Below are 129,859 nucleotides of genomic sequence, written 5' to 3'. Positions count from 1 at the left end.
ATTTATTCTGGTATCAGTAGCTATATCACTAATCAAGTCATGAAACATTACATATTGAGCTCGCCATCTAATCTTCATCCATACGCAAGTGACACAAGAGGCAAACATCTTTTGGTTTAGCCCTCCCAAACAGAACTGCAGCAAAGCCTGTATTGCAGTTTGTTTATCCTTTGGGTGTAGTACATTGTACACTAAATTTATTGTATTGTAGCTAAAATTTAGACATGAAAGGACTATTTCAAGCCTCTGATATTTCTATTTTCAGTCTCATGCTTAAACCAATGTATACCATTTTCAAATGTGATCATTGGCTTTTTTTAACAGTTTGTCAAACATAAGTAGCATAGTACTAATAAACACAAACAAATTACTGCAAAAGCTTTGCAACTTCATGTTATTAAACCTTAATTCGGAAAAAAAAAAAAAAAAAAAGTTATTAAAGTTGGACCTGAGCTAAGCTCAATAACAATGGGTTCGGATATGTAGCCCACCTTTAGTACTTTCTTGATTAAAGTATAAAATAAAATAAAATAAAAAAGGCAAAACAAAGAGAAGAAATCTGTAACTTGGGCTCTAATGTATAGGCCTCTAGTTGGGCTAGATTAAGCGTATATTTGTAGTATTCTATGTCCAAATTTAGTGGTTACCCTGGTCCAAATGACCCATAAATCTAAGGCTTTTACATGGGGCTAAGTTCCTTGGTGATCTGTGAATATAAGCCTTAAACCAAAGATAGACACACTCTTTGGAAAACTTACTAACTATTTTGTCGGCTAGGTATTCTTTTTCCTCGGGTATTATAAACTGTTACTTTAGTTTTGCACGTTTAATTGATTATTCAAATATTTGATTTTAGCCTTATAAAAGGTAGCCCAAAAAAGCTTGGGTGCCCTTCACTTGCTGGGAGCCGTGCAATACAAGGAGAGATTGTCACTACAAAATAAGTCCAATTGGGTATTGGGGTAAGGGTTCAACTGTAGGTTGGTATAAGGTACTGGGATTCCTTTACTTGTAACCGCTTGTTTTGATAATAATGGATTCTCAAGAGTGGTGACCTTAAAATCATCCGGTGGGGTTTTTGCCTTGGAGGTTTTCCCCATTCGTAAACAAATCACCGTGTCAAATTTAATTTCCGCTGCATTTAGTTATTTGGTGATTTTTTTTGTGCTACCATGCATTTGCATGTTAATTTGAAGGTTCTGTGTCCCCTCTCCCAACTTTAGGGGTGTCCTTGTTGTAGATTTATGTGACCGCTTTATTCGACCATCCTTTCCATTATTGTCCATCTGCAAACAAAATGCCAGCCCAATCTTTACAGTTGGAATGTATCTCTGCACACTTTTTTGAACTTTATCAATGTGGATCATCAATAAAACAGGAAGAACTACACCTTCTATTGTCTGCCAGAGTACCAAGTGGTTGTTTTTTGTTGGTTCTTTTGTGATTGGCCTAATTGATGTGCACAATAAAAAAAGGATAGGCATTGGTGCAGCTCGTGGTCTTATCTACAGTGACACGTTTTGAAGAAAACTTTAATGATTTTGAGGCAGAGATTGAAGGAATATAAATGGGGGGGGGGGGGGGGTGGCTCAAAAAAGTATTGATGTAAGTTGATACAGAAATCTTTTCTAAGTTAAATTGAGACCACAAAAAAATGTGCAGGACCAGAATTTAAGGCTAATAGGAAGGTATTAGAGCTTGAGTTACTAATGGCATTCAAGGTTTGGATGAGATTGACATTGTTTCTTTCCCTAACCAAATTCTTGGCCATGCATTATAGTTCAAGTACACATGTTATGTCACATTAAGAGTACAAATGCTGCTTTGATGTTTACAACTAATTCACTGCATCTTATAGTGAAAGGAACAAACACTAGGAAAAGATGGAAAAAAAGGTAGAAATAAAAGGGTCAAGGAGCAAGTGTATGAGAAAATGGTGGGGCTTTCACCTTCTTTTTGCTTATGGATTGATCAGAAAAAAGAGTAGGATTTTCATGTTGAAAGCTACCATATGAAACGTTCTCTATTATCTGCTTCATGGCCGAGCCCTCAACTGCGATTGATTCAACTGTTGTTGCTTTCGTTATTTTCACTCTTTGGAGTGGGATGGGTCCAGCATGCCCAAATCAAGATGACCTTTTAGCCCAAGGGACCATTAAGGTCCATGGTAGAGAAAAGTCCCTTAGAATCAGGGTGATTTGTTTAACAGCAAGATCATGGCCGAAGTCTGTAGATGTAGACACCTCATTTTGTAACATAATTTTATCAATATAATGAAATTTGTCATTTAATTGTTAGATAAGTAAGAACTCATTTCTAAATGTTATCATAAATCCTAATGATCAAAATGGCATATTGGATGCAAAAATTGAACGGCTGGATTGAACGATCAAACCATGTCAAGTTTCAACTAATGAAAGATATTCTTGGGATTAAGGTTATATACATGTTATTATGCATGATTAATTATGATTGATTTTCAAAGAATTCATTTTGATTAATTATATGTCCAAATCTCATTGGTTTAATCCTTAAAAACAAAAATAAGTCCAAATAAATTGGATAAAGTTGACAAAACAAGCCTAGAGTTCAGGCACTTTCACTAAAAATCAGTATTCGAATGGCATATAGAACAAGTTGATCAACATGAATGCTTGCTTGATTTTTATAATGGGTAAACTTATCAAATCATCTTGGGAGATAAATATGAGTTAAATAACTTTGAAATTTAGAAGTCCCAAATTTGTTTCTAAGTTTTTGAACTCCTCCATCTATAAAGAGAAGAATCAACGCACAAATGCATGCAGAAAGTCACCTAGAAAGAGCTAAAGATTTTGAATATTAAGATTGTTAAGAGTACCATTAAACTCTGCAAGCCACGACCCTTGGGAGAGTAAACCATCATTTTCCACCTTCATATTACAATTTCTTCATAAAAATCAACTCCTTTCATCAAATGCAAACCTTGAACACCATTAATCGAAAAATGACTCCAAGTTTTTCTTACTTCCTATCTTTATGTTCATTCAAAAACATAGAAATTTCAGATCCGTTTAGAAAGGGATTATTTAACTTTTTGTTAAAAATTATGTAAATAAAAGCTAAAAGCTAAATAGAATAAGAAGATTGATTTTTTTGTTGAAACTACTAATATATATATATATATATATATGTGTGTGTGTGTGTGTGTGTGTGGACTCGCAAACAATAATATTACTGCATGGCAGATAGTAATATTACTATTCTGCATATGAGACCCTTGAAACAGTGGCGGCGCAACGTTCATTGTAGGGTGTTCCTATATATATATAATAATTAAAAAAAATATTTGTTTACCCTTATTAAAAGAAATTAGGAACACCCCCAAATAAAAAAAATTATTTGTTATACTTTCAAGCAAAAAAAAAAGAAAAAAGAAAAAAAAAAGCGCGAAAAAAAATTCTGAACTAAAATCTGGAAAAAAAAATTGTAACAGAGCAAACCCACCAGGGAAAAAAAGGCCAACATCAATCCTAAACAACAGATTACAAACCCAATCTAAAGAAAAAAAAAACAAGGTAAAGCAAAACCAACATGGTAGCAAACCCACAAATTCTCAAAAAAAAAAATCAAAAATCAAAACCCAATATAAGCAATCTAAAAGCATCTCCAATGACTTCTTTAAAGCCAACTTTAGAGAGAAAACACCCCAAAATTCCACTCCAACAGCTTCTCCATTTTTTTTTTTTTTTTTTTTTTTTTTAGAATTGCTACAGTACTTTCTTGTTCACATTTCTCTTGGGCGAAGCAAGCTTTAAATTCTACCACTGCCATCTTTAACATCATAGCTTTAAATTCTGGCTTTGCTCTCCGCCGGTAATGTGTGCGTGACAAGGTGAGAGTATGAGTGAAAGAGAATGAGAAAGAGAGAGCTAGAGATGAAGAAAGAAAAATAAAAGCAAAGAGGACACATTGCGTGGAGGAAGAGTTCTAGAAAAATAAAAACAAGATGAGAGGAGTGGGGATGGGAATGGGGATGGGGATAAGTGTGTGGAGGAGAAAAAACAAGAGAAAAAAAAGAGTAAGGAATAAGGATGCAAGGAAAGAAAGGACAAAGAATAAAAAGAATAAAAAATCACAATTGATAAATGTTACCACAATATTTTCACAATATTTTACAATAATTTTTTTTAAGTATAGATTGTTATTAGTTAATATTGGTGGAAGCAACTAATAAACAAATAAACAATAAAATTTTAATTGGGGGAAGCAACTAATAAATAATAAATAATAATAATCTAATTAACCAATACATTATAAAAGACAAACAAATTAAATTATGTTAGGCTAAACAACAAATTAATAATTTTATAATTAATGAAACAACAATATAACAAATTATAATTTATAAAAGACAAAGAAATTAATGAAACAACTAAACAACAATAATTAATAATTTTATTAATATTTCAAATGAACTTATAGTTTATTATTTGTTCTTTTACTAGAATTATGGACAAATATTTGATAACATAATCACGTAAAAGGCAATTGTAAACTTTATGTATTTGCGTATTTTTTTTATTGTTGTTATTGTCAATATACAAATTTTTCTTTTTATGAGATTGTGTAATTTATGCTTGTTGAAGAAAACTCTGAAAAAAATTCCTTGGGCCAGCATGCACTGCCTTCAAACAGTAATGCTACCGTTGAAAAAAAGCTAAATGCACACAAACAGTAGACTAAAAAACCAGCTGAAAAGTGCAAAAATAGAAATAGAAATAGAAATAAATAAATAAATAAGAGCAAAAAACCAGCTGAAAAGTGTATCCCAAACGCGCACTTCATCATCTAAATCACCATTTTCCATAGACTTCAAAATCGTCATTGCACACAATCAACAAAGTTTGTTAATTGTCTGAAGTTGTCGAACCATGTTTGTTTAATTAATACTTAAAAATTTGGTAAAAACCTCCAATCATATTAATTATTCTATAAATAGTGATCATGTTCTTTAACCAAAAGAAAAGTAGTGAGTCTCTCTTTTTATGATTAAAAATATGTTTTTCGTTTTCCCATCTTATATGATTGTTTCACAACTTGTTATAATTTAAATTATGCACTAACAATGAAGGTTTAAAGTTTAAACAATTTAATCATTAGACAAGTTATTGACTCGTCCTTTAGTGATGATTTGAATCTCTTGCTCCAGCTTGATATACAAGTCCACGAATAAAAAAAGATGTTCGAAATAGATTCTTTCATATAGTTTTCTCCGAGGATAACAGTTATAGTAGGAAGTAGTAGGAACTTTTTTGTGTATTAGCCTAGCTTAGTAGCTTATATTTAGAGGATTAAGCTAATCAGGATAATTCCTTGTTTGTCACTCCGTTGATTTCTGAGAATCTTTGCTTGAAAAAGATTGATGATTTTCTGATGGAAAGTAATAAAGAGCTTTCAAGGGCATGAATGCATTTGTCCCCTTTTGAGATATCAACCATCCTTTCCCTCATCCTCACTTTTGACACCTTTTATCAGTTACAGCTAATCCTGTTCTAACTATTTTGTAGTATAATCAATTTACTACAACCTCTCTCTTTTCATCTCTGTGAAGTTATATAAATAAATAAGGTTTTAAATAATGGTCAATATAGATCAATATATCACCATATCTATCTGTATAGTTTTTTTCATTTTTAGTATAGTATCGATATAATTATTATTTTTAATGAATAAAGAGTTTCATTTCTAACAGCAACATAATACAATTACAAAGAGCAGAAACTGCATGCCACAGGATAACCAACAACAAATAACATCAAAATTATACCCTATCACAAATTACAACAGAAACTCCAAACTACTTAAAAACAAAGAGTAATCAGTTAATAAGAAATTCTTCTAAAAAAAAATTCATAAGAAAAAAGTTGCATGACTTAGCAAATCCTCGATCCATCCAAGGAAATATCATCGACACTCTATAAGTTACCATCCCACACACTTTCTTGACTCATTATTCATCTGAGAAAAATGAGTACACATTTATTGTACTTCCTAAGTTTTTAATAATTACCCACTCTACCTATAACATTTGTAATAATGTACTTATATACATCTCCATTCATGATAATCACATTATGCCATTAGCATTAACTTCAATCTAATGTAATATATGAGTATTTGTTCAATACTCCGAACATATATTGATATGGTATTCCCTTATTTTATATGAATAGTGACTTTCACTAATTAAATTTATGGTAAGACTCTAAAGCAAAGGGGAATTCTAGGTGTTACATTATATATTCATTTGTTTCATCTTGTAATTTGTAGGGAAGGTAATGGGATGTGATGGGGTTGGGGGCCCATCCATTCTTTGTGGTTGGAAAAACCTGTGTAGGGTGAATGGGACAAGACCGACAAGTCAAAAGCGATGTAGGTTGGAGGTGCCTTTCCATCCGTAATGAGATGATTTAGTTATTTATTAGACAAAAATAAAAGAGAAAGATGAAGAAAAATAATGAAGAGACTACTTAGGGAGAGGGAATATAGATAGATATTCAAGATGGACAGATGATACGGGATATGGTAGTCAACTCTTCAAGACGGTGAAAACTTACACATGATAAGCCGATAAGGTAGTAACAGTTTTGGCGATTGAATTTCTTTACAACAACTCTTTTTTTATTTGGATTATGTTAGAGTAGAAGTTTATTTCACATAAAAAAAAATTATAAAAACTAGATTGGGATTATTTCCTTATTAGTAAACTTAATTGTTACACATCATATGCCGAAAATTATATTTAAAAAATTACTTTGAAATTATATTTTTTTTCTAATAACTATATGAAAAGAGTGAAGTATCTTATCTACAGTAATTTATTCAGTCAAGTTTTGTCTTTTTGTTGAGCCAGAACGTGAGAACGGTGAGTTTGGATGAGAAAGGCAAAACTTTAATATTAAGAAGAAACAAAGGCTACCAATTAATTTTAAAAGACCAAAAAAAAAAAACTGCAACACCTATAAATAGGCCAAAGAGCCCTTGCTATAGTCATTTTGGTTTAGTTAATTAATGAGCCTATACTCACCGTTTTAGCTGGCCTCTTTTCTTTTTCTTTTTTAATACATATTTATATGTACTAACATTGATTTGAGCTCGCTTTAAAAAAAATTATGTGTTGACACAGTGTTTTGGTTTAGTAGTAGTTATACCGATTGTGAGGGGTAAAAATGCTTAAAGGCACGTTTGGGCCTTGGGCCTGGTTAGTTGGTATAAGTTTGTTCAATCAGAGTCTTTTGGGCCCACAGATTAATCCACACTATAATGGTCCGAGGAGTAGTCCGAGGTGGAGTATCTCCTCGGACAAGCCCAGTAAAGGCCATGGGACTTGCTAAAGGGCTTAGAGACTGAATTCTGGATGGTCTGTTGGGTAAAGGCGTGATCCAAGCACCCGTTAGAAGCAGGAACGTGATAGAAATATCTAAGGAAAAAGCTGCTACCATCGCATTGAAGACCCTGCATCTACTTCTCTGGTCGCATTAATAGGGAAATGACCTCTGAACAGTAGTATTCAGCCTTTCAGCTATTATTTGAAGACTTTAAGAATGTGGTGGATGAGACAAGTATCTAGGAGGAAGATCTATGTTACACGTGGATGAAACATGGAAGAAGAAGAAGGATATAAGAAGACGAGAGAGGAAAGAAAGGGAGAGGCCCCCCTTTTGGAAACTAAAAATTGTAATCTTTTGCTTAGAGAAAGAAAGGCTATACAAATTGTCCTCGGCTTATGTCTGAGGATGGTTTTTTGTCACATTCATCTATTACTTGCATAGACTGCGACATTCTAGCATGTTTATCAACTTTCCAATATCCCTAACCTAGGTTTCAAACCCATACTCTACAAATTTCATTGTATAAGGCTCTTTGTGCCTGAGCCCATCACTCGTTTTGGGTCCAGGTACAAATTGACCACCTACACCGATATAACAAATTGTCACAATATTTTCATAATTGACGAACTGTTAGTTTTTTGTAGGTCAAAAAAATAAAATATTTATTTGGAAATATTTTGGCATTTTGTTTTTGTTACAATATTTTGACAATTGTTGAGGTTTTACTCCTTATAAATCAAAATAAAATAATAAAATATCAGACTAGGACCTACCACAACTAAAAACTAATTTATTGTGAAAATGTTATGACATTTTGTTGTTGTTACAATATTTTCAAAACTACTGTGGTAATAATTCCTCATAATCAAAATAAAATATCAAACAAAAACTCACTACAATTGAAAATAGAGGTATTGTGAAAATGTTGTAACATTTAATTTGTGTCATAATATTTTCACAACCATTGAGGTGTGAGTTCCTTATGGGTCAATATATGTGTGTGTGTGTGTATATATATATATATATGTATGTATGTATGTATTGTTAGAATGTGTGCCCTTAAATCCTATTGTATGATACTAAGTATGACATTATGTATGACTTAAAATTGTGATTAAGAAAATTGTTTTATTATTATCTAAAAATAATGGTAACATGAATATTAGGACATTATCATATAGTCCATGAGATTCATAGTATGTGATTTATGTGATTTAGTCACTGAAGATATAAATCACAAGTTCTTTGTAAACTCAGAATTTTAGTTTGTAGTCGGTGATTGAATTAGGCATTTCATCTGCGAAGACTATAATATGTCAACTAAGATGATATGTTTTGATCATGAAAATTGAGATTTCTAGTTGGTATGTTGATATGTTTTAAGAGTTAATACATATTGAACTGGACCGCTGTGAGATTTATTATTCTCCTAACGACTATCAAATGAATAATAAACTCACGACTTCTATTTACATGAACTATTAATCCTGAGAGGATAATGGACCTGATCATGAAATGTATGTTACTTTGATATATCAGGAGTAAGGTCTAAAATCACGATCAAAATCTCAGTATATTGGGCAACCACATTTAGTGTTGATGGAACATATATTCTCAAGATGGAATTCATAATCTCTTATCGGAGATACAAAATATTCCCTTAAGATAAGTTTAATGGGTTTGGTTATTCGGAGTGTTAAGCCTAACCACTTTAGTAAGGAGTTACTAAAGTATATATTTATGGAATTGGATTTCATAAAGATACGATAAATAACTTAAAAGATTAAACCGGGTACTCAAGAAATTAAGATGTAGTAATCTTCAAAGTGGCAGTCTATATTCATGACTTTGTATTACAACAAATATTTTATGAAGGGTTGCATGTACAATAAAGTCTTGAGATATAATTTATAAATAAGGCCTAGAGTGTAACTATATTTATATATTGATATTAAATATAGTTAATGGTAACTTTGAACTTGTCAATTAGATAATCAGTTAAATACAAAGAGAGAAACATACAGAATTTTGAAAAATGAACAACACTCTTGTGAAATGGTGTGTGTGTGTGTGTGTGTGTGTGTGTGTGTGTGCATGCCACTCTCTCTAATTCTCCTTTGGAAACTGATTGAGAGACCACACTTCCTGGGCATTAGTGGAATTGGAGTGAAGATTAAAAGTATTCCCAACTGCTTCTGATCTTTGTTTTGATATTCACCACACCGAGGTACACTCTCTTGTTCTTAAATTTTGAAACTTACATAGTGCATGTTATCAATTGCGAATGAAGTATATCCGTTAATTTTTCGTTGCGTATGTTTTGTATGTGATACAAACATGTACTTATTATATATATATATATATTAGACTGATTGCAAACACAACTAAAAATAAAAGTATTGTAAAAAATGTTGTGATTTTTTGTTATGTTCCTATATTTTTTTTTTTTGGTTTAATCAACTTTGGTTATCCAAAATCCAATATTTCACACACAGTTTTCTCTGGTTGGCTTTTAGTTTTGTTTTTTTTTCTATTTTTTTCATGTACCACTTTAAGTAAAAAGAAAAATAGATTTACACAACAAAAAAAAAACTTGGGGAAATTTTTTTTTCCCCCTTTATAGTAGGATAGTTCACAATTCCCCCCTAAATTTTAAAACCAAACAATTTCCCCTTTTATATTTTAGAAATTAGCAAATACCACCTACTAATACTCTCTCAATTAAATTCTAAAGAAATTTTATAATTCCTAAAATATTTCATTGTGTCATGTCTGAAATAGCCCCGTCAAATTTTAATATCCCTAAACTTTATTCACGTATTTTAAGTTTTATGGTAGTCATGTTTGAATTTCATTTCAATCTAAAACGAGAGCATAGATTTTTTTTTGCATTATAGCCCATCCACTTCCCCAATCATACTGCATAAAAAAATTAAAATTCATTAACTTTTAAGTAATCAATATAGATGCATTAGGGTAGAGTTTCAAATAAAAAGAATGTGGGTACATTGCTCCTTACATTCATGTATTTCCAAAAAGGAGATTATTTGAAATACTTTTTTAAAATTGATTGAGCTATAGATGAGATTATGCCTGACCTTGACATCCATCCCCACATACCAGACAGTTGCAAGAGAATCAAATTAAAATTTCAAAAAAAAAAAAAAGACGTGTACATTATAGAACATCATAATAAGATCACATATATTAAAAAAATATGTATCATATTAATGTTATGGTTGTAATATAGGAAATCAATTGTCCATTTGAAGACTAGATAAACTATAATTAGCACACCTCGATCATGAGGGAGTCAAACCTCTGCAATAGATATAGGTGTCATTATTGTTATCCTCATGCCCATCCTAGTTAGTAATCTTCCAAAGAAAATATATTCAGGAGATTGAGCAACAACAATAGTAAAATATCCATGGTGTAAAAAAAAAATAGAAAATATCATTGATTATTTCCTTCCAAGTATATCATATAACTCACCCTGCCACTATGAATACGATCAATTTTTGAAGCCATTGATGCTTGTCCAAGGTTGGAAAATCTTGGCGCATGTAGAATGGCACTACTAAGATGACATTAGCAATCATGAAATATGTATAAACATATGATCAACTCCAAATTAATTTTTCTTAACTCTACTCCGTATAATTTTTTATCTATCATATGAGAAAGGAGGAAGTTTAAGAATCAGACTTTGTTATGGAAATAGTGTTTAGCTTAGAGATATTATGAGAATGAACCTACTACTAAATCTAATGAGCTCAAATGAAAGTAAAAATAAAAATAAATAAATAAATGTAAAGTTAAAGACAAATATTTTTATTTATATGTTTATTAACATATTTAGTAAATATATGGTAAGTGAATAATTTTACTCCAAAGTTGAGGGATTGAATTTAATGGCATCTCTTCCTCGGCATTATGAGCTACTATAATTAATTCGAAACTGCCCATATTCTCTTTATGTGGACCTTCATGTGGATATTCTGATAAATCAAACAACTGGAACATTTCCTCTAATCTTACTCCGTTAGATTCAAAAACATAGAAGCAATTACAAATCATTAAAAAAAAATGTGATATCACAATATGAGCGCCTAACATATTTGCATTACCAATTGTATTCTAAATCATGTGAATAGTAAATGCTTCCACCCAAATGATGATGGCATTCATGCATCCACCTAGGATCCTATAGTTTGTTGACAAATACTCAAAGCTCATAATCCCTAAAACAGTTTCTAGGATGGGTTAATATTAATGTATGTTTATGTTTGTGTCTGTATTTATTGTTAAGATTCATTAAACCTCTTGTCCTCATGAGTTGTGAAGAAACTTTCCCCATGAAGTTGATAAAACACCCTCGAGAGTATAAACCACGAAATATCCATAGTAAGTCATGAAGGAGAAGAATAAAATTTTTCCCCAATGGACTACCCATCATCAAAGACTTTTTCATAGGTTAAAACCATTAAAGAATTCCTAGTGAGGCAAAGTCATCATTAAACTGCTCAGCAGGTTATCTTATTCCAGTGGACCACCCACAATCCTCAGTAAGTCTTTCATCAAAGACTGTAAGCAACTCATTGATGCAAGCAACAAAACATAGCTAATACCCATGATAAATTGTATGAAGTGATATGAACTTAAAAACTAAGTAATATATAATAACTCATTTTATAACCATCACAAACGACAAGAAAAAGAAAGGAAAAAATTGCTCAAAAAACTATAAAACCCAAAATGAAAAACAAGTGCAATAAAATAATGTAGATGTGTTACCATGACGATTTTTGGTATTTTGAAAACCGGCTTACAAGGAGAGGGTGTCCAAGAGTTTATAAACATATGGTTAAGCCTACACTTAACCAATGGGGGACACTAGGATCATAACATACCACCACGCTCCGCAACCGACATCCACGATGGCTCATTCTAGCAACACTGACCTGCTGGTAGCCCTTTCTCTTTTTGGTAGTTCCACTCAACTATTAGCAATTTTAATCTAGCCTCTAGGTCACCCTTTCAGGAATCCGACCACAAAGTCACAACTCATTTGATCCCATACTCAATGAGCTACACCCGATTAATTGGGGTAATGATTGGCTCTGATACCAAATGTTATAAACTCATGGGTAGAACTCACCCTTGAAAACCAGCTTACAAGAAGAGAGTGTCCAAGAGTTTATAAACACATGGTTAAGCTTACATTTAACCAATGTGGGACACTAAGATCATAACATCCACAACGAAAAACTAATTTATTGTAAAAATGTTGTGACATTTTGTTGTTGTCACAATATTTTCAAAACTGCTGAGGTGTTAATTCCTCATAATCAAAATAAAATATCAAACCAAAACCCACCACAACTGAAAATAAAGGTGTGTGGGGACGAGAATCCAAAATAGCTAAAATAGGCAAGCAAGGTTATTTCTTACGAGCTAAAATTCATAAAATGATCTTGGGCGAGAATCCCACGACTTGAAAAGAGATTGGGGTAACTTGCTTGGTGAAGATTCTAAGGACATACTTCGGACCTCCGGAGGACGAGCACCAGCTATATGAGGGGGCATAGAACCGAGCCACCAAAAGGAAAGAAAATCGACTTGGCACGGAGTGCGAGAAGAATGAAGAAAGAAGGGTATAGAAGCCATTCTCCTCTGCATTAAATACAAGACAGCCACTTCTTTAGTCACATTAATGAGAAAGTGACTATGAACAGTGGTGATACAACTAAGAATTCAGTGTACAGCTTACTAGTATATTCCAAATGGGACAAAAATTCTAGGAGTGTGATTTTAACCCTCTTGGTGTAGGATCACGATGCATTGAGGTTGAATATATAAGGCAAGGAAAAACATTTGTAAGGGGAGAGGAAAAAGAGAAGGAAAAAAGGGAGAGAGAGAGAGAGATCACTTATTTTTGTAACATCTTCCTCGGAACAAACCCAAGGACCAACACTTGTAATTTTCCTACCTTTGTTTTCAAATGAACATCAATGAGAAAAACATCATATCTTTCTTAATCTTACGACATAAACCTTCTTGGTTCTTGTATTGGGTATTCAAACATAGACTTGACTTCCCATCTCTAAATAAATTAATTGTGTTTGCAAGTAGTAAAACAAGTTTCCAAAACACAAGTTTGTTCTTTCGTTTTATGCCCGCCACAAAAGGTATTAATTGTGAAAATGTTGTAACATTTAATTTGTATCATAATATTTTCACAACTATTGAGGTGTAAGTTCTTTATGGGTCCAAAAAAAAAACATATATATGTGTGTGTGTGTGTGTGTGTGTGTGTGTGTGTGTGTGTGTGTGTGTATAATTAGACTGATTGCAAACACAACTAAAAATAAAGGTATTGTAAAAAATATTGCGACATTTTGTTGTGTTTTTAAACTTTTTTTTTGGTTTAGTCAACTTTGGTGATCCAATATCCAATATTTCACACATAGTTTTCTTGAGTTGGCTTTTTGTGTTTTTTTATGCACCACTTTAAGTAAAAAGAAAAATAGTTTTACTCAAAAAAAAATGGGAAGAATGTTTTTTTCCCCTTTATATTGGGGTAGTTCACAATTCCCCCATAAACTTTAAAAGCAAACAATTTCCCGTTTTATATTTTAGAAATTAGCAAATACCCCCTACTATTACTCTCTCAATTAAATTCTAAAAAAATCTTATAATTTCTAAAATATTCCATCGTGCAATGTCTAAAATAGTCCTGCCAAATTTTAATACCTCGAAAATATATTCACGTATTTCAAGTATTATGGTAGACATGTTTGAAAAGTTGAAATTGTGATATAAGGCGTTCTCTTTATTACTTAGCCTATTTGGATAAATTATTTTAAAAAGTGTGTTTTAAAAAAAGAGTGGATTTAAAATGTGCATTTTGAAAACATGATTCTAAAATTCACAGTTGAGCGTTTGGCAAATTTTATGAAAAACTGCAGTTTCTATTAATTGAAGTTTAGATATTTTAGTTAAAATTAATGTTTCCAATGCAAATGACCAAAATTACCATTTTCTTTCTCCAAATTTAAACTTGGGCTAATAGCAACTTACCCACTTGTGGTTTGGCCGAAATTTAAGTTGCTTACCCTGGTTTGAAATTTGATACTTTAGTCACCTGAGATTAGCTCAGTTAGGGTTTTGTAACCCACTTTTGTTAAAAATTGGGCTAAATATGTCATTTATGTCTCTCTCCTCCCAAAACATAAAAGAACAAGGGAAAATAAAATAAAAAAGTGATGCTTTTGTAAACATTAAGTGATGATAAATCATTATAACCTCAACTAGGAGAATTTCTTGATTAATCCCTCTGCTTTTGTTGTGTTGTGTTATACTTGCTATAGATTTGAAAATTTCATTAATCAGATAAAGGGCCTGAACCAGAGTTCTGGACACTAGTTAGTATTCGTACCCTTAAACATGTAATAGTTTGTCCATCTTAAACACCAACTTACCAATTATAACAAGGCTACCTTTCCTTGCACTCTCATAGTCCAACCTGGCTAATTAGTTCGAGGATTGCTCCCTAAAGAAACAAACCTTTAAACTCCCCATTTGCAAGTTGGCAAACCTGATTGTACGATTGCGTGTCTGCAACACAAAAAAAAAAAAAAAAAAAAAAAGGTTCCAAAACTCAAATACCAAGTAGCAGGTGTCAGAAATGTAGCACCATGTTCAAATTTATGGCAAGTATAGCACAACACAAGGAGAGGGATTGATCAAGAAATCCTCTTGGTTGAGGTTGTAGTTAATGATTAATCATGCCCTTCTTGTCCGTTTCTACAAATAGGCAATCAAAGAAAGAAAGGGTTAGAGAAATATTAAAAATGGGGCTAATGTTTGTTCTTAATTTTTACAAAACCTTCATTACTTTGACCTTGTTTTTTTTTTTTTTTAATGTTTTTTATATTTTGGGATGAGAGAAACATAAAATGGGAATAAAATTACATATTTAGCTCAATTTTTAATAGAAGTGGGTTACGGAACTATAATTTTATCTGAGGCTCCGCTTGGGAGGAGGGAATGGAATGGAATGGAATGAATAGAATAATTTTAGAATATTCTTCCCTTCTTTTGTTTGGGAGTTTTAATGGAGGGAATTGAAAGTCCATTCCCTTATTTGGAAGTTTAAGTGGGAGGGAATGGAATGGATAGGACGGAACACTCATTCCTCTCTATTCCCTTAAAACCTCAAATTTTCATTCCCCCCAAAATTGAGAGGAATAGGAGGGAATGGAATTAGATTTAATGAATTTTTTACTAAAACTCCCAAAATACCCCTATATATTCAACCATTTATTTTAAAATAGGAGTCTAATAGTAATATTTTCATAAAATGATTTCATTCCATTCCCTTCACGTTACTCCCAAACAAGATTACTTATATTCCATTCATTTTCGTTCATTTCCATTCCTTTATTTTAAAACATCCGATCAAGGTTACTTAATTCCATTTCATTCCATTCTTTTTCATTCCTTTCCCTTACTTAAATACATTCAATTCAATTCCATTCCTTTCCATTTCCTTATGATCATTCCATTCCCTTTCCTTATGAACTCCCAAGCGGAGCTTGAAGGAAACTCCAAGAAACGCTCTTTTATTCCAAGAGAACACTAATTTATTAGGTTTTAATTTGCTATACCTATAACTTTATCTAATGGAAACTTCAATTGCACATTTGCGCATATGTATTTTCTTATTTTGTTCTTTTCTATTTCTTTTTTGGGTAGATTACAATTTACCCACCTATGGTTTGGCCAAAATTTAAACTGCCTACTTGTGATTAAAATTTGACACTTTACCTGCCTGATGGTAGCTCAATTAGATTTTTATAATCCACAACTGTAAAAAATAGAGCTAAATATGTAATTTTGCTCCACTTTTATGGCTCTCCCCTCCAAAAACACCAACAAAAAAAAAAAACATAAAAATACAAGATTAAAATAAGATAAAAAACTATCTATCGAAACATTTGCATCATGGAATTTCAAGCCATAGATAGGCTACTTAAATTTTGGTCAAATCTCAGTGGGTAAAGTGTCAAATTTTAAACTCTGTATAAGCAACTTAAATTTCAGTCAAACCATAAGTGAGTAAGTTGTAATTTAGCCTTTTTTTTTTACTTAAAAGACTGTTTATTAAAAACTAAGTAAGCTAAACATCATAGTTAGATGCATAAAATGTAAGATGATGATATACATTATCAATCTTAGAAATTTTTAATGAGTATATATTGCCTTTAGAAAATAGGTTCTAAGAAAGTATCATTAAAAAATTGATATATAATATGTTAAATACCGACTCCAAGTTTATGTGTAATCAAAATTCTTACATAAATAAGATTAGCATTATATGACATACATTTTTTAGTACATGGTTTCATATGTCTTTAAATAAAAGCTCTATCTTAATTTCGGAATGAAGAGGCAGCTTGTGCCTTTCACGTGCCACCAAAACTAGTTATAAATAAAAGTATAAACACGTATTAAACCCTTCTCATTATATACTTGTACAAAATTATTTTAAATTAACTAGATTTCAGTAACTTTTATCCACAACATAAGTGTAAGTTGTTAATGATTCATTGATATGACGATAAAATTTATCAAAATCAATATTTTTAGTTACATATTTTACTATTTAGATTAAACATCAATATTTTTATTTTATTTTTGTTATAATCATGATTTTTTTATCCATTAGATTTTATATGATCTGAATTATTAAATCTTGTCGTCGTATATAATCTGTATTTCCTGGTATTTGCTTAAGGAGTTTGGGCTGTGCAAGGCAAAGTGTAGTGGGTATTTTGTGAAAGTTTAGGTCGTATCACTGCAAAGGGGTTAGGGTTGTGAGTGATAGAGCTTGATTTGGATGTGACTGAGAGGATTTGTTGAAGAAGGCATGGGTTTATAGGCATTTATGCTTATTTGTTGTTTTGCCATTGTTTTTAGGAGCTTAGCTATTGACAATTGGAGTAAAGAGTGCTACGCAAGGCAGATAAGGGAGGCTAAATTTAGCTCTAATTTGTGTTCTAAGGTTGCATCGTCTGCTACAACTTCATTTTGATCTTCATTTAGATCTTAAATTCAAGCATACATCTCATTCTCAATTTCATTTCAATCTAAAACGAGAGCATAGATTTTTTTGCATTATAGGCTTATGGCCCATCTACTTCCCCAATCATACTGCATCAACAAAAAAAATTCATGAACTTTTAAGTAATCAATATAGCTGCATTTAGGGTAGAGTTTCAAATAAAAAGAATGTTAGTACATTGCTCCTTACATTCATGTATTTCCAAAAAGGAGATAATTTGAGATACTTTATTAAAGTTGATTGAGCTATAGATGAGATTATGCCAGACCTTGACATCCATCCCCACATACACGCAGTTGCAAGAGAATCAAATTAAAATTTCAAAAAAGAAAAAGAAAAAGACATGTGTACATTATAGAACATCAAAATAAGATCACATATTATATATATATATATATATATATATATATATATATATATATATATATATCATATTAATGTTATGGTTGTAATATAGGAAATCAATTGCCCAATTGAAATCAAGACTAGATACACTATATATAATTAGCACACCTCGATCATGAGGGAGTCAAACATCTACAATAGATATAGGGCATGTCATTGTTGTTATCCTCATGTCCATCCTAGTTAGTAATCTTCCAAAGACATTATACCCAGGAGATTGAGCAACAACAATAGTAAAATACCCATGGTGTAAAAAAAAAATTGGAAAAAATCATTCATTATTTCTTTCCAAGTATATCATATAACTCACCTTGCCATTATGAATATGATCAATTTTTGAAGCCATTGATGCTTGTCAGTGGTTGGAAAATCTTAGCGCACGTAGAATAGCACTCGTAAGATTACATTAGCAATCATGAAATATGTATAAACATATGATCAACTGCAAATTAATTTTTCTTAACTCTACTCCTTATAATTTTTATCTATCATATGAGAAAGGAGGAAGTTTAAGAATCAAATTTTGTTATGGAATAGTGTTTAGCTTAGAGATATTATGAGAATGAACCTACTACTGAATCTAATGAGCTCAAATGAAAGTAAAAAAAGAAAAGAAATGTAAAGTTAAAGACAAATATTGTTATTTATATGTTTATTAACATATTTAGTACATATATGGTAAGTGAAAAATTTTACTCCAAAGTTGAGGGATTGAATTTAATGGCACCTCTTCCTCTGCATTATGAGCTACTATGATTAATTCGAAACTACCAATATTCTCTTTATGTGGACCTTCCTGTGAATATTTTGATAAATCAAACAACTAGAACATTTCCTCTAATTTTACTCTGTTAGATTCAGAATCATAAAAGCAATTACAAATCATTAAAAAAAGTGATATCACATTATCAGCGCCTAACATATTTGCATTACCAATTATATTCTAAATCATGTGAATAGTAAATGCTACCACCCAAATGATGATGGCATTCATGCATCCACCTAGGATCCTATACCTTGTTGACAAATACTTAGAACTCATAATCCATAAAATGGTTTCTAGGCTGGGTTAATATTAATGTATGTTTACGTTTGAGTTTATATTTATTGTTAAGACTCATTAAACCTCTTTTCCTCATGAGTTGTGAAGAAACTTTCCCCATGAAGTTGATAAAACCCCCTCAAGAGTGTAATCCATGAAATATCCATAGTAAGTCATGAAGGAGAAGAATAAAAATTTTCCCCAATGGACTACCCACCATCAAATACTTTTTCCTAGGTTAAAACTATTAAAGAATTCCCAGTAAGTCAAAGTCATTATTAAACTGCTCAGCGGGTTATTTTATTTCAGTAAACCACATTTAACCCTTAGTAATTCTTTCATCAAAGACTGAAAGCAGCTAGTCGATGCAAGCAATAAAATGTAGCTAATACCTATGATAAATTGTATGAAGTGATATGAACTTAAAAACTAAGTAAATATATAATAATCATTTTACAACCATCACAAATGACAAAAAAAGGAAAGAAAAAATTGCTCAAAAAAACTGTAAAACCCAAAATGAAAAACAAGTGCAATAAAATAATGTAGATGTGTTACCATGACGATTTTTGGTACTTTTATTATTTTGTAGTTCTATATTGAATTTAAATCATCATTTCATTATTGGATAATGCATGTCATCTTTTAATGTTTCCACAAACCAGCTGCTTTAGAGAGTCTTAGACTCTTAGTGGCTTAAACAATTATCACAGTCCATATAAGTTTAAAGGTTTTCACACAGCAGCTTTAGCCACTCTTAGTGGCTTGGCTATTGCCTTCAAAGAAGCATACCTCTCTGAAAACAATGATTTCGAGAATGAAACTAATGGCAAGGTTTTAAATTTCACAGTGCTTTCAAGCATCATAGGGTCAATCGTGCCTAGATCCTTGAATGAATATATGAGACAAGTGGATATATGAGAAAAATAAAATATATGAGACAACTGAATATATGACCTTCCTGTCAACTTTATACATATATGCAATAATAATAAGTATAAACTTAACAAATTTTGTCGTCAATATCCAATAAGTATCTAAATCATAAAACTTCTTTTCAAATGAGATTATAATTCATTTAAATATTATGTTAAAATATATGTTTATGTTAGTATATTCTAAATTCAATAGATATTTAAAAAGTTCGAGTTGGTACTTTTATTTATTTAAATCTATCCATATAAGTTTCTATTTATGGAGTATAATTTAAAATTCATCAATTCGATTATTTAAGTTTAAAGTAACTTGATTTGTATGTTAGATTTGCCTTCATTGGCATACTCAATAAACATAATGTATTTGTTATTTATATTACATATGTTCGTTAAAGTGTTTTATATTTTTTTTGGACATCTGGCAAGTTAGAAATGTTAATGCTAAATTATTGAAGTTCCATTGGTATTTTATTTGACACTCTCATTTCAAAAAATTGGGATTTAAATTTTTATAGTATATATAAATATTGTATAAAACATTCAATCAAATTGCTTTTGAAATAGAAGTTTTTATGTCTATTTCATTACTATGAAAACTTCATATGTTATATTCATCCTTCACTTTTTTGTTTCATTAATTAATCCCAACAAACTAAAGCCTTTGGATGTCATATGCAAATCATTATATGTTTGTGAATACAAAATAAGACTGCATATTTTATTTATTAAAAAAAAAAAGGATTCAAGGCCTTTTTGATAGCCAAACAACTAGGTCACTCGAGTCAGATGGTGATATCAAATTTATATTCGATAATAGATGCTTTGGTAAGCTTGTTGTCAAATTTCAAATGGGAGAGGAAAACCAGAGTCTTAATAGTAGATATTACGATGAAACCAATGTCATAGAATTAGTGTGATTGCTCTGACAACGAGATCATGACGCAAAGTCCACAAACGTAATTAAACACCTTATTTTGCAACTGGAGATCAATTTTTTTAGGGTAATTTAATCAAGAAAATGTAAAATTTTCGTTTGAACCATTATCTAACTTTATCCTAAACCCTAATAATCAAAATGACATTTTGGATGCTAAAATCATACTATTAGATTAAACGATCAAGCCATGTCAAGTTTCAAGTTGTGAGAATTGAGAGTCATTTTGGATGATTAATTATGATTGATTTTCAAAAGAATGAATTTAAATTAATTATATGTTCAAATCTCATTGGTTTAAGCCTAAAAACAAAAATAAATCCAAATAAATTGGATGAAATTGAAAAACAAGCTAAGAATTCAGGCCCTTTGACTGAAATGCCGCTATAGGTCCTTAAAACGTCACTATAGGCTCCTTAAAATGCCACTATAGGGCTCCAGAAATTTATTTTTTTGAAACTCGATTTTGAGAAAATCGAGTTTTAAAAGAGGAGAATTTCCCTAATTAGTTTGAAAAATGAGACATTTACCTTTTTTTTTTTTGCACGAAATGGGCATTTGCAATGCCCATTTTCGCCCCCTATGGACTGCAGCCAGGGTAAGTTAGCCACCCTTCTCAAACTTAAAATAAGGTAAATACCTCCAATCATATTATTTTATGGATAGGTGTGTTCTTTAACCAAGGAAAAGTCGTAAGTCTCTTTTTATGCGTTGAAATATTTTTATTTTCCTCTCTTATGTGAATGTTTCGAAAACTTGTTATAATATATTATTTTCTCCATCCCAAATTTTTTATGTCTATATTCTAGTTTAGGATGTCCCAAAATTAAGTCTTGTTTGAAAAGTCAAACTCCATTATTTTATTAATATATTCATTATGCCCTCGTAGAATTTATTAGTAATCGTAATAAAATTTAATTTGAAAATAAAGATTGAATTTGGATGAGCTTTGGTGGCTACATAATTTAAATTTGAAGATAAGTTTGTAATCTATTGCCAATAGAGTTTATAATTGTAGGGGTAGTATGCGAATAGAGTTTGCAAGGCCAAAATTGGAAATTAACATTAATTTCTAGATAATTTAATTAGTAGGTACTATTACAAAATTATATTTTTTATTAACATTTCGAGTCTCAAAAAGTCAATTTTGGGCTATAAATCGAGTCTCAAAGACTCGATTTTCATGGTCTGATCACGTCTGATATGGCATTTTTTTCCACGTGGCATCTACTTGGAAATCGAGTCTTTAAGACTCAATTTATAAACCTTTTACAATACAAGACCCTTTACACCTTCTCATCTCATCAGAGAGAGAGAGAGAGAGAGAGAGAGAGAGAGAGAGGGAAAAAAAACCAGAAATAGAAACACAAGGAAAAAGCTGAGGGGACCATGGGAGTGTGGGTTTCAAGTCGGCGTGGGTAGCTTCAGCTTGAAGTGGGTTGTGTGTGGTCGTGGGGCGTGGGTGGTTGTTGGTGCTCATTGGTGCTCGTTGGTGCTCGTGGCTAGCCATGGGTCGGGTTCAGATCGCTGTCAAAGATTGAGATCAGAGTGGGTGGCTTCAGATCGACGTGGGACCATGGGTGAGTGGGTTTCAAGTCGGCGTGGGTCGTGTATGGTCGTGGGGCGTGGGTGGCTGTCGATGGTCGTGGGTGAGTTTTTTTTTTTTTTTTTTTTTTCTCTCTATCTTTCTTCTCTGGTGGCGGATCCGGTCTGTTTGGGTTTGTTGGTATGGATTTGGCGATGGTGGTGGTTGTTGTGCTATGGATGAGTTTGTATTGTCCTCTATCTTTCTTCTCTGGTGGCAGATATGGTCTGTTTGGGTTTGTGGGTATGGATTTGGCGGTGGTGGTGGTGTTAGATTTTAGGTGGTGGTGGTGGTTGTTGTGCTGTGGGTGAGTTTTTTTTTTTTTTCTTCTTCTCTAATTCCGATGAGAAGGTGTAAAGGGCGTTTTTCAAACATTATAAATCGAGTCTTAGAGACTCGATTTCTAGGTAGACGCCACGTGAAAAAATGCCACATCAGATGTGATCATACCATGAAAATTGAGTCTTTGAGAGTCGATTTATAAGCTCAAAATCGAGTCTTTTAGACTCGAGATGTTAGTAAAAAATATAGTTTTGTAACAGTGCCTATTAATTATATTGTTTGGAAATTAATGTTAATTTTCAATTTTGGCCGAGTTTGCAATCTACAATAACTTTAAAATTTGCTTGGCAAATTTTGATTTATTTTTATTTTTTATATACACAGTTGTTTAATTTCTTTATAAATTTGTTTAAGGGTAATTTATAAAACTTCTACTGTAACTTATTTTTAAAGAGAAGAATCTTATGATGCTCTCCTAAATAGTTGGATTTTCTAAATAGATATAAAAATTTGGAACAAAAGGAGTGTGCGCTTAGAATGAAGGATTAAACTATTTAATCAATAGGCATATTACAGAGATATTGTCTTGTCCTTTAGTGATAATTTGAATCTCTTGCTCCAGCTTGATAAGTCCACGAGGTTCTTTCGTATAGATTTCTCCGACGATAACAGTTATATATAGTAGGAAGAATTTGGAACTTTTTTGTCTTTTGGGCTAGCTGATATTTACAATTGAGCTATTCAGGATAATTCCTGGTTTGTCACCCCGTTATTGCTGGTAATATTTGCTTGAAATTAAGATTGATGATGTCTATTGGAAAGTAGAGAGCTTTCAAGGGCATGCATTGTCCCCTTATGAGATATCAACCATCCTTTCCCTCACCTCACCTTTAACAACTTTACCAGATAATCATTTTCTAAATATGTTGTAGTATAATGAATTTATTAGAATCTCCTTCTTTTCACCTTATATAAATAAATAAGGTTTTATGTAACGGCCAAATATCAATATGTCACCATATCTATTGATCCAGCAACATGATACAAGTTGCAAACACCAGAAACTGCATGCCACACAGGATAACTAGCAACAAATAACATCAAAATTATAACCTCTTACAAATTACAAACAGAAACTTCAAACTACTTTAAACCAGAGTAATCAGTTAATATAAAATAATGCTAATGGGAAGGTTGCATTACTTAGCAAATACTCTTGCATGAAGCTACCCTGCACCCTGCCTCTGACGTGCTTATATACCGCATCTTAGAACTCATTATTCATGTGAGAAAAAATAATATGAATTTATTATACGTCCGAAGAATACTCTAATTACCCACTCTACCTAGAGCATTTGTAATAATGTGCTTATATACAATATCTTCATTCATGCTAGTCACATCATGATGCCATTTAGCATTGTCTTCAATATAAAAATATAATATATGAGTCATGATTCAAAGTACAATGATGGGATATTTTTTCCCTTCATATGAATGGTGATATTACCATTAATTAAATTTATGGTAGGACTCAAAGGCCAAGGCTCATCCACTCTTAAAAGTCTGGAAAAAAAAATGCATGTAAAGTGAATAAGACTGCAGGTCAAGAGCGAGATAAGTTTGAAGGCATTTTTCCATTTGTAACGAGGTTATTTAGTTGTTAATGAGATAAAGATGAGCAATAATGATGAGAGTGCTTAGAGAGAGAAAATATAAATAAACATTGAACATGGGATAGTTGACGTGGAACTAGATAGCTCTTCCAGGTAGGGAAAATTCACACAAGATGAGTTGCCCAATCAAAACGACATATTTTTTGCATAATCTAAGTTACGACAAAACCATTTTCTAAGGAGGAGCACTTACGCTACTCATTCCTCCAGCATCTTTAGCAAACAAGAACCCAACAAACCTGTAAAGCAAAGCAAAAAAAAAAAACGCAAAAACATGAATTATTATAACTCACCGAAAAAAGGGAAAGGAAAGGAAAGCAAAAACAAAAGCAAGAAAGAGAAAAAAACAACAACAACATGTTGGTTGTATTGTGCATAGAGTTGTGGGGACACATGGATAAAACCATGATTGAAAACCCAAAAACATCTTTCCAGGTAAGCAAGCGTGTGCTTACAGTAGTGAGATTGACATTATTATTTTTCACAAAAACATCATCAAGATTTCATTCATCATAACCTTATATTATTCCTCTTATTAACTCTTAAACACCACACTATAATCACTTTTTTCCTTATAAACAAAGTTATACTGACTTTTTCACAAAGCTCCTTTTTTTGTCCCAAAGTCATTGTTCTTCTTCTTCTTTCTTCTTGTTATATATAAAATTATCACAAACCCCATTCATTTGTTTCAGTACTGTGTATATATACATATATATATTGATATTAAGGGTTCTTATTGTCTCCGGTGTGCCGGAATCTATGGATGAGTCGTGGCGAATGCGCATGGGAATGCCGAGCCTCCCGCGGCGCCGGTCCACGGAGGATGCATCGTCGAAACAGTTCATATTTAGCCGCGGCGGTGAGGAAGCGGAAACCCTAGACCCCGAGGACTTTGCCGATGTGTTTGGCGGGCCGCCGCGGAGCGTGCTTATGAGGAAATTCTCCGGGGACTTCTTCAAGAACAACGGGGAATTCTACGGGGAAGTTTTCCGGCCGCCGGAGTTTGTAACTCCGGCGGATAAAGACGGCCGGAGTCTGCCGGCGTTCAGGATCCCGGCTAGGGGCGGCGGCGGAGGAGGAGGAGGGGGTTTTTACGGCGATATATTTGGATCGGAGGATGATCTTGACCGGAGGTCGAGGGAGCGGTCGAGGCCGAACTCGAAGGCGAAGTCGAAGTCGAAGTCGAACTCGTCGTCGGTGCTGAGCTCGGAGGATCTGAGCCCTCTCCACCGGCCGGTGATCGGAGATGACGTGGCATTGTCTTCCTTTGTTTCAAAGCTCAGGTTAGTGAGTGTACGAACTACGAAGTATTTTTGTACTGTGGCTTCATTTATAACCGTTTTTAACTTCAGTTACGTAGAATTTGACACTTATGCCCCTTGAAATTTGTTATATTTGCCGGTTTTGTGCTTTAAATTTTTGTAGATCGGTAAGGGTAGTATAGGAATACTGGAATAATGGTAGTACGATGTCGTCAGACTCCGATGATATCGGGAGTGAAACTTTGAAAGTACTGTCTGTCATAAAGGAATGCTAACTTCACTGACATCTGATTATGTTTCCAAATAAGTACAATCTTTCATTTCAAGTTTCAAGTTTCAATTTTTTTTTTTTTTTTTTTTTATGAAAAAGTTTCAACCTTTAAATCGAACAATAGCAACATAAGTCTAACCATTACTTGATAAAAACAGGAGCATAAACTTTTTTGCAATATTTTTTAAATATTGATGAAGTGGTAAATTTTTACTGGTTCTTATTTACATTTGTTATTTATATTATTTTTTATTTATTAAATAATCGTTCGCCAAATTAACAATATGAAAAAAACATTTTAGATCTAACATTTTCCTTAAAAATTCCATGAAAGATAGAATTACGCAAAAGTAACAATCTCTTTTATTATAAATTTCAATATTTATTTAGAAAGAGTTAGAGGAATAGTAGTTTACTTTCTAAAAGTAACGATTATTTCAATCACAATAGTCAATGTTAATGATTAGGAAAAAATTACAATAATAATGCAAATGCACCTAATTTTACAATTTATTAAAGTAGTCATCTGTAAGTGGTAGAAAAAATTCAGAAAAAATAGTAATAAGGGATATATTATTATATGTAAGAAGTGGTGGATAGAAAATGTCCACAATGAACCATTTCAATGTGTTGTGAAATAGGATGTATCCTCAAATTTATTAAAAAATTTGTGAAGAATGTTGCATCTATTTTGGTAGCTGATATATGTAGTCTCCCAAATTCATTGCTTTACAGGGAAAAAAAAATTAGTATTATTATAGAGTTTACAATTGAAGTCTTTCTTTTGTGAGATATGATGAAAATATGTCAATCAAGCGTGCCATTTGTCTATTTTGGTAGCTGATATATGTAATCTTCCCAAATACAAGTTAAATTTGGCACCAACTTGTAAAATGACCTAAATCAAGTCATTTCATAACATCCTATATTTAAGTATTTGAAGGCTCAAACCATCAATCTCTATAGGATGAGGAATTTGGAAGATAGACTTACTAGGCTATATATGAAGGCCAATCATATATAAATCGCAGCAAGCACTTTCGTTTTGAAGTGCTTCCCAAGTTGTGCAAGGCTCATATGCAATTTTTGTCTGTTCATCACTTATGAATTATTACAATAAATAGAACCTTACACATGTTTTATGTCACCCTTTGCACAAAAAAGTTCGCTGTCTAATACAAGTCATTGGAACAATTGATATAATGATTTTCAATATCTCAGCATCCAAATAATTGAGACTTTAGATCACTTGATTATTACTGCAGGCCAATCAATATCCCATCTAGATGGAACTCATCAATTATGCCCAAAGAATATTCTAAGAAACAAGGGAAGCCTACATTTCCTAGCAATAGTTCTTCCTACACCGAGCAAGAATTCATGGAAAATGAGTACCATGAGAATTTCAGAAGCTTCTATAATGAATTCCCAAAACGGGTCTCGTCCCCAGAAGCCATTAGTCTTGAACCAAGTTCGTATCGAAGCGTCAAAGTATCTGTGGATGATTTGGAACTCATGAACTCCCCTGCATCGGTTGTCTCTTCACTTCATCAGGACCGTGAGGCTGAATCTGGATTTCAAGATCATGTACTACCAAAAGAAGAAGTGGAACAAGAAGAAGATGAAGTTATGAGCTCTTATGTCATTGAGATCAACTTTGACCGTAGAGAGGGAACCAGTGAAGCAGTTTCTATTGACGATGCAATTGCATGGGCCAAAGAGAAATCTCAGACACATTCTGAGAAAGATTTGAGCATGAGACCACATGACAATGAGCAAAATGTTGAAAGCGAAGGTAATGTGCTTATTTTATTTGACATATATTAGGAGTCCCAAAAAGAAGAAAAATAACAAAATTTTCATATCATATGATACAGGAAGGACTAATGCAAGTGAATTATCAGATCAACCAATAGATGAGCATGGAATGATTCGGTCTACAAAGGTAAAGGTGTTTTCTGAGAGCATAAAAATCAAGGACTTGCCACGGTGTATCATGTATCCATTGTTAATAAATCTAATAAATAGGACAAGTGATGCTACAAATACAACAATTTTTACAACTACTAATATGACTTGTTGTGATTGAGACATTACTTTTACCTGAGTCCACCACAAATAACGTTTTAATCATGCACCAATCACAAAAAGCCATTTTAATAGTTGTGAAAATGTTATATTCATAAACTTATTGAAATATGACAACCCCACATAAATATTAAATGAATAGAGTGAGACCGTTTTGGGGGGCCCAAAACCGAAGGAAACCTTTCTTACGGCAAATGTAAAGAAGACAAGTGAAATTTATGTTGGGGAGCAATGCCTTGGCTACACAGCACTGGTGCAAGCATTAGCCACCAGAAAGGAGTATTCACAGTTTTGGTCCCTTGTAAAGTGTCTTCTCTACAACAAGAGGAGAATCAATACTCTTGTAAATGCCATTTGCCTGGACTCATCTAAGTCCTCCTTGATGAAAGAAGACAGTTTAAAAAAATCAAGTAATGACAAGGCCGGTGTGTTGAAAGTTCTTTCCCATCTACTTCTTTTGCAGGAAGAAGAACAAAGAAATTGGATAGCTGAAGAAGAAAAACTACACCCAGAAAAAGATGTAAGTTTCTGAAATGCCTTTATTGTAGGAATTAATACAAACTTCGTGTTTTTTTCCCTCTCTTCCATTCTAGATAGCTTAAATTATTTTATAACGAAAAAGATCTCTACTTTCATGAAAACTGTAGGTGGAAGTGGAGCTATTGGATGAATGCATAAGGGTGTGGTCGGCTGGCAAGGAAACCAACGTAAAGTTGCTACTTTCAGAACTACATCAAGTAAGAACTTTTGTGCTTGACTACATTCATAAAGAAACCATTGTTGTTAGCACTTTTATTTTATGGATGACGAGGTTAACACTTCATAATATTGGATGACCAGCCAGTTGATATATAACCATTTTGCTTGACATTGATTCAGGTTCTATGGCCCAATAGTGGATGGTATGCTATCCCTCTAACAAGCCTAACAGAAAGTACACTAGTGAAGAAAGCTTATCAAAAAGCAAGGCTTTGTCTCCACCCTGACAAGCTGCAACAAAGAGGAGCAACAATCCGACAAAAATATATTGCAGAGAAAGCTTTCTCCATCCTTCAGGTAACTTTTGGCTCTTGCAGAGAATCTGTGCTATTTAGACACTAACAACTAGAAAAAAAAAATTTTGAGAGAAAAAGGAATAGTAAAACCAATGTAGGTAAAGTTTTCAATTTGGATCATTACTATGTTTTAAGATGATGCAACTTTCCTATGTTGTTATAGGATGCATGGGCTGCTTACATATCCCAAGATATCTTCCTTGACTGATGGGAAAATTTGGGATCCTTTTTGACTTGGAAGTTGAAAACATACAATGAAAAAGTCTCTAGATTCGATTGCTGAAGCAGACCCGAGAAACATGGACAATGAATGAAGCAAGTGTTATTGGTAAAAATGGTTTGAAAGTCCACCAGATCATCATGTATTCAAAAGTTTTGTTTGTTTGTTTGTTTGACTTTTTCTTTTCTTTTTTTGTAATATGCCGCATCTCATTTGCTGTTGTAAAACCCAATAAGAATATAAGCAATGAAGATGAGAATGAGAGTGATAGTGATGATGATGATGACGACTAGATTTACCTGTATATTATGCCAAGGTTCAGACAAATTATTTTGACTGTGATCCCACGCGTCTTTTTTGTTGAAATATTTCCATTGGACATTTGTCCAGATTTTCATTGGACTTTGAAGGACCAAAATAGGCATGGCCTACGAACGGCTGTGACAAACTTTGTAATCTATGAGGCCAACTTAGCTCAAATTTTCATATATATATATATATAAAACCAATATTACACTTACTTACACCCCTCAATATTTTTTTATTAGATTCGAATTTTAACAAATTTCTCGTTGGATTACATTATTTTCGTATATTCTTTATATTTGCAAAATTTCAAAGTAGTCAAAGATCAATAGTCATGTCATCAGTTAATTGTTTAAATTGAACTTTTTGTAATTTAAAATAATCCAAAAAAGATAAGTTAATGGATCGAATGATAAATTACATTCGATTAGCATGCATAGTAAGAACATATAGAACATATAATTCAACTATGAGATGTTACCCGTGACTTCCCAAATGCCTCATAATACCTTTATTGCCCAAGCTCAAGCTCAAGCTCAAACTCCTGTTCAGGCTACTACAATCTACTAAGTCAGTTGCTAAGTCAAAAAAGAAGAAGTACGCTTTTGATGGACATAGTAAAGCTGCCTTGATTGCCTTGTTAAAACATTCTTGGAAGGACGAAGAGGAAGCTGTAACAAGAATCTGAAGCATCCTTAGAAGCCTCTGTTTCTAAGAAATATGACTTTATTACTTTTATGATCGAGCTCTTTTTGGTCATGATCCTGTTTCCACCCCTGATTTAGCTGATGACTAACTCTGTCAGCACATGCTAACAAAACTGCTAAAACAATTGCTAATGAGAGACCTATTAAAAGAACTACTATAAGCCACTTTTGACTACTTTTGATGAATGTAAAATGAATAGTCAAATTTTGGTTCATACTTTCTAGATACTCTCCACTATGCAAATAATGTCAAGATGTTTTTGTGCTTGTAACTACTTTTGGATGACAATTAGATAGTAAAAGCTGGTTCTTGCTACTAGTACTTTTCTAAATAATTTCTACGGCTCCCCACAAGAGTTTATTCCAATTGAATAGTAAAAGCTGACTTTTGCTACTATTACTTCCTGAATGATTCCTGCTACTCCCCATGAGTATTGATTCCAATCGCTCCTTACTATGCAAATAGTGCTTATTTTACCTATAAGAGGGTTATCCCTTTCAAGTTGTATTCATAACTTATTTTCTTACTAGCTTTAAAATTTCCCTTTAAGCTACCTCCGGAAGGTCCTAAACTTGTAATCTCTCTCCCCCAATTTCTGCTCAAGAAAATCTTGTCTCTACTATTTCTTCCTGTAAGTGCTTTATTTAAGCTTATTAACTTTAAGCTTTTATATATATATATATATATATATGATATGTTAAGAATCAAAAAGCTAAAGGGCCAATGCCACCTGCCTCTGCAACTCTCAAAACTGACTCACGGAGATTTGGATGATTCAGAAAGGTTACTAAACAAGGCCCAAAAGACCAAAGATTTAGCAATCAAAATAGGGTCCAATGTGGCATTCTGTGCAGCATGAATGCTTAAGTGCTTGTCATTGCTCTGTAAAGTTTTATATATTTAAGGAGAGAGATACCAAAAGAAATTGGATTTTTTAAAAATAAATTTATTTTCCATCCAGTTTAGCTAGCTTAACAATAAAACTACAATGAAAATGTAAATGAATTGAAGAAAATCTTGAGACATATCTACTTTTGAACCCAAAAGTACTTCCCAAAACACAGGTACAGGACGTGGTGATCTTCAAAACTGGAAACTAATTCCAGATGAAAGCAACAAGTCACATTGTAACTCCACGTTTGAGTGTAATTTACAAGAAAAGAGAGCTTTTCAGAAAATTATTGAAAAACAAAAATGGTATGATTGAAAGAATATTGATAAAAATAAGAGGCATTCCCCCTAATGTTACAGAAAACCTACAATGTGCTTTAATGGGTGGAGCACCACTCTTGTCTGTCACTTGGTCCTTGTAATGACTCTTTCAGTGAGATCTAAAAGTGCCCTCCTAGATTTTCTAACATCTTCATCATTGCTCTCAGGTAAAGAGTCAATTGCCTCTGCAGCAATGTTAGCATGTTTCTTGGCTAACTCCCTTGCTCTCTGTATTCCACGACTCTTCCCAAGGTAGTCAAGAGCCTAATTTTTCACAATACAGATCAACTTTTAAGTAAATGAATCCAATAAGATAATGGTTGGAATACTATTTTCAAGGTTGCAAGTCCAATAAATAGATTCAGAAAGATCAAATTAAAACAGATTCATTTTTTTATTGGTAAACACACACCTCGTGGGTGGTTCTTGAACCCCCAACCTTACCCAACATCATATTATTGAGGGAGGAAGTCCATTTGTACTAGTCATTAGCCAAAAATAAGCAGTTACATGTTCAATAATAGAACCAAACAGCTTGCATATACAGTTCTTAAAAATATAGGGCAGAGGCAAAAATCTAAGTCAATGGAGAAACCACTTTTCTGCTTTGGAGAAAGTTTAGGTTGTGATGTTTTGTCATTGTTGCAGAGTTCTTGCTTGTGATCAGTTTTGTTGCAGTCTGGCTGCTTCTTACACTCGTGCTGTTGTGTTTAATAAATTTTAGCTCATTCATCAAAAGAAAAGACCCCTCAATGATAAAAGTTATAGAGTACCATAACTGATTAAGGTCCTATAAGAAAACATAATCAGTTATTCAATTCGGTTTCCCTTAGATTGAAAATCTTATTGGGAAAGGTTAGTGGGCGATGGGTCATTTTGAAGGTGAGAGTAATTAAAGTAGGAGACAAGTCTTAAAACTGGTTAAGCTTTAGCAATGTTGAGCAATATTAGGCAGACAAGTTCATTCAAAGTGGAAGTCTTGCACAATAGACTTAAAAAGAATCCAAACTAAAAAGTAGTGCCTACTTCCTAGTCAAAATAGGAGTGCTTAGCAAGAGATACATAAAGATATCTCTCAACTTTTGTGAAACCTATAAAACCAAAATTTTTTTTTTTTGATAAGTAAGAATGATATATATACGAAAGGTTACTCTATGTCTGAAAAAGAACACAGAGCAACGAAGGAGATACAAGAAGAAGAAAACAAAGAGAAACAAAGACAACAAGTAAATTACTAAAGGAAAAGGGAGCAAAGAAAAGAAGGGAGGGAATCACTAGACGTGAGTCCCCACGCGCGAGACCAATCAAAGAGAGTTCCACTAAAAAAAACAAGCAACTGATCACAAGAGCTATCCAAATCCTCAAAAGTCCTCCGGTTTCGCTCCTTCCAAATACACCAAAGGATGCACAGCGGGACTAAATTCCAGATTTGAGATGAATGCTTCCCCAGCCAATTCCACCAACCAAAAAGCAATTCAGGAATCGATCTAGGCATAACCCAGGCCAAGCCAAAAGTTATAAAAACAAAGCTCCATAACCGGTAGGCCATTTCACAATGAAGAAGAAGGTGATCAACCGTCTCTCCACAATGACGGCACATAATGCACCAATCCACAAAATTCAATCTCCTCAATCTCAGATTGTCTCCCGTTAGGATCTTATTCCAAGCTACGCACCAAACAAAAAAAAAAACTCGCCTAGGGGCCTTTACTCTCCAAATAGCTTTCCAAGGAAAGATAGTTGAAGGAGAATTTCTTAATTTGTTATAGTACGACCGGATGTCAAAAGCTCCATTAGGCTTCAATTTCCATCTCATCCGATCTCCAACATCCATAGGAGGGGTTATAGCACCCAACATACGAAGAAACCTCAGCCCTTCATCCATCTCCCAATCATTAAAAAATCTACTAAACCGAACATTCCAAAATCTTCTATCCTCCGCCCCCTGCCTATGCAAAGAAGCTTCAACAGAAGCCTCCTTCGCAATGGCAATGCCAAAATTAATAATTCTTTCATTATTATGCTAAGCATTGACTTCTGTTTGAAAGATGTATTATGCATTGAAAATCGAAATAATAACAGAAACATCTGCAAATTTTACCAGGAAAAAAAATGTTTTGAAGTCAAACCTAATAGAAACTCGATGGAAACTTTCTTCTTCTTCTTCTTTTTTTTTTTTTTTTTTGGATAAGAGAATAATTTATTAGAAAATTGATGGAAATTTTAAAACCGGTGTTCTGCTGCAGAGAGTTTCAATCAGCTGAGAGTTACAGGACTTCATGCAATAGAAGGTGCTTCAATTTTGTAAAGAAACTACTGTACCATTACCACACCTTGCAGAAGAGACTAAAATAACATATAAGAAAGTGAAACACTAGCATCTTCACGTACCGTCAGTAGTAGCTTCAACATTCAACATGGACTAGCATAACAAATCACATAAATATGTCTAAAAAATAAATTTAAAATAAGAAAAAGGAACCACAAGGACTTACTAGATCAACATTTGCAGGGTCTTCAAAGCCCCGATCAACAACTTCATGCAACTGAGGGAACTCTTCCATGGCAAACAGTATTGGAGCGGTTATGATCCCCTACAAAAAAGCTTATTAATTTTTTTGATAAAGCCAGTTGTAGTTGTCATTTTACATGACATTCATATAGGGTCTACAAAAACAGGAAACAAGCTATGCTGTGTAATACAGCATCTAGCATGTTTGTACATGGAAACTTTAAAATTTAGCAAGTGAAAAAATAGTTGAGAGCAATATTCTAAAACCAGATCCTTGGTAACTAATTGGACCTCTGGGCCAACCGCAGTTGTACCTTATAGGTTTGTTTGGTTTGCGTTTGCATCAGATGCGTTTGCGTTTCAGCCCTTTTTTTTTTTTTTACTAACCCAGTGCCTCTTGCACTATTCATGGGACATGAACAGTGCAAGAAGGCAAGTGAACAGTGTTTTTCTTGTGAACAGTCATTCGAAAAATATTTTTTTATTGTTTTCAATTTTCAATTTTCAGCAAAATAAGCGCACACTATAATAAAGATATTAAATGCTTCCTTTAAAATAAATAAAATAATTTAAAAAAAAAACCTTGTAATATGGTGTTGTAAACTACCACAACATGAAATGCCAAAAGACACATGCCAACAATCCACAAGTTGGTATAGAGATACCCTAAGATGGCGACAATATTTCAAGCTAATAAATACAACATCTGATAACCAGAGAAAAATTCCCCAATTTTGTTGGGCAAATGAAGAAATCTAGTAGGAAATACTGCAGTTATTTTAGGTATTGATCACTATTTAGGAGTTAAAAAGGTCTCATGATGAAGGAGAGAAGAATCAAAGTGAGAAACCCTTAATTCTTGTGATCCCAGCACATCTCCAGCTATAGTTAAAGATTTTGAGTTATTTAAGTAGGTGTATCTCCAAAACACAACAAAGCAACAAAGTCCCCAGGCAGCAATTGGCAAACTATTAACAGTTGAGGGTTGCATGGAATCATGCAATTCAAGAAGTTTTCAACTAGAACCAAATGACATCATCAATGAATTGTCTAAGTATCTGAACGGTCATATTTTAAAGTGTGAACTCTAACTCATATCATTCTTTGCATAAGATATATAATTTATACAAGTGAGGGAGGGGAGGCGAAGAGGGACAAATAAAATGGTTAATAGGGTTGCTTTTGATAACATATCACATGAAAGATAGATATATTACATGGCGGATATCAGATAAAGAGCCCTTTCCAAGGGATGCTGATGTGCCTGTGAAATCAAGTACATCATCCATCAATTGATATGCTAATCCCTGTGAAAGAAAAGAAAAATATTTCGAAGGTCAGCTCTAAAGATGCATACAAAAAAATGAATCTTAAACATTTTGAGAGAGTAAGCGAAGGAGGCATCCAGTTGAGATTTATTTGCAGTCCCTATACACATAACAGTCACAACCACAGGCCAATAAAGGTACAGATGACTGCTGCTATGATTTTAACACAATAAGCTGTGCTCTTTCACATAATAACAGCATTGTCTTTCAATAGTTGATCCTAGTGGTAGCAACAGAAGCAGGCAATTACAACAACTGCAACACAAATGGTGCAGCCAAACACATCTAGTTAAATATCACAGCTAAATTAAAACATCTCAGAAATAAATTGAGCATAAGAAAATGTTGGTAATCAGTTCAGGCCACAATCTATAAGGATGATCCCGTTTGATCCACTACAGCCTAATATCAGCTCAAAAGATCCTTTGCATAATTCATTTTAACTGCCATGTTTGGTATCTTTACGGGATAGCTTCTGTTCCAATTTGGATGTTTACTAAGTTTCAAATAGAATAAGAGGCCTACTAACTTGATGTTAGAAAGGAAAGTTTACTCTATACTTTCATCACTCAATCAATATTTGCATCTGGGGACATGGCTCATAAACTCAAAAAGATCCCACTATTTAGCTTGCTCTCTGAAGTAATTAACAGATGAAAGAACTATAAAAATTTACAAACCAGATTTTTGCCATACTCATAAGCCAACATTGCAACTTCTGCAGTTTGACCACCAAGAAGTGCAATCGCCTTGCAGCTGTTGGAAATTAATGATGCCGTCTTGTAGTAAGTTTTCTGCATATAATACTCCATACTGCATTTGCCAAAAAAAATTATATTATCACAAAATCACCATAGAGAAATCCTGAAGGTGCAAGTAAAGGCTAGAGTTTATTAAAATCCTACTTGTAAGAGAAAAAAAACCTTTACTGTTGCACTGCTATGACTACAATAGCATGACATGAAACTCTATAGTAGTGTGAACAGTGTCTAAAATAACTACTCACTAAAGGTTGAATTTATTGCTAATTGAACTGCTAATATAAATATCCATCTCATGTCCATTCATGAAACTACTAATATTTGAAGTGTGGATTATAGATATTCAATTTCAACGAAGAAACCCAATCTCCCCATTTTGTTTTTGATAAGCCAATCTGCCCATTTCTTGCCACATAATCCTGGACTCGTGTCTGTGAGAGAGAGAGAGCGGGGAGGGGGGGGGGGGGGCATGTGTTTAAGCCACAAATTTGTAGCCCAACAAAGTAGAAAATTGGAACATCCTACATTACCCATTGCCAGCAAGCAATTTTTTTTTTTGATAAGTAAGAATGATATATATACGAAAGGTTACTCTATGTCTGAAAAAGAACACAGAGCAACGAAGGAGATACAAGAAGAAGAAAACAAAGAGAAACAAAGACAACAAGTAAATTACTAAAGGAAAAGGGAGCAAAGAAAAGAAGGGAGGGAATCACTAGACGTGAGTCCCCACGCGCGAGACCAATCAAAGAGAGTTCCACTAAAAAAAACAAGCAACTGATCACAAGAGCTATCCAAATCCTCAAAAGTCCTCCGGTTTTGCTCCTTTCAAATACACCAAAGGATGCACAGCGGGACTAAATTCCAGATCTGAGATGAATGCTTCCCCAGCCAATTCCACCAACCAAAAAGCAATTCAGGAATCGATCTAGGCATAACCCAGGCCAAGCCAAAAGTTATAAAAACAAAGCTCCATAACCGGTAGGCCATTTCACAATGAAGAAAAAGGTGATCAACCGTCTCTCCACAATGACGGCACATAATGCACCAATCCACAAAATTCAATCTCCTCAATCTCAGATTGTCTCCCGATAGGATCTTATTCCAAGCTACACACCAAACAAAAAAAGAAACTCGCCTAGGGGCCTTTACTCTCCAAATAGCTTTCCAAGGAAAGATAGTTGAAGGAGAATTTCTTAATTTGTTATAGTACGACCGGATGTCAAAAGCTCCATTAGGCTTCAATTTCCATCTCATCCGATCTCCAACATCCATAGGAGGGGTTCTAGCACCCAACATACGAAGAAACCTCAGCCCTTCATCCATCTCCCAATCATTAAAAAATCTACTAAACCGAACATTCCAAAATCTTCTATCCTCCGCCCCCTACCTATGCAAAGAAGCTTCAACAGAAGCCTCCTTCGCAATGGCAATGCCATACAGCCTTGGAAAGGCCAATTGAAAAGGTTGATCCCCATGCCACCCATCCTGCCAAAACCTCACCCTATTCCCCAATCCAACCACAAACTGACAATTTTTGCTGAAATCCTCCCAACACATGCGGATGTTTCTCCACAAACCACACCCATGAGCTCCCCTACCCAGCTTTGAGGTCCATCCCCCCCATTCTTCCCCATATTTTGAAGCTACAACCCGCCTCCATAGCCGACCCTCTTCTTTTCCAAACCGCCACAACCATTTCCCCAACAAAGCCTTATTAAAGGTAGTGAGTTTCCTGATCCCTAAGCCACCATTGGCTATAGGCGTACAAACTTTGTCCCAACTAACCAAATGAATCTTGCTCTCTCCCCAAAGGAAATCCCTTTGCAACTTTTCAATTTTATTAGCCACATGAGTAGGAATAGCAAATAGCGATAGAAAGTAAGTCGGAAGACTAGAAAGCATACTCTTGAGAAGCATCAAACGACCCCCCTTAGACAAGTACAACTTCTTCCACCCAGATAGTTTCCGCCTAATATTTTCCAAAATTGTATTCCAAATTAAAGGGGAATTGTGAGGAGCCCCCAGCGGCATGCCAAGATACAACATAGGTAAAGATCCAACTCTGCAGCCCAATATATCAGCCAGAGCATGCACATCACCAACCTCCCCTATAGGAACCATTTCGCTCTTATGCACATTGACCTTCAAACCCGTAACCGCCTGAAAACTAAGGAGCAACAACCGAATATGAAGAATTTGCTCCACATCTGCATCACAAAAGAGGATGGTATCATCTGCAAATAAGAGATGTGAAACACGTTCCCCACCATCCCTCCTACCCCCAAGATTAAATCCACGAATCAAGCCAGCTCCCTCCATTCTCCTTAACATCCTACTAAACACCTCCATCAAGATCAAAAACAACATAGGAGATAGCGGATTTCCTTGTCTTAAACCCCTTGAACTACCAAAGAAATCAGCTGGGGACCCATTAACCAAAACAGAGAACTGAATTGTGGATATACAAGAACGTATCCACTTACACCACTTCACTCCAAAACCCATCCTATTCAGCAGATACAACAAAGCCTCCCAATTCACATGATCGTAGGCTTTCTCCATATCGAGCTTACAAATGACTCCAGGAACCCTACTCTTCCCACGACTATCCACACACTCATTTGCAATGAGAACCGAGTCAAGGATTTGTCTCCCACCCACAAAGCTGTTCTGATTCTCAGAAATCAACTGATCTAAAACCACTCTCAAGCGATTTGCCAAGACCTTAGCCAAGATTTTATACACACTCCCCACCAAGCTAATAGGTTGAAAATCTCTAATATTGGAAGCATCATTCTTTTTAGGAATTAAAGCAATGAAGGTCGCATTTAGGGATTTTTCAAACTTGCAATGATGGAAAAACTCTTCAAAGACCGCTAGGACATCTTTCTCCACTATCCTCCAGCAATGATGATAGAATGCCATAGTAAACCCATCCGGACCTGGAGCTTTGTCCCCTTCCAAACCCCTAACAACTTGAAGAATCTCCTCTCTCTCAAACTTCCTTTCAAGCCAAACCCTCTCTCTATTCTCGATACGATCAAATTCCAAACCCTCCACTAAAGGCCTCCACTCCTCAGTCTCCTTGTACAAATTTTTATAAAATTGTACAACTTGATAAGTTACCTCGGAAGCCTCTTCAAAAACCACCCCATCCACCTCCAAGGTCCTTAAGAGATTGGACCGTCTGTGGGAATTAGCCATTTTATGAAAAAACTTGGTGTTATTATCCCCTTCTTTGATACATAACATCCTAGATTTTTGTCTCCAGAAAATTTCTTCTAAGGAAAGAAGATGCTCCACCTGGGACCTCAAACCAGCCCTATGAACTTTCTCCCCATCAGAGAGACCAAAATCTCCCTCCTTAGCATCTAATGTTATCAACTCCTCCAGTAATTGCTTCTTTTGACGCGCTACATTACCAAACTCTCGGCGATTCCATTGCACAATGTCCTTTCTACATTACCAAACTCTCGGCGATTCCACCATGTGTGAACCCTATCCACAAAACCTTCCGACTTCAACCACATATTTTCAAATCTGAATGGACTTTTCCCCCTTGCCATTCCCCCTGCCTCCAAGAGAATTGGACTGTGGTCTGAAACAGTACGGGGTAAAATCCTTTGAGAAACATCTGGGAAATGGTCCTCCCAATCAGGAGTGACCAAAGCTCTGTCAATCCTAGACATCATTGGTTGATCAAAACCACTGGACCAAGTAAAGCTACCTCCTTCCAAAGGCAAATCAACCAAGTTAAGATCCTCAACAAATTTAGAAAATTTCTCCATAGCCGTGGAAAAACGGGTCTCACCCCTACGCTCGCTAGGAAAACAGACTATATTAAAGTCCCCAAAACAGCACCACGGAATCCTCCAACACTGCTGAACTCCCACTAACTCATCCCACATGAGACCCCTCTCAACATTCTCATTTGGACCATAGACGCCTGAGCAAGCCCAAATAAACCCGTCCCCCACCCCTTTCCACTTTACCGACACTGAGAATGTACCAACCATAATCTCCACCTTATCCAAAACCCTTTTATCCCACATAAGCAAAATACCACAAGCAGTCCGGTCCGCCTCCAACACAGCCCAGTCCACATATGGGCAGCCCCACAGACTACAAACCAGCTGACGATTCATGCTCGCAATTTTTGTCTCTTGTAAACAAACAACATCACACTTCCACTCCCGCAGCAAGTTCTTCACCACAAGGCGTTTCCGAGGGTCATTTAAACCTCTAACATTCCACGAAACCATTTTTATCTTCATAAACACTAAGGAATCCCCAACTACAAACACCAACAACAGACCACCCTCTAACTTCTGTCATAATTCACCGAAGAAATCAAGTTATGCAGTTCCCTGCATCCCTTATTCTTGGACTTAGCCACCTTTTTACTGCCCATTACTTTCCTGTGTAACACATTGGCTGCCTCCATCTCTGATTCAAGCCTCTGTAAGAGAGCAATGCATAATGTCTCATGTCTAGTCATAGATAACCCAACCAACTTACTAAAACCAGGAATTCTGTGTTTCACCCACCTAGAAATATCTGTGTTGGTCTCAATGCTTAAAACCTCATCGACCTCCTCCAGCTCTGCCAAGGTTGTTGGCGCATTTGGATCAAGGATTTGCAGAGGAAAGGCAACCGACAAATTTGTTTCACCAACACCCGCATCAAAAACAACTGGTTCCTCCACAATCATAACCTCCCGGGGAAGGCGCAGATCCTTCCCGTAGGGAAAATTGACCTCCTGACCCACTACCCCCAAGCCCCTTGGTCTAGCTCGCACCAACTCCAGAATGAGGTCAGGGAGGAAAGGTCCTAACGACCGTGGCATTAAATTGAGAGTCAATATCCTCTTACCTTCAGAGACCAACCCACCCAGCAACAAAGAGAAGCCCAAACTACTGTTCCGGTCAACAATAAGCCTGCGAACCATCGTCGAAGAAGGCTCGGTACACCCCGACACTCCTACCATCGAGACCACCTGAGACCCGGTACCACCCACCTCCTGTAGCGGCAACCCAGAGCCCATCAGAGGCACCGAGAAGCTCGAACCACCAAAACCGGCCTGATTTCGAGCCCTCGGTGACCTCACGGCGCATCCGGCCACCAGTAACAGCGTCGCGGAGCCCCTCGTGCTCAGTCCGGTGCGATGCACCTCCAGTACCGGCAAAACCGAGCACATCGGAGTAGGCCTCGGCGGACATATCAGTAGATTCCTAGTAGATTTCTATCACATATCAGAAGGCATGAAGAGCTAACTATGAAAAGGTGTAACAAAATTCCCTTAGGTGAAGTTGGCCTCGGCAGACAAACCCAAGAAGGTGACCATTGCCTGCAAGGAAGTTTGTACCTATTAATTTGAATTAGAAAGGTGAATCAGGGCATTACCATGGCCCAGTATACATGTCATAATTTGTGAGCTTGGCCTACTAAGCCTCAAATGGGAGAAGGTATCTTATGAATTGAATATATGCATCCTCCCTCTTAGAGTGTGTGGGGCCCCCACAGTCTAAGAGGAACTATGCTTAATATTCAATTCATAAGATATAGCATTGAGCAGGTCAAAAGTTCTTGGAAGATTTGAATTGAAACGGGGCAAACAATGTTGTCAAGTGTGAAAATTCATAAAACATTGATCGTCAATGTAATTTAGTGCAGAAGCATTGTTTGAGACACTTTATGTCATAAAACATTCAGGTTTTTGGTATTCAATGGGTCATGCCAAGCTTTGTGGCAGGGTTGTTATTTTGTTGGCATCATTGGCTTGGGAATCATACTTCAAACATTTGGAATTTGATTACAGGTTGTTTGATGTGGATTGTATGGTTGGAACAAAATCGTCGCTCCTTTGAGGGCACTGAGAAGACGTTGGAAGAGTTAAAAGTTCTACGCCAGCATAGTCTTTTTAATTGGTCTCAGTGCTGGGGTTTTACAGATTGTTCCTCTCTTTCTAAGTTTATGTTTTCTCTTAGAACAGCCTCTTGATTTCTTTTTCTTTGTTGTTTGTTTATGTTTTCCTGTGTTCATCATCATGAACAACTTGTATTTTTCCTTTCTCTTTTCATTAATAATATTACTTTGATTATCTATCAAAAAAAATGTTATACAAATCTATTTGACCATATTAATCAACAACACGACAACAAAAGACCTGACACATATGGTTCTCTTAAACATCAGCTTGGTCAACAATGACATGAAGGTGCCCAAAAGGACATTAACAAGATAAGAGACCAATAGTGAATTAGAGTTAACTTCACGATCTACAGACCTACATAAGAAAAAATAGTTAGGCAATCTCAATTGTTGGAAATTGCATTTAAATTATTATTGATTAATATCTAAAGACATCAATTGGTAGTATTCAATCTCTTAAATTTATTATTAAAAAAGAAAAAGAAACAACTTGAGATAGATGATGAAGTAGAATATTCATAAAAAAAATATTGTGAGACTGGAATACTGGATCATTTCTAATTTTCAACAAATGTCAATAGAATACAGATAGTTGAGCAGATCACAAAAGACATCATATTGACAAAGCAATTTGTATCTGTGCAGAGTACACATAAGCACTCATAATTCCTGAATTAGACCAGAAAGACATTCAAACTGTAAAAACTGTTAGAGAAATGGTGGAACCAACATGTTAGTAGGTCCTCTAGATAACCTGTGGTTGACAACCATTTACTCTATAATGAATTCCAATAATAATATGATGAGCTCCACAGTAGTGATCTAAAATAGTGGTTCGGGTTCCTTTAAAGGGGAGAAATAATTAACTAACTCAAGGCATTAGCAAGTATGAACAAAATTATGGAGTAATGGATCGGACGACAAAAGGTGATCAAGAAGTTAAAAGGCACTTTTAGTGGAAGACCAAGGTATTATGTTTATAAGACTCGATATCTTCTCACAAAAAATATGTTGAAAGAAAGAAACAAAATATATAAATATGATGGAAATAATGGAGGATACCTACAACGTTGTTCACGCGTTGTAGTCATTTGCATGGTCTCACCCGTGACAAGATGCTCCACCACTTTTGCCAGTAATGATACAACCTAAGGACACAGTGATGGCACAGGCAATGTGTTAGAGACAGAAAAAATAGGTAAGTGCTGCTCCACATAATTGCTCAATCTACTTTGACATGTTCATTAATGCACAAGAAACATGATACCTCTGTGTTTTTCAATGAAGCAAGTGCCACACAAGCACGAGAGAGCAAAAAATCTCCTGCTAATACTGCTAACTGCATTACAGATGAATGGGGAAGGAAAAACAACAATGTTATGCTACACTACTCAACTTAGATTTGAGGGTAATAAAAATCCTTGATATTTTTTAATGAAGGAAGAATCCTTGGTGCAGTATAGTAATATCTACAAAACCAAAAAATAGAATTTCTGCAGTGCTTAATACAGAATAGCAGAGATATGTTACAAATACTTATGTTCAAAAAAGTAGAAGGGAAAACTATCCAATTCTAAGAGAAAGATGTACCTTATTGCCCATTACAAAATTTAACGAACCAATACCACGTCTTGTATCTGCATCATCCAATACATCATCATGTAGAAGGCTTGCCACCTGAAGAGAATCATGATTTTGTTAGTCTACAAGCAATAACAAAGAAGGATCCTTATATGGAAGGAACAATATGAATTAAGAGTAAAAAGCATAAAGCCAACAGGATTATCTCCTAAAACTCTAGGACATTTCAAATACATGGACAATACATGCTGACGCAGGATAACCAAGTCAAAACTGAAACAACAATAAAATAAAAGGATATGACCTAGGAGTCAGTGCCTAGGTCTGGCTTGGAGTCAGCACCAAGCAAGAAACCACTAAGAGTCAGCACCTAAGGTAGACCTAGAGTTAACACCAAACCAAAGAAAGACCAAACAACCATGTTTTTTTCATTAATCAAAATATCAACCATCCATCAAGGAGTACAATAGGTTGCTTATAAAGGATTGCTAAACCCTAGCTCTAGTTGGCTAGGAAACCCTAATTGCCTTATTACAAAAATAACTTTGCTTCCAAATTAAAATACTAATAGCCCAATAAACTAATAGGACCTAAAACATAAAAATACAATTGACTTGCAAACATAAATAATACTAAATGATAATCTTCTTGCGTCTCCCGCATCACATGCAAGATGCAACAGCTCTTCAATAAAAATCCCATAGCTTGTTTACAACTATTGCGTCACAAAGGATTAATAGCAATTAGGGTCAATCAATCAGAATCAGAAAGTATCAAATGGGAACAAAACTTAGTGCTCCACAGAGGAAGATGCAGGCACACTGACACGTGTTTATAATGATTCTGAAAGTGCAACAATTACACTTTATTTCATCATCTGTACAATTCGACCAGGGGAGAAAATAAAAGGCAAGACATCCAGATACAATTGAATAACAGCATAGAACATAAACACTCTATTACTAGGGGAGATTGTGGTCAAAATCCATGAAAACTAGGATACTGATGATTTTAGTTATACATGTTAAACAAACAAAAAGGATGACTAGAACTTTACCGAGAACGTCAGAGCATTCCCACTGCAGAATTGGAAGGATGTTTAGTCTACTTGCTAATGCATAGATGTGCAAGTGAATTGGCAATTAGAGCAGTCCATTAACTGGGATAAGAGGTGATTTTGTACACTAGGCCAACCTCAAAAATATCATAGGTCCCAAGGGGATCTGTGCTCTGAAGAAAACTAACACATGCAAACAAGAAATATGGGAAGATTTTTTACTCAACTTGAGGCAGAGATGGGAAGAATGATAATTGTAAGATCTCCTTAGAAGCAATATGAAGATATGGAAGTGGAAGAAAATAGTATATTTATAATTAATAGTGGGACAATAAAGATAAACAGACTCATGAAGAAGAAAGGAAGTGATGCTTGGATATCAGAAAACCTCACCTAGAGCAAATTAAAAACGAATACTAAAGCAAGGTGCATAAGACCAAGAATTTCATGATAGAGGTTCAAAGAGATACAAAGTCATTTTTGCACTGAATGAAATTGTTTTCAATAGAGATACTCTTCTCAACCATATGATAAGGCATTTTTTTCACAATTAAATTTACTATAATGTTAAAATTTTAAAATGACTGGAACCAAAGCCCTGATCAATCCATGCAAGGACAGATAATTGAAAGACATATCAGGATTGAAAAATATTGCACTGCAGAAAAGCATAAAAAAAGAACCATAAAATTCTAAAGAACTGACATGAATCATCTCTGTGATCTCTGCTATACGTTGCTGTCTTGCACGCAGTTCCTTTGTCAAAGCATCTCCTGGCCCTCTGAGAGATGGTTCCAGTAAAGAAATATTCATAGCTGTTGCCATCAATAATAAAACCTGTGCAGAACACATCTATGTTATTGTATAAATGAAAGATGATGAGGCACAAACTAGAAAATACAAGTTAAAACCAAATAACGTGTGAACTTATAAACCATGTAGCCATCATAAATTGCCAAAGCAAGAGCTGAGATGAAACACCAAGTCAACATGGCTATACATGAGCAAGTTATAAAAGAATTATAAGTTCATGTTAATCCGCTAAAGTTAACAAATAAAAGGTTGCTTATCCAGTCCCTTCAGTCCTGCTTATATCAATGGAAGCTAAGGTATGCTGATCCTACAAATGCACTATCCTGAAACATTAAGTAAATTTAACCTGCAGAATGTGCCAACTAGTTCAATTGGTAGTCTCTTAGCATCATACCAGAGACTCGAGATAGAATCCCACCTTCACCCATATTTCGAGGGATATACAAACAGGGGAAGGGCTACCCCCAATTGTGTAGTGCAGCATTCGAACAAATATGCACCAAAACAGAGAGAGAGAGAGAGAGAGAGAGAGGAAAAAGTAAGAACACCCAAACTTGGAGAGACGCACCCTCAATTTTCAAATCTTACAGATTATGTCAAGTATTTCTATTCTATTCAGGCAAGGAATAACTATATAGATTAATTACTTTCCATAACAAACAACTTTTCATACAACTACAACAACCACCACCAAGCCTTAGTCCCAAAATTTTAGGGTAAAATATGAATTAACAAACAAATAATCAGGCATAATAAATTTTTTTTTTTTTTTTGCATGTATAATAAACAATTTTTCATTATAAAAAAAAAAATTAAAAAAAAAACAAAAGACAAAGTTTGTATACCAACTGGTCTGGAGAAAGTTCCTCCAAACTACAAGGTGGCATCTTTAGACTGACAAGTGTCCTGGTCATGTGCAATGCACATGACCAATTTTAGCTTATAATTTATAAGTAACGCTGTTAAGTAACGTTACGCTCCCCTCCTCCTCAGTTCCCAACCACATGCTCTCTCTGCCAGTCTGCCCAACTCCTACTGAATCCAAACCAAAAATATCCAGGATCCTTGTTGTGAAAAAAAGGCTGGGGTTAATTTGCTGGTCTTAGATTTCATAATCTCTTTGATGTGGGTATGGTCAGGGGCCTTGACTAAGATCTTTGTGTAAAAGATTTTGGGGTTGGGCTTTAACCTAGTGGTGAGGTTATCAAGTGCCAGATGGTGTACAAGATCTTTGTAATCTTTGTTTCTCCATTAATAAAATTTCAGATCAGTCAAAAAAATAAAATAAAAAGGTTGGCTGGTGCCATTTCTAGTGATTTCGACCATGTAATGTTGGTGCTAAAACCTCATGTTTTAATTTGAGTCCAGGACAAAGGAGAGAGAGAGAGAGAAAGAGGCTGGTTTAGAAAGACTGAATAAAAGAGAAGAAGTTTAGTAACGTTACTAAACAGCATTACTTTTTCAATTTTTAGCTAAAATTGGTCATGTGCAGAGCACTCGGGACTTCAGATGCTAAGTGCCCATTTGGCATTCTGTTTTGAAACCGCACCACTTCAACGTACAACTTTTTCAAACCTTACTTTTTTCTAGGTACAACTTTTTCAAACTACCCATTTTCAAAAAGCATAAAAAAATAAGCTGTAACAAATTGGCACTAAATACTCATCGTTGTGGTCTTTGGTGGGGCATTTGGATGGGTTGAAAGAGCTTTAGGCAACATATTTGGTTTGAGGTTGGTACAGGACATAGAGTACGATTTTGGCACGATTGTTGGTGCGGTGACCCATGACCAACCTCTTAAAGTGGCCATCTCGGTTTCGTATGAGAATGCTACAGATATGGAGGCTTCAGAGGAATCTTTATGGGTGAACCAGAGTGGGGGAGAGGTGAAGTTTGGGATGTGAGGGTCCCCTGAGATTTTAATTATTAGGAGATGGAGTTGGTGGTGGATTTTCTTCATCCAGTGGAGTCCCATATTCCTCTCACTGAGGCGGAGACCAACTAAGGTGGAGATTGAAGAAGAATAAGAATTTTGACATTCACACGTTTTAGAATGCTTTGAGGGGGTCTTCTTATGTCACTTTCTCATGGAAAGGTATTGGGGTGTAAAGGCCCCTCAGATGGCCTCCTTTTTTGTTTGGACGGCGACATAGGGTAACATGCTCACCAATGATAACCTAAGGAGAAGAGGCTAAACTATGGTGGATTGGTGTTGCATGTGCCAATGTAGTGGGGAAACAGTAGACCATATTATGATTCATTGTGGGGAAACTTATCACTTATGGAGTTTTGCTTTTAGAACATTTGGGGTATGTTGGGTTTTACTAGAGTGTGCTTGATCTTTTGGTTGGGTGTTAGGGAAGCATTCATCGAACATTTGGAATTTGGTATTGTTGTGTTTGATGTGGGCAATTGGAGGAAGCGTAATAATTGTGCTTTCAAGGATTTGGAGAGCTTAGGGATCAACTTCAAGCCTCCTTTGTAGGCACTTTATTTGATTGATCTAGACCTTAGGGACTCGCATATTCTTCTTCTTCTTTTTTTGATAAATAACGAAATTTCATAAATTAAAAGCCCTAGGTACACCGAGAGTGGACCTTAGGGACTCACATCTAGTGATTCCATTCCAATGTTTATAGACTCTCGCCTTTCCTGTACATAATTTCCTATTGTTTTGTAATTCTTTCGGCTATGTAATGCCTTTTTTTGCATTAAGTAGTTTTCTTTCTTTAAAATTATTTCTTACCTATAAAAAAATGGGCACTAAATACTTTGGGATTTAAAAATTTTGTGGCCATAGATAAATATATGTAATATACTGGAAAAGATCTGAAACTCATATGAGACATCTTTTAAATAAGTATGAGATGGCTGAAAAAAACCTATGGGTGTGTGCCTCAAGTAACATAATTCTCAAGATTTGGAAGTTTGACTATAGGGATTTGACTTGAGCTTTGACTTGAGACAATAGCCTTAAATGAATGGTAGTAATAAGAAAATAAAAAATTGGCATTCTTATGAGCGGTGGCATAACCTATTCCATGAATGGTTTCCTCTCACAACAAGGAGAAACAAAATCAAACTCACAGTAAAAGCATAAGTTGCTATAGATGATAAGGTGAAAACCAACTAATCATCCAAAAAGTGGTGAAACCCTCAAGAGTAGCTTGAAAATAAAAGTTTTATTACCGTGGGCCGAAACCTTTTCCCTTCCACCCCCATTTTGAAGAAGTACTCAGCTGCTGATGCTAGCTTGGGGACCTGTACGAGATGAAATCCAGCTTTGATCACATAATATCAACAACAACAAAAATTCATAAAAGGCATCTACTACCACTTCCAAGCATGCATGTCCCAAAAAATGTACCAAGTACTCTGTTAACAAGAAAAGATAAGGGCAAGAAGAAAGAAATTAGATACCTCAGTCACAACCATTGACCGCAATCTGTTAGCCACAATTGATAGTTCATCAGCAACAAGTGAAAATGGGTCATTTTGTTCCTAGAGAAAAAGTGTAACAATTCCATGTAAGAAAATAAAGTATCAACATAAAATGGAAAAACAATTTAATTTCCTACGTGAAGACTAAAGTCTGAAGCATTACATAAAAATTATAAAGTAAAAATAAACAATTATAGAAGGGCTAGAAGGGGAACAAATCATCTTGAGGATCAGAAGGTTGGACATACTTGCACTTTCAAACCACAAAAAGGGTTAACAACATGAACAAAGCCTTGGTCTCAAAACACAAAAAAGGGTTAACCATCCATAAATAAAAGCATTAATTTAATCTACTTAATATCAGGATTAAAGATGCACCTTTTATTTGGCACAAGGGATTTCGTGATGCAAACACAGGTGAAAGCTTAGTTAAGTTCAATATAAGCACCTATGGTACAAATTAAATTAACTCCACAACAGGAAGATGCTGACCCAATTCAAATAGCCTAAATATTCTGCGGTTCTTTCCATGGCCTTTTCCCATTTTCCACACACCCTGCCTTAACAACTCATAAATTTAGACACTTTGAACTATATATATATATATATATATATATATATATATATATATATATATATATATATATATATATATATATATTTTTTTTTTTTTTTTTTTTTTTCCCTTAATTTTCTAGAGCATTATTATCACAAGGATGGCACAAAAAAAATTAAGGATGCCCGTTTAGCCATTCATGAGCTCTGTTTTATGCAAAAATAGCATGAGCCACATCAAGCCACAAGCCTCATATAAAAAAATAAAAACGAAAAAAAAAAAGTCATTTTAAGGTTTAATAAATTTGATTACACACGCGCACACAGCCTAATCAACACTCAAACCCCAGAATATAATCCCCCATAGAGCTCTATCCATGTTAGTCATAAACCTTACAGCTCAAATGGACTACCATTTTCACCATAAGCACATTTATAAAGTTGTAGCTTTCCAGAAAAGGCCTATTTTTTAAAGCAACATATATTGAAATTTTTACCTTCCTCTATATCATCATGCAATACAATCCAGCTTTTCAGAAACAAATTAAACAATTCAACATCTGAATCATTTATCCCCCCCACCTTCTCCCCACGAGGTGGATCCCATCTTCAGCCTTACCATTCACAACTCTAAGCACCATCATATTTCAATTCTAAGTTCAGGTTTGCGTCTGGTTCTTTTGTTGATATTATCATATTATCTACTAGCCCTGAGTCTCGGACTTTTGGCACTTAAGATTGTTCCACAAAAGATATAAGCTGGCAGAAATATTGACAAACACAGTGCACATACCAACGAACATTCTACACCTTACCTCAACTATGGAGCTGCTCTGATGATGGATGTTATGTCTAAATCCATGCAAGGCAGGCAAACCCCAGGAAAAAATTTCTCTGAAGCCCGTAACCTACTAATCACCAAAAACAAGACTCAGAGCAATATGGGCAGAATATTATCTGAGGAAGGGGTTTCCAACTGATTAGTAATAACGTAAGACTTTTTTAAGAGGTGATAAGTGTAGTTATATTGATCAAAAATATTAAAAACATTGAGTTCACGATGATGAACATAAAGGAACAAGGAAAGCAAAAGGACAAAAACCAAAAGGCTAGTCTAAGAGAAACAAGGAACTCTACGCTAGATGAACAATCCGAGGAACCCCAACACCAAGCAAAATCAAAAAGAGTGCGCTGGCACAATTCTTTTAAATGATCCAATGATTTTTATGTATCCTCAAACAAACGAAGATTCCACTCTGTCCAAACAATCCACATCAAACAACCCAAAACCATATTCCAAATATTTGATCTATGTGAGAAACCTGATTCTTAATAGGGTGCCTTGTAGCCTCTTGAGAGTTCCTTTAAGGCAAGGTAGTTTCTGTAGTAGGGTATCGTATCTATAAAAATAAAAAATAAAAAGTTTTTGTAGTTGAGTATTTGAAAGCCTTTGCTGCTTGTTTTGGCTCTGGTTTTGTGGTGTATAGTTGAGGCTTTTCCAGCATCTTACTGCGAGTCTGGTGTTGTGTCCTGGTGTGTAACTAGACACTTTGTATACATGATTTTTTATCAAAATTAGATTTTCATTCATAAAAATATATAAATAACCAAATATAAGAGGTCACTGCATATATACAACCACCAATCTTTGTCAGTAAAGCAGAGCTTTACTCTAACAAATATACAGCAGAAAAAGAAGAAACAACAGTATCAGTAGAAGACATAGTAGCACGCACACACTCTTGCACACATACACGCATATATAAGAAAGGATCATCATAAGGATTTTTCTTCAAAGTAGTGAATTTTGAATAGTACAGAGGTTCTCCATTCATTTTTCTCTATTGGATTTACCAGTGGTCTTCAGGTAAATTAGGTAAATTCCCATGCAAATATATTAAAGAACTACAACTCCTAACAAACATCATATTGAATCTCCAACTCTCGCCAATTTAACCCAACAACACCAAAACCACAGTGATACATTTCAAATGGAAAACCAACCCCATCTATCATAAAACAATGACAATCAGTCAAAACTAAACCTTTTTTTTTCACTGTCTTTTAAGCTCAAAGCAAAATACAACAACAACCCACCACCCCATAACACGCACTTGACTCAACCCATTGCTCCAATCACCTCACTCCCACATATTCCAACATGAAACCCAATACAACAACATATTTTTGCACAAACAACAACAAAAATCAAGCCCTACAGAAGTTTAAGTAACAGCCAATAGTAATGACATCCTTTCTGATACTCTATGTTTGTGGTTCGAACCCCACTATCTATCTACCTCAAAACAAAAAAACCGTAGACCCCAAAATTTTGGAGTCTGTCACATGGGTTCTTTTCCACCATTCTATTCTATCCAAATTCAGTTGGACTTACAGGAAACAGTCTAGCTAAACCTCACCCACTTTACAGGGAGAAAAGAAAAGGATAAAAGATGACGACTTTGAATCCTATATACATTGTAAATAATTATCCAAGTAAGAACAGCAGTAGTAGCTCATGGTAGATTGAAGACAAGACAAGGTACAATAACAGAAGATGACATTGAAAATGGAAAATATAGATTAAGATTACAGAGTAGGCGAGGCATTAGCATTTTTAACATTACCTTATGAGTAGAAGAATAAGAATATGCAGGAGGGTTGAGGAATTGAAGGTGGGGTTTTTGAGAGAGAAACCAACGACACCCATTGGAGCCAGCTCGAGGAATCCTCGAAATCCTCGAAAATAACATCGTCGAGTCGAAGAGAGAGAGCTAGAGAATGGGAGGTTTGGGGTTTTGGGTTCGTTGAAGAAGAGGGGAGGCGGTGCGGTGAGTCAAAACTATATAATAAACAGAGCAAAAAATACAAATCAAAAAAGTCTTTCAACTTATGACGAGGGCGAACCCCTGCCACATGCTTAACTATTACTACTGCCCTCAAATTATACAAAACTAAAACTAGTTATATATAAAAACTTTAAAATCGCCACTCTTTTTAAGGCAATGCGGTGGTCACTCATTGGTGAATAAATGGTAACATGCACACTTGTAGCACTTTTACTTTGTACACCATGCCATCACTTTTCTCTTTTTATGAAAAAATTAAAAAATAAAAATAAAAGAGTAGCTTCTATCAAATCCAACTAACGTTTTAATTGATGACATTGACAATTAGAGTGGTTAGAGCATGGTCTTCACATTGGTTTTTAAGCCAAAATAGTTAACACTAGAACATAATAATGGAGCAAGTTTGGTTTTAGAGTTGATAGAGAAATTAACATGAATATATATTTTAAAATTTTAACAATTAAATTGTATGTTCTTTATATTTTTAATAAATATGTCAAAAAAATGTATTAATCAAATGTTATTTACTATTCAATTCATAAACTTTATTTTGTATGCATAATTTTATATTACAAAAACTTGAAATTTAACCATTTGATTGATGATATTGATATTGATATTTGATCTTTTAGAAATTTTGCAAACATAGAGTGTATAAGAATAAAATAATATATTATAGTCAATTTATCAAAATTCATATCCAGATAAAAAAAAATATATTGATTGAAGTTGTAACAATTTGTTACATCCAAGTTTTGTAGCCAAATTTTGTCAATTATGTGTTATTTATCACAAAAGGGTCGTCACATCTAGCTAGAGTTGTGTATTGTTTTTCAAAATTTTGCTTTAAAACTCCATACTAGGTAGAAATACATGGTAGTATTGGTATTAAATTAAAATTGTCTTCAATAAATTATAAACACTAATGTGGCATGACAAATAAATTATACCTGCAAAATCGCTAGAATATGGGAAGTGACATAGGAGAATACATGGTGTTTGATTGAAAAAATTTAGGCAGGGTGAGCACCAACTAGGTTGAATTGGCACTGAATGAAGGCATTTGACCATCCCTAATGGGATGGCATCGATGATGGGGGTTTATAATTTTAATTATGTGGGATCATCTCAAAGTCCTTAAAGGCATAATTTTTATAATGTTGTACATCATTTGGAAGGACTGCATAGCTTATTATTGGGTTCGACTTTCAAATTTGCTGAAGCAATTGGAGCATTTTGCATTCAAGCTATATAGAACTTGCATCTTAGACACATGATTTCAGTTCTACATGTCAGTTTGGATGTAGTGCCTTGTAAACACAATTTTAGTTCTACATATCAATTTGCATATCAAACATCTAAACCTTTAGAAGTTAGATACCTGACATTCGAATCTTTAGAGGTTTGGATATCTTTAATTTAGGAATGGCTTCTTCGAACAATGTTCATGTTATATAGAAATTGTGCCTTAAAAACATGATTTCAATTCTTCATATCAGTTTGAATATTAGACATCCAACCCTTTAAAATTTGGATATCTCTAATATAAAAATTCAATTGTATTCATTTTATATTGAAATCATTTCATAGAAGTTCACATTATAAAAACTGAATTCTTGAATTATACTCAAGGAAGAGGATACCACACCGTACCGGTACATGCACCGATACCGAAACTCCAACATTTCATATCAGTTTAAATATCGGGCATACCAACCGATTTTGGGTGTTTTGGCCGGTACCGGGCATACCGGCAGGTATAGAAAAAACCTTTTTTTTTAGTTTTGTAATTTTCGAATTTTTGTAAGGGCAAAATAATAGCTTATTTGCTTTCTTAGTATGCAATGAATAATTAAGCTTTTTGTATTTTATATTGTTTTTTTTCTTTTAGTTGATGCTAAAGTCTAAAACCATGAATAATTTGTTTTGAATTGAGGTAATGTTTCATGATAAACTTATATATATATATATAATAGCGATAAACTTGAAAGGGTACACCGGTATTGACCGATACCAAAATATATCGTTCTACTGCCCAAACCGATACAACCTCTGATACGAAACTAACTCTCTTTATTATACATCTTTGACTTTACAAGAGAATTTACATTAGTTTATAGCTATACAAAGAGAGGAATTATAGGAGTGGTTATTTGTAGAATTAAATCCAAATCTAAATAGAGAGATTTTAGGGAGAGAGATTATAGGAGTAATTACATATTTTAATTCAAATTTGAATGGAGGAGAGATTTGAGGGAGAGATTTGTGGAACTGTTGCTATTACTGCGCAAGTATGTGAGTTGGATTTATAAGCTGTGAAACACATATGAGTTTGGATTATTAGATATCCATCTTTTAGGTAAAAATACAACTTATTCAAGTTATATATAAGTAGTGTCTTAAAAACATGATTTCAATTCAACATATCAATTGATATCTCTAAGGCAAAAATTCATAGAATTCATGTTATACAAAAATCATTTATTAGAAACACCATTTCAATTCTCCATATTAGTTTGGATATAGGGATGGCAATTTAGATCCGGCCCGCGGATACCCAGCTCGGCCCGACCCTAATGGGCCGGATTTTACCCGGCCCGATAAAGAATAGGGTCGGGTATGAGTTTTAAAAAAATCCGAAGCGGGTTCGGGTCGGGTCCGCGTTTTATAAAAAAAAATCCGAAACCCGCCCCGGATAAAAACCCGGTTATGGAGGATAAGACATTTTGTAAGAATTTCTTAGTCTTTTTCATTTGTTAGTTGGAGGATAAGACATTTTGTAATTTCCTAGACTTGTGGGATTTATTTTATAGCTTTTTAAGTGATTTGTTGATTTAAAATCTTAGTTGTGATTTGTTGATTTATGATTAACTTATAATTTGGTTTGATTTGGTTGCCCTATAATGTGGCCTAAATGCCAAATTTTGGCATTTGGGCCATGTTAAATGGCTTGAATAGGCTTGAATTTAGGGAAAAAATTTAATGGGCTTTAAAAAAAAAATTTTGTTAGGCTAGATTTGGGCCCAAGAAGATAAACGGGGCCCGCGGGGCCCATGGAGCCCGACGGGGCGGGTATGGGCCCCGGAAAAAAAACCCGATTAATAATCATGCCGGGTCCGGGTTCCGGGTCTTGGCCCGCGGGTCGGGTCCGGGTATGCAAAAACCCAGCCCAAACCCGACCCGTTACCATTCCTATTTGGATATCAAACATCCAAACCTTTAACTTTTGGATATCTCTAAGGTAAATATTCAATAATATTCATATTATACAGAAAAAAAATCGTGTCTTAGAAACATTATTTCAGTTCTAAATATTAGTTTAGATATTAAACATCCAAACCTTTAAAGTTTGGATATCTCTATAGCAAAAATTCAATAGAATTCATGTTATAAAGAAATCATGACTTAGAGACACTATTTCAATTTAACATCAAAACCTAAATAGTGTACATTGTGGATGCCGGTAGGAAATTAAGGGTGAAGTTAGAAGATTGTTTCATAACATCAATACAAAATTTTCTTTTTCAATTCCCCTTTAAAAAAACAAGAATACCCAAAACCCAATGTCTATTTTCTATTTTCAATTTAGTTTTCCCTCATGTATGTTTAGTTGGAGGGATGGAAAATGAAGTTTGTGTAATTTTACCATCATATCCCTATTAGATAAAACTAAAAGTAATACATTATGTTTTATTAAAAATTTGTGTATGAGTGGATACTTATTATTTTTATTTTTATTTTTTGCAAAAATGCACTTTTAGTCCCTACATTTTGGGCCAATTCTCGATTTGATCCTCACATTGATTTCGCTCCTAGGTCAATCCCTTATTTTTAAAAATCGTTTTTATTTTAGTCTCTATCGTCAACCTAGTAATAGAAAAAGCTGAGGTGGCAAACGGAGGTCCTAGGTGTCAAACCCATTTATTAAAATATTAATTAAAAATCTAGCGTGTCTCACTTACACCCACGTGATCCTGCCATCTCATTTTCCCTCCCACTTAGCCCTCATGTGACTAAGAGTCTGTTTGGATAGAATTTATTACTAAAAACACTGTAGCAAAATAATTTTTGAATGTGTGAATAATATTGTGGGACCCATTTTTAATTTTTTTTTTTTGAAAAAGTGCTTGTGGGTCCCATGAACAGTGCGTAAATAATTCATGAATAGTACCTCTGGTCTCCCGCACAGTAACTCCATGTGCATGAACGGTACCCGTTATTGTTCACGTGCTGGAGAAAAAAAACTGAAAACGCAGCAGTAAAATATGGATCCAAACACATTCTAAGGGTCATCAAATAGCCGACGGCCCATAGCCCAACCCAAACCCGACGGCCCACCAGGCTAATGGATGGCCCAGCCTGTTGTTATTGAGGTTCATGGGTAGCCCACTAGCCTAGTGGGTCAGGCCCTGGGCTAGTTTTTATGCCCATGGGTACCCAGTGGGCTAGCCTAGTAGCCCAACTCGTAGCCCAACCCGTAGCCCAACCTGTTGCCCAACCCATTGGCCCAGCCCAATAACTCATAATTTATAACAAAAATATATAGGAAGTGTATGAAGGATTGATCTTGAGATATTATAGAGGAATTTTTTAAAAGAACTCCCTCAACCACTAAGATACTCAAAGTAATTGTGCTAAACTTAATTTACTAAATATATATTTTTCTAGTAGTCTAGCAAATTTGAATTAACCATTTGACATTTTTTTATTAAAGATAAAATAAAAACTATTTAATTAATTAAAAAAATTAAATAGGTTTCCATCAACAAAACAAAAAATTAAAAAAATTAGAATGTAAAAAAATTTGTAATTAAGTATTAAATTCTTTAATTATTTCCTTTAGAAAAATAGATTGATTATTCCCTTATAAAAAATTGATTCTTTCCTTATAAACATAATAAAATAATATGCTAACACAAGCCCATGGGTAGCTCATTAGGCCCAACTTAATAGTCCAGCTCGCTAAAGACAAAATAGGCATTGCTCATGGGCAAGGTCATGGGCTGAGGTTCTCTCTTTCGGCCCAGCCCGACCCTGCCCGTTAACTAGTTAATAGCCCATTATGCCAAGCACGTTGTGCCTATGGGCCAAGTAAAAATAGGTCGGCCCAGCCCATTGACGACCCTTACACGTGACCCTCACGTGTCCCTGTCACGTCATGTTCCCGCCCACTTAGCCCACATGTGACCCTCTCGTGACTTAACTCATAAACTACCTTCACTGATGTCAGGCCTAAAATCCCCAAATTTCACCTGAACCCTAACATTCCCAAATCAACTCATGTTCTTCCCCAACATCCAACTGAAGCCCATTCCCCTTAGAAACCATTTCCCTGAAAACCATGTGAAACATGAAAACTGATAATTTGAGAAATCACAATGAGTTAGAACGACAATGACTTTTCGCATCGATTCTAATAGCTGATAATCTGAGAAGGGCATATCTATTTCTCTCTATGTGTGTATCTTACTCTCTTAGAAAAGGTGTCTATGTGTGTATATCCATCTCTCTCTCTCTCTCTCTCTCTCTCTCTCTCTCTCTCTCTATGTTGTCTGTTTGGTTAGTATATTTTCTTGTTTGGCCTTTAAGGATCAAGGTGGACCATGTGTGTTCTCTGTTATCAATAAATGATATATATTTTGGCATTGTTATGTCCCATGTTGGAGCTTATTGTTTAGAATATATAGAGCCAGTGCATGTTTGATTGTTTAGTTTAGTTTTGTATTTATTAAAATAAAATATTCAGTAAATAATTTTTCATGCATGCAGAATGGACAAGTTCTTTATTCTGTATGTGCATCATGGTGGGCATTTTAGTGAAAATCCTCAAGAGTATGTGGGGGGTGCGGTGGGGGTAGTAGATGATTATGATCCTAATAAGTGGTCTAAGGTGGAAATTGAATCCATCTGTAAAAATTTTGGGTACACTTGTGTGAGTAGGTTGTGGTACACAGAACCTGGGGATGATCAGGAGGGTAGGATGTTCCACTTGATCAAGGATGACAAGGATGCAATGTTCATGACTGGTTTGGTGAGGGGTCATGGACAAATTCATATATATGTAAAGCATCCAATATATTACCCTATCCTGATTAATGATGGTAATGGTATGACATTGGAGCTTGTTGTAGAGCCCGAGTATGTAGAGCCTTTGGATGTTAGTGAGCCTGAGGGGTACAGTTCTAATGATGGGGAATTTGCTTGTATTGGTTATTATAATGGTCAAGACTAGTTTTGTAGTAGTGGTTCTAATGATGAGGATGAAAATGAGTTCTATGATGGTGATGATGATTTTGATGGTCATCAATACTTCTATAAGGGTGATGAGGATGATGGGGATGATAAGGGTGGTCAAAGAGTAGGTGGTGTTGAGTATGAAGATGAGGATGATGAAGATTTTGATAGTCATTAGTATTTCTATAAGGGTGATAGGGATGATAGACGTGAAGGTCTTGGTCCCACTAATGGAGATGGTGAAAGCCCTAGTCCCACTAATGGAAATGGTAACCAAAGTGATTATGATGTTGAAATACTTGGATGCCAGAGACCTAGTAAGGAATCAGTTGTTGAGGAACCACAATGGGATAGGGTTGTCACCACTGATAGTAATGACAGCTCTAATGATACTGAAATGGAAGAGACTAGAGAAATGAACCCCAACCAAAGGTATGTGGGTGAAGATAATAGTGATAGCTCGGACAATGATGTTGTGGTAACACTGCCAGATCAGATGGGGGGCTAGTGTAATGAACTCAGATTACACTAGTGAGGAGCTGTTAAGTCTGACTGAGTCATAATGTAGTGATGATGATGAAGGGTTGATGATAGTGACAGTGAGGGTGATGATGATGCTAACCATGGATATGTGAATGATGTCACTAGGGGGAAGAAGTTTCCAGTGTTTAAACTGGTTTCTAATCCTGAACACATTAGGTTTGAGAAAAATATGTCATTTATTTCCCCTAAATAGTTCAAGGATGCTATCACTGAGTATGCAGTGAATGGCAGATAGAGGGTGAAGTTTGTGAAGAATGATAAAGTAAGGGTTAGAACCATGTGTCAACCTCCCTGCTAGTTTACAACTTACCTAGCAAAGATGTCGAGGGAGATGAGTTACTGTAACCTTCCAACTTAATTGCATAATTAATTTTATGGGTTTATATGTTTATTATTATCTTAATTTCTTTAAGTGCATAAAGTTTTGATATTGTGATATTATAAAAGATATATGCTCTTTTAATGTTATAGAAAGGAGTTTTATTAAGGTAATGATATATGTGCATAGTTGTTTTATTATTTGGGCCTTTCTAGAATATAGAACTATGGGAGGGTGAATAGTATAAATGCTAAAAGTTATAAAGGTGAGACATAACTTTTTCTTTCCTTATTAAGACACGTGCACCACCAAATCTTTCTCCCTTATCTTTTATTGGCTGCACCAAAAGGTTTATCTCATATTCTTCTTTCTCTATTCCTCTTTCTTTATTCTTTTTTCTTTTTTCTTCCCTTGTTCTTACACTGTAGCACCTTCTCACCAACAACCCTCCCTCTCTCATTGAAACCATAGCTATCTCTCTCTAAGAAGAAATCAAACTCTTACTAAAGTTTCAGCTTCAGTTGTTGGTAAGTATATATGTTTATTTTATGTTATGAGTATTTTAATGGTGTAATGGTTTGCTTTAGTTTCAGTTCTAAGTTCTCTAATCTCATTGCTAGAAGCTGAAATTTGTAGTTTTGTATTGGCTACTTGAAAGATTGAAGATATCATGGTCTTTTAGGTGCCTATTCATGTATTCTAACATGTACAGTATAGGTATAAAATACCCACGTGAAGTGATGGCCAATTGCTATTAGTTGATGATTTTGTAAGAAAACATGTTAAAGCTGTCATTGTGACAGATTTGGTGTTTACAATAAGAAAAATATGGATTAAATCATATTTTGTGAATTAGGATGTTAGGAGTAGTTTTTATGAATTCTAAGACATGCATAGTTGTTATGGAAGTGGTCTCACAACATTTGGATTAATATAAAATAATGGTTTAATTTTTAAGTTGCATGAAATTCTGTAATGACAGAATTGAGTATGTTGTCTTGTATTATTTTTAATTAATCATGGTTTTATGCTTTGACTCTAAAATTGATATGGTATATATTAGACATCCAGGGAAGTGACGCTGTAAAATTGCATGACGTTTGGATGTGTATGGACAGCCCATTTGTATTTTACAAATGAGGCATATGCTGCTGAAATAAGCAATGAACAACATATGATACACTTGACCTTGAGGATTTAATTCTAAAGTTATGGTGAATGTTTTGAGCTATAAATTAGTATGCTCATCTTTTGGTATGTTTGTATCATATATAAATTTTATACCTTGGTTTCTCTATGGTTTGGGTACATAATGTGTTTGATGAATATATCATGTGCTTTAGGGAACCTTTATGTGACGAGAATTAAGATTTTCTTAAGTTTAAGAGTTATGTTATAATTCATGTATAAGTTTAAATACTTAGGAAGAATTTGTTAGTAATAAGTTTTGATCTTTCATCTAGGTGACGAGAATGAGAACAAGGACCCTTGAGCTCCTCTTATACAAATCTCTCGCATTTTATGTTTTCAGGTCAGGGATGTGTGACATGTGCATTTGATAAGTATAAGAACTGTTTAAAAAATTATTATGCATCAAAATTTTTTAATTAGACCTATTACATATAAGCAAGATTTAAGTAAAGATTTATATTTGTGACTTATTGAATCTTATATATATATATATGATAATTTTATGATATTGGTGTTATTACTTATATCACAAACATAATATTTAAGAACGAAGTGGATATGCTATTGTTACGAAATGTTTATGTAAAAACATAATTATCAGAAAAATATCGTTTTCGGGTTATTTCATTGTTATGATCTGAACTCAGCCAGTATGGGTTATAGTATTAGCATTTTCATAGAGATTTTGATTGGTCATTATAAGTGGTGAGGACTGTTGTACCCGCCCTCGTTGAGAACGGCCAACTTGTGGAGGATGCCAACTAACCCCCATGGTTGATGATATGATCACACCAAAAGGGTGATACTTTCTGATATAATCCTGGGATTACCTAGCATTGTGAGGAATGCTGGATGCATAGCACATTGTGCTGAAAGCGTCCCAAATTTATGACAGACTTACAATTAGACTGACTAATATGTATTATAAATGAGTTATTAAGTTATTTGGAAATTAAAAGAAAATTATGATTATAAGAAACGTATGTTGAATGTGTTATAAGTCTATGGGAAGTTTATGATAAAGTATTTTATAGTCTATTCAAAGATAAGGTTACTGAATTATGTTTAAGTTCCTTATTATGTCCTTTTATTATTATATGAAAGGAAAATGAAATATTTCATCTGAAAGTTCATAAGTTATTTTAAGAACAATATGAATAGTATGAAGGCTATTTTATCAAAGCTAACATATCCATAAAATATTTGATTTACATGCATTCTTATTAAATTCCTATGGAGCTTAAAACCTTACTGGGTTTCACAGCTTAATTATGTTTCAGTGCACAGGTTCTTTCCTAGAAGCAGCTAGAGTAATAGAGGTGGTAAAGATTCTGTGATTCTCGTTTGTTGGGATGTATAGTTTTTTGTTGTATAGTAGTTTAGCTCTTTTGTTGTATAGGAGGAATCAAGATGTTCTTGATCATTTTGAGCACAGATGTAATTTAGAACCTTAGTTTGTTTTAACCCCAGTTGTATGTTTTTAGGATTAGGTTTGTAAATAAAAATTTTGCTAAACATTTAGCTATGTAATATCTACACAAATGCCTTAAGTTTCAGCCAAGTGGTTATCTTGCAAAGTTCAAATGAAATGAAGTTTCAAAGTTTTCGTCATTTTTGTATATTATGGCTTTTATGAAAGAAATTAAGGAATACAAGAAACGATTCTTAATAGGCACATTCAAGTTAGGTTGATTCGTGTTAGTATTAAGGTAAACTTGATATTAACATGTCGGTCATGCTCTAAATTTTGAAGTACAGGTTTGGGTTGTGACAATTACCAAATTAAGACCTTGAACTTGGAGTACACATGTACTAGGAGCTACAAATATCCAAGGTACATTGCCAAGTTCCTTACAAGTAAGTTGATGAGAAAGGTGAAAAGACAACTTAATATAAAGCTAAAGGATATTTAAGATGCTGTGCATGAGAAGTATGTGGTGAATATTAGTGCTGGGAAGGCTAGTAGGGCTAGAAAAAGGGTTCCAGAGTTTGTTGATGGGTCTTAAACAAAGCAGTACAATCAGCTATGGGATTATTGTGTAGAACTGAGAAGATCCAGTCCTGGTAGTATAGTTCTAATGAAGACTCACACTTATAATGAGGGAGACTTGGCAGCTGAGATAGATTTACAGATAGGAGTGCCCTATTTAAAGAGATTGTACATTTGCTCGATTGGGTGTAAGAAGGGATTTTTGCCAGGCCGCAAGCCAATTATTGGATTGGATGCTTGCCATCTTAAAACCAAGGTGGGGGGGAAGCTGATTGTTGCAATTGCAAGGGACCCCAATGAAGAATGTTTTCCTTTGGCTGTGGCAGCGGTGAAAGTTGAAACCAAGGACTCATAGTCATGGACTTGGTTTATAAACTTGTTGTTGGCTGACATTAGTAATAGTATGAGATGAACATTCATAATAGACCAGCAAAAGGTATTTTCATAATTTATGTTTATAACATGAGAAATATAAAACAACAACTATATGTGATGTATATATACTTACTTCTTGTTGTTTACATTTGGCAGGAATTAGTGTTATCATTTGAAGAGAACTGGCCACATTATGAACATAGGATCTATTGTAGACATTTGTACAACAACTTGAGGAAGTAACATCCTAGTCTCCTAATTAAAGAATTGTTTTGGAGAGCAGCAAAAGCAACTTATGCACAAAAGTTTGAGAGGGCAGTGAATGAGATGAAAGATACTAATGAGGGTGCATACTTCTGGCTGAAAGGGCATACCACAACAATATGGGCTAGACATATGTTCAGGGATGATGGGCTAAGTGATACTGTCCTCAACAATATGTATGAAAGTTTCAACAATAGGGTAATAAAATTCAGAGAGAAGCCCGTTATTAGCATGGTATGCAAATTTCCTATAGTTTATATATGTAGGTCTAAGTTATATATATTTTAGCATGCACTAATAGATGGGTTGTTTATGCATGCAGCTTGAAGACATCAGGTTGTATTTGATGAATAGGTCCCAACAAAATAGACTAAGTATTATGAAGGTAGAGTTTGAGTTTTACCCTAAAGTATGTAAAAGATTGCACAGGGAGAAGATGAGTAGCAATAAATAGTTGGCTTGTTAGGCTTCTCACACAAGATTTGAGGTTAAGAATGGCCTGCAAAGCTTCATTGTGGACTTGGATAAAAGGACATGTACTTGTAGGAAATTGGTCATCACAGGTATTCCATGCTGTCAAGCAATTTCATGTATGTTCTTTAACAAGGAGGCAACTGAGAAATATACTAATGATTGCTACAAAGTCAGCACATACAAAGCATGCTATGAGCCTATCATTGATCCTATTAATTGTCAAAATATGTGGACCCCAACTGGACTCCCATCTGTGCAGCCTCCAATAAAGAGAAGGTCACCTGACAAGTCCAAGAGGAAGAGAGTAAGGAAACCCAATGAACCAAGAAGGAGTCATAACAAGGGGTTGGGTATTGCCAAGAGGTGCAAGTCATGTGAGAAGATAGGCCACAATAAAAAAAGTTGCAAAGGTGAGGTTGGAGGAAATTCTTCATTGCCTATAGGTTCTGGTGGTGGTCTAGACAGTAGGAGTTCTAGCCCAAAGCAGGTATAATACCTATTGTGCATTAATCACAATTGTTTGTACTTGTTTCAATTTTTTAACGTTAACTTGAGTGTATGTGCTATTTATAGACAACTAACAAGGCTCATGCCGATGGAGCAAGTGGAGAAGTGGTTATCAATAAGCCAAATCCACCAAGGGTACCACCTACCAACAGAGGACCCAACTAGCAACCATCAACCACCGATCAAGCTAGAAGTAGTGCAGCAACCACCAAACAAGCTGGAAGCAGTGCAGCAACCATCGGTCAAGCTAGAAGCAATGCACCCCCAACAGTACAACATCCAATCCAAGCAAGAACACACATTGAAATCCAAAGAATAGAAAGAAGGGGAGTGTCACAAGTGAGACCTTGAATGCATCAAGAAATGCATCAAGGTACAGAGAAGCATTGAGGTTTGTTGAGAGTCAGTCATCTGTGCATGGGCCAATGGGATAAGCTGCTGGAGGCTGAGCAAATTCCATTTTTTTAAAAACTTTTTTTGTGGTAGTCAGTGTGAAATTATGTACATTTTGGTAGTGTTGAACTATGGTAGCTAAGCACTGCAATTTGAGGTGCAATCACCTTTGTTTTTGTTGCCTGAACAATGGCTAAATTATGTAACTTGAATTGAATGCAAAATTTTAGTATCTTATGGTTTTTTTTTTTTGGCAAGTAATATTGTGATTTGTGTATAATGGCAGGGATTGCTATATAGTTTGTGTATTGTGATTTGTGTATTATGCCTACATGGTTTATGTATTGTGTTTGTGTAATATGGCAAGGATTGCTTGGGATTTGTCAATGCCTATATGGTTGTGTATTGTGATTGTATTATGCCTATATGGTTTGTGCATTGTAATTTGTATATTATGGCAAGGATTGCTTGGGATTTGTCAATGCCTATATGATTAGTGTGTTAGATAAATTCATGTTTGTCATGTATATAGTGTAGTCTGTTTGCACACAGTGACATAATTGGTAACTTTAGTTCAATGAGTACACACAGTGACCAACTTAAGTTCATTCATTCATTACAAAACTAGATAACATTGAACAATTCATCTAAAACAACACATGCACTTTATGCTCAATCCATGATAATTTCATTTCATTCAAACTGAAATTACAAAGGTAATTGGGATATAGTTTTCCACAAAATGCTTCATACAAGGAACTTCATTTATCTACCTTAATTCTACATACCTTAACCCTGCATACATCATCTAACCCACCAAAACTAAAATCACACAAAGGTAGATCCCACACATCAATAATGCCAAAATCAGAGACATTGTCAAACACTTTTCCCTCTTTTTGCAGGTTGAAACTTTAGCCTCAAGTCTGAGAATGGTCTGCCTCTGTTCTAGGATAAGCACCTTACCACGCGGACAAATCTCATCATCAACCCATCGAAAAAATTTGCACTTCCATCCAATTTGAAATTCAAACCAAAATTTCAAACCAAATCAATCAACCCAGCCCACTAAAAAAAATGAACTAAAGAAATTTTTTTTTTGAAATAAGCCTTTACCCAGTAATTGGGACACCCATAAAACCTTCTTCTTGGATTGTTCTCCGTCCAAGACACCACTAGAACTCGTTTACCAGGGCTGGGGCAATTGCGCATGCGTGGTGCTCTCCTCTTCAAGCTTGCGGAGGATGATGGGCTTGACTCCATCTCTTCAATGTGGTTTTGATGAGTGGGTGAGGCAGAGTTTTTGTCTGTGAGTGATTTAGAGTTCTTCAAGTGTGTCTGTTTAAGAGGTGGTTGAAGATAGTTGATGAGCAGGGACTCGTGAGGATCACGTGAGGGCTAAGTGGGTAGGATAATGAGGTGGTAGGGTCACGTGAGGGGTCACATGGGTGTAAGTGAGACACGCTGGATTTTTAATTAATATTTTAATAAAAGGGTTTAACACCTAGGACCTTTGTTTGCCACCTCAGCTTTTTTTGTTACTGAGTTGGCGACAGGGACTAAAATAAAAATGATTTTTAAAAATCAAGGACTGACTTAGGAGCCAAATCAATTTAGGAGCCAAATTGAGAATCAGCCCAAAATGTAGGAACCAAAAGGGCATTTTCGCCTTATTATTATTATTTTAAGTTCAAGAACCCAACTGAATTCTCAACAACAACAACAAAAAAAAAAAAAAATCAAAACAAAACTAATGAGAAAAGAAACAAATGAGCACCAAGGAAAAAAAAAACCGCAAGGCACAACATATAAGAAAAACGTTAAAAAAAGTTGAACAAAATGATAAAAAAGGAAAGAAGCAACGGAAGAATAATGAATGTTGCTTTGGGGGCAGTTCTGTCCAAATTACCCAGCATTGTTTTCTCTTGTGTTTTCTCTCCAAATTTGGGAGATTGAGTTTTGGTGGGCCAGAGAGAAAACTGTTTGGTCCCACCACCTTCTCTCCTTCAAAATCACTCTAACCAAACACCACTCTCATCCAAAAGCTCTCCTATTTTCTCTTTTTTATCAAGGTTTTCAAACCCGGATCGGACCGGAGGTCGGACTGTGAAAAATGGGAACCGGATGGAAATTTGATTTTTTAAGCATAAAGATCCGGGCATATGTGGCAATTCCGTGAACCCCTAAAACCGGGGTTGGATTGCACGGTCCAACCCCTTAGCAATTAAAAAAAAAAAAAAACTTAACACAATTTTATTATACTTAATTAAATTATCCATTTCTTACAAGGAATAAAACAAAATTATAATTAAAATCCTTCAAAAATATTCAACTTTACTTCAAAAATTAATCATAAATTTTAATGTTTTCATGGTTATTATTTTATTTTATTAACTTTCTTATTTAATTATTAAATATATGCTTGAAAATCATTAAATTTCCCTCACATATATAGACATATTAATCAATTTTGCTAGTTTTATAAATTTAATATCTATATTTTGGCTTTAATTAATTATTAAATTAATTATAATGTCATCACGGTTTGACCCCGATTCGACCTCAAAAACCTTGAACCTCTCCTTTTTACGGTTCAATGAATGGTTCGGGTCTGAAAACCTTATTTTTTATTTTCCATCCTTCACTTTTCACCCTAACCAAACAGACCCTTAGTGATGGTATATTTGCGCAATGAGTGATTCTCAACAAGGGCTTATATATATATATATATATATATATATATATATATATATATATATATATATATAATAATTTTTTGATAGATAACAAGGGCATATATTAAGCTCAAGCAAAATAAGGTTGACCCTTGTTGAGTATTGAAGAAAAATGGTCCGAGCGCTATAGGGATTTGTTCATTTTTCAAAATATCTGATTTTTACCCATTTTATTGAAATCCAATTCAGTCCAACAAAAATTTGGTGATCTTGAAATTCCATCCAACTCTATCCCTGCCAAGATAATTGATGTCCTTGACATAGAAATTTCACAGCTACTCATGTTCAGTATCTCGTCAATGGGAAAGAAACTAGAATTGGAAGATACTTGGACAAAAAGTGGAAGAATTGTGGAAGCTTGATGGCCCATTGTGGGAAACCATCATGGTACCAAACTTTTTTAGGAAAAGTTCATTTAAGGCAGTGGAGGATAATTGTGGTCAAAATCATATGGCATTGGCAAAGCTAATTGGCCTCAAAAAATTTACGACTATTATTCTTGAGAAACACCAACATAATAGCTATCATGAAATTTCAATGTCTTGTGAAAGACTTAAAGAATAAAATTATATGGAATTTCAAGATGGTCAAGCCTGAAGACAGAATTTCCGAGACAAAGTCAATTACTTTGAATATATATATTTTTTACTTCAGCAAAAAAGAATTTATATTTTACTTGTTGCTATAGAAAAAAGCCTTGCAAGTGTAAGAAGAGTGCTAGAGTGAATTTTGATCATTTTTAATATTAGCCTCTCGAGCTTTTTCTGAAATAGTGAATGATCTTGTGATTGGTGAATGAGTCCCTAGTCCCAAGCTAAGTGAGTCCCTCACTAGACCATTAGGGAGGTCAAAGTATGTTGCTCTGCTCAAACGAGTAATTCCTCGAGTTCTATCCCAATATCGTTTACTTCTTTAATTTGTGTTTCTCCTCTACTACTATAGTAGTTGAAATGATATACAAGCGATTATCTGAGAGGAAAAAGGGAAGGGAAAAGCAGTAACATGGAACCTATGAATTGAAATTTTGATTTCACCAATAGGGATAAGATAAATTACAACAATTTCTCCAATGCAATCCAGATTTAGACATGACAACTTAATACAATTTCTGCAACTCAATCTCTTCTCACCATGGAGCCTGTACCTTGACAATCCAAGTAAAGAAGCCAAATATATTTGGCTTTCAATCATATATGGTAAACAATATAGTATAATACAGACAATCCTAATATACAAAGATAAAAAAAAGTTTCTTGGGCCTTGATTGAAGCCAAATATCTTCGGCATCCAATGTTCATTTTGGTGCAATGTTTTAGTCTCAAAAAGAAAAAAAACAGTAAGTGGACAAAGTGCCCCCGCTATACTCATCCATTCGCTTCTTTTATCAGCTTCTTAAACTCTTCATCAGTGCTCTTAAGCATCAGTGGCAAAGGGACTTCCACTCCACTCTGCAGAACCTCCTCATGCCTAGGCTTTATCCTCTTCTCCAAACTAAAAGCAAAATACTGAGGAAACTCTTTCAATTCCTCCAACTTCTTCTCCATCACCCCAGCGAAGTACTCAAACTTGGGCTTAAAATTTTTCTCTATACTGAAAGTGAACAATGCGGGGCACCTCAAAACCATATCCACAGCCTCATCCTTTGAGAGCCCCAAAGTCTCCAAATACTTCAGCTTGGGAATAAGGGTGTTCTCTACGCTAGAAACCAACAGGACTGAGTCATGGTAAGCCAAGGCCTCCAAGTCCTTGAACCCGATTCTCTGAAGGTAATACAAAGCTGGTTTGAGCTGGTCTCTCACACTAGAAGCAAGCAATCGTGGGCACTTGTTGATGACCACTCGAAATCTATTTTCTGGGACTCTAAGATATTGTGAGAGAAAATTGAAAACTGGGATAAGGTCAGTTTTGACATTAGAGGTGAGAATTCTGGGACACATGCCAAAGATCCTTGGGAAGTCCTTTTGTTGAATCCCATTGGATTGGAGGAAGGAGATGATGGAGTGGATGGATTCTAGAGTAGCTGAGTGAAGAGAAGGGTTTTGGGACAAGGCCTTACCTGAGTCAACACCCATAATTTCAAGGCAGAGGATTTTTTCTTTGATTTGGAAGGAGAGGTTTGCATGAGTTGGCGTATAGAGTGGGTGATTTTGAAGAATGCTTTTGGGTTTTGCAGCCAAGTTGGTGTTTAGTTGTTGGCAATTTGGTGGTGGGAATGATGGCTTCTGAGGAGAGAAGCAGAGTGAAGAGTGTAGTGCTGTTGCCCCTGGAGCTGACATGGTGTTCCAACAGTGTTGTTTGTGTGACTTTGTGGCAGTGTGGCAAAGAGAGTGAGTGAGAGAGAGAGAGAGAGCCTCTTGAATGAGATGTCATCCGGTTGGTTTTATTTTGCATGTGGTAGTGGCACGTGGCAGATTGCTTGAAAATAATTGGTTAAGATTGGATTTCAAAGATTGTACAAGCATAAAGCAATAGATCTATATCACATCCCCAATAAACCCCTGACTTTTTCTTTTTCTTTTGGGTAAATACGAAATACCCCTAACTTGTTTAACCAAGCCTTTTTTTACCTTCTTGAACTAAAGAAAACATAAATACGAAATACCCCTAACTTTTTTTTTAATAACAGGGAATTGGATTAAAGAAAATTAAGGAGGAACGGCATATTCAGGCAGAGCCTGTTATGAAATACACCACAATTGTCTGAATCCAAAAACTCTAAGGGGGTGTTTGGTACATCCACTCAAACACACATTTTCAGTTTTTAAACAACATTATATGCATTTTTATATACTTTTTTACTTACACGTATTTTCACATATTTTTTTTTTTGAAAGGTATCCACACATATTTTCAAACAATAAAATACATGTTTTTAAATACATGTACCAAATACTCCTAAGATGTCCAGAGGGGGAGCATCAAACAATACAAAGTCCCTAGCTAGCTTTGCGCCTATCCTAGCAAGGCAGTCAGCACAGGTATTAGCTTCACGGTAGCAGTGGCTGATCCGGACTTGGGAAAGTTGAGAAATCATGAGCCTGCAATCATCAACAAGTGGAAAAGCAACTCTATTAGAATATAATGGGTTAGCCAGCAGCTCTACAATGGCTTTAGCATCCATTTCTATTTCAACAGATAGTAGATTGAGATTTTTGCACAGGTTGAGCCCATCTCTAAAGGCCCACAACTCGGCTAAGAAGCTGGTAGCAACGCCAATGTTCCTGGAAAAACCTGCAACCCATTCTCCTTGATCATTCCCGATAATGCCCCCTCCCCCTGCTAGACCCGATTGTCCACCAGTAGAGCCATCAGTATTCAATCGGACCCAACCAGGTTGAGGTTTCTCCCAATGCACTCAAACCACTAACCTGATGCTCGTGCTTTTGGGGTTGAGCACGCAGAATTGAAACTCAGCTGCACTGAAGGTAATATCCTTATGCACAGTGAGTTGAATGGGATGATTCTTAAACACCACACTATTTCTCTACTTCCAGATTTTCCATATAGCAAATGGAAATAAAATCTGCCACGGATGCACACAGCCTAAACAGTTATTTTGCAGCCATTGATTAGTGCTGCCTTCATAAAAGTTACTAGCATGATTAACTCCCAAATCTTCCCATATCCTTTTCACCATTGGACAATCTCTAAAGCCCATGAATGATGGTCTCGGGTTCCCTTTGGCATAGTTGGCAGATGTTGTTCACTCTAAGGCCTCTTTTAGCAAGACGATCTCCCACTCCAACACTGTTGTGGAGGCACCTCCAAATGAAAAACCGAAAGCATACCCAAGCCTTTTGAAGGTGCTAGTCTGGTTGAAGGTGGAGGTGGGCTAGCTCAAGTTTGCTGGGAAATTGCTAGTCTAGTTAAGGTGCAGGCTTACCTGATGCATACTAGCATACCCACGCAATTTCCCTAACTTTTTTAACAAAGCCTTTTTTACCTTCTTGAACTAAAGAAAACATACCCTCAAGTCCTTTATCAAATATACAGAAACAAACGAAAGCAACCAAATTTACCTTTACTTCCCACTCCAGCCTCTGCAACTTCAACTGCTGCTTAAACTTGTTGATAAAATCATCAGCCTTGGCATCCACTTCTTCATCCTCAGTTACACTAACCTTCCCTTCCCTCAATGTGGCAGGACTGCGAGCCTCTACAACATTAATATCATCCTCTTCAAAGAGTAAAAATGCAGACTTACACTCACAGAGTTCTTCAACTTCCTTGCCAGGAGGTTTGTTGGTACCTCCACAGAAGCTGGCTTTGTATCAGACTTGCTTCTACTAACATCAGCTCCCTTTAGCTGGCTGTAAATCTCATCTAGGCTCTGTTCCTCTTGTTCTTGTTCTTCTTCTTCATTTTCTTGACAGGGTTGCTGAAAAGTGTAATGGGTGTCTGATCTTTCTACCTTAAAATTCCCGGAAGATTTGTATCCCTCTGTAGAAATTGTTATATGTATCTGTTTTGGAGATTGCTTTCTTTGTTGAAGAACGTACATAGTGAATATGCTTATACTGTGTATGTGACATTTAAAGCTAATTGAATAGAGTAGAGGATGGAAACGTGAACCTTAAATATTATATGGATGAGAATTATCTGATCATTAACAGCCGTAAAATGTTCTTTGTTGTTGTGATTGTTAGTGTCCACAGTCTACTGAATCTTGAAATAATGGTGCTTGTGATCATATATACCTAGAGAGATTCGGCATGAATTTGCAGGAGTTAGAAAATTACATGTAGCAACCCTTGATGTAATGAATTTCTAGTGATTGCTGTTTCAGTTGCAATATCCATTTTCCATTCAGCTACATACTGACAAGATGGAGGTGGGCTAGCTCAAGTTTGCTGGGAAATTGCTAGTCTAGTTGAAGGTGCAGGCTTACCTGATGCATGCTATCATACTCATCTAAACAAATTCAGTAATCTAAGCTATGGAAAAAAATTTTGAAAGTGAAATTTATAATCCAGTAAGTTTTCCGCTTAAGATAAATAAGCCTCCAATTCGTGATTATAGCACTAACTCCAACTTTCAGATACATTGAAGGTAGTTAGAGCATCTCCAATAGCTTAGGTAAAAGCAAAATAATCTCTATAATAGAGAATGAACCAAAAAAATGGTCTCCAGTGAATTCTCTAAATCATGATTTTTTTTTGGCTCTTGAATAGTAGTTCATCAAGTTTGATGGGATACTGTACATTACCAAAAGAATAAAACTAAATAAAAAAAATTAGCAAAAAAAGGAGTGGGGATGGGGGTATGGGGATATGTGTGTTAAAAAATGAATAAATAATGAATAAAGAAATAATATTTAAATGAGATAAAAAAAAAAAGACAGAAAATTTGTTGGAAGATGTATTTGAAAAAGTAGGTAGGTAAAATGTAAATGTCGCTGTTCACTATCCAAATAGTACAAAAATATAGAGAAGCTGCTGGAGATGCTCTTAGCAGCCCAAGCTGGAGAAAAGTAAAGAAAACATTTTCTCCAATTATCATCCGATGGTACAGTAGTATAAAGTAAACTAGTCTATTTGCTTGCATCAAAAAAGAACTTTGTCCACTTGCAATGATGTTAATGCTTCCTTGTAGCAAAACAAGACTGAATTAGATAGTAGACAAGAAAAATTTTTACTTGAACATTAAACTATCTGGAATAAAATTCAATTCAATTGTCTAAATCAGTGTAAAAGGTATATATCTTAGCAAAATAACTTTCTTTTGTTAAAGGTCTCAAAAAAACAAAATCTTCAGTTAAAATATATATTTTTTTTTGATAAGTAATCAGAAAGCTTTTATAAATGAAAGAAAGTAGGTCATACAAGAAGTTCATGATGATGAACAACAAGAGAAAAGCTACTAGAGAGATAAGCTAAGAGAGGACATAAACACAGAGAGAGAAGAACAATTAGTAAACCCCCAACAACGAGACCACTCTAAGAGACTACATTGGCATAAAAGATTTAGCTCAATCAAGGTCTTCTCTTTGTCCTCAAAGGAACGGCGATTCCGCTCCAACCACACAATCCACATTAAGCACCCTGGAACCAAGTTCCATATGTCCGACTTATCCTTTCCATGCCACTGATACCAACAACAGATCAAATCCGCCACCGATCCTGGCATAACCCAAGGAATCCCAAAGGCCTGAAGCATACAAGACCATAGGGCGTGTGTAACAGGACAATGCAGGAGAAGGTGGTTAACCGACTCCCCATCCTTGCAACACAAACAACACCTATTAACCAAAATCCGACCCTTAAGCATGAGGTTATCCAAGGTGAGAATCCGGCCATGAGCAGCAGACCACAGAAAGAACGCCACCCGCTTAGGGATCTTAGGTTTCCAAACCCCCTTCCAAGGAAGCCAAGAATTCGAAATACCCCGGATCGCGAGGTAATTAGACCGAGCATCAAACATACCATCCCCTTTAAGCCTCCAGTAAAGGGTATCTCTCCTACTACCCTGAGGAATACGAGCTTGGATAAGCCGGAGAAGAGAATACGAAGCCGCCAACTCCCAATCCTCAAAAGCTCTATAAAACGTTAAATTCCACACTCTAACAGTACCCCCTTCTGGAATCCACAAAACCTCTGAGATACAGGCATCCTTGACCGCTGAACACTCATAAAGCTCAGGATAGAGAACTTTTAGAGTAGCGTCACCAATCCACCTGTCATGCCAGTTAAAATATATATACATCAAAAGATCTTTGGTCAAAATACGCTTCCCCACTAGGGGCTCTTTCAATCTAATTCCAAAAACACAATGCCTGCAATGTCTCCTTGTCATCTTGGGCACTCATAAAATATGGCTTCCACCATTTGTAGGTCATTGACTTCATAACCTTTCACACATGCAATACTTCAAGCAATGGAGAAATTCTTATTGCCCTTAGACTTACACGTTTGACCAAAGATTTTCATGTCAAGATCTTTTTTTCTCAATGTTGTAACAAAATTGGCCATACATGGTCACGCAAGCTTCCTGCAAACAAAATGGAAAGTTTAAGGAAAAGTACCGAACCATTTTTCTGTAAACATGAGTGCCAAAAAGATCTCACCTCCATCAAATGCTAACCCTTTTTTTTCATAATTCAATAATTAAGGATGGGGGAATTTGAAACTTGGATCTCTTCATTGGAAACACCATGAGGTGCCAACCAGTTGAGCTACAAGGCTCTTGGCCATTTAGCGCTAAATTGTTTTATTACACTCCACTTCTATAATCACCTTGAAATTCTAGTACTTGGGGGACATTTTAAGTATGGTTTAGTGTTTAATGGGAATAAAATGAAAATAGGCCTTAAGCCAGAATGCCACATGGTGAGATTCAGAGTTTAGAACAGAAAATTCTACATGCCAACTCCACTAATTGAACCCAAAGCATCATAATAAGAAGTGAAATAATCATACCTATGAGAAGGATTCCTTAAAATCAACATAAAATGACTTTAATTTTTTTTTTTTTAAACGAGACAAGTTTCCTAGATGATACATCCTCAATCAACCAATTCAAACCATTTGAACTTCACAACTCATAACTAGCAGTATGAATAAAGGATGTGTTTGGATTAACCAAAATAAAGCTCCAATAAGCAAATTGATCCAAATGACTAAAAAAGGTATCTCCCCAATCAATCCACAATAAACCAATTTGAACCCCAAAATGCACTTTCATTAACATTCAAGACTGGACTAGGGCTAGCAAAAACAGATGAAAACTACTGACATCAAGTTATTTTACTTGCCTAGTAACTCTCATGTACTTTAACAAGTTTACAACACCAGCCTTAAACCATGCCTCTTAAGTCAAGTCATACACAATCAAGTAAAACAGCCATGTCCAATCTGTAACTTCTATCAAATTCTTCAACAATTCTAAGATAGATAATTTGAAAGACAATAACTTTCTGACCAGTTGACGTTTATATAAGCTTCGTTTTTCCCTTAATAGATCCAAAATTATATCTATTCCCACCATTGTTGGTACCTTCTATCCTAAAACCAATCACAAGGACAGAAACTTTCTTACCTTTTTACCAGACCCAGTAAGGGGAAAAAAAAATCAACTTGCTGGTTTTGCTCTTATTTTCTTGAGAAAATTACAGGGTTTGGTTTGAAAGACAAACACAAATCTGCATGTATAATTTGTATACTGATCTCTCTTTTGTTTGTGTTTATAAATATTAAATAATAATATAGTACCTATCCCATATGTATTGTCAAGCTGATTCTCAAGAAACGCGTCAGAGTAAGAGGAAGCAAAGGAAAACAGAGTGAAGAGATGACTGTTGTGTTGACTAAATGAGTAGAAAGAAGGAAAGACTATATTTACATTTATATAACTACATTAAAAATTAAGAAAAAGAAAAAGAAACCAGAAAGAAAGGGAAGGATTTAATTAAATAGTAAAAGAAAGAAAGCTTAAAGCTTACATCTTTGAGCGTTGAAGAACATAAGAGCCATGTGGAGGGCAAGGGTGTAGTTGTCAAGGGAAGGATGTGTATGGCAGTGGCGTGGGAGGGTCTTGATGATAAGCCTATGTCTGCCTTGCCACCCCATCGGACGTCCCTCACATTCACAAGCTTTCACGACTTTGAGGAATGCCACCACCAACCTCTGCCAATCACGACACCTATGTCTTCATCACCTCCACCCTCTTCTCTTTTTTCCCTTTCCTCTCTGGCAAAACACACTATCATTAACGTTAAGACCAAAGTTTATTTTAGTTTAGTTTGGTTAACCATGGTAAAGTTGTTGGCTTTTAAATCAGGTGGCATATTCTACACCATTGATTTCTTCCTTTTAAATCCTAGCCTTTAAATGGACCCTCTCTATTGATCCGGATCCAAAAGACACTTCTCATGGAATACTATGATTGTTGGTTATGCTCAGGCTTGGCATAACTAGAGTTTAAAAGACACTTGTTAATAGCATATATAAAAATTCTCACTAGGGTTTCGAACCACAAACATCTGGCTCATTCCTAGGGTTTCAATACTATTGGGCTATCACCTGAACCCCATCAAGTAAAGAACTGAAATCAGACAAGTAACCTGGGTTTCTGATTTGTGCTGTTAAAGCCTTTAATGTTTTGCATATCTCTGATGCTCTAGGATGCGCAGGACTATCAGAGAGAAAAGCACAAATCTCATTTCTGAGTTCTATCCAGCTGCAGCCTGGTTGCTTCTCCACTCTACTCTTTCTCATCAGTACCCTGACTCTCTCAACCTCCTCCCAACTAGCAGACTCAGCATGCATATTTGACAAGAGCACATAATTTGAAGTTTTATGGGGTTCAAGTTCTAAAAGCTTCTCAGCTGCATGTCTACCAAGTTCTAGATTCCGGTGTACCCGGGAAGCTCCAAGCAATGCACCCCATATTCCAGCATTTGCTTTGATCTTCATTCCCCTCACCATGTTGAAAGCTTCTTCTAACCTCCCCGCTCGGCCAAGCAAGTCAACCACACATGCATAGTGCTCAGCCAAAGGTTCAACACTGTATACTTCAGACATGCTTTTAAACAATTCTAAACCATGATCAACTAGGCCAGCATGACTACATGCAGACAATACTCCAACAAAGGTGACTGGATCAGGAGCTACCCCATCAACGAGCATCTCTTCAAAGAGCTTTACAGCTTCTTTGCCGTACCCATTTAAAGCAAACCCAGCAATCAAAGAATTCCAAGATACAACATCAACATTATTGATATCTTTGAACACAAGTTCAGCATCAAAGACCCTCCCACATTTAGCATACATGATGATCAGAGCATTGCTAACATATAAATCATTCACATAGCCACTTTTTACAACCAGATGGTGAATTTGCTTCCCAACTTGCAAAGCTGCAAGATTGGCACATGCACTTAGTCCACATGCAAAAGTTGACTGATCAGGTTTCTTTCCTTCCTGCCCCATCAACATGAAACTCTTCAGCGCATCCAAATATAGCCCATTTTGCATAAAACCTGTAATCAGAGAATTCCATGAAACTGTATTCCTTTGACCCATCTCCTCAAATATCTTAATTGCTTTATCCATCTGTCCCACTTGAGCATAACCAACAATCAAAGTATTCCATGAAACCATGTCCCTATTGACCATTTGTCTAAATATACAGTGAGCATCGTCCATTCTCCCACACTGAGCATAACCTGAAATCATCGTGTTCCAACAAACAACATCATGGGTGGCAATCTGACAAAACAGTTGACTAGCTTCATCCATCCTTTTGCTATGTACATATCCAGAGATCATTGCTGTTTGGGCCACAGTATTTTTGTAAGGCATGCGGTTAAGATATTCACGTGCTTCATCAATCTTACTAACCCGAACAAACCCATTAATCATTGTAGTCCATGATACAGAATCCCTCTCAGGCATTTCCATAAATAGCCTCTTAGCCTCATCAATTTGACAGTTCTGAACATATGCTGCAATCATTGCATTCCAAGAAACCACATTTCTACTTGGCATCTGATCAAAGAGTGTCCTAGCCTTATCAATCTCACCATTTCGTGCAAACCCAGATAACATAGTAACCCACGAAACAACATTTGGGTTCGGAATCTTTTTAAAGAAATGCCAAGCAGAATCCAAATCACCAACCTCAACAAACCCATCCACCATCATATTCCAAGAAACCACATTCCTCTCGTCCATTTCTTCAAAAAACTGCAACCCCAAACGCATTTCCCCGTTTTGAGTATAACCTGCTAGCATTGAATTCCATGAAACTAAATCCTTGACTGGCATCTTATCAAACAATTTCATGGCATCATCAAAGCGCCCCTTCTTTGCATAACCGGAAATCATTGCATTCCAACAAACACTGTCTCGCTTATCAGGAAGCAAATCAAATAGCTTTCTAGCCTTTTCAAGTTCCCCGTTTCGCAAATAGCAAGTGATCATTAAAGTCCACGAAAAGCGGTCTCTTTTAGGCATTTCATCAAAAAGTTGAGAGGCTTCCTTAACCTTGTCATTGTGCAGATAACCAGCAATCATAGAGTTCCAAGAAACCAAGTTTCGGTGAGGCATTTCATCAAACATTCGACGTGCATCATGTACCCTACCGTTCTTCATATAAGCCGAGATCATGGAGTTGTAGCTTACAGTATTCTTTAGTTTCATTAGTGAAAAATGTTTAACGGCTTCTTCAATCTGACCCGACTTACCCAATTGGGTAATCTTCAGATTCTGGTTAAACACATGGCTTCCTTTCTCACCTATCAACCTGAGCGTCATAGCTCCTTCAGAGTTCAGCCACTTGCACAAGCAATCCCTGTGAACTTGTTTTTGCCGCCAAGGTCCATGAGCCTAATCAAGTCATGGATGGCAGTGGCACATAAGGCCACCCATGTTTAAACAACAAGAAGAAACCCACTAGCAATAGGACTTGCTCAATTTTCTTAGCTATAATATTAAGTCCAAAAATTCGATTCCATGTGTGTATAAAAAGAAGAGCAAGGAAACTGAAACCAAACAAAACGAAGGGTAATGGAGAAGGTAGTAAAATGGGTAAATAGCTGAAAAGAAGCTTTGCTATCAATGTTCAACGAGAGAGCCTTGACCATGTCAGTCCGGTTGAGAATCAAGGAGACCACCTGAGTTTCTACGGTGGGTGGCGCAATGGTGGCTGCTAGTGAGAGACGTGGCCAGTACGACTAAGACTATGGGGACTTCGCGTGAGGGTGAGGGTGAGGGTGAGGGTGGCAGCAGAGACTGCGAGGTTGAGACTTGAGACTTGAGACAGAGCAGATTGGGAAAAGAGTGTGTGCGCGCGCGTGTTTTTGAGAATGAGAAGGAAAAAGAAAAACGCGGGCTAGAAATTTGTGGTTTGGTAAAAACTGTAACTTAACTCACTAGTGGTGGCGCCAAAGATTGTTAGCTAACGATTAAGATTTTTGAGCGGTGTTTATTAGATTTTGTGTTACAACTTACAATCTCGTCACTTTTGTTTCTTAAAAAAAAAAAAAACAAAAAACATTTTTACCACAACTCCCATCCCGTGTCCTATGGGGATTGGGAAAATATTTTAGGCAAAAATCCAAGTTATGTGAATTATCATATTCATCATTTTTTTTTTTATGAAATCATTTTCATCAATAAAGTTTATCTTTTTATCAATTTTAATCCACATATTATGATTCTTGCAAATTTGATAGCCGAAATATTGACTTCTGAGGAATGTAATTTATTTTTTTTATATTTAAATTGTGACAAAAAAACCCTTAAGGATCAAAATAACAAATGAACTTAATTTAAAAAGTGCAATTTGAACTTCTGTCAACATTTTACGATGACTTAGTAGTAGCCAATAATCTGTAGATTTTGTACCTCGCATTGCCACAAAAGAACTCATTCGACTGTTCGCAGACTCAACCTATGAGGGTAAAGTTTGGAAGTGGAACCCTGCTCTGAAACACATTTCTCTTTGAAGGGTAAAGGAAAAAGGCAAGAAACACAGATACTTTACGGGAATTATCCACTCCAACTTTCATCTAAAAACATCATGAACACCTATATCTCAACAAAAAGCAAATTCCTTTTTTTTTTTTTTTTGGTTGATAATCCGTAAGTTACATTGGGGGAAAGGAGATTTAAATAACAAATATTTCTATTGAAAACACCAAAAGGTGCCAACAAAATTCCAATTAAGAACACAAATTCATGCAATAAACAAAGATTCACAAGTCATACTATACAATTGTTTGGCACATAAACAATTCGAACACTTCAAAATAAGCTTTTAACAACTAATAATAAACGCCAAAATGCTCAGACCAATTACTTATTTCATAGATCATATCTTCAGCTGCATATGGGTTCATTCATGTTCCACAAATAAACACTTCATTAAATTACCACAAAGAGTCAATGCACTAGCAAAGACAATGCAGAGTTGGAGGTTCATAATCATCTCTTGACTCAGTATAAGGATCATTATTTGTTTGTTTTCAAGCAGCAACATCAAACTAATGCAATACAGTTTACTTGAGAAAGATACAAGACTAAAGAAAGCCATTGAAGAATCACTTTAAAAAGTCAAAATTATCTGCTTTTTGAAATGACTCTCACTCTTCAGATTGAATCTCAAAGCTGCCCGTGGCTTCTACTTATAGAGTGGTGTTGAAGGAGCTTTTGGCCATGGGTCCGGTGATCATCCTGCAAGAGCAAATCCAAATCATTGCACATAATGCTGGATTTAGTGAATTGTTCTCTGCAATGACTGTAAGAAATGCACCCCTTGCAAAGAGAAGAGAAACTTCTATCTTTCTTTTTTTTCCTAATCTAATTTATTGAAAATTTTAAAAGAGCATACACCCCATGTACACAGGCAGTGTACTAGGGAAGGAGAAACTTTTATCTTCCAAAAACCCAGAAATGTAGCTTCTTTCTCTATGCTTCAATAACCAAAGGCTTATATGACACCTTTCCTTTTTAGAAATGGTGTACAAAATAGGATATACACATAAATTTCCTTACTCCTGCTAACTCATGGCCAGGCCAAAATAATGAGCAATAAACAAACCTACTTAGGTAAATTGAGTATCTGTAACCATCACCTGCCCCTGGAAGTGGCTGTCCAAGTGTTAATTTCAGCCAAAAAACATCATGTTTTATGCATTGATATAATCTTTAAAAGCACTTGAGTAAGTTAAACAAGTCACAACATTTATTTATTTGCAGTTAATATTTCAAAAAAAAAAAAGGAAAAAAATTGAGAACATCAAACAAGTTGCTTAAAGAAAAGTGAGAAATTAAACAAAGTCTATTTCATAGGAGGGGAAAAGATTCAATACAAACCTTATACAAAGATGCTGCTGACTCAGACTCTACCGTCTGAATTGCAATATTTCCCAGTGATCGCAAAGCATCCAGTGCATCTAGGGTCAGCTGCCACCCACAAATTGCAATAGCATCACCACTGGTGCTGGAACAATAGCTACTACAACCAGCAGCTGCAACATTTCCATTCACCCAGGGGCAAAACTGGTTGTGATGGATAATTGGATCAAATTCCATGGCTTCTTCATAATTGCTTTCCCCTTTTGGAATCCCTGAAAAAGCAAATTGTGTTCATGCATCACCCATAAAAAGTAAGAAAGCACAAATCTGTAAAATCTTAAAGCTTTAACTGAAGGGAGAAAACCACATAAAATTGGCAGGTGTAGTTAAATGAACTAGGTTTAATGGACAATTCAATAGCATTTTTCATTTTCTGAAACTGAGATTAGGATATTACCAATTCCAACAAAGCAGAAACTAATTGACAATCCAAAACAAACTTAAATAGAGAATGAGGAGGGCAAAAACAAAAACAGTTAAAACTAATCTGGGATCTGCTTAGCCACATATTCTATGCAGAGGAAGACACATTTCTAATTACAGATTTAACAGATTACAGAATCATTAAGGTAACGCAGCACAGTTGTTTGAGTCTTAGCTCAAATGACACATATTTTGATAGTTTCCATCACAGTTCATCTAGACTACATTGGCAGGCCTGTTTTTTTCCTTTTTTGATTGGTAAGTTACACACCCAGTGGGTCTTGAACTTGCAACCTCATCCTCCACCTAATACTTATAATGGAAGAAGGTCCCACTTGAGCTAAAGCTCATTGGCAACTGCATTGGCAGGCAAATGTACATAAGATTGAATGACAATGAAGAAACTATTTCAAAATATAGTAAAACTAAATTAAGAAATACAATCAAAACTTAGTTGAAACGTATGCATATGAAAAAGAAGCACAAGCCACATAAAAATGCTTGTTACACCCATCAGGTGAGACACTCCATGCTGCTACATGTCAATCAATGCTTGTATTAGAGGATTTGTGCATAATAGGTGGATCCATACATTTCAATTACACGGGGAAAAATTCAAATAGTGACTCAGTGAAGTGTATATCTGTGTGTTTCTATTTGTCCAAGGCAGTTGTGTATGTGATAAATCCCAAAAGAACCAACAAGAAACAATATGACACCAGATCTGGATTTTATTACCCAAACCTGTGTGTGTGTGTGTGTGTGTGTGTGTGTGTGTGTGTATAATACACTTCTGGGTGTATATATATATAATACACTTCTGGTTTCGACTTTCAAGTTTCAAAAATCAAGCCAACAGAAATAAAAGGACCCACAATAATATTACAATTAAGATAGTAATAATTATTGTGATGCCCTGCTACATAATATGCGAAACTAGATAGGGGAAAAAAATCTGATTTTCTTTAATATCTAGCTCCATTTGTTGGTCAAAACAGTTTGCGGTCATATTCATAACCTAAGGTGTGATAAGTGCATATCAACTGATCTGAATCACCTTTAAATGAACAACCAGCCGTAAGGGCTCAGATGAGTAAAAATCAAAGCTGACCTAATAATTACCACATCAAATTTCTAATGTCTTTTCTTCTTGGGCCTTTCATAACCATCCAAAACTTGAAATCCTTTTAATTTTCTTTTGGCCATTTTAAACTACATCTTGACTATCAAAACTAGAGACACAGCCAGGGGTGCATCCAACCCACTAACACGACAACTTGGGTTGGTTTTTGATGGGTTGGGTTAGGTTGGAACTATTTTTTAGTCTCGGTTTTGGGTTGATAAACCCATCTAACCCGACCCATCCCAACATATTTATAAGTTTATTTTATTACACTTATTTTAATTTTTAGTTTGATTATTATTGGTATTGTGCGAATCAGTTTTGATGAATTTGGAAATTTAGAATATAATTTAGGCGCATTATGTTAAATGTAATAATTTAATGGAAAAAAGAGGCTGAACTAGTTTTTTAAAGAAAACCCCTTTTTTTTTCAAGGCATGAAACATTTAAGTCCCAACCTGACCCATGTGGGTTGCGTTGGTTTCTACACATGTTATAGGTTGGGTTGGTTTCATATACTATCAAAGAAGACCATGAAAGTGAAGGTTAGGAACCCGAAAAGGCAGAGAGCCATAACGTAACAAAATTTACCTACACCATTTGCAACTGCATAATCTAACTCTACATACACGCAGTTGTTGTAAAAGATGATTTACCAGCATTCATGACCTCTTTCTTGGTTGTTTCATAACCAGAGAACATATTAGCGTTGCAAGAAAGAGAAGGACGGGTATTGTTCTCAGGTACTAACTTGCCGCATTGACTTATCTTTTCACCACTTTCAGCAGATTCAGTCTTAGCAGAACCATCAATTTTTGAGCCACTATCAGCCCTTCCAACAGATCTAGATAACATTTCCTGGCTATCACCATGGGGATCCTCCCTATTAATTTCATCAGGGACAATCTCATCCATTAGTCCAGGATCTGGAGCAGATTCACCTGTCTGGCCCTGATTTTCAGCATCTTCTACTCTAGGTTCGACATCACCAACTACACTATCTGCTCTATGGACTGATACATCAGCACCATGAATTTCTGCCTCATGACTAGCACACATCCCAACACTTCCTCCACTAATTCCAAAACTTAACCCGTCCCTAGCTTGAGCAGTCACAGTCTCTGCATTGAAAATCTCTTCCCCATCATTTGTACTACTAACACCCATTTCTCCTGGGACTGCAGCAGCTGGTTGGAATCCAATGCTCTGCTGAGCCTGGTTACTATAATTCAATTCTGATGTATCATTCATGTCCAGATTTCCATATACACTAGAAGAGGGGAAGTGAACATCATCGACATCTGCTGGATAATTTTCTACACTGTCCATAGAGTCATCATTTGGACTATGGCAAACAGTATCCATTGCAATGACTGATGATGCACGCGTAGAATCCCTAGCTGATTGGATCCCTATAGGTTGGTCATTTCCATATCGAAATGATGCAACTCTGTTGCCTTCTGTGTAAAGTTCAAAGCCCATTGATTGGCTAGGACCAGCACCAGATGAATCTCTATGATATGATGAACAGTTTGTATCAAAAATATCAGAGTCACGAGCACGTTTTGAAGGCCCAGCTGAATATTGTCTGCCATCTGTGACTTCATCACCATCGCGATCAATGACAGTGCCTTCAACGCTATCAGCTTGTTGCATCCTTAAGTGTGGCCTATCATCTGAGCTTCCACCTTTCTCCAAGCTCCGCTTACGAGAGCTGGGACCCCGTGATTCATATGAAGCTGCACGGTCACCAACCTCACTGCCTGCAGGCTGCCCAATTATGAGGTCCCTTCCCATATCTGCTGCATCATGAATATTTTCAGACATCCTGCCCGATTGAGTAAAAGGTAAACCTCCTGCTATCGTAAGGTTCAAATCAACATCTGGGTTTGCCTGCAATTTTCCATCATTTGTGGTTGCAACTTCATCACGGTCTTCAGTATGTTCTCTTTCCATGTCATCAGCAGCAACCCAGCCACTAATTCCACTGGCTGCACTTACCCCACGTGTTAATCCCATTTTTTTGCTTGCATCTGGAATATCAATATTGTTGGGAGTGAACCGAGCAGGTCGAGTAACTGTTAAGAAATCTGATATCCTAACTGTGGCACCACATAAGCTACAATCAAGCAAAGGTGACCTGGACTCAGATCTAGAATCCTTAACTAACACTTTACTCTTCCCAGTATCTCTTTTAGCTGCCCCAGGCAGTGGTTTCTTGCTTGATCCAGGATCCTGTGATAGATGGAGCTGGGCCTGGGTAGGGCCAACTGAATATCCATTCCTCGCTGATTGAGCAGAATGTTCTTCACAGTCTTGAACATTTAAAAGCCATCTTGGTTCCCATCCACAGACGCTTATAAGCTTCTGGGCCTGCCAAAGGACAGACAAAATTAGAAATACATGAGCACGTAGATTAATGGAAAAAGTAAAGAATGAATAAGTGTTAACAGCCAGCAGAAAGCACACAAACATATCTTACCCGAGAATATAAACACAATGCTCCATCCTGAGAGCTTTCAAGTTCTGGTATACTCTCTGGTTTAACATCTACTTCCCCTGACAGAAAGCGGTCAACCTGTGGACCCCGAGAAACCCGCATCAGCTCAATTGCAGATGTGGCCACAATGGGAAGAGATTGAAATTGTAGAAGTCCATCACATCTATCTTTGTATCCCCCAATCAGGGCAGATTGAGGGGTTGGAGGAAACTGCACCAAGCTTTCTGGGCAGCTATTTCCCCTCCAAGGACAACTGACTTTGTGCGCAGAATCCAGCTGTTTGGCAAAGGCTTCACCAGCCTTTTGGACTTCAGCCACAAAAGAAAGAAGGAAAGAAAAGGAAAGGCAATATTAGCTAGGACAAGCTGATTCATCTTTTACTGAATCATCAAATAAAGTTTGTTTAAACAAGATGACACCAACAAATAGATAAACATAAATGAAATACGAAAATAATATCGCTACAACTGGGACTAGGGAAACGAGTGCAACTACTGACTCCAACTATGATGCAAGTTCAAGGTTGTCCTAAGGTTCAATGATTTGATGGTTCACCCTACATAGAGTATAACTTTTTCTTTTTGGATAAATATCCCAATAGTATAATATGAGAAGATTAAAAAAAAAAAAAAAAAAAGGAAAGACACAGTAGGATAGAATTAGCTAACCTTCGGCAGGGGTCCACGATGGTAAGAACGCAAAACTCAAGTATGCACCACATGATTCACATTCAATTTTATCAACATCAACATTCATCCAACCTCTCTGAGCACAAGTCAATGAACTAACAGCCTGCAAGAAATCAGAAAGGAAACCATGAGAATGCCTCAAAGTTGTCTCAATTCTATATATGAAATCAAATAAAACTTTTGGAGAAGTAAATGTTAATTTTTGCATGTGCTAACCATTAACTTAGAGTCTACGAGACACATTAACCAAAGCATCAAAAAGTATTCTAGATTTATAATTTACTTCAAGATATGACCATTACAATCAAGGCTACGGTCAAGAAAGGATTTCTACACAAGTTTCAAATTATAGTTTTAAGTCGCAGTTTTTTATTAAAGAGACCCATGGTCTATTGGTATCTTAGTATCATGTATTAATACAGAGTGAAATTTAAACACTAGGATTAGGGACTGTTAGGAACTTAGCATGCTATGGCCAGCGACAATCCTGTGTATGTTTGTTTACTTGTTTTTATCCAGCTCCTATTTGCTTATATCCCAAGGAGGCATGTGCAAGGGGTCAAAGTGAGCATTGCAAGTGTAACTCTATATGTAAGTCTATAAATGTCTTAATAGCATTCTTGTCAGAACTTCCAGATGCACCACTTCTCGAATATGCATTGGCCTACCAAACCACATGCAAGTAACACACAGAGGAACCACATACAAAAGCATCATTTTACATGTTTCTTTTATAGTTACAACAGGGGTGGAGGGATTAGAACCCTGGATGTCTCAGTCGGAAACCCCAGGAGGTGCCAACTAGTTGAGCTACATGGCTCTTGGTTTATACATATAGCCCACCTGCTTACAATAAACAATATTTTAAGATAATAAATGTTCATTTTTCATTTGAATTATTGGTTTCATGCTCAATAATTAAAACTCTAATGATTATTATCGGTAATCTTAAGCATGTTCTCCATATAGTGACATCAATCAATTTTACTACATGATACAACATTTTTTAGAAAAAAAGTCTGCCACTATGCTCTAATATTGGGATTTTCATATATCTTAATCCACAAATCACAAATAGATTTACAGACAAAAATTCATCGCCAAGACAAGTGCAAACCTTAGGTTTCCCAAACCAATTCAAAGGCTTGAAGGTAGCCAAGCGCCTCAGTAAATCCCCTCTTTCCCATGGTCTACATGAAGGTCTTGATGATCCAAAGGCTGAACCACCAGCACTTGTGCTCAAGGAAGTCCGTGGTGGTTGTGAACCAACACACGACAAAGAAGCCGCCCTGGAGCCATGTCCATGACTGGACCCATCTCTACTTCCAACATTTGTAGGAACAGCAGGAGAGGATGCCCCAGCAGAACTGATAATGCATAAAATCATTAAGCTTTTTCGCAAAAGGAACGTATAAATAAATTTGAACTTGGCAAAATTCATAATCGGTGGTGTAAGAGAAAAGACGGTGTCATCTACAGAGACATCACTTAAACCTGAATTTACAGAGGTACAATACTCTTCTGCATGAAAATGACGTACTTTAATAAATGGCTTGCATGCAACTATAATTGCAAGGAAGGATTCATGAGCTTGTAGAGACTATGTTGTTAGCAAAGAATGAGCATTATAAAGCATGCTATATCAGCTGAGTAGCTTCAATAATGAGGAGGAGGTGAAAGCTATTTTAAACCTGAATGGTGACAAGGCCCCCAATGAAACTGTTTTACCTCATCATGTCACATGAAAAGCTGGAATGTTCTCAACAGTCGATATACAATTTATAAAAAATAATAATAAAATAAAAGGTACTACTAGATCTCGTTGATATTTATAACATAATCATTCAACGCTCATGAAGTACAAGACATTATTTTTTTAATTATAAATAATGGTATTTTATTAATCGAGTATTGGTATTTTAATAGAATAGATTGCTTCATACTCATGATGATGAGCACACAGTAATTTAAAAGAAATATGCACAAAAATTAAGTGACTCTGAAATCTAGAAGGGAATGCTATCGGTAAGACCCCATGCTCGGTACAAGTCAAACAAAGTTTGAATCACCAATGATTCCAATTGAGCCATTGATCTTTCTGTATCTTCAAAATACGGCCATTTCGCTCCTTCCACAACAGCCAAGTCAAACATGATGGGACAAAGTTCCAAATAGAACAATGATATTAAAACATAGATACAAGTAGGTGCTCAAGCTCTAGAGAAATCAATCCTCATATATTGAGATACACATGCAATGAAAAAATATTAAATAGACAACTCTCCTTTAGCAGTTCAATTTTTTCTTCTACTAAAAAAAATTCCTATATCTTTTGTCCAAAATACCCACATCAGCTTATGGTTACTAGAGGACCAAGCACTCTTCCTCCAACTATCCACACCACTTATAAGATGCTACTAGGATTGTGTATAAGAACTTAACCATCTCCTAGAAACAAGAGCAAATCTTCTTAGTGAACTGGAAGCGTATGAAAATGCAACAAACCATGTCCTCGTTATAACTTTAACTATACAAATTCTAATTGCAGTTTAATCCTGGCAGCAAACTCTTAAATGTGGCAAAGCTGCAAAGAAAATGAAATAACCGAAGAACTAAAGGTAGCCCTAGGATAGGGCTGAAAGTTAATTTGCAAGTGTAATTAATAGGTACTCCTGGAGTACGTTATTTGGTGCTCCCTCCTCTCACATTCATGGTAGGTCTACCATGAATGTGAGAGGAGGGAACACCATGTCAACGCACTCCGGGAGTACCTATTATAACTTTCCAATTAATAGATGCTTGTGACTGATTTTAACCACATAACATTGTGTTTGTAACTTCAGAGTTAAATGATGTTCTTAAGACCAATTCTACATCACAAGTGTTTCCACAGACTTCTTCAAACGATTGACTTTTTCTTCTCCCCTTAATAATCTTGTGTTGTGAAAGCCTTGGCAGCCTCATTTCAAAGAGCTAGGCACAGATTCCTTGAGAAACAGTAGAAGACAGTGTTAAAGCATCAAAATCACTCATCTTCAATTTGTGGTTGATTTAAAGCTTTCTCATCAAACCTAAGGGAGCTCAAAGAACTCAAAACCATTCTATCAATAGTCTAGAAATAGTATAGACAAAAGGTTCTCACCAAAATATAGTTGAAAGCCATCACAATGTTCTAGAAATATCTAACAGTTAGCTATGACGTAAAGATTCATTTTCTCATTTCTTTTTCTCTAAAATTACAGGAATAATTAAATTATTTGACAAACTATGAGGAAGATGTGGATATTGTCACTAATTTAACAAACCCTTAAGGCACATGTAAATGTCATTAATACTCATATCATAGCTTCTATGCAGTCCCACTGGTGGTTTGTATAAAAAATATCCCATCCTCAAGTCACCTTCAAGGAGGGGAAATCAAAGTATTTCACAAACTCTAAAGACAGACCTGGATGTCACTAATGACTGTATAATATCTTGGATGCAGTCCCCCAGTGTTTTTCCCATAACACTATTCTTCAGGACCCATATGTTTATATTTCATGCAACTTGGACCTCCATACTTCACCACCATCTCGTTCATTGTTATTCTTTCTCATTTAATTACTTTCCTAAGTTTCCATTATTTTTCCATTGACATTAACTCCTCCTCCCCAACATCCTGAGGCCCCGCCAAGGCCTATGGAGCCCTTAGAAAGAAAACAACAACTGAATGGCAAACTATTGTAAAAAGTGCCAACTCACAAATGTTAGACTGTTGATAATAGGACATGTTTCAGGACCCAAGTTTAGAACAATACTCGACCAAAGAAAATTTTCTACAATATATTTCACAGATCTTGGTATAACTAGATCAAGACTTAGGGGTCACTATCAACTTAAGTACACATAAGTATCGTTGCTATCCACCATTTTAGTCACCCATCTCACGACCTTTGAAAAGATTTCACGTCTTCTTTCTCCTGTTTATAGATATAAACAATGAATTACAAATATGCTTGTCTTCATATTGTTGCTTCTATTGTATCATTTATTAGGATCAAGTACAGCGTGGTTCATAGCCTGGCATCACATCACACCCAGTCAGATTCTTTAAATGAATCTTCTCTAACAGTTTATTATACAAAGAGTTACACAGTCACACTACGGGCTGGGAAATTGACAGGGTTACAATGCTGGGTTTGTTTGGATGTAAACGTTTTCCAATGTTTGGTAGGACAGAAAAACAGAGAACAGAAAATGTTTTCCTTTGTCCAAAAAAATTTAAAAGGAAAACATATTCTGCTCCTCACAAGCAGAAAAACTTTTCTGAAAGCGTTAAAAAACTCTCACAACCTCCCCCTCTCTCCCTAATTCAACACCCTCTCTCTCACTACCGAACTCACCCGCTCCTGATCTTCTCATCCCATTGCTGGTGATCTTGTCTCTCATCACCAGCACACCCCTGAATCTACCTCACCGCCGAGCTATGGAGCATAGACACAGATACGGACATGAGTATGACACGGCAACTTTTAAAAAATTAGGACACGGGTACAGTGAGGATATGTATTTTTATGTTTATTTTTAAATATAGTTAAGCATTTATTTTTTAATATAATGTTAAATATATCAATTTAAGAGCAATAAGAATCCATGACTAATATATGATATTTAGAAATTAGAATACAAACAAAGAATAAGATCTAAAAGAGTAAATAAAAGATAATTAGATAAGTGTTCGTGATTAAAACTAAAAAGAAATAAAAAATAAGTGTCGCTCCCGTGCAATGTAGTCAAAGGCAAGCGGGGCGCTCACCTAGGCACCCGAGCAAGTCAAGGCGCCACTAAGGTGCCTTAAAGGCTCTTAGGTGAGGCACCTTTTGTAAGGCACCTGCCTTTAGAGCCTAGGCGAGCAAGGTGACCGCCTTAAGCCATGAAAAATGTGCTAAGGTGAGAGTCTCAAGTTTTTTTTTTAATTTTTAAAATTAAAATTTTTTTTTTATAGAAGTTTGTTGTGAAACCTATTTATAGATTATTAAATTCAAAAGGCATGTTATAAAACCTATTGTTAGTTAAATTATTTTACAAATTTGTTTTGTAAGACTTATTGTTATATAGAAGCCTGTCGTAAAACGTATTGTTAGAACTAACTAATAGAGCCTAAACCATGTTAATCCTATTTTGAAATAATTTGATAGAACTAATTCTTCACGCTACACATTGAAAAACACTTCATTATAATATTATAATACACTAGGTACATATGATTTAAGTTCTATATGTATAATAAATATATTAAGAACTCGGTGCCTCGCTTTACTTGGACTAGCGCCTTTTTGTCACCTCATGCCTCGGGCGATACAAGGCCTATCGGCCTTGGAGCCTTAAGGTCACCTTTCACCTTTGACTACCTTGCTTCCATGTCCCACAATTTTTCAAAAAAAAAAAGATACAGCTAGGACACAGATGCAAAAATGTCCTAGACATGTCCCATGTCCAATGCGGGTACGGCACCCCATTTGGGGTGTCCATGCTTTCTAGGCACTGAGTGACTTGACACTTTCACCTAGATCGCCAACCACAATCAAACCCTAAATTTCACCATGGAAAAGCTCAAATACTGGTTATTCATCTCCCTCTGCTTCAATCCTTCCATGTCCATATGGTCATATACCAAGCATTCCACATAAGGCCACATTTACTACTACTCCCCCCCTCCCTTCCCAAACTCTCTTCTTCGCCAGCTCTCTCAAATTGATCTTTCGTTCTTTTTAATTTTTGTATCTCGGGATATTTTTTCAAAGTTTTCAAATTTGGGGTTTTCTCTTGAAAAATCAATAATTTAACATGGTATCAAAGTAAGAGATCCTGAGTTCATTCCCTGTCTTCACTCTACTTCTCATTTAAAATGTTAAAAATCTCACGTGGTGGGCCTCACCTCACTTATTAAAAGGGAGTTTGAGACCACATGTGAGGGGGAGTGTTAGAATTATAGTTAAGTGGTTAAACTCATCATTTCCTAATAGCTTAAACTTTTGGAAGAATCGGTAATTTAACGGTCCTTATTTGTATAGTTGCAAAACAAGTGGATTGCAGAAAGCAGAAAGAAAGCAAAGTAAATCGCCAATAAAACTTGCCAAATAGGGACACTAAATTGCTATGAAGCACTGACGCGGCATTTCGGCCGCCGAACCCGCGTCCAACGCGACCCGATGCGGGATGCGGCGGGTGACGCCGCTGCCCACGCGTCGGTGCCGTGTCCCTTTTTTTTTCTCTCGGCGCAAAACGCACCAATTCCCACCAACACGGCGCCGAGTCGGGCCGACGCGTGGGGAATCTAGTCGATTCACACCAAATCGGTCCGTATCAATGGCAACCACCGATACCAGCGCGAAAAGACCGATGCAGGCCGAAATTCAAAAAAAAAAAAAAAAAAGAGGTGCGAAACACACCGTTTGGCCGAAATTAAAAATTACAAAAAAAAAAAAAAAGGTGCAAAACGCACCATTTGGACAAAATCACAAAAACCTTATATCAGTTCTCATATCTTCAGACTTCACACTTCTGCTCTTAGCCTCTCTCCCAATCTCTGCCTCTCTGGTCTCTGTGCTCGTGCTGTGCTCCACACCTCAACTCTCAACTCACTCTCACACTCTCAAGTCTCAACTCTCAACTCACTCTCACACTATCAAGTCTCAACTCACTCTCAACTCTCAAGTCTCAACTCACTCTCCGTCTCCCCTCAGGTATCAATCTCAAGCTTTTAATCTTAGTTTTTCATAGCTCTCACATGCTCTAACTTTTTTCATAGCTCTCACACTCTTAGACTCTTATTTTTTCAATCTTAGCCGTCTCTGTGATCTGATTTTTTTTTTTTATATATATAAGCTGTAATGTAATAATGTTGTGACTTGGGTTTGATTTTTTATTTAGTTAATACTCAATAGTTATTACTCATTGTGATTTGTGATTGTGAATCTGTGAACACTGAACTGTTATTACTCATAGTTATTATCTACTACTGCTCTTAAATTTGGTATATGTTTATATAATGTGAAAAAGTATGGTTAGCAATATATTAAAAATATAAATAAAAATACTTTTAATAATTTTTTAATCACCGCACCCAAACCCTACTTTTTCAAAAATTGCTGAGTCTCCCACCGCACCCAAATCCGGAAATGCACCCATGCTTCATAGCTAAATCGTTTACAGTTTAAGCCCCCAACTTCAACTAAACCACAAGCATGCACACAAGTAGGTGTACATTTCCCTATATAGATACACACCAATACAACTTTCCCAATAAGGAACACTACATTGTTTACAGTTTTGGAACACCCCCCCCCCTCCCCCCCAACTTCCACTAAACCACACACATACACATCAGTAACCCAATTAAGCTTCGCACACCAAATAATTGACAAACCTAAACCCAAGTTTCCTATTTTCCTAACCCCACATCTACAGCTCCAAAATACCAGACCTCGAATTCAACTCCCACTTCCTTTCCTCCACATCCTTGGCAACCAAACAGAGCTTAGAGCTACCAATCCCATTGCACAAACAACAAAAAACCCTAAATTTACATCTCGCTAAGCTAAATTTCAAAAACCCTAATTTCATTCAATTCCATAGAATTCAACACACAAAACCAAAAATTGAAATCACAGAGTGAGAGAGAGAGAGAGAGAGAGAGAGAAGGGTACCTCGCAGCAGGAGCAGGGTCAATGGTCCCTCCGGAGCTGATAACCTCCTCTCTCATCATCTCTATGCCCTGCTCTGGTTTGGTTTTTGCGCCCAAAATTTTCGAAGCGAGTGAAAAATATGAATGAGAGAGAGCGAGTGGTGTAGGTGTGCTATTTATCGCTATGAATATTGTTAACATGCGAGTCAAAAGCTCAGTCTTGGATGACGTGGATTCGAATTCGGATTTGGGTCTACGTGGAGGCTATTTTTTAAAACGAAAATGCTACATTCACAATATTTTCATAACAAATCATAAGTTGTTAGTTGTTATTGGTTCAAATTTGAATGTAACATGAAGATTACTTTTTTGCCCCAAAAATAACAATTAATAATAACCTATCACTTAAAATTTATTATAAAAATATTATAAAAATGTTCTGAACATGTCTTTTTTTTTTTTTTTTTTAAATTGCCTTGCACGTAGGTGTGTGTTTATAGGATGAATTTTGGAATCTTGAGAATATGCGCAAAAAAAGAATATTGGGGTTCTCTTGGTGGCGAGTGCATAAATCAAGTTGAGTCCAGTTGGAGGGTTTTTTTTTTCAATTCAATTAGAGCTTGTTAGATTAAGAAATTTTTAATCCAATCCACGTTGAGTTGGATTGGAGTTGAGTTAGGTCGGTGAGTTGTGGTCGGTGAGTTGTGGTTATATGTTTCATGTTGTTTAAAAAATTGAACTTTCACTAGTTATTATTTAATTAATTTTTTAATGAACTATTATAATTAATATAATGTGACTAGATTATGTTGCAAATTTTGTGTAAAAAATTGAACTTTCACTAGTTATTGTTTAATTAATTTTTTAATGAACTATTATAATTAATATAATGTGACTAGATTATGTTGCAAATTTTCATTATCAAAACTAATACTTAAAATTCCAAAATAAATCATACTAGAAAATTAAAATGATGGTAATAAAATAAGTTTTTATATATGATGAGTTGGGTTGGATAAATGGATAAAATTACAATTCAATTCGACCACAAACCCACGAATACTAACCTTAGACGTTGAGTTGAGTTAATTTTGTCTAGTCAGTGAATTAGATGCACACTTACTTCTTCTAAAATGTGAGAATTTTAATTCTCTAGTTTTTTAGATTAGAAATACCAATTCGTGAATATCTTTTATTTGTGAAAATTACTAATAAGACATTGAAATTCATTTTTTCCCTTCTTCCCCCCCCCCCCCCAAATAAAACTTACTAGATGAACTTAATTTTAAATAAAAATATTTATTTTTATCCAAATAAGATGTTTATCAATGGTCAAGGGTGTTTTTATAATTTTAAAAAATGTCCATAATGGCCAAATTATATACTCTTTCGTTGCTAAATAAATATGCAAAGTATTATTTTAAGTTATCAAATAAATTATTTTTCATATACAATTTTGTCTATAAATATCACTTTTCTAGATTTCTTATTCTTATGAGTTTAGAATTTTGAGTATCTATAATTTTGAGTATTTGCAATTTTAAACCATTAAACAAATCCTTGGAAAAAAAATAGGTGAAATAAACTAAAATAAACTACTTTGGTAAAAGGTAAATATTGATTAGTAATAGATAAAAGAAAAATGAAGGGATGAAAAAGGAATAGGAGGATGAAGTGGAGGGAGGCCAGAGGGGGAAAAAAAGAAAAATGAATGAAGGCATATGTAAATTTGTAGGCTAAAATATTATATTCCTACCTGAATTTTTTATGGATTTTTTATGTTGTTCCTTAACTTTAAAATGTTATTTTTCGTCATTAAACTATTATAAATGTTTCACTCTTTATCTTCAAATTTAAAATTAAAAAAAAATTTATCTCCAAATTGTTATTTTAAAAGTTCATTTTTTTCCTTCTATTTTCTCCTTTAAACTATTGAAAAATATCTTTGCAAAATTTAGGGATGAGAAAGAAACTTTTAAAATTTTAGAAATGAAAAAACGAATTTACGGAAACTTTAGAGACTTCTCTTTAGTAATCAGCTTTCCCTCTTTTAATCCCTCATACTTTTGTGCAAATATTCCTCAAAAAATAAAAATAAAAATAAAAATTTGTGCAAATTCATTTTGACGGCTTGAAAAGTGTTTCACCTTCCTTCTTTTTTTTTTTCTCCCTTTTATCTTTTGTTCCTTCCCCACCCCTCTCCCAACTACCTTCTCTCTGCATTATTTCCTTTATCCTACTTCACCCCCTTTACATTCCTTCCCAAAAAAAAAAAAGCATATATTGATTTCTATAATTTTGTGTCTGCGAGACAGAGAACTATGCATAAAATCACATTGAATTTATGATAAATAAAAGTGTTGACTGACAATTTATGAACACATGATTATTGTATAGATTTTTTTTTAATGTTTTGCTAAGTAGTTGCGGCATGTTATTTATATAATATGTTAAAGTATAAGTTCAATAAAAGTCCAAATATTTTTTAACTATACTCTAATTTTTTTTGTCAATTGCCATTTCCAATAGATTTGATATCCACTCTACTTTTATGGCCAGCATCTCCCCAATTTAATTTCACTTCTAACATTCTTCTAAAAAAAAAAAACAAATACTTCTAACCCATTTAAATTGAGTTATTCTAGGATTGCGATCAATTTGAAACTTATTTCTAAAACTATCCTATATGATAAACTGTAACTAACTATCTGTCACTTTTATATAAACTCACTATTATTTTTTTTATCACTCACAGTCAATCACATCAGATAATCATAAAAATAGATGTGAAATTCGTTGTAGTACTATAATTTTTCTTTAGCCCTTTACAAAGCCATAGTCCTCTCGTTGGCCATAAAACCACATTGTCTCACCTTGATGTGGCATTGTTTTTGCTTATTTGTCAAACACACGTTGGACAATGATACCGATTGCATCATACACTTGTAATAATTCAGTGACTACAAGAAAAAAATGCACTTATAATTTAGAATATGTAAAAAAGACAGAAAAGTAAATTGTCTTCCTTCACACGAGATCATGGAAGCATCATGCGTTAGTTTTAAGCCTTATAACGAGTCACTTCTAAACTATCTGACGCTTATATGGTAGTATAAATTGGAATAAGATAGTAATACGAATGATCACTCACTTCAAGTAATCTATTCTCATCTATGTAACACGAATATTTGATTTTGTAGGTGGGGAGAGTCAAAAGGAGTGGAGTGTTTATTGGTGGACTCAGAATTCTTCCATTGGAAGGAATTGAAATTCTTTTAGAGGGCACTGACAAGTTCAATCAAATGCTCCTTTTAAAGGGTCATCAAGTTCATGTTCATCAATTCAACTTATTTAAGGCGATCCAAATGAGCAAAAATTTTACCATGAGCAAAAATTCTTCCTAAATTTTGGATAAGTTTTCCTAGTGTTACCTTTTTGTTTTGGACAAGTACTCATCACTTGCTTTTAAAGGGTCATCAAGTACGTGCTCATCAATTGAACTTATTTTTTAGCCAATCTATTGGCTTTCATCTAGTTTAGCTACTAATGTCTCCTTCTCATACTGAACTTCATTAAGTTTATAAAAGATTACATAGGCATTTCTTAGAAAACTTATTATAGGAAGTAATTCTTAGGTACTTTCGGATCACAGAAAATGGTGCTCTCTCCTCTTACATTCACGGTAAAGTCTGCTTATTAAATTCATAGTATGGTTCATCATGAATGTAAGAGGAGAAAACATCATTACTTTGGAAGTACCTACAAATTTTCTTATTATAGGTTACTTGAAAGACCATTCTCATTCCTCACCGTCAATATTCTCCTGAGATGAATTTTCATGATCATGTGTGTCTTCTATAATAGGTTATTAATTATTATCATAAGAGGAGTCACTGGCCTTTTCCTCTATAGTTTTCATTATAGACATATTCATTTTAGGTTGAGGCTAAGTAAGTAAGGCCATAGGTTTGAAGTGAACCCACTAATAACTCCTTTGTAATTACTCAAGGTCCTTGCTTTCCTCAATAACTGTGACTTTTGAGTTTGTATCTTTCAAGGAAAGGACCTCATGACTTTCCTAAATATTTTATGCACAGGAATCTTCTCACTAGGTTAAAAATAAAGTTCAAAATATCATTACATTTTACATATATAAATCATCAAAAGTTTCACTTCCTTCATCCTTATTTTTTCACAGTTTTGGTACCTTCATGAGTTACTAAAATATTCCAGGCTGCCTTGACAATTTCACACATGGAAATCCTCTTAATTTCATATGTTAAACATTTGTTTCAAGGAGGTTTAGCTAATTTTTTTTTTTTTTAGGGAAATAGATTTCAAAACCAAACATAAAAACTATAAATTCCTTTTTCTACCTCAATTTTCTTTGGAGAGAGGATATTTCATTCTTTTTTTATTAAATCTTCACAAAAAAGAAATTAAGATGTTAACTATTTTCTTAGGAACATAAGAATATCATCTATATAAACTACACACAAAAAATTATAAGGTTTTTAAAGTTTTTTCCGTCCATCTTTGGAAGACTTGAAGGGCAATGTTAAGTCCAAGGGGCATTACATTCCCAAGATAATGTCCTCTGGAGTACTATGATGTTACAACTTACAATTTTAGATTTATTTTTTCATTTTTGTTTTTTTTTTTGGTTGGCTGTATTTGTCAGAACGCTGACTTGAATCCTGACCTTTGACTCTCACACTACACAAGAATTTTATACTTATGGAGTAACCATCACGCTAATGGTGTGCGGTAGTAATATCCATCAAATTCTAATTATTTATTAAGTGTTTTATTATTGATTACCATATGAGTTTTTCATCTTTTAATTTTACTATGTTTTCTCAGCCATAAATAGTTTCAAAAGATCTAACTAAAATTTTCTTCAAGAATTTTGTAGATCCAAGGAATAAATTTTTAGCACCCATTGTTTGAATATAATAGTCACTACGCTTTATTGGAGCGAAGTCTTATACATAAATTGGGAATTAAATATTCTTCTTACATGTATTTTTTTTTTTCTTTCTTTTACTAAAGGAGAATATAATTTCTTCGATTCATGCTTTGAAATGATAGAGTCGAATACTTTTTTCTTCTTTTTCTAATAATTTATTTTTGTTAGAACTACTTTTTTTTTTTTTGCTTCGCCTTCTTAAATATTTCTTGGGACTCTAAAACAAAATCTTGTAAAGTTTTTATTTTTATTTTTATTTATATATACAATATAGAATTTCTGCTGTGGTTAAAGTTTTCCAATTCATCTTCTTGATGAGGAAAATCTATTGACCATTTATGAACTTTATTATCCACAACACGGATAATTTCCTAAAGTTTGAAAGGATATATGGCTTGTATCTTTATATTGATCTTCAGTTAAAGCGTTTAAGAGCCACTGTTTTGGGACTTTTGGATCCTTCAAATAAATTAATCTAAGACTTGACTTCTGCATAGAAAGATCTAGGATTAAAGATTTTTGCAAAGTTGTAGTCTGTTTAGAAACAGCTTATTTAGTTGAAATGAAATTTTTTTTGCTAAAAATACTATAAATAAAGCTAAAAGATAGCTAAAATAATATAATAAGATCCATGAATAGTACAAAAAAGTGCAATGAGACCTATAAATAGTAGGAAAAACACTGAATAGTAAAAAAAAACTGGCTTTTTAAGCAATGCCAAACGAACACCTAGTTTAAATATTTTGTAGAAGCTAGAGGTAATTATGTGAAATTATATATGGTTTTCCAATGAATTAATAGAAAGTGAAAATTTGTTATTCTTATCCTAATTGTGTTTTTTTATGTTAGGATAATTAATTGAGATAAAATAATTTAACTTGATATTAACGCTCTATTTATTTTAACGGCAAAACTTGAGTAAAAGTAGTTTTTGGTCCTTTCATAGAATATAAAAAGTTTGTCAAAAAAAAACTATCTTTGGTCAATAGAAAAATTATGACTTATTTTTTGAGATTATTTTCCTCAAAAATTTAAAAAAAAAAAAAAAAAAAAACTATATCTCATAGTAGACTAAATAAGGGAAGTAGGGGGCAATTTTTATTCATATCCATGAACCCGTTCATTATCCACCTTATTTGGAAAGTCTTAACCCAACCCATTTGAATATTTGGATTAAATGGGTAAAAACCCATTTGGTTATTTAATTAGATGAGTCTAAATGGATAAATCCACCAATAAACACTAAACCCATCTAAAATTTGAATTTAAATAAACCTACAAAAACCCACTAAACCCTTCTAAAATCAAACACACTTTACCACCTACTTTTCAACATTTCCTACATTTTCTCATCATCCAAACAAACACAAAACCAAAAATGGCACACGATCACATTCTTGGCAACCAAACATACACTACAGAACACAGCTAATGAACTTGAAAATCAGAAAAAATCACTCATCCAAACTAATAACAAAATGTTAAAAAAACAAAAACAAAAAATCCAAATCTAAATCTGAACACATGCACTTGCTTACACTCCCAACGCACCTTAGCAAACCCATCCTCTTCGCCGCTATTCCTTCGTCTTCAATGGCTTCCGTTTCTTCTTCGACGAACAAGTTATTGTCATTCGTACAACCACCAAGACAAATGAGGGTTTTGAAGGAACGATCTGGACCGTCAGAGGATGGTCCCATTGTGTACTGGATGTTGAGGGATCAACAAATCAGAGACAACTGGGCTTTGATCCACGCCATTGATGAGGCCAACAAGGCCGTTGTACCCGTGGCCGTGGCATTCAATCTCTTTGACCAGTTTCTTGGCGCAAAGACTCGGCAACTAGGGTTTATGTTGCGGGGTTTGAAGTAGTTGCAGCTTGATTTCCAAGAGAGTCTTCAAATCCCTTTCATTTTGTTTAAGGCAAGCTCACACGTCTCATGTTTTCTTCTTTTTATTAAAAATTTATGCTTTGTTCAGATTCCAATAAAGTTACGAGAGAAAGGAAAGTTTAAATGATGAGTTAGAAAAGTGTTTCAACACGTGCGCTAATGTGTTAGTGGCAATATTGAAATTATATGGGTTAAATGGATGGGTTGCTAATTAGATGAGTTAGGCGAGTAATGGATAATTAATTTATATATAAACGGGTCATAAATGGATAATTACACACCCAACCCATTTATGACCCAACCCACCCATTTGCCACCCCTAAAGAGAAGTTAGAAAATTATTTTTAAAACTCATTTAAAGTTGTTACCAATCATAGAAAAATGAGATAATTTTATAAAAAATAATTTTTGAAAAATGACTCATTTTCTAGAAAACAATATCGCCCAAACAAACTAAGCGTTACAACCAAACTATTCAATTAAGAAAATTAGATCGAACCCCTTCAGTGTCAGTTAATTGATCACTAAACTCTTATCCAAAAACCAAAAAAGAGGATCACTAAGAACTTTTTGTCTTATAACTAGCACTAAAACAGAAGTATATAATTCTCGTTAGAAAGATGTCATACTTTTTTATTTAGATTTATTATTTCTTCCATCTTTCTAACAAGATGTCATTCTTGTTAAAAAGTTCACTTTTTTTTTATTAGCATTCTATAAACAATATATAAGAGAGATGTATATGGTATATGCAGGCAGAGAGAGCGACAAAAGAGAGGCAGTCAGAGCCTCGAGAGGAATATTTGACAACTTCAATGCTGTTCTATGTATTTCTGTTTCCTGTCCCTTCATATTCACCAACAAAAAGAAGATTGTATGCATGATACATTCCAAAAGTATAATCCAAGCAGTGGCTAACAAGCCAAGACAACACAATTAAGATACAACAATGCAGGCCATGTTATATTCCTTTGATATAATTGCACACCTATAAAAACTAAACAGCAAAATTACCACTTATGAAGATGCCACAACACCATCACCTGTAAAATGAAAAACCAGAGAAAAAAAAAATTAATATACTTTGCTTATGCTATTATTAACAATGGAAAGCAAACCACAATTTATGCTTTGACAGGACTTGACCATGTGAATTTTCTGGAGTACAATTTCATCAAACATATATTTTTTTTGATAAGCTTTCATCAAACATATGTAATACTAAAACACATAGATCTATGTAACCCACAAAAGAGTACCTATGACATAATGTTGTTTACAATTTTGTTAAGAAACTTCTCATTTTTTAAATCGTATATTATTAAGGGCCATTTAGGGTAAAGTTACATATCACTGGCAGATACCATGAAGATTGAAGAAAAAGACAAACATGTCTGTTTAGATTACTTATAATAACCTCAGATATTAAAAAATATCTGGAAATTCGGATTTAAGAACCTTGTGAAGGACCACAACTTGCAAAAACTTAGATTTTGAAGTATAAAAAACCAGCACAGCAATGATAATTGATACTTCAAATGAAAATTAAATTATAAAAACTAACTTTTTTTCCCTTCTTCTGCTTCCTCGGCTGTTTTCCAAACAATATCTTTCAGCCCAACTGTGAGATTCTTATAGAACTGCAATATTAAGACAACTGAGTACAAATTTGAACTAACAAGGAAAAGGTAAACAATTTCATAAAATGGAACAATAGCACTATCTAAATGTATGTAATTTCATTAAAAACAGCAATATTCTCTCTGAAAGGGGTGCAAAGGGGCGCACAAGAAGTATATATGAGACACACAAACAAAACAAATAGAAAAGGGCTTCAAGAAAACATAAAGATCATGAAATTCAAGTAAATTATTAAGGGGGAAAACATGATAGCCGCTCTCCAATCATATAAGGTCTTCAACAACACCAACCTCAAATTAAAAAACGACTTCAACAACACCAACTTCTAATCCAATACCGATTCCTCATAACCTTCAAAGCTTAGTGTCATACATTTTACTCACAATCAATCCCAAGCCTGGAAAAAGGAGGTTTACCGGTGGTTGATGGCCAGCAATACATTTAGTCACTTTTTTATGAATGGATCTTATCCCCTTTATATATACAAGTTTAGGTGTCCTCTAATATATATATATATATATATGGTGGCCCTGATTGATTTGTTGAGGATCCAAAACCGACTATAAAGTTTTGTGACTAAGGCAATGTGGTGGTTGTTACCATATACTATTTAATGAGTTGCCATTGAAATTTTATTTCGGCATCTTAACCACATGATTTTTTTTTTTTTGGGTTGTAAAGAATTTTTTCTTTTTTTGCAGGGATAAATTTGTTTTCTAGAAAATTGTCTTTTCTTTTTTTCAAGAACAAAAAATATTATTTGATACTTTTTTTAGTAGGAAACAAAACCTAAAAGCTGGTCTTGACCCACTCCTAGTCCTAGCCAGTATCTTTGCTTAATGAGGTGAAGCCAGGCAAGGTGGGAATGAAAGTTGCTAAAAATCACTGTACCCCCTAGTGCCTTTCTCCCCCCATCTTTGTACTGCACTTTTTACGAATGCATCAGTGGGTAGGTGGCAGAGGAATCACCACTACATTGGGTGAAGGAAGTCAAGGAACCATGACCTACATCAGTGCAGTCCATAATTTCACTCAATAGAAAAAATATTATATTTTTAATAAATGCCACAAAGTGCAATGACATTGTTATAGGATACCTTGTGAAATTCTAGAGTATCTCCTCCAGACTTGCGAACCTCAACCATGTAGAGTGAAGGGGCCACCTCAAAAATCTGAAACAGAGAATTGTAAACAGTTCAAGATTGAACTACTTCTAACAACAAAGGGATGGGATGCGTTACGGGAAGAGAAAGGGAGAAAAGTAGTGGGTTGAAGGTGGGGGGGGGGGGGGGGGAGTCTGAAGTAAACGTACCTCTGTTGCAACAGATAAATGACCTTTACGTCCAGTTTTTTCACCTTGAAGCTTCAACTGAGACAGATTTGATTCCAAATAATTAAAAAAGAGAGGGAGAAATAGGGGGTGGTAGTCAGAATTGGAAGACAGTTGACACTACAGTAAATCATGGATAAGAGTGAGAAAAAGAATAACTCATTGCACCTTATAGTTATTTTTCTTCACATCAAAACCAAGAGGTGTTGCAGCTTGCTCAATTTTTGAGATTATCTCATTAGCACTACATTTGGAAGCAAATCTTGTTTCCCTTTTAACAAGCCCCTGGTTACCAAGGAAATGTCAGCCATTTTCTTAAGTTTTATGTTCATGAGTCAATCCAATATCAATAACCGACGAGCCAAGTGGCTCTTTCAAAACTATGCAATACTAGAATAACATTTTTTTTTTTAAATGATGATGTGGAACCTCACCAAGGCAGGGCCCTTTGGACTCACCCCTAGGGAGTAAACCACAGATACACAACTCCACCCACCAAACTAGAGTAACATTTTTTTTTTATAAGTGAGAAATCTTATTAAAAAATGAGAAAACTTTGTGCTTACGATGATCATCACATAGTGATTTAAAAATAAATAAATAAAACATGAACAGTTAAGAAGAAAATCCTAAAGAATTTTGGAAATCAACAATGGAAGTACAAAGCGTTAACCCCCTGTTCGAGCCCATTCAACCATTCAAATGAGGTACGGATCAGCAAATAATGCAATTGCTCTAAAAATTTCTCAGCCTCTTCAAAGTTCAAACATGAAATCATTACAATCCTTCCACATTAGACAAGCCAGCACAAGATTCCGCACATAGGAGGAATGCTTTCCAAACCAATTTCTCCAACCAAATAACACTAGGGTAACAACACTATAACATAAACATTAATCTTGAAAAATTTATATCATCGCTTATTTTGAAATATCAACCAAACTTTATTTTTAAAAATAATATTTTTAAAATACTTTCACATATGACTTGAGAAAATCAACATAGACAAGGGAATTTTAGAGATCAACAGGCAACAACTAAATTCACATCCTTCAACATAGTAACCAAAGGAGAAAAAAAAAAACATCACATTTTGGACTGCCATAGGTAAGCACCTAAGTCTACAGATCATCATGCTGCTATCATGTATAATATATATATATGAAATGTTTCCCTCCACAAATGAAATATGAGGTTCTTGAGTTCAAGTTTCTCCATGTCAGATACCTTATTTACCATTCAGGAAAAAAATAAAAATGAAAATAAAAAATGAATAAAAAAGAGGAAGTTTTCTAATTTACCAAGGCCAACAACCAAAGTCAAGCATACCATTTGCTTTTCAAAAAGGGTACTGAGGTTGAGACCCTGAGATGTAGAGATTAGCTCAAATGCATTCATAGTGACAGGTGCCACAGGCACAAGTCCTTCTTCCCTCCTCTCCACAACAAGCTCTCCAGAATGCTGTCCAAACAGCAAGTACAAAGACACACATTAGTGCTATATGACCAAAAAACCCCCACCCACCCAAAAAGAAAGGTGAAACAATGATCTTACCCCTATTTCGTTGAAGATAGAATCCACATCAGCAAGACTAATATCAGCTTGCTCAAAACTAGGTGGCTTGTATCCTTTCTTAAACCACTCATTCTCAATGACCTCGGCAATTGTAATCCGCTGTTCCACATGATTAGCATACATAGTAAATACACAAGAAATACAAGATAGCAAACAAGACAAAGGAGAGAGAAAAATGACATACAGTTGAGGGACTAGGGTCCAGGATTCTTTTGATTAGTTTTTTTGCACTTGAGGAGAACCATGGAGGACATGTGAATTCAGCCTTGAATATCTGTAGTCAGATAGATTCCTCATGTAACCAGCTTTGAGCTTATAAATATAGACAGATTACGAAATATTTCAAACAAATGCAACAAAGTTCCGTATTTCAAACATGGCAAATCACTCCTTTAGAAGGTCAAATAACATTGACCTGCCATTTACATGCTCCTTCATGATTCCACTCCCCGTATGGACTTACGTTGTCTTTACGCTAATCAATGTCATACTCCACAAAAGTTTATTACAAAAGTACACATTACAAATTATGAGCATTATAGACATAAAATTGAATTTCCAATTTTGAGAGCTGTAGTCTTTTCCATGAGTATTGTATAAATAATATTATTGCAGAAAGGATACACAATAATGGCATCAGGTTAATGAATTTAATAACTACATCTTCACACTTGAACATAGAATGTCCCATCAACACTATTAAGATCACAGGAACCTAAAATCTAAAAGCAGGGGTGCAACTTGGAGTAGACTCAATAAAAGTGACACAAGCCAAACCCATCCTTAGTATTAGTCTTGACATGAAACAATGAATACTAAGATCAAATAAGTTGGGTAAGGCTTCAGTCACTGTATTAAAGTTTATTACACACACACAAAGATAAACTCACTGTATTAAAGTTTATTACACACACACACAAAGATAAACTCAATTATGATTGGAAGTACTATAATATAAAGATAAGGTATTAGACTCAGTTTATGTATAAATAACTTCCAAACAGTGCATAACTTTCTTCCATCCACACCCCCCCTCCAAAACAACAAACACAAATGAAGCCAAAGCCCATTAAAAAAGTTCCTTTCTTTTCCTCTCCCACTCTGCTACCTTATTGGAACCCACAACATTTTGCTGATAACCCCCAGCATTAAGGAGCTTTATTTTGACATCAACTCACTTTTAGGTCAAAAACTGGCAAGTGCAAACCCTACTCCTTTTCCAAGAACATAAAACATCATTGCTAACAACTTCTAACTACATGCAAGGTGACCCCATCAACAGATGATCTTCCTTCACATGATGTACAAAGAAGAAACTCCTACTCTTAAGCTATACTCAGCACCAACTCACTTCTGAGTAAAAAAAAAAAAAATCAAATGCCAATGCAATTGAACATATCAATTGATTGACCAGAAATAACTCAGCTTATGTCAAAATGATCTACCTACCTTAGCTTAATGCATAAATAATGTCAACCCAATCAAGTTCACTGCCTTTACATGTCTTGTAAGCCTAAGCTATATTTGGCACTAAAACTGATCTTGTCCATCAAGTTGCAAATTACAACATGCACAGTTGATTTAAAAGTGCATTTCAGTGTCACATTTCCTCCTCTTCTATTTTTTGGACATAAATTACCATCTTAAATCATGTATGAGCACAAAAAAGGTTATTAAAGAAGAATTTTAAACTCACATACACAACATTAATGTGGAATTGGATGAGATTCCCAGTTGGAAGAATATAGTTCAACTGCATTAACAAGCTAATTATTTTCACAGAGAAATTTTGTTCACTATGATAAAACAGATTCCTGGTTACATTAAAAAGTTCCTAGTTCATTCTAAGAATGAATTAATGGAGAAAGAGGGACAGAGAGCAATTAACCTTCTTATATAATGACATGAGGTTCGAGTCTTCAAAAGGTAAATATCCAGCCATCAAGACAAAAAGAATCACACCGCATGACCACAGATCTGCCTTAGCTCCATCATAGCCTTTGTTGTTGATCACCTACAAAAGTGAAGTGCCAATGGTTAACAAAACAAAACAGAAGGTTATGAGAGTAAAGAAATGGTAGCTTGCACTTTGAACCAAAAGCTGATATACCTCTGGAGCAACATAATTTGGCGTACCACATGTTGTGTGAAGCAATCCATCTTCCTAAATAGAGGGATTAGATAATCAGTTACAGTACCTTCACAAATAGATTAAGTAAACCTGCCTAATAATTCACCATAGTACCAATATAACCCAAAAACAGTGTGGTAGGCACAGGCAAATCAGAATGAGAAGTGGGGCTTCTAGGGCCCAGTGGTCAGTGGCCACCAACACCTCTTTATATTAAGTTCTGCATAACATTTTTTTAAAGGTAAATTACAGGCCCATCAGTGGATTTTGAACCTACGACCCCATACTCTACCCACACTTGTAAGAGGAGAAACTAACATTTGAACCAGGACTCATTGGTAAAAGTTTTGTGCAACTTTTAGGAAAAAAATCTTTATTTTTTATTTTTTTGGATAAGTGCATAAACACAATTTTTTTCTATGAGGCAATATGATGCAGAACAATTAACGGTCTAATACCAAAATTGATGCAACACAATCTTTTGCAGGAACAAATAGAATAGAAATCAAAGGATAAACCTGGAATCAAACCTAGGATTGCTTGGAATTAGCACCTAGTGCATCCTTTCCTGGAATCAGCAGATTCAGCACTAAGCCATTGGCATAATACCAACAAAGTTTTATATATCAATCATAATACTACTCCCATTGACTACTAGGACTGAACTCTAATAACCCTGATTGACTTGGGCCAAAACCCAATTATGCAATTACAAAAAAACCTTGATAACTCATAACTTAACTAGCTAACAAGACTTAAAATAATTCAATAGACCGATAGTAAAAAGACAATGGACTTCTAAAATTAAATAAATCAATAAATTGAATTGAATTGAATTGAATTTGCACTCCCTGCATCACATTAAGTCATCATACTCACTCGAACTTGTTGTGGTAGTGCACTTAATCCAAAATCCGAAACTTTAAGAACTGCATTAGCATCCAGCAGTAAATTCTCTGGCTGCAAATGACAAACCACAATGACATCTTTATTTTATTTTATTTTCTTATAATAGATGCAATGTCATTCAATTATACATAAAAATCAGTTCATCGCCTCCGACTGCATAAATTAATTTTAGGGTAAAATACAGGCAAACCCCTGAAATTTGGGCTAATGCCAATCAGGTCCAAGACATTTCAAAACTGACCAACTTGGTCCCTAAACTGTCACTCAATTTTCTCCTCTCTATGACGGTGATTAGGGACCAAGTAAGTCAATTTTGAAATGTCTTGGACCTAGCTGGATTTAGCAGCTCAAACATTAAGAGTATAGGTAAACAGATAGCTAAAACAAAAATAGAAATCACACCTTTAGGTCTCTATGAAATACACCTCTGCTATGACAGTAATCTACAGCATTAATAAGTTGCTGAAAATACTTTCTAGCTTCATCTTCCTTCAACCTTCCTTTACTTGCCTGGATCAAGAAATAGCACAAAAACCAGTTAATTATATAGAGTTTATTAACGGATCATTCATTTTTATGATAAGTAGAGTCTATTAACAGATCATGTACACATAATTTAGGGCACTTCATTCCAGATCACATATGTTAGTCATCAGTAGGAAACAAGCACTATCTTACAATTTTGTCAAACAATTCCCCACCGGTCACAAATTCCATGACTATATATATTTTCGTCCTGCTAGCCATCACCTACACAAGTAATACTGCTGTAAGTCACAATTAAGTACAAAACATGTGGAGAATCCAGGATATAGAAATATATCACAATTAAGATCAAATATAAATCTCCAGCAATAAACCATGAAGAAGATGATAGAATAATAAGTCATGTCATTACATTGAGATAAGTTAAAAATAAAATTAAACAAAGTAGGTGTGCTCCCAAACCTCATACATACGAATAACATTTGGGTGTCTGATCAGTTTCATAGTCGAAATTTCACGTTTAATCTGCAAAGGAGAAACCAGCCAAAAAAACAAAAAACCAACATTTATATATAGACTGAAACAATAATAAATTTAGAACTTCAACAAAGTATAATCTTTGCACAATAAATACATACAAATCTTAAATAATTCTCCACTAAATGCCAAAGTGAGGGGGTGCAAATAATTCATCTGGCAATCAAAATGTTGTTTATTTTCTTTTCTTTCCTTGACAACTTTTACAGCAACCAAACAGCGCACAATAACCCCTAGAGTCTCAATATTATTACACGCGACAAAAGAATTATGTTTCCAATGTAATTATATTAACCAAAATTTCCTTAGATTTAGAGTTTCATATCAAAAATATATATATTATCTTATAATTATGCAAGCACTCCATAAGCAAATTAAATAGAACATAAAAGACAAATATAGAATTAGAGTTTGAGTCAATTAAATTGAAATGAGTAATTATAGGGACACAATCTCTTTTCACAACATTTTTCACAACCTGCTAGAGTGGAAAGTTGTGATCGGAGGAATATCACATTTACAATTGTTGACACACGTTCTCACCTTTTAGTTTTTAACTTTTATGTAAAGTTTTTTAAATCCTCACTTTTTCTCACTTCTTCGCAATACAAGTACACTTTTGCACACTTTCAGCAAAAAGCTAGATAAACTGTTCCCAAACGGGATCCAATGGGTAATGCCGAGGTCAATTAGCTTTTTTTTCTTTATTTGGAGAAACTGATTTGGAAAGCATCTTTCAACCATTTGGAATATGGCCCCGGCATGTTTAATGTGGCTAGTTTGGTAGGAACGCAATACCCGCATTTTTGAAGATAAGGAGAGAATGTTAGATCACCTAAAATCTCTCCTCTTCGGTACTTTGTTTCGTTGGGCTCGTATTTGGGGGTGTACGAATTGTATTTCTATATCTAAATTCTTAGTCTCTATTTCTTTTAGTTCTTGATTAGATTGTACTTGATTCTTGTTCAGAGTGTTCACCATCATGAACATGATGTTCAAAATATTTTTTTTTCAATAATAGTTTTATTACCTATCAAAAATCAAAATAATAATAATCACAAGAAGTCACATTGGTAGTTGTGAAACTTTCGTCTTCATAGTCATAGACTTATTTATTTGAAATTGAATTTATTTGTTTGTGAGATAAACCCAATTCTAACTCTCTCTAAATCGGTTGCTCTTTGCGGTTATTTATAAATATTATAAATTCCATATCAACCTAATATACCATGACGTGGGACCGTCACATACTCAATTAATTCAATATCAATTTGGAGATATCACTAGAATAATTCGCCGCCTAACGAACATTGGATAAATTAAAAAACGAAAATAATACACAATTATTTAGAATTTCCGGAAAGTTCAAGTCAAATAAAGAACCGACCAGCAAATAATAACTAGTAAAGAATTACTATTTTTTCCACTGTTTTCACAAAATGACAAACTTCTATTGCGAAAGTTGACTTCGCCTAATAGTTAAAAATAAAAAACAACAAATTACATTTCGCTTGCTCTTTTTCCTCGTTCATTTTTTCTCGGCAGCCAAACAGTCAAACAACAAATACTATTAAGGTCTTACTCGGTATAAAATCAAGAAGAAATTCCTCAAATTCAACTAATTGAATCAATAAAACTAACCAGAAATCCAGAAAAAAAAGAAGGAGAAAAACAAATCTGATTCGAACGATTCGAAAAAATGAATTGAAAAAATTAGGATTACGATTACGATGAGTACCTGAGTGATCATCTTGTGCTTGAGAATCTTTTCTTTGTCGAGAATCTTGATAGCGACGTTCTCACCGGTTTCGACATTCCGAGCAAACTTGACCTTCGCGAAATTGCCCTCGCCTAGGGTTCGACCAAGCTCGTACTTCCCCACACGCGTCCTGCCGTTATTGTTGGCCGCAGCCGCCGCCGCCGCCGACGACGACGAAGACGACTTCGATGCCATCTTCTTTCTCTCTAGAAATTTTCTTTCTCACCAAACAAAAAACACACACACACTCAGTTCCACCAAATCGAAATGATTTCTCTCTCTCTCTCTTTTCAGAGCTAATGGATCAAGACCTCTTCTTCTTGCAAGGTTGCCACACCTGACACTTTGCCACCCTCATTTTTTATGTTTGTTTGTTCTAGAAAGAAAATGCGCAAACGAAAAAGTTATATATACACAACAAAAGCCCTAGAAATCTTGGAGCTTTTCACGGAGAAACAAAGGGGAAACGCTGGCCGTTGGATCAGAGATAGGCCCCATGGAATTCGGATTTATTATCAAATCAAAAATAAAAACGAACGGTAATCGCTTTTTGCAAAAAGGGAAATTTGATTTTGAGGGATTGGGCAGAGATCTAGAGATTTATATGGCAATAAGATTCGAAGGCGTGGATGAATTGGTAAGTTTGTTTTTTGCTAAGTTCTTTTGTGAATGAGAGTGAGAGAATGAAAGAAACAGAGGAAGAGGACAGTGTGTTTGGATTTGGATTGGTGAGGAGAATTTTATGCGTTAATAAAAAGACTGACTAGTTGAGTACTCGCACGATGTGCAGTGACGTTTGATTTTTTTTGAGTTTGTTGGTTTCTTACGTGAGCTTTAAGGTAATAATTCACATTTTAAATAATATTATATATATATATATTTTTTTATATTCTTTTATCCATATGTATATAAAAAACACTTAAATAACATATTTTAAATTATTCTATCAAATATTCCTTATTTGTTCGGTTGATCAAGCATGTGTTGGGCTTTTAGTTAGGCCATTTCGTTGTGTGTGACTAATCGATTCCATTAATTGCTAAATAATTGTACTAATATACAACTCAAATGATAATTTTGTGTAATGATAGTTTTTCATGTTTTTTTTATTGTCTAGAAAACCATCCGTAAAAGATAGTTTTGATTTTTTTTTGTGTTTAAAAATTTTTTTATAAAGATAGTTTTTCGTGTTTTTTCCATGTTTAGAAAATCTTATGTAAATATAATTTTCTGTATTTTTTTTAGTGATTAGTAATATCAGGAAAAATGAGAAAAAAAATTTGTTCGATAGAAAAAAAAAATACTTCATATAACTTATCTTTAGATATTGTTTTTGTTAAATTTTTTTGAAAAATGACTATATTTAATAGCAAGCTAATTAAGAGAAGTTAGGAAATTATTTTTCTACTCATTTAAGGTTGCTACCAAATATATAAAAATGAGATGGTTTTATAAAAATTATTTTTTTGGAAAATGACTTGTTATCTACTTTCTAGAAAACATTATTGCTAAAATAAACATAGCATAAACAATTTAAATTAAGAGAAATTATATTCACACAATAAATTTTAAGTGACATGTTTATTACTGATTCTTATTAATGGGCAAAATGTAATTTAAGTAGTAGATTTAAATTAGAATCAATAACGACTTATCACCTAAGATTTGTTGTAAGAATGTTGTGGATATAGCATTTCTCTTAAATTAAAGAGTGGTGATAGTTACCCACCTTGTCTACAGGATGCAATGTCATTTCACAATGAGAAATGCTATGTTCACAATATTTTCATAACAAATTTTAAGTAGTAAGTTAATACTAGCTATTTTTGTTAGGCAAAAAAGTTGGATTTTAAGTAGAATCAGTAATAACTTACCACTTAAAATTTGTTTTGAAAATATTGTGAATATAGTACTTCTCTTTCACAATTATATTCAAAATCGTTTTTTCACAACACGATTTCACAAGGAGAGTGCAATAAAAAGTATGTAACAAGAGTTATCCTTAAATTAATATAATATAATATATTCTATCAAACATAATAAAGAGTTTGTATTGTATGTAACTAAGTGAATATTAAGCAAATTTTTAATATATAAAACTCTAATTTTGAGTGAAATATCTTTAAAAACAAAAAAGTTAATTTTCAAATGACAGTCTTTAAATTATTTTTTAGCATTATTGTCTCTAAATTTGCATCAAGTGTCATTCCATCCTTAATATTTCATTTTTGTTCTTAAAGTTCACATTTATTGTTAATTAGACATTGTGATCCATCACAATCCCATTACAAGATTATCATTAAATCCCCAATATATCCAGATATTTTATTCAATACATTTGAGAAGATTGAGGAGGATTAGTATTGATTTAATGGCCAACATGGTATATAGTGCATGTATGACCGATAACGATGATGAATAATAAAAATTATATATCATATACGTGGTTTACATCTATTCTCGTTTTCGTCAAATTCTGTAGGAAGAAAAAAGAAAAAAGAAAAAGAAAACTAATGTGAAAGATATTGATATAAATAATAAATAAATAACATGTCTGTGGGGGGTAAAAATGCTTAAATACATGTTTGGGCCTTGGGCCTGGTTTATTGGTATAAGTCTGTTCAATCAGAATCTTCGAGACCTACATGCCAGTTCGCGCTATAAGGGGCAGAGGAATCGTCCGATGAGGAGTATCTCCTCGGACGGACCCAGTAAAGGCCATGGGATGTGCTAAAGGATTTAGAGACAGAATTCTGGAAGATCTGTTGGGTAAAGGCGTGATCCAAGCACTCGTTAGAAGGAGGAACGTGTGAGAAATATCTGAGGAAAAAAGCTGCTACCACCGCATTAAAGGCCCTGCATCTACCTCCCTGACCGCATTAATGGAGAAATGACCTCTGAACAGTAATATTCAGCCTTCCAACTATTATTTAAAGATTTCAAGAAGGTGGTGGATGGAACAAGTATCTATGAGGAAAATTTGTGCTACACGTGGGAGAAAAAGAAGAGAAGAAAAGGATATAAGAGGAGAGGAGAGGTATGAAGAAGGGGGCGAAAGAAAAAAATTGGAAGACCAATTGTAATATTTTGCTTAGAGAAAGAAAGGCAATACAAGTGGTCCTCGGCTTACGTCCGAGGAGAGTTTTTTGTCATATTCATCTATTATTTGCATAGATTGTGGCATTTTAGCCTGTTTATCAACTCTCTAATATCCCTAACCTAGATTTCAAACCTATACTCTACAAATTTCATTGTATAAGACTCTTTGGGCCTGAGTCCATCTAGTGATTGGACCAGGTACAAATTGTGCACCTACAATTGGCGCCGTTTGTGAGAATCTAGTGTTGAATGAATTGGAACATCATGGCAGGCTTAGGTTCGCATCATGCAGAGTCTCAGGGGTCCCAGCGCGAAGATCATTTTGAGCGTCTTGAACGTCGGAAGGATCGAGAGGGAAGTGTGTATACAATACACCCTAATGCAAGCCATTCGCGTGGTGGAAGTAGGGCCACCCATGAGGATGATGCCAAGGCCATGCAGAGGGAGATTGACCACCTTAAGAAAAAGTTACGCCGTGTCAAACGAAGGCGAGCTTCACCTCCATCCAATCCTTCCTCTGGGGGGTCCTAAGGAAGCAGTTACAATCTAAGGTCTAGGACTCCCCCTAGCGAAACCTTCTCTTACGAGAAGGATGAGCTTCCAAGTCGTAAGCATAAGAAGTTTCCCTCCAAGGGCTTGGGAAACGATGCTATAAGTCGAGCGTTGCACCAACTCTCTAAGTCACACTTCTCACGCAGGATCGAGAAAGGAAGGCTCCCACAGCGGTTCACTCAGCCTACCTTCACCATTTATAATGGTAGGACAAACCCAATTAAACACGTGAGCCATTTTCAACAAAGGATGGCGGTACATTCTCAGAACAAAACCTAGATGTGTAAAGTTTTTCCCTCTAGCCTGAGACTTGTTACTATGAGATGGTTTAACAGACTAAAGCCGGGGTTTGTCGATTCTTTCATGGAAGTCACTAGGGCATTTGCATCTCGATTCATTACATGCAGCAGAGTCCCTCGGCCTTTAGACTCATTGTTATCCATGGCCATAACAGAGGGTAAGAATTTGAAAGTGTATTCAGACAAATACTAGCAAATGTTTAATGAAATCGAAAATAATTTTAACGAAATGGTGATTAACACTTTCAAAGTGGGCCTCCCAACTGATCACGATTTAAGGAAATCTCTTACTAAAAAGCCCGTACGGAGTGTATGTCCCCTCATGGATAGCATTGACGAGTACAAAATGGTTGAGGAAGATCAACAACTAGGTAAGGGTAAGGCGAAGGTTATCCCTCAGGAGAGAAGGGATTTCAGGTCGGACAGGTACCATAACAATAAGCCAAGGAGAGATTTCTCTAGGCAATCTGGTTCAACCACTTCTTAAGTAGTTAATACCGTATTCCGAGAACCAGTGCACCAATTGCTGGAGAAAGTCCGCAAGGAACCCTACCTCAAGTGGCCCAGTAAAATGGCGGGGGATCCTACGAAACGGAATCAAAACCTCTTTTGCCAGTATCATCAGGATGTGGGTCATACTACCGAGAATTGTCAGACCCTTTGAAACCATTTAGAGTAGCTTGTTAGTGAGGGAAAATTGAAGCAGCACCTGTATCAACCCAACGGACAAGGAAATCATTCGGGTTCAAATAATCAGAAGATCAACTCATCTCGGCCACCCTTGAGAACGATTAATGTCATCTTCACTGCACTTGGCAGGACCGGTTCCTATCCTATAAGGATGATGGCGGTGTCACATTCCCAGGTTGAAGAGTCTGGCTCGAGGCCGAAGAGGATCAAAGGGAGTACGCCTATTTTGGGATTCTTAGATGAGGATAAGGTTGGGACTATTCAACTACATGACGATGCCCTGGTGGTCACATTGAAGATAGGGAATTATGACGTCAGGAGAATGATGGTCGATCAGGGTAGCGGTGGAGATATTATGTACCCTAACTTATTCAAGGGGCTTAAGTTAGAGCTGGAGGATCTCACTCTCTATGATTCACCGTTGATAAGCTTTGAAGGGAATGCTGTCATATCAAAGGGACAAATTTGTTTGCCCATACAGTCAGGCCCGGAAACGGTCGATGTAGATTTCATTGTGGTTGACGCATATTCTCCATACACGGCCATCGTCGTCAGGCCTTGGCTGCATGCTTTGGGTGCTGTCTCCTCGACTTTACATGTTAAAGTGAAATTTCCCTCGGGTGGATTGATTGAAGAAATTCTTGGTAACCAATCAGTAGCAAGGCAATACATATCGGCCGCAGTGCTGCATCAAGCCGAATCAGAATCCTTGACCTCGGCTGTGGAAGACTTATAGCAATTAACAACTCTGGATGCGGCTAGTGCGGTGACAGCAGAGGAGGCCACGTGTGAAGAGTTGGAAAGATTTCTCATAAATGATGACCCTGAAAGGTTCTTTCAAGTTGGGATACGGCTACCACACCAAGAGAAGATGGAATTGGTGATATTTTTTAAAAACAATATCGATGGTTTTGCATGGGATCCCTATGAGGCTCCGGGGGTTGACCCAAGTTTTATTTGCCATCATTTGAACGTCAACCCTGTCGTTATTCCCAAGAGGTAACCACCTTGGCGTTCTTCGAAAGAACATGCCGAGGCCATCAAGGAAAAGGTGCTCAAGCTCAAAAGGGTTGGGGCTATTAAAGAAGTTTTCTACCCAGAATGGTTGGCGCACACTGTCGTAGTAAAAAAGAAGAGCGGAAAATGGAGAGTATGTGTGGACTTCACAGACCTGAACAAAGCCTACCCAAAAGACTCGTTCCCGGTGCCTCGCATCGATTAGCTAGTGGATGCTACGGTTGGGCATACTCGGATGAGTTTTTTAGATGCCTTACAAGGTTATCACCAAATACCTTTAACGTTGGGTGATCAAGAGAAGACTGCATTCATTACTCCTACGGGGAATTATCACTATAAAGTGATGCCATTCGGTTTGAAAAATGCAGGGGCTACTTACCAAAGGATGATGACCAGGATGTTCGAATCGCAGCTTGGGAAGAACATTGAGGTATATGTGGATGATATGGTAGTGAAGAGTAAGACAGTACCTATGCATGTGAAAGATTTGGACGACACCTTTCAAACACTTAGGAAGTACAAGCTGCGCCTTAACGCCTCAAAGTGTTCTTTTGGGATGGGCTCCGGAAAGTTCCTAGGCTACATGGTGACTCATAGAGGAATAGAGGTAAATTCGGCACAGGTCAGAGCCATTCAGGGCTTGCAACCACCTCGGAATCCGAAGGAAGTTCATAAATTGACTGGGATGACTGCTGCTCTTAGCAGATTTATCTCTCGGTTCGCTAGTAGGTGTAGACATTTTTTCCAATTGTTAAATAAGTGGAAAGGATTTCAATGGTCCGAGGAGTGCGCTTTAGCTTTTCAGCAACTTAAGGAATATCTTTCCCAGCTACCCATCATGTCTCAGCCAGAGGTCGATGAATTCCTGTTTGCATACCTAGTTGTAGCTATCCATGCAGTTAGCTTGGTTCTGATAAGGGACGAAGGTGGAGTACAAAGACCAGTTTATTATGTTAGCAAATCTTTGAATGAAGTTGAGGTGCGTTATTTGCCTTTGGAGAAGGCAATTCTGGCCGTAGTCCATGCTACACGAAAGCTTCCTCACTACTTCCAATCCCACACCGTCGTAGTTTTGACTCAACTGCCTCTCAAGTCAGTATTACGAAGTGCTGATTACTCGGGGAGGGTAGCCAAGTGAGGAACTATTCTGGGAGATTTTGATATCAAATAGATGTCGCGCACCTCAGTGAAGGGCCAGGTTCTCGCTAATTTGGTGGCAGAGTTCGCCGAACCATTGTTAGGAGAAACTGCAAAGGAATCGCACATGAATGAAAAATCAGTTGGCATGATCACGTGCAAAGGGCCTCTAGTTTGGAAAGCGTATATTGATGGGGCAGCAAACCAAAGGGGATCAGGCGTTGGACTTGTTTTGGTATCTCCTGAGGGAATTACCTTTGAGAAATCATTGAGATTAGCGTTCCTAGCCACTAATAACGAGGCTAAGTACGAAGCTGTCTTAGTCGGTATGGATATGGTCCGGAGAATGGGGGAAAGGCAGTTCATATGTCCTCAAATTCTCAATTAGTTGTGGGCCAAGTGACGGGGACCATGGAGGCTAGGGATCCAAGAATGCAAGAGTACCTGACCCAGGTCAAATGTTTACAATCCAAGTTTGATTCTTTCATCCTTTTGCATGTTTCTAGAAGTGGAAACACGCATGTGGACTCGTTGGCCACTTTGGCGACGTCCTTGGCTCAATGTCTGCCTAGGATTATCCTCGTCAAAAACTTGCTGAAACCAACTTTAACCACCGCAAGTGTCGTCCGTATTTATCTGATAAGGTTCGGACCTAGCTGGATGGACCCCATGGTTTCTTTTCTAAAAAGCGATGTTCTGCCCGAGGAGAAGTCTGAAGCAGATAAAATTCGTCGAAAGGCACCTTGATTCTGGTTGTCTGAGGATCAGAAGCTATATAAACGCTCTTTTTCCAGGCCATACCTACTATGTGTACACCCTGAAGCGACGGAGGCACTTTTGGAAGAATTGCACAAGGGAATTTGTGGAAGTCACACTGGGGAGAGATCCTTAGCCCACAGAGCTCTGACTCAGAGATATTGGTGGCCCAATATGCAGAAAGAAGCTCAGGACTACGCAAAAAAATGTGACCAATGCCAGAGGTTTGCTCCCAATATTCATCAGCCTGGTGGTATCCTTAATCCTTTGTCTAGTCATTGGCCATTCGCTCAATGGGGACTGGATATAGTTGGGTCTTTTTCGAGGGCTGTGGGAAACAAAAGGTGGCTACTCGTGGGAACTGATTACTTCACCAAGTGGGTCGAAGCTGAGCCTTTATCAAATATTAGGGATGTGGACTCCAAGAAATTTATCTGGAAGAACATTATCACTAGATTTGGGGTACCTCACACACTTATTTCAGATAATGGCATGCAATTTGATAGTAAAGTTTTCAGGAAATATTGTAATGACTTGGGCATCACAAATAGATACTCTACTATAGCTTATCCTCAAGGAAATGGTCAGGTTGAGGCCGTTAACAAAGTTATAGTCAGTGGACTTAAGAAGAGGCTGGATGACGCAAAGGGTAGATGGGTAGAGGAATTGCCACACATTTTGTGGACATATCGGACTACGCCGCGAAGATCCACTGGAGAAACACCCTTCTCTATGACTTACAGGGCCGAGGAGGTGATACCTTTAGAATTTGAGTTTTCCAAATTAAGGATGAGTTCTTTCAGCCTGGGAAATAATAATGGCCTCTTAGAGAAAAGCTTGGATCTGGTTGAGGAATGACGAGAGGCCACCATGGTCCAAATGACTTATTATCAGCAGAAGCTCAAACGAGGATATGATGCTCATGTGAAGCTAAGGCCACTAGCGCTTGGGGATTTGGTGTTGAGGAAAGTCATGGGTACTTCCAAAAATCCAGCGTGGGGAAAGCTAGCACCAAATTGGGAAGGACCATACTGAATCATTTCTGTAGCGGCCATAGGGTCATATCGCTTAGCTGATCTAAATGAAAAAATTGTACAACGTCCTTGAAATGTAAATAACATACGAATGTATTATTATTAATGAAAAGCACTTTTGTCGTTCGTTGTTCAAATTATCATTATGTAACAGTTCGATTTACTTATTATAAATATCAAATAGAAACTTGGTCATGCATGGTCCTCGGACTACATACCTCGTGAAAATTGATATCTTATTGATTGTTAAACAGAACCTTAGTTATGTCGGGTTCTCGGACCTTCTACTTTGGGAAAATTAACATTTCAATTTGCTATTTCTAAATATCAAACAGAAACTTTGTCATGCATGGTCCTCGGACCACATACCTCGTGGAAATTGATATCTTATTGATTGTTAAGCAGAACCTTAGTTATGTCGAGTCCTCAGACCTTCTACTTTTGGAAAATTAACATTTTAATTCGCTATTTCTAAATATCAAACAGAAACTTGGTCATGCATGGTCCTCGGACCACATACCTCGTGCAAATTGATATCTTATTGATTGTTAAACAGAATCTTAGTTATTTCGGGTCCTCAGACCTTCTACTTTGGGGAAATTAACATTTCAATTCGCTATTTCTAAATATCAAACAGAAACTTGGTCATGCATGGTCTTGGGACCACATACCTCGTGGAAATTGATATCTTATTGATTGTTAAACAGAACCTTAGTTGTGTCGAGTCCTCGGACCTTCTACTTTGGGGAAATTAACGTTTCAATTCGCTATTTCTAAATATCAAACAGAAACTTGGTCATGCAGGGTCCTCGGACCACATACCTCGTGGAAATTGATATCCTATTGACTGTTAGACAGAATCTTAGTTACGTCGGGTCCTCGGACCCTCTACTTCGGGGAAATTATCAGAAACTGTGCCTTATGAGTGTTGATGTGTTGATGAGCTACAGTAAGTTTGGTGGATTGTTTTATGCCCCAAACTAAATGCTAAGTTCAGTTTTAGAATGTGTATTGCCGTATTGCATATATTATGGTTTTGAGGCATAATTTACATATATATACTAAGTGTATGTACTTTTATTTGAAGTTACTGCTAATCGAAATGTTGTAAAGACTTTACTATGTATTAGGGGGTGGAGTTAATTGTTCCACTCATGTAATTTTGCGCTAAGGAGAAGCGAATTAGTATTTTTTTTACTGAAGGTTGGAAGTCAGTTGAAGATCAAACCTTTCCAATTTCTTATTAATTTTGTCAAGATATACACTGGAAATGAAAGCCCTAATACAAAAATTATTACATGAGAAAGGGGAGGGAGTCCTAACTGGCCTAGATCTTAAACCTTGGTGGAGGGGTCCTGCTTGGATGTGTTGGCAGCCCCTTTTGCTTTGTTGTCCTCCTCTGTTTGTTTTAGCTCCGCTTCGAATGAGGTCTGGACTTGTTTCCCTTTATCTTTTGCCACTGGTGGAGGAACATTAGGCTCGGCATTCTTGCTCGGAGGCTTCTCGGCTTCGTCGCCTTGTTCCGTCTCTTTGTTAGAACCAGCAGGTTCTTTAGGAGTTGGAATAGGCTCTGGAATCATGGATGGATGCATTGAAGGTGCTGTCTCGGGGGTAACTGTGACAAGAGGAAGCTCTTCAAGCACTTAGATGTCCTGAGGAAGCCAAATGTTCTCAGGTTTCCTCAACTCGAAAGTCGTGGGAATCCCTGCCACATTCAGAGTTTCTGCCCACACTTGTTGGCAGTACTCCCTGCATAGCTCTGCGAACTCCTCTGTCAGTTGAATTTCTGTCGCCTCAACCCCTTCTTTGTAAGCAGCCTTCTTGGCAGCCTCCACGCTTTCCTTGAGGGTACGAGAGTCTTCCCTCACTCGAGCAAGCTCATTTTTCAGGTCAGATTTTTCTTGTTGGGCTTTGGACAAGTCCTCGTCCTTTTGACGTAGAAGTTTGCATTACCCCTCCACTTGAGTTTTCATCATTTTAAGGCTGGCCTCGGCACCATTTCTCTCCCTCTTCTCCTCTGTCAGTTGCTTGGTTAGGTTCTCGTTCTCCGCAAGGGTTTGGCCTAAGGCCTTCTCGGTCTCCAGTCTGGCCTCAAGTTCAGCTGTAGCCTTTTTTTGAGAGTCTTCCACCCACCTTTTTGCAGCAAAGACTTCTTGTATGGCCTGCATTAAAGTATTAAACAAATGCATTATTGTTCAAACGAATCCAAGGTACGTATGAATGATTTTTCGCTAAAACGTAATGAAAGCAGTAAGGTGGGGGTAAGTACGAGACACTCACCAAAGCCAAGTCCATTTTGAGAGAGAGAAAAAGATGTGGTTGAGTCATCTTGTCTAGGGCATCCATGTCCTTTGGTAGGAGAAGAGGCCGTTCCAAAGCCTCAGCCAGGTGATGAGCGTGTCCTTGCTAAAATGCCCTGATGCTGGATTGGCAGGAGATTGGGGCCCCATCTAGCTTCAGTTCGAGAAACCAGTTGGCCTGTGTACGACGTACCTCGGCCTCGGTCAGGTCACGGTTCTCCCTACTCTCTACCGAAGAGGCACGTCCCTTACCTTTACCTACTTTCTATTGTTGTTGTTGCTGCTTCAGTTTCTTCTGCCTCTCCATATCTGTCTCCTCGGCCTTGTTTTTCCTCTTCTTCTTAAGCTCTGGAATGGAAATCTTAGGATCAGAGAGAGGAGGGGGTGGTGGCAGAGGGGGAGGGATCTGTGACTCAACCGCGCCCTTTTTAGAGGCTTTCGTGCCCCTTTTAGACATCAGCTTCCTAAGAGTAGACATGTCGCCTTCTTCGGAGCTAGAGTCGGGTTGTGCTATTACTAAACCCTTTATGCCAGAAGTTTCTGCAGGCATGTGCTCTTCGTCCGAGAGGATGACGAGTTGATCCTCTCAAGGTCTCTCAGCTTCTTCAACGTGAAACTGGTCAATCTCCTCGTCCAACGATTGTTGCGAGGACGCAGGTTCTTCTCGGATGGTTGTTGTTTGGGAATGCGCCGAGTGAGGAATTGCTGCGATGGGGCGAGAGTATAAGATGATGAAGGGGTCGTCTGGGAGTTCGTGGTCAGAAAGGAAGCCTCATCGTGAAATATCTATCATTTTGCGTCGTTGGTCTCCTGCGGTGATCGCATTGTCAATCTCTTGAAAATCGTCTGATGAAGGATCGTATCCTAATATCAGGTGGGCTGCTCTCACTTGTAGGTCTTCGTTAACAAACACTTCAGATCGAAGAACGCGATTGAGGTCCGCGACGCTGCAAAGACTTAGACATGGCCGTACGTGTTGTTTATCTGTGAAAACATCCTAGGAGACGAGCATGATTAGATCAGCAATAAATATCAAAGAAAGGTGTAATAATACGCAATGTAACCAAAAACGGTAAAGTTAATAGGACTAAGTCACAGTTTAGGGAATCTAACTCCTATAGAGTCACACCTAGGTCTCCCCATTCGACTGGGCAGTGTGGACCGTCAGACCAGTTTCCCGAGGCGATAAGATAGTCGTCTTTCATGCCTTTGTTGGATTTGGGAAGACATGATATGATCCTAGCAATGCTAGATCTGGATTTAAGGTAGTATCCTCCGCTTTTAAGTTTATGGCACTCGTACATGTAAACAATGTCGTGCCATGTGAGGTTCAAGCCCATTTGTTCGTTTAAAGCGTCGACACAACCTAAGACTCTAAACACATTTGGTGTGCACTGATCTGGGCATAACCTATGGTTACGTAGGTATTCGCTGGTTACATTTCTCATGGGAAGGGTCATCCCACCTTCTAGGAATGCGATGATGGGGATGATAACTTCTCCCTCTCTTCTAGCATTACCTATGGCTTCTAGTGGGCAATATCTCAAGCCTACGTCTTGGGGAATATGATAATTGGCCTGAAAACCCTCCATACCGGCGTCGGTATCTACTAAACACTTAAATCTACCCATTTGGTGGGAGTGAGAATGAAAGTTTAGAGAAGGGGAGGGGTTTAGTTGGTGGTCGAGGATAGAAGCCGAGGAGAAATGAGTAAAGGAAGTTGAGAACTTACGGGAAATAGTTAGGCGATTCTTCACGAGCTTCTTGAGAGGAAAAAGAGTGAGTAACTCTTAGACTTGATTGATTTCTGAAAGGATGGATGGAGATTTGGTTTCCTAGGCGTTTTGGCGTGTGGGAGGCGGCCTTGAATCAGAATTATCCCGCCCAAATTTTTAAAGCGAACCCGGACTGTTGGATGCGTATTTCACCGTTAAACGTGGGGAACAAAACGTAACTTGCAGTCATTAATGCAAGCGTTTTGGGTTTCGAAGCATCAATGGCGGTTTTAAAGGAACGAAAGGACCCCTACACGTGTGGCGGTGTGCAAAGTGTGTGGAGGGTGCGCTGTTGGTTCAAAACTCCATTTCTCTCCTTGGATGGGGGAAAATTGAAGTTTTGAGTGGCTATTGTGGGGGGTAAAAATGCTTAAATGCACGTTTGGGCCTTGGGCATGGTTTGTTGGTATAAGTCTGTTCAATCAGAGTCTTCGAAACCCACAGGCCAGTTCGCGCTATAAGGGGTAGAGGAATCGTCCGAGGAGGAGTATCTCCTCGGACGGGCCTAGTAAAGGTCATGGGACGTGCTAAAGGATTTAGAGACAGAATTCTGAAAAATCTGTTGGGTAAAGGCGTGATCCAAGCACTTGTTAGAAGGAGGAACGTGTGAGAAATATTTGAGGAAAAAAGCTGCTACCACCGCATTAAAAGCCCTACATCTACCTCCCTGGCTGCATTAATGGAGAAATGATCTCTGAACAGTAATATTCAGCCTTCCAGCTATTATTTGAAGATTTCAAGAAGGTGGTAGATGTGACAAATATTTACGAGGAAAATCTGTGCTACACATGGGAGAAAAAGAAGAGAAGAAGAGGGATATAAGAGGAGAGGAGAGGTATGAAGAAGGGGGCGAAAGAAAAAACTAGAGACCAATTGTAATCTTTTGCTTAGAGAAAGAAAGACAATACAAGTGGTCCTCGGCTTACGTCCGAGGAGAGTTTTTTGTCATATTCATCTATTATTTGCATAGATTGCGACATTCTAGCCTGTTTATCAACTCTCCAATATCCCTAACCTAGATTTCAAACTCATACTCTACAAATTTCATTGTATAAGACTCTTTGAGCCTGAGTCCATCTAGTGATTGGACCGGGTACAAATTGTGCACCTACAATGTCTATCCATAATTCTCTATTGATTAAAAAAAATATTTTTTATTTTTCGTTTTGAAAGTATGTTTGCATAAACACTAAAAATTAGGAAAATGATATTTAAAATAATCATTAAGAAAAATTATAGACTAAGTGTCTAATTGACGTTTAAAAAAAAACTCTTTAAATGGGTTGAATTTGATTCTTATAAAAAATTTATTGAATTTATAGGTAAATAAAATTAAATTGTTTATTAATAACAAATTGTGAATTCAAGAAAAACAAATAGGAGAGACGTTGGACACCCCTTGGTCCCAAAGTGGGTCCGTCACAATATTTTCTAAAACACGTAACGTAATCATGGCATTATAATGAATTGAAAATAGTGATATGGACATTTGAATGATTTGATTGTATTTTGTGAAACACCTAACCTAGACGATAATGACCTGATGAAAAGAGAAAAGAGCGGCATGAAGTGAGACTTTTTTTTTTTTGGAGAAAAAATGAAGTGGGACATATATATTGTTGTTGCTGGGCCCACGTGGCTTGAATTCATAAAGCCTAATTCGGTCATCTAAACCGAATACAAGTTGCATTTGGAATCCTAGTACAGCCTACCTATGACACACACACACACACACACACACACACACACATATATATATAAACATTATGTAACTTAAAATAATATTTGTTCTTTTATTTTTACTAGGTATTATTTTATTATTCAATTTTAATTATATTATTAACGTATATTATTTAGTATGCATATAATTCTTGATTAAGTTATGTATTACACGGTCATAATACTAATTATAATAGTAAAGTGAATGCATAAAATATTTTGTGGAACTTTTCTTGAATTGTCACAATAGTTTTTGAAAGTCTTAACTTTTCTACTTCAACATTTTAATTTTCAAAGGTGTAAAATACTAAATTGTTTAATGTCACTTGAAATCAATTAAATTTCAACAAAATACCAAACAAATAATTAAATGACGTTTTATCTTTTCTAGCTAAATTAGTTCTAATAGTTGAATAAGAGATCTGAAGTTTAATCCTCGTTTACACAAAAACCTTATTGGTGTCTTAGTCTGATAATAAAAGAACTATTATTGAGAGTGGATACTATAGGTTAAAAATATCTTTAAAAAAAGAAAAAAGAGGTTCTAATTACATTATGTTTGGTCTTCTTAACTTTAACTCAACACAATATTAAACAAATTTTAATTAAATTATATTTGGTCTTCTTACCAATTTTCTAGTTCCACTCTTTTTTATTCCTTTATTTTGATGTTATTTTTGCATGTTAATTAATTCAGGGAGTTTGAGTTACCTGTCATAATACGTATGTACGTAATACAACAATATACGTAAGTATAAAATCGATTTTTGTGATAAAAACTCATTTCCAATTCAAGAGTTTCTATCCTTTGTCCATAAACTTCCATCTTGAATGAAGGAAATCTAAGTTATATATGCTAAATTCTAAAACCTCATCTACCCATTGTGTTTGTTTGTTTCTCAAAACCATCTGACCTAATGACAATATTTTTTTTTTCTTTTTAGGTTTTTTTTGGGGGGGGGGGGGGGGGGTTGAATCGGCTAGAAATATTGGGTCAAACAAAACTCAAATAAAGTATGCCCATTGCCAATAGTGGGGACTCGATTCAGTCTGTTGTCAAAAAGTTGTGCCCATTGCCAAAGAATTGCCATTTCTTGAGTTCGCATCCTTTGGTTGTCTATATAAAGGGGTCAATAGCTCATTTGTGCATGTGATATAATTTTTCACTTACAGATGGTGTTGTAGAGAACATACATAGAGAAAGGTACATATCTCTCTTTCTCATCAATTTCATCAAAGCATTTAGATTGTGAATGTTGTGTCTTTTTTTTTGGTAAACGTGAATGTTGTGTGTTTTGTTCTCATAAACACACATCACCATCGAGTCTTAATAATACAGATCCTGGGAGACTTTGAATTTATTATATTTTTACAATAGAAAACCCTTGGTGTGTGGAATGTGGAATGCCAACCGTGTAGAATCTGTTTTACATGTGATCGACTCATGAAAATGATGTCTAGACTCTAGAGTCTCTAGATTCAAAACTTAAGATAATGTATATATATGCTTTAAATTTTAAAAGGATAGGTCAATAAGAGAGCATAGACATATAAAAACATAGATAAATTGCTTAAAATAATAAAGGAGAAAAGAGAAGGCACAAACCTTCCTCAACAATTCATCTACACATTTTCTTTTAAGTGCAATGATTAAGCATCTCCACCATATACGAACTGGGTGATAATAATGTCATGAAATAGCAAATAACATGAAGAATTGAAGTACTTTACTTTACGATTTTTTTTTAAAAATTTTTACAAGAGATGGCGGCTAACAATTTTTTTATTTTTTAAGAAGGCATGCAAGAGATGGCTAAGATGAGGCTTAAATGAAATTTTAACCGCTGGCATGCGTCTTCATTGTGAATCAGAAAAATACTACTTAATTTGTGCTATCACTCGAAAGCCTACCATTTTTATACTAAGAAAATGATGATTCATAGGGACAGCCATTACTTTATTCGTTTGGAGGTGCCAAATGCATAAAAAATTAAAAAAGAAAAAGAAAAAGAGGAAGCACCACTGAACAATAAAAGATGTACTAAAAATTTAAAACTAAATTAATATATAAAAATCCAAACTAATATATATTTTTATAATAAAAAAATCTATAAAATAAAAGACAAAAATCATTTGTTAAAATTGAACCCGACCCTTTAAAAAAATTAAAATTAAAAATCAATAAAATTTTGACAATTTTTCTCTTATTGTACAAAATTTATGAGTCCATTAAGAACCATTTTCTATTTTGTTGTGAAAGATTTGTCTTTCTCATAATTTATAAATATAAAAAAATTAGATATAATATATATGTCAAGCATTAATTCTTCTAAATACAAAACTAATTATTGTTTTGAAGTTAAAAAAATAACACTCAGACATTGAAACAAAAGTTCAAAACTACCTCATCCGCTCAACATTATTTTCTATAAATAATCATAATATGTCTTATATTTTTCTAAGGCGTTGCCAGGTTAAAACTTTAAAGCTGGGAAAAAAAAATTCCCTCAACAAATCATTTAGGTAGAGCCAAATAGCAGTAATTAAACAATACTTAAATTTTATAAAGTCCCAAACTCTTAACTTTGGCAACCTGACTAGAAGCAGTCAAAATTTCACACACATATTAGTTTGATCGAATTAAAAAAATAAAAATGTTTAAGCCAAACATAGAGTCATTTGAATAAATAAAAAATAAATATATAAAAGAAAGTAAAGAATCCAAGCACAGTCATTTGATTTGTTTTTTAAGGGATCAATTGACGCTTAAAGGTTTTGAAGAAATAGACTTGACATGAATCTCGCAACATCCTCCCTTTTCGTTCTTTTGGTATTTGAATGAATGTGTTTTCTGACTTTGATTCCCAACAAACACAATAGCCAAAAGTTGCGGTAAAATGCTACTATCTAATTAGATCCTCCTCCCCTTTCAACCTACCAAACCTTACTTCCTTGAGTCTTTGATTGTGATGGATATATTATGATCTTTTGCTTTGGGCTGCAAATTGAGTCATAGTTTAATATTGGAGTAAAGACTAATGAGCTTTAATTATGTCAAAGAAAAATGCTAAGACCACTTTTTCTCCACGGCTCGTAATTAGGCACATGGCAAGTTGTGGCCAAAATTATGTTTGTAGTCTTAGTATTGTTCTATGTTAAAATATAAAATAGTTTGAACAATCATCCAAGTAAAATCTTATTTTATTTTGTTCTTATTTTAACTAATGATGGGTCGACACCTATACTTGTTGCAAAAACATTGTGAAATTTTGTTGTGGACAAGGAAGAACTCCTTGTTGATTTAGCATAATGCTATATGTTGCGAGTTTGATTCTAGTTAAACCAATTTGAACACTTGAATTGGGCTAGGCAGAATTGACATGGGCCACCATGATCACAATTGAATTCCACCCCCCCCCCCCCCCCCCCTGCAAAGGAGGAAATGCTTCATTTCATCATTTGTCTAGGCTAAAATACTTCTAAAAAAATAGTATATAATAGGGTATAATAGTATATAATATTATATAATAGTATAAAAAAAACAGATTTCAATACTATTGGGTTATTACTTGAACCCGAATAAATATCTATATAATTTTTTTTTAAAGAAACCTAACAATTAAATACCGATATTAAGACATTATTAAAGATAACTAAAAAGATCCACTTATATAAAACAATGATTTCTGCCTATATAACAAAAAAATGCTTCTAATTTTTTTAATATTTAAATTAACAATCAAGGCTTAAAAAAAATGCTTCTTAACTAACAATCAGTGCTTAAAAAAATATACTTTATTAAACAATGCTTACTAGCCAGAAGAGGAAAAAAAAAGAAAAAAGAAGATGCTTAAGAATGCTTTTTTAAACTTTAAATTTACATTCAGGGCATAAAAAAAATGCTTAACACTTTAGCTTCTTTAAATATTATTTTACAATGGCTTTATAAAGATGCTTAACAAAATCATAAGGCTAAAAAACTGCTCAAATCCCTATTACTGCTGCTACTACTACTACTACTAGTAATAATAATAATGTTAAGACCAATAAGGAAACAATTCATTCTAGCTGCAAGGAGCCACTGCCAGCAGCCCAGCAACAGATCCGGTTCAAATCTGGCAAGACATAGTCAATGACGCTGTTGCATATTCTGACTTTATATAGTTTAGTATAATTATAAGGACTTAACATTGTAGACTTGCCGTGTATAAATTCAATTTCCTTGTACAAATTCTTCTTGCATTATATAAAAGTCAGTGAATCCTCCTCAACAATTCAATTTGAGGGTTTCTCCATTATCTCTCTCAACAATTCCATGTATATCTATATTGTACAATGCTGATATCAAAGATGTACCTGTCCAGGACATCATCCATGCATAGGTGGAGCCAAAGGGGGGCAATGGGGACAATTGTCCCCTGGACGTGCCCCAAACTCTATATAGGATAGTACTCTTGTGTTAGTCTAAACTTTAAATGTCTACCTTGACAAATAAGAGATGTTTGCACTTTCAAGTTTGTTGCCTCTCTCATTGTCTACATGTAGCCCCTCCATGACTCGCCATTTGATTTAACTTCAAATTTTAAGATAAATTTACATCTTTTAACTTCATTGAACCCTTTTATTTACTCAATAGAATCAAATCAAAAA

General features: G+C 35.5%; 7 protein-coding genes across 8 annotated transcripts; 2 read left to right on the top strand and 5 right to left on the bottom strand.

The window, feature by feature from the left end:
* Positions 1-24,925: 24,925 nt before the first annotated feature.
* On the top strand, positions 24,926-29,619 carry LOC142636046 (uncharacterized). The gene is made up of 7 exons (XM_075810111.1): positions 24,926-25,647; positions 27,163-27,692; positions 27,775-27,842; positions 28,449-28,505; positions 28,633-28,722; positions 28,865-29,041; positions 29,204-29,619. Exons 1-7 carry the CDS (start codon positions 25,124-25,126, stop codon positions 29,246-29,248), a joined length of 1,491 nt encoding a protein of 496 aa, XP_075666226.1. The 5' UTR covers positions 24,926-25,123; the 3' UTR covers positions 29,249-29,619.
* Positions 29,620-31,269: 1,650 nt separating this feature from the next.
* Positions 31,270-52,409, bottom strand: LOC142636045 (solanesyl-diphosphate synthase 1, mitochondrial). Of its 2 annotated transcripts, XM_075810108.1 has the most exons (12): positions 52,096-52,409; positions 50,284-50,376; positions 48,893-48,973; positions 48,662-48,733; positions 45,365-45,496; positions 43,612-43,698; positions 43,289-43,360; positions 43,084-43,169; positions 36,007-36,139; positions 35,216-35,305; positions 33,982-34,080; positions 31,270-31,750 (listed from the first exon to the last, which is right to left on the bottom strand). In XM_075810108.1, exons 1-12 carry the CDS (start codon positions 52,219-52,221, stop codon positions 31,571-31,573), a joined length of 1,251 nt encoding a protein of 416 aa, XP_075666223.1. In that variant the 5' UTR covers positions 52,222-52,409; the 3' UTR covers positions 31,270-31,570. The 2 variants fall into 2 exon arrangements, with proteins under 2 accessions (XP_075666223.1, XP_075666224.1); XM_075810109.1 differs by lacking the exon at positions 50,284-50,376 and having other exon boundaries at positions 52,096-52,367.
* A 7,399-nt stretch (positions 52,410-59,808) lies between these two features.
* On the top strand, positions 59,809-64,901 carry LOC142634442 (uncharacterized). The gene is made up of 6 exons (XM_075808735.1): positions 59,809-59,940; positions 62,363-63,030; positions 63,126-63,467; positions 63,556-63,618; positions 63,967-64,194; positions 64,281-64,901. The coding sequence occupies exons 3-6, from the start codon at positions 63,297-63,299 to the stop codon at positions 64,377-64,379; spliced, it is 561 nt and encodes a 186-aa protein (XP_075664850.1). The 5' UTR covers positions 59,809-59,940; positions 62,363-63,030; positions 63,126-63,296; the 3' UTR covers positions 64,380-64,901.
* Positions 64,902-68,340: 3,439 nt separating this feature from the next.
* On the bottom strand, positions 68,341-69,690 carry LOC142633945 (transcription termination factor MTEF1, chloroplastic). The gene has a single exon (XM_075808202.1). It carries the CDS (start codon positions 69,616-69,618, stop codon positions 68,707-68,709), a length of 912 nt encoding a protein of 303 aa, XP_075664317.1. The 5' UTR covers positions 69,619-69,690; the 3' UTR covers positions 68,341-68,706.
* Positions 69,691-76,008: 6,318 nt separating this feature from the next.
* LOC142636066 (uncharacterized) lies at positions 76,009-78,725 on the bottom strand. Its single transcript, XM_075810137.1, has one exon. It carries the CDS (start codon positions 78,592-78,594, stop codon positions 76,345-76,347), a length of 2,250 nt encoding a protein of 749 aa, XP_075666252.1. The 5' UTR covers positions 78,595-78,725; the 3' UTR covers positions 76,009-76,344.
* Positions 78,726-80,124: 1,399 nt separating this feature from the next.
* On the bottom strand, positions 80,125-93,761 carry LOC142636065 (uncharacterized). Its single transcript, XM_075810136.1, has 7 exons — positions 93,625-93,761; positions 87,051-87,300; positions 85,913-86,036; positions 85,227-85,552; positions 83,401-85,117; positions 81,157-81,410; positions 80,125-80,514 (listed from the first exon to the last, which is right to left on the bottom strand). The coding sequence occupies exons 1-7, from the start codon at positions 93,681-93,683 to the stop codon at positions 80,443-80,445; spliced, it is 2,802 nt and encodes a 933-aa protein (XP_075666251.1). The 5' UTR covers positions 93,684-93,761; the 3' UTR covers positions 80,125-80,442.
* A 7,468-nt stretch (positions 93,762-101,229) lies between these two features.
* On the bottom strand, positions 101,230-111,558 carry LOC142636067 (CBL-interacting serine/threonine-protein kinase 23). Its single transcript, XM_075810138.1, has 15 exons — positions 110,811-111,558; positions 108,998-109,060; positions 108,728-108,799; positions 108,452-108,559; positions 108,020-108,100; positions 107,120-107,173; positions 106,898-107,023; positions 105,194-105,283; positions 104,989-105,108; positions 104,764-104,895; positions 103,603-103,719; positions 103,417-103,473; positions 103,202-103,276; positions 102,028-102,103; positions 101,230-101,506 (listed from the first exon to the last, which is right to left on the bottom strand). Exons 1-15 carry the CDS (start codon positions 111,024-111,026, stop codon positions 101,481-101,483), a joined length of 1,413 nt encoding a protein of 470 aa, XP_075666253.1. The 5' UTR covers positions 111,027-111,558; the 3' UTR covers positions 101,230-101,480.
* Between the last annotated feature and the right edge of the window lie 18,301 nt (positions 111,559-129,859).

The sequence above is a fragment of the Castanea sativa genome, chromosome 5 (genome assembly GCF_040712315.1).
Source record: "Castanea sativa cultivar Marrone di Chiusa Pesio chromosome 5, ASM4071231v1".
NCBI lineage: Eukaryota > Viridiplantae > Streptophyta > Magnoliopsida > Fagales > Fagaceae > Castanea > Castanea sativa.
The sequence above is the reverse complement of the archived record's forward strand: the minus strand, read 5'-3'. Positions and strand labels throughout refer to the sequence as shown.

Excerpts from the sequence above, each read along its gene's own strand:
- LOC142636046 (XM_075810111.1), top strand. The coding sequence starts at position 25,124 with ATGGATGAGTCGTGGCGAATGCGCATGGGAATGCCGAGCCTCCCGCGG. Across the intron at positions 25,648-27,162 it reads TCCTTTGTTTCAAAGCTCAG|GCCAATCAATATCCCATCTA; the intron begins GTTAGTGAGTGT and ends TTATTACTGCAG. Across the intron at positions 29,042-29,203 it reads AAGCTTTCTCCATCCTTCAG|GATGCATGGGCTGCTTACAT; the intron begins GTAACTTTTGGC and ends ATGTTGTTATAG.
- LOC142636065 (XM_075810136.1), bottom strand. The coding sequence starts at position 93,683 with ATGATGAGAGAGGAGGTTATCAGCTCCGGAGGGACCATTGACCCTGCT. Across the intron at positions 87,301-93,624 it reads GACCCTGCTCCTGCTGCGAG|TTCTGCTGGGGCATCCTCTC; the intron begins GTACCCTTCTCT and ends ATGCATTATCAG. Across the intron at positions 85,118-85,226 it reads CATTGTGTTTATATTCTCGG|GCCCAGAAGCTTATAAGCGT; the intron begins GTAAGATATGTT and ends GTCCTTTGGCAG.
- LOC142636066 (XM_075810137.1), bottom strand. The coding sequence starts at position 78,594 with ATGACGCTCAGGTTGATAGGTGAGAAAGGAAGCCATGTGTTTAACCAG.
- LOC142633945 (XM_075808202.1), bottom strand. The coding sequence starts at position 69,618 with ATGTCAGCTCCAGGGGCAACAGCACTACACTCTTCACTCTGCTTCTCT.
- LOC142634442 (XM_075808735.1), top strand. The coding sequence starts at position 63,297 with ATGAAAGATACTAATGAGGGTGCATACTTCTGGCTGAAAGGGCATACC. Across the intron at positions 63,468-63,555 it reads AGAAGCCCGTTATTAGCATG|CTTGAAGACATCAGGTTGTA; the intron begins GTATGCAAATTT and ends TTATGCATGCAG. Across the intron at positions 64,195-64,280 it reads GGAGTTCTAGCCCAAAGCAG|ACAACTAACAAGGCTCATGC; the intron begins GTATAATACCTA and ends TGCTATTTATAG.
- LOC142636067 (XM_075810138.1), bottom strand. The coding sequence starts at position 111,026 with ATGGCATCGAAGTCGTCTTCGTCGTCGTCGGCGGCGGCGGCGGCTGCG. Across the intron at positions 104,896-104,988 it reads CTATCTTCAACGAAATAGGG|CATTCTGGAGAGCTTGTTGT; the intron begins GTAAGATCATTG and ends CTGTTTGGACAG. Across the intron at positions 103,474-103,602 it reads TGAAGAAAAATAACTATAAG|TTGAAGCTTCAAGGTGAAAA; the intron begins GTGCAATGAGTT and ends AATCTGTCTCAG.
- LOC142636045 (XM_075810108.1), bottom strand. The coding sequence starts at position 52,221 with ATGTTATTTTCGAGGATTTCGAGGATTCCTCGAGCTGGCTCCAATGGG. Across the intron at positions 35,306-36,006 it reads ATGAGTATGGCAAAAATCTG|GGATTAGCATATCAATTGAT; the intron begins GTTTGTAAATTT and ends TTTCTTTCACAG. Across the intron at positions 31,751-33,981 it reads ACCCTGCAAATGTTGATCTA|GCTCTTGACTACCTTGGGAA; the intron begins GTAAGTCCTTGT and ends GTGAAAAATTAG.